Raw genomic sequence first — 141802 nt, 5'->3', positions numbered from 1 at the left:
GATGATGTTCACTGTGAGAGGCACAGGATGTTGAAGCTTTATCAGTGGAAAAAGTGTGCACAACCAGAGGTAAAGTATTCCTTGTGCAGTAATAATTATCTAATTTACTCAACATCGAAACTTGTTGCCGTCAGTATACATTTCAGTGTGATTTTTTTGGGAATTGTTTTTTTGGTTGTCTTTTACAAAGTCTGAATGCAGAACTTTTGTATGTGCACTTTAATTTTAGAATTGAGCGCCTTTGGAGAGATGTTTGGACAGGTGTTACACACATTTACTATGACGTACTACACAGCCTGGAGGAAGATGGATTCCTGAACATCTCAGACGATCTTCATCTCTTTATCGCCCACTATACCTTCCTGCCTCGACTCAAGGCTGATTTGGCCAAGTTTTCTGCAGGGTGGAATGATCATCCTATGAGGACAGAGTGTGGTCTTTCTCCAAACCAGCTGTGGGAGCTTGGGACACTTCAGCACCCCATCAGGGAGCCAGAAACCTCTGAGGTAAATGTGGCATACAAGTAATATAGACAACAATATTGTTCTCCTGCCTCTTAACAATGAATTTCAAAATGAACAGCATTTAACAAATGTATAAGATTAGCTGTCATAAAAGTGATAAACCATCCAGGATCATGAAGCTTTCATTTAGACTCTTTCTTTCTCAGTGAGTTCCCTAGGCTTCATCATTTTGAACAGGAGTTAGAATTTAACACTGAATTCCCCTTTTTATTATTTTTTTATGAATGAAGTAAGTAACTGTCATTTGGCAAAAATAATAATAATAATAATGTGCTTTACTATTTTCAGTTTTTTTGTAAAACAATAAATTTGAAAATGTATTGATAACAATTATATTTCAGCATCAAAGATATTTTGATTAAAGAACTTGCACATACTGGTTATTATACTGTTAATCTAGGACAGCAGTAGCAAACACCTTACACTCGTTGGTGGTCTAATAAATTTGTTAAGCACTGTATATGATGTATGATAACATACATTTTGGTTTAGGAGATCCAGATGGAAGAAATTGATTGGGAGAGCCTCTTCACCTTGCCATTGATCTGCTTTCTCCTTCACATTGCTTTGGAAGAGACATTTATTTGACCACACTCTCACATGCCTTGTACTTACTTCACTATAATTGAAAGTCATTGCTATGACAATCAGAGAGCTAAATGCTAAGAGCTGTAAATAACGTGTTCTCTTTACAGCAGGGGTCATCATATACATCTGCACAAGGGCCAGATTTAGTCTAAACAGAAACTCTGGGGACTAGACTTTAAACATACAAAAATTCAATAAATATTTTGGTCTGATTGAAATATTAGTAATAGTATTTCTATTTTCTTTTAAACTACAGGACATTTGTAGTCATTACCAGTGAGATCTATCCATATTATCAGCAGCAGGGCACAAGGAGACAGGCCTGACAACAGGATTGGTCGAAAAATCCAGTCCCTGAAAATCCAAGAGAAAGGGCCCTCCCTAATTGTCATTTAGCACCAATATTAACCCCTTTTGACACTTTAAACCCCTTTTTGATACTTTTGCCTCTTTAACCCAATTTTTTGGAAGATTTTAACCCATTTTGAACCACTTTACCTGCATGTTTTATCCCCTTTGTGCCACTCTTTTATCCATTTTTGCCACTTTTTAACCCCTTTGTATTACATTTTTGTTAACAGTTTTTTCCACTTCAAAACCATTTTTCCCACTTTTATCCCATTGTTGATACTTTTCACCCCCTTTTGCCTCTTTAACCCAATTTTTGAAAGATTTTAACCCAACATAAACAACTTTCCCTGCATGTTATATCCCCTTTGTACCACCCTATTATCAATTTTTGCCACTTTTTAACCCATTTTCTTTACTTTCTTGCACTATTGTTTGTCATTTGTAACCAATTTTTGATACCTTTTGCCCCCTTTTTCCTCTTTTTTAATTTTTTAACACATTTTAACCTCTTTTCACAACTTTTTCCTGCCAATTTTCGAGGCACTTTTGCCAACCTTAACTATTTTGTAAATAACTTATTTTGACAGTAAATTTCTGTAAAAACAGATCAAATGGTAAGTCATTCTATTTAATAAAATAAAACTATTTCAGTGTTAATTGTTTGTGGGATAGATTTAACAGCTGCAGACATTTAATGCCAAATAATACTCTTAAAAGCTTCTTTTCCTCCTTTTCTGAATTTACTGATCTTTCGGGGGCCTGACAGGAAGCTTTGTCCTGTAAGTGACTCAGCCTAAATATCACAAAATACTGTGATTTTTTTTTTTTTTTTTTTTTTAATTCAAAGGTTAGATTCAAATCGGTTACTTAAAACTTGTTCAGGTTCTGGTCCATTGTGAACTGTCAGGCCATGACTTCAGTTCCTCATTCCAGCCATCATTTTCCTCAAACATTCCTTATAACCAGACCCCATGTCCACTTAGCTGGGGTTCATGCCTCATTTTTTTTAGAACTGTTACTGCTGAGCATTATTATCATGCACTAGATCCTCATTTGGCCCCCATCCTGATGTGGCCCCCGGGCTGCCAGTTGATGATCAGTGCTTTACAGTCATATAAAAACAATGGAAACTGATATGCCAATACTTTAGTTAATACTAAGTACTTATAATTACCTCTCTTTATTATGGTTGTCTGTAGTTTTTCCAAGTCTTAAGTGTACACCCATATTCTGTTAAGCTGATACGGCAACTTCTCTGTAACTTTCTAATGCTTAAGTGATAAAAATATGTATTTATCACAAATTGTAAATAAAGTCAATCAGTAACTCATTTGTTTCTTTGAAGAAATTCAATTTTTAGCAAACTGCATGAGCACCGTACTTCATGTGACAGGTGTGATCCAACTTCACAAACAGTTTGAAGGTTGTCTTCTCCTCAGGCAGCAGAGGAATATGGCCTTGTCCTGTGAGCCAAGGCAGGAATGTCCTTGGGGAGAGGGAACCTGGATTGTCACCCACCTCTGTCTGTTCACCTTTTCCAAAACAAAAAGCAAACAATCGTGCAAATAAAAGATTGCATATTGATTATCTGTACAAGTAACAGTAGAATTGAAATTTTGAATGTCATCATTATCATCACTAAATGTGTAAAATGGAGGGAGGACTAAGGGCAATTACTTGTTTCAAGCTCTTGCAAGAAGTCCTGTAGATGGTTCATGATGCTAACTTCCACCTGTTCTTTATGGGGGCCCTTCTCACTGAACTCGGGATGGAATGACGCAAAAACAAAGTCAGCATCAGCCTGGTGAGAGAAACAATGAAACAGACTTATAAAAATCGAAGTAGATTTAGAAAACTCAACAAGAGAAATATCGGGAAGTTGTTCACCTCTCATCTGGGAGGAACTGATGAAGCTTCTTGAATGAGAGGTGAAACATCTTTCCAAACTCTAACAAGTCACATTATCTCTTTTGAAACATTTGAAATAAAAGGGCCCTATCGATGAATAACACCTTGCTGGTCAGGAAGAATCAGACTGTCATGATGGTCAGGTTATCCAACATATAAAAGTGACTGCTTCCCTATCCAGTGTATCATACCATTGTCTATCTTCACTTTTTCAGTTGGCTTGTATTTTTTCAATTAAAAAAAAAAAAAATAATAATTCTCATTAAATTACAAATCAATTTAGGGCCCAAGTCACTGGTAAGATTACCAACTATCAGGGGTGCACAGATATTAGCGGTACCAAAGTTTTGCAAGTATCAAATATTGTTTGACATAAAAAGAAATCATGACAACATAAATACATTTATTCAATATTTCTTTCCAGTGACCCCCTCAAATCCTCTGAGTCTCTAATGTAAAGTGAAATGTACATGAGATCAGTTGGTATAAAAAGTTAAGGATTTGCAATCACCATTAGTGGTCAGAAATGCTCTCTGACTAAAGCTCAGCTTCAGCTTCATTACTCACCTATACTTCTTTCCCGGGAACAAAGAGTGGTTGGCAGATCTTTGGGTACTGGCTCATTAAATCAGCCAGACCATACAGTGTCAGACCTTCACGCAGCTGAGAGAGATAAGGCTGCAGCCGTTGGATGGCATGAAGAAAAACAGAACAAAAATGAAGAAAAAAACCTGTATGAGTTGAAATTGAACTAAATCAAAAAATGAAGTCATCAGCACAGTGTAGAAAACGATTATACCGAACAATGTCTTCTTTCTTTTCAACACAAATAGGTCCATGATATCCACAGCTCAGAATTTCCTCAGTGAGTTCAGTGATGTCAGCTTCTGTGGCTGACTCAACCTTCTAGAGAAGGACACACAAACAAACAGATAAACAGAATATTATGACAGACTTCAGAAACGCACTATCAGCTAATAAAGCAACAGGTGGGAAGTTCTTATGAAGATGCAGTAACATACATTTTAAGGCAGTCAATCCTCTAGGCCGCTTACCTGTGAGATAATCAGTGAATATTGACCATCACAGACATCCTTTTCCTGTATATGCTGTATCTGCAGCTCTCCATCACACAAGTATTTGTAGACCCAAAGTTTGAGGCAGCAGGGTGGTGGCCCACCTTGAGCCAGACTTGCAGCCCAAATTTCACCAGCACTTTGGAAAAGTAAAAATAAACAGTCTCTGAGAACAAGACTCTTCCTCCTAATCACGGGAAGTCATACAAAGTGGGAAACCATACTAAAAAATTTTGGATAAAAAGACGCAGCAATATCATCATTGTCGTATCCTTAATAAACATAAGATGCTAAGTTTCGAAAATATGATCACATTCTCAAATGTACGTTTGGTTTTTAAAATCATTCATGGAACTGCACCTCCACCTCTTAAGGCCTTCATTCACCTGACCTCTGAACGGATGAACAGAGCAACAAGAACAGCCTCTCAGTGGCAGTGCAATATTCCATTACGTACCACAGCTTTCTCATACATAGCCATAAAAGAGTGGAACAAGCTCCCAACTAAACTAAAGATCAACACAAACTATAGAGTCTTCTCCAGAGAAACAAAAAACTCGATTATTAGAAATCAAGCCTGTCAGCATTGACCAGTCTTTTAACATAAATTCTTTTAATAATTATATATCTATGCCTTTGAATGTAAGTGAGTGTATGCCTTTGTTTTAAATCTTTGTCTTTGCACTAAAATTGAATGTATGCACTTTCTATGAACAAAATGTATTTTTCTATGCTTTAATACACTTCCTGTACTGTAAATGCACTTCATATCTATACCTTATTTTCTCTTTTGCCTGCCACAGGGACTGCAGATGGAAATTAGCTAGAAAGCTATAATCTGGTGCAGAGCATCTCTACTCTGATGAGTTTAATGTTTTTTTTCTGTACATGGTCCCTGACAAATAAAAAGTAATAATAATAATACCATGCCATCTGAGCATAAAAAGTACGAGTGGGTGCGTGTGTGGTACTCTCAAAATAAGTATTTTGTTAAGATTTTATTACTTTTTGTTTCATTTCCTCTAAGAGTCACCTTTTTTTTGTTGTTATTACAAATTGTATTATTTTTATGCTGTCTAATTGATTTATAATGAGAAATTACAGAGAAGCACACAATGACATGCAGTTTCATAAAATGGACACTTGGTGGCAGCACTGACCAGCAGTGTCCCTGGGACTCTTTGCAGTAGGCAGCGGGAGCTGGGCTCATAATCCAGTTGGATGGAGAATGAGCAACAGTTGTCCTGTTTCCCTAATTCCTGTGTGGTATTTCTAATATCTCCAGGTTAGTTACTCGTCTTTTGTGTTACCACAGAGGTTTATAAGCTAACACGAACCCCCAGTGATGTGTGGTTGGTAATCTAAAAGTATGTTAAGTGTATAAACATTTATGTGCTATGATATGTGACTATTGTAGTTGAGAAAATGGCGCTTGATGCTGTAGCTCATTGATTCCTTTTTTTTGTTTGTTTCTTTTGGCTCCTGGGCGTTTGTGGGTTATTTCTATGTGTATGAAAAGCAGTTGTGTGTATGGTACATTGTTCAAAATGTAGCAAGCTAATACTAATGTTTATATTAAGATCAGCTATGGCTGCAGCCCTGTTTAAGGGGCGCGCACGTTGATTGTAGGCAATTATTTGGTTGTAGTTCACAGGCTATAGCAGCAAGCTAGGAGGTAGCCATGTTTAGTATTTTAGTTTGTGTTTATATATATAGTGTAAATGTACTATGGCCTAACTGCAAGAGAGATTTATTCTGTTATAAAAAGTGAACACTTACAAAATGTACAGTGATTACAAAAATTCTCTTTAAAGAGAAGATAAAGAGGACGTGTGTTTAAGGGAGAAGTGCACATATGACTAATGATAGATAGAAGATGCAATATAAAGAGAAACTGTTTATTTTATCTTTACTACAGATGCTGCTAAGTTTATTTTGGAAAATGTGTAAAAAGAGACATTTATGGGAAAACAGACATTCAATGCTATCCAGATGTGGATATATCCAGCGCTAGAAAATTAAAGCAGACAAAGTAACAGAGAATAACTCATAATTGCAGTTAAATGGTTAAAATGAATATGTAAATAAAGACATAATCCAGTTGGATGGAGAATGAGCAACAGTTGTCCTGTTTCCCTAATTCCTGTGTGGTATTTCTAATAATCTATTTCTAAAACAGTATAACAAAGAAGAGAGGCAGAGACGTGGCTTTAGTTGTTTTGTTGCTGTGGATACAATGGAGGCAAGATGGCGGGTCCACTGTATACACGCTCTGCAGAGGCTGAGCCCATCCCATACTGCCCCTACTGGTCTGGAGGCGCATACAGGTTTGTATTCATAGTCCAGATACCCTATTAACTGTGTTTATTAAATAAAAATTTGATAGAAGAAAATAACATTAAAAATTTTTTTTTTAAAATTATACCCCACATGTGACAACACATAAGTGGGCGTCACACACTCCCCAACAAATAAAAGAATGACTCCTGGCATTGTAAATTAAGCTGAGTTACACACCTGTAACTCCTCAATATACTCCTGTAGCGGTACCATAAGGCACAAAAGAAGCATAAGGCAACCACTTGTAAGGCATTTTGTGATAGGCTGAGTGATATGGGATGTGCTGTAGCTGCATTCCCCATACAGGCATATGTGGTACTCCATAGGCACTAATAACGTTAACTCTACCTTGTGGCTGGTAAGAAGGTTCACCTAGAGACTCATAAGTTAACCTCAGAGCAGGTTGTATGCTGCGTGTGGATTTCCTGACTGTAGCACTGTGATCAACTGGCAGGTCTGACTGTGCAACTGACTGACTTGGGTGTGAAACATGTGTGTGATGGCCTGGTGAAATGCAGTCTGTCTGTGAGGCTACTGAACTTGGCATGTCACCTGGCTGATCACTGGGTGAGTGAGGAAATGTGGGCCTATCTCGTTCTTGTAACTCCAACCCATCTAACTCTTCCCCCTTATCTGCTATCACTGGGCTAAATGCTGGGTCTTCTGCCGCATCATGTAATGTCTCTTGCAGGAGGGAATGGCCTGGGTCTCTCTCTGACTCTTGCATGGGTCGTGGAGGTTCACTGGCAGGTTCCCCTCTTAAAGGTATTCGGACCCAGTATCTGCCATCCTCTTCCTCATCTGAGTCTGATAACTCACTGTGTGCAGCCAGTTCATTCTGGTGTCGACTGGTGAAGTCTCTATTCCTTCTTTGTCTCTCATTAGGTAGTGATGACGATGGAAACGGTTCAGGTAAGATTCTTTTCTTTGCAGGTTCAGGTGGTGCAGTTAAGTCAGCAGGTAAGTTGTTTACTAAGTGTAACAGGTTGCGGTGCAGGGTACGGGTTCTGCCTTCTCCTCTTTCTGGGCACACTTTGTACACAGGACCACTGTTTAGTTGCTCTTTGACTCAGTACACAGTGTCTTCCCAGTACGATCTCAATTTTCCCGGGCCTCCCCTCTCACCAAGATTGCGGACTAGTACACGATCACCTGGCAACAGAGTCACTCCTTTCACATGCCTATCAGCTTTCCTCTGGCACTTGACTGGCGGCTGTTTTCAGAGGCAACTTTTTAGGCTTCCTTCATTCGTGCTGCCCACCTCTCTGCATACCCCCTTGGAGATGTGACTTCCTCCTCCGTTCCCAGTCCAAATAAGAGGTCTACAGGCAGATAAGGGTGGCGACCATACATTAGGTAGAAAGGTAAGTACCCTGTGGCTTCGTGCCTTGTACAATTGTAGGCATGGACCATTTGTGGTAAGTACTCTTTCCACCTGTGTTTTTCTTTGTCTTTCAGTGTTCAAAGTAGCTGCAGAAGGGTCCTGTTGAACCTCTCTGAGGGGTTACACTGAGGATGGTAAGGTGTCGTTCTGGATTACCCCACTCCTGATAGTCGTTGCAGGGTCTTAAACAAACTGTTCTCAAATTCACGACCCTGGTCATGATGGAGCTGTTCTGGATATCCAAAGCGTGGAATGAAATCATCGAACAGTTTTTTCTGCAGCAGTCCTCCCTGACTTATTACGAGTGGTGTAGGCTTGGGCAAACCGAGTAAAGTGATCGACGACTACCAAGATGTACTCAAACCCACCAACACTCGGCTCCAGGTGCAGGTAGTCGATTGACACAAGCTCAAGTGGTGCTGTGTTGTTAATGGACCCCATCGGCGCTCTGACATGGGACACAGGCTGTCCCATGTCAGATAACTCCCCAACCCTTCGGTGGCCTACAGCTTTCAGCTTCGCGGTGCTCATCACATAGGTCAGGGGGTTGTTGTCTGTATAGACAGTGAAATGGGGAGCATAGAAGAGGTAGTCCCGAAATTTCTCGCACACTGCCCATTTTAATGCCAGAAACTCGAGCTTCCCCGAATGCATATGATAGTTCTTCTCGGCAGCAGACAGTGTTCTTGACCCATAGGCAACAACCCTCAACTTCCCATCCTGACACTGATATAGCACTGCACCGAGGCCTTTGGCTGATGCATCAGTGTGTAACACAAATGGCAGGTCGAAGTTGAGGTGAGCTAACACAGGTGGGCTAGGCAAGATGTTTATCAGATGGTCAAGGACTTCTTGATGTTCTGATGTCCACTGTATGGGAGCTCTGGAAGACAACTGGCCTCCCTTCCCCTTTCCAGACTTGAGTGGTGGTTGTGTGGCCTGGCCTCCCTTCACTTGCAAAAGGTCGTATAATGGCTTTGCGATTCTAGCGGAGTCCTGCACAAATGCCCTATAATAGGATAAGAATCTGACCAGTTTACGGACATCGCCTGCAGTGCTTGGAGTTCTCTCTTTCAATGCTTGGATGGCTGCAAGATCTCTGGGATCAATCCTCACCCCTTCAGCTGAAACAAGCCTCCCAACATGCCGCACCTCTCTCTTGAATAACTTACACTTGGTGGGCCGGAGTTTGATGCCATGCTGCTGGAGGGCCCTCAGGACCTGTCTCAAGTTTTCCATATGGTCCTCAAAGGATTTTGCATACACAGGATATCATCCAGGTAAGGGATGTAGCATTCATCTCGTAGGGAGTCCAACACCTTCTCCATACACCTCTGGAACGCAGCCGAGGCATTTGAGAGGCCGAAGGGGATGCGGACCCACTCATAGAGGCCCCAGGGGGTGATGAACGCCATCAGGTGTCTGGATCCATTTGTGATGTACCCCTGGTGATACGCTTTACCCTGGTTCAAGATAGGGAACCAGCTGTATCCTCCCAGTGTATTCATCAGGTCTTGGATTCGTGGGAGTGGGTGTCTGTCGGGGACTGTTTTGTGGTTGAGGAGACGATAATCCACGCAAAGCCTTAATGTTCCATCCTTTTTGCGCACACACACCACTGGAGCGGCATAAGGTGACTTTGATTTTACGATCCACTTTTTGGCCAGCAGGTCTCGGATGTATTCTTTGACCTCTTTGTAAAGTGGCTTAGGTATGGCTGCATATGACCGCTGCACAGGGATGTCATCCTTCATGGTGATGGTCATTTGAAGGTTGTGAATACAGCCAATATCGTCATTGCCACGGGCGAATGCATTAGACTCTTCATAGAGTAGCTGTCTCACTACTACCTGCTCCTCTGCTTGCAGATGGCCGATGTCAACTGGTGGATGCCACAATGGTGCTGTGGTGAAGGAGGGTGTGCCCATTTCATTCACTTGAACACTGTTCACTTGGTCAGTTTCAATAACTTCGTCGATTGGTTGGATGCTGCCCAGGGCTGTGTGGCTGGCTAGAACCACATCGTGCTGGGTGGGGTTTGCCACAGGAATTTTAACATACGGTCTCTCTGTGTGATGCACTTTAACCAGACAGTCGCCCATATCTAACTGCTCAAGCTGCGGAACATCAGGGCGGATTTCGAAGAGGGCGAGGGAATGGGTGAAACTGGTAGGTACTGGGAACTTTAGGTGGGCTGTCTTACCTGGGTGAACAACAATGTCATGACAGCCTACCTTTGCTGGCACTTGCTCATACTTGTCAGTCTTTTTCTCTGTCTGGATGAAGTTCGCCACAGCTTCAGCTTGGTGAGTATCGATCTGCATGGCCTTTTTAAGGTAGTTGCATATGACGGGGAGAGCTTCAGTTTCATCTCCTTGGCTTAAGATGATCTCTTGGATGACATTAAAGCCTAGCAGTGGGTGCAGCAGGTCGACTCGGCTCACAAGGAATGGGACTTTGATCGAGTAGTTTGGGTTCTCATTTCCAGGCAGACTGACAGTCACCTCCATTCATCCCTCATAGGGGATTGTGTCTCCATTGGCTGCCATGACATTAAGATCACAGTCACCCATCAGCTCATTCAAAGGATGGATCTCTTGTTGGGGTAAGTATCTCTGTCTCCAGGCTCGGTCTATCAGGCTGACTTGGGCACCTATATCAAACAGAGCAGTAACAGCATAGCCATTCATATTAGATTTTAGTAGACACTTCTTCCCAATCAACTGTGCCACTCTCTCAGATGTGGGTTTGCTACTGGCTGGCGGATCAAGGGGAATGGTAAGGTGACTGCGTGACGTTTGCTCTGTGCTTTTGACATTTGGCTGGGACTGGGTGTGGTCGCTGGTCACAGGTCGTCCCTCGTCTGTGACCACTGCTGGTTTCCCGCCGGCTTCCGTCTTTTTAGACACCCCACTGCACGGTGCCCTCTCCACCGCATGTTGAAACAATATTGGCAGTTTGGCAGTTTTTGTTCAATGCAGGCAGGACAGCCATATGGCTTCCCCTTTCTCTGTGGTGGCTGTTGTGTATGTGTATTGGCACAGTGACATGATGGTTGATGGGGATTCTGAGTTTGCGTATCAGACTGCAGCTTTGACTGCTGTAATGACTCCACCATTTGTGTCAGGGCTTGTACTTATGCAGTCAGCTTTTACATTTCTTCATCTTTACCTTTACATTGAGAGTCCTCTTTACAGGTTCCTGGCTTTTCTAAGCTCGCCTCACCACTTTGGGCATAAATGGCTTTGGTGCATGTGTTGCAACCCAGGCGCTGTCTTCTTTCACTCTCCTCACTGGTGGTTTTGTTTACCTGCCTCAGTAGAGCTTCATCAGTGACTGACGGGTTGGAGAGAAGCAGCTTTAACTCCCTCCTGATGTCCTCGTGTTTGTCACTAAGCCCCTGTCTAATTGAGCACAAGAACGCATTCTGTACAGTGTGTGTTTCATACTTAATGTCTGCGTCTGTCTGCCTTGAGGTGAAGATGACCCTCTGCTTCAGCCCCACCATCCTATATAGGAACTGTTGTGGTGTTTCAGTTTCTAGCTGTCTGGCTAAAACCAGTTCTTGGAATAGTTCCACCGTGCCCTTCTCCCCCATGTGAGACCGTAAGAAACTCTTTAACTCTGTTACTGTCATCTCATCTTTACTGATCAACATATTTTAAAGTGACCTGGCTTTATGGCCTGCATAACAGCTCAAATTACTTCACACTCTGTGTGTTGTTCTCTTAATCCCTCGTCTGTTTGCAGATGTTACTGTAGCTAATGTCTGCTGAGCTGTCACCAATCTGACCACCATGCACTTTAAACTCTTTTCTGTTGAACAGAGCAAGGTCTCTGAGAGTCACTAGACTCTCACCCTTATGAGAAGGTAACTTTCAGCCGTTGAGTGGACTGGCCACGTTACAGTTGTGTGGACCGACTGATTAGAATCAGCATGATCACCAGCAGGCGAAGGGGGTAAGATACTATGGCCACCGTTAAGATGCAACTCAGAAGCTGCCCCATTGTGATAAAGGTAAAGGGCTAGCCTCAACTTGGGTATCAATACTGCTTGTGGTTTTAGCTGTTAAATTTGGTTTGGATGAGCCACAGCACCTGCCCTTTCCGCTGCTTTTTCAACCTGCTCAGACTGGTATTTTATTGCCTCATCAATTAAATCTTTCAAATTGAGTAACTGGGCCATCCCCTCATCCTCTAACTCAAGTAAAGATGTGGAGGACATGTGAGAACAGACATAGTCAAAGCATTCATCTTCATCACAATTGTCCCACTTAGCTGGTTCTCCTTGGCATGATGCTGAGACGAGTCCTGCAACCTCAAAGATCTGATCTGCAGAAAGGCATAGCAGACCCTTCTTGATGAACCGGACCAAGTCCTTCCTTGCACTGGTTGTCATGGTTCACCCCTTTCAGATGTGCAAAAGATGATGCTCTGGAGACAGTGAGTCTTTCGCTGACTGTAGATGTGGTGGGCCGACGTGACGTCCTGGAAACCTTGAGCTTCCCTCTGTGGCTGTAGACAGATTTTGGACTGCTGGCCACGCTGACGTTGTCTTTGGGCAGACATACTGGACTGCTGGACACGCTGAGCCCCTCGCTCTGGCTGTAGACAGACGTTCTGGACTGCTAGACATGCTGAGCCCCTCGCTCTGACTGTAGACAGACTTTCTGGACCGCCGAGACCCCTCTGCTCTAAAGTCTGTGTTGGTGGTCCACAGGTTCAATGATCACTGGACTGACAATCCACCGCGTGCTGATGGCATCGATCCCGGACGAGCCCCCAAGAAACTGTTACAGGTCCCAAAGCTAAGACCATGTATACAGTTAACAATGTTTAATTCCATCTCTGATCCTGGGCGACACTGTAAAACAGTATAACAAAGAAGAGAGGCAGAGACGTGGCTTTAGTTGTTTCGTTGCTGTGGATACAATGCTTTATTTAACACATTTTCTCACATAAACTTATTTATTTGCATTACTATGCTGTATGACGAATGTCCATTTGACATAAATGTAGAAATAGTTTTCTCACAGTTCTGTAAATATACAACCTCCCCTTAACTATTATTTCACATCAACTTCACAGAAAAATGTCTTTTAATGTCACCTTTTACTATGCACTTAAGCACTTTATCAACTAACATTTCCCTTGTTTTTAGAAAACCTTTCTTATTTAAACCCTGCTGGTTAAGTTCAATAAGCACTGGAGAAAACATTTAACACAACTTATTCAGGAAAAATGGAATGGATATGCGTGTGCACGCGCGTGCACGCAGATATGAGTGCGTGCATGTGTGCCCGAGTGTGTGCGTGTATGTGCAGGTGCGTGTGGTGTGTGTGCAGGTGTGTGTGGTGTATGTTCAGGTGTGTCACTATAAGATTTGTGAACAATCCAAACTCTAATACAGTGCATCAGACACAAGAACAGCACTGCTCAGGAAAAGCATACATGTTACACTGAAACTAACTATAAACTCAAGCAAAACACATAAGCCAACACAGAGCTTGAAACTAATGTTGTAGCAACTACTAGCTTGTAAGCATTCCCACCGTAGCGCTAGCTGATAACACTGTACACTCTTTCACTTGGCATAACAGCTTTTTCTGTTAACATTAAGACCCAATCTACATGTTTATAACCCGACACGTTCTGTTAGTGAATGAAACGCTGTTACTTCAACTTGTTTTGTACTTCACAAACCTGTAAAACAGTATAACAAAGAAGAGAGGCAGAGACGTGGCTTTAGTTGTTTTGTTGCTGTGGATACAATGGAGGCAAGATGGCGGGTCCACTGTATACACGCTCTGCAGAGGCTGAGCCCATCCCATACTGCCCCTACTGGTCTGGAGGCGCATACAGGTTTGTATTCATAGTCCAGACAAACTATTAACTGTGTTGTTTTAAATAAAAATTTGATAGAAGAAAAATAAATAAATAAAAAAACTAAAAAAAAACATATACCCCACATGTGACCACAAATTAGTGGGCATCACACGTTAGTAGGCAAAGCCTTCTTTTGGCGTTTCCACTGAGCAAGGCCTTGCTCCACCATATTGGCCCTTGACACAGTTACTGGAAATTCTTCCTCTTTGTTAACAGCAGCAGAGACAGCTTGCAGAATGTCCTCAAGGCTGACAGAGAATTTAATTACTTTAATTGTGTTATAATTGTGTGTTTTAACTGATACATATATTTTGGTCAGAGCCAGATGTTTTTAAAGTATAATTATTTTAATTAATGTTAATTGTTATTGTTGTGTATGTCCGTTTTTATGAAACTCTGTGTATTGCGGCCACTCTTGGCCAGGACTCCCGTGTAATAGAGATCCTAAATCTCAAAGTTTTTTTTTTTTTATTTTTTCTGGTAAAATAAAAGATAATAATTAATTGTGATTTTGGAAAGCATGTTGTGTGTTAAGTTTGTAATGTAATACGTTTTCAAAACTGTGGTTATAAACATTTTGTTGCTTCTGTTCAGTATAGCCTACCACTGATGCCTGGTTTCTTGTACATGATAAGAGGTATTTGAGCTACAATTTTTAAGAACTACAGCCTTGGGTAACTGAGTGTTGAAGAAGACTACTGAAGCATACAAACCTAGAAATATCCATCTTGTAGTTTGAAGTTACATGGAAGTCTGCACTGCTGCAATGACAAAACACAAGCATAAAGTTGAGAGGGAAAGCCCTATCCTGTAACTTCAAACCTAAAAAGGTGTAAAATACATCCAGTAGAAAAAGCCACATACAAAACAATTTTCAAAGTTAGTGCTTAAAAGTGAACTATTTAAAATTTAGCAATTTTCTTACAGTTTAATATATCTGGTGAATAAAAATCTAACTGCAAGAGGGACATGAAAAAACAGTAAAAAAATAAATAAACAGTATTCAGAGCATTACATGCAACTGATCTAAACATGAATACATGGGTGGAAAAAAACAGATATTTGAAGGGGATCCCAAACCAAAATGATACATGAACATATTTTGGAAACCATTAAAAGATTCTCTCACCTCTGAGTGGGTGTCACTTGCATGTTCCTCCACATCATCCGGAGGAAATTCCTCACCACAGACTGGGCACACAGTCTGCAACTACGAAAAATAAAATGTTTAATTTGAGAAGCAGAAACAATAATGGCTCAAAAATATACACTCAAGTCATTACAACATACTTCTGTGTTTGAGGTTTAAAAAAGCTACATCTTCCTGTGTGTCCTGTTAAGAGAAACAAAACCAAAATAAGCTTTAAAAAAACAATATAGTTCTGTGATATGATGCTTAAATTCAAGCTTAATGGTGTGAGGCAGCCCTTTCTAAGTCTTTCAGAGCACAGCTAGTGTTAATGTGGCCTCACATCCACTGTCCTCTGGAGACACCATTGTAAGTTTTCATGAACCCCATCCTCCTAACAGGAAGAGTTCATGTTTGAATTATGTTAGAATAAAACAGTGCACATCTCAATCTACTCATAGTCATCGTATGATACAAATAATTATACAACTATTGATTAAAAAGATGGGATTTGCCATTGGTAGGGTCTATTTACCTGCTGCTTTGTACAAGAGCCAGCCTCCAGAAACAGACCAGTTTTGGATAAAGAACTGCGAGTGCTGAACATACCTTGAAGAGAGATATTTTTAAAAAAAATCACAAACATATTGATAAAAGCACCTTTGAAAAATGACAATATTATTAAATTGGACCATATAAAAATATTTTCATTAAAAGTGGAACACAGCCTCACCTGATCATGATTGTCAGTCTCAGAAATCAATGCAGACCTGTGTCCCAAACCCGCTTGCAAATGTACAAATTCTTCAGCACCTTTAGGGGTGCACTCAAGCACTTTGGGCAACAGATAAAATGTTATTTTTAGCTCTCTTCCTCTCATGACGTTTTTAGAAGGCCCTTGAAGGCACTGACACTTCCCCCTTGATCCAAATAGTCCAGGAAAAGACCTGTGAGGAGATGTAATCAGACATAACACGATACAACTGTACATGATTGATAAATGATATATACATTTAAAAGCCCCCTGAAAAAGAAAAAAAGGAAGAACCTTGTCATTTCCATCTGGACACCTGGTCGCTCATCTCTGCCCCTCTCCTGACTCCTTCCCTGTCTATAAGAATAACACCATGTTAAGACGATGCATCAAATAATGATGCTTACAAGAGTCCACATTTATATGAATAGGCTACAGAAACTTAAGAGGTCATGTGACTGAGTTGATGTACATTAATCAGTTTGTGTATGTTACTTGTTGTGTCTAGTTTCACAACACCTGGGAGTCTCTTGGGTGGTCTGGGCACTGGGACCAGCAGGGCTAGGGGAAGGTGTCATGTTGGTCAATAAATTTAGCAGATGCCTGGCTGACGTGACAACTTCTGAGCTGTCTCCCTATGAAATGTACAACAATGAAGCAGTAAACAGTGATTTTTTTATTTTCAAACAGAGAACATCAAGATCTTTAATACTTCATTATCATACTTGGTGATCTCTGACAGACAAACATAGTATTTAAATACTAAGTAGCCTACATATGTCAGCATAGTCCAGGAAGGTGGCTGTATGCACTGTAAACCCGGATTTTGTTTCTACTTAAACTTTTTAGTAATCATTACTTATCCTTCTGTGTTTTGTCAGAAAACATTGACATTACTAAATCCTTAATCAGATTAGTCGTTTGTACTATTCAGCTGAAAGATGCAACGCAATGATCATGTTAAGCTGAGATAACTTAACATGTTTAGTTCTTTAAGGGGAGGGGCTATTGCAAAATTTTCAAAAAACCATGGGTGAGACTGTCAGTGCATCAGTTGGCACCAGCAGGCAACGCTTCACTCATAATTACCATACATGGCAACGCCAGTGCTTTGCCTCACTGTACATCCACCCCACCAGGGAGGGAGTAATCAGCTGATCTGGAGCACTGCCTGGATCCAGGAATGTTTTTAAAGGACTCTTCACTATTGGGAGATAGGGCTAATGGTGGAAGTCTGCGTTTTCTGAGTGCTATTCTAGTTTCATATTGTGGCAAGCAGAGATGGGGAATGACTCCCAGACAAGTTGAATGAGTTTGACAAGCTCTCGCACAGGAAGCATCAGCAGCTATTATTTATTCTGAACCACAGTTACAGTCACATACAGAAAGCGTGGTCTGCAACATTGACCCCCTCACTCATGGTGTCACACTTCAAAAAATACTTCTCACTAAAAACACAAACTAATAAACTAAATGCAATGAACATGAACATTATAAAAACAGTAAAAGAAAAAATTCTTACACACAAAGCACTCCAAGAAGTCCCTGCTCCAGGTGACTGCTTCCTGGATCGCCACAATATATTTTTTATGTAAGTTGAACTTAGCATTGTTATGTCATACAACTTAGACTTCATTTATATGAACTCATGATTTTTAGCAAAGACTACTAATATACACTTGATATGCCTACTGCATAAAATTAAGGTTCTGTGTTAATACAACTTCTTTAGTTTTAGCTTGTGTAAAAACAAAAGTGGTGAAAGGCAATCAGTTTACTCATGCTTATTAGTAATGTCAACTAATTTGGGTTTAGAGTGTGCAGGTTAGATTTTAAGGTGTGTCAGTGTGCATAGCCCTTATTTCAGCACAAGATTATGGTAAACGCGCATAAAACGTTAAATTCCCACAAGCCTGCTGCTAATATTGTGCCATCACGCTCAAAAATCACTATTTGTAATTTTTGACGTAAGGAAACGGGACAGACGGGCTGTCTGACAGTCGCAGTGCACCTGTTTTGACCAGGTAAGCATGAACAGGGGGAATGAATGTCTGACAGCACAGGGTTTCACATCAGTGACCGATTATACCTGTGGGATGTTTGCCGTCCATCTGGGAACTTTACTTAATTTCATAAAAGTTTTCTCTCCATGATCAATAAACCACAATAAACAATAAACAGTCTCCTCTGTTGGGGCGCTCCTCCCTCGTTATGCTCCGTCATTATTTAAAAGCCTCATTCATACACGGACAGAGATGGGCACTCGAGTCCGCGACTTGGACTCGAGTCGCACTTAAGTCGCACACATCAGTGAATTGAGACTTGACTTGGACTCGTGTGCAAAAGATTCGACTTGGACTCGTGATTTGGGACTTGTGCACAATCTTCGGTTTTTAATTTTTTCCATCATGATCTCCTGTCCCCCTGTGACTCTTTTCCCCTTTCCGCCCCTTACGTTTGACAGTTCATGCGCCTTTGACTCAGCACCATCAGCCACTTTCCTCTCTTCCTCATCTTCTTTCATGCTACATATGACACATAACTGCGACGCTCACGCGACCTACTGTGAAATGCACGCTAACATGTAGACTTCAGACTTCAGTCTGTTGAGGGCAAAAGTTTCAGAATACCTAAACTCTTTTCTCCTGCATTAAAGCTCCTCTGACCACAGAGGATCAGCATCAGCACTGTTTGTGTGTGTGCGCTCCAGCTTTGTGTCACCCGTGTGAGCCATCGGTGTGCCCAATGTTAAAATATTATTTGGTTAATAAGCCCTTAATATCATGTGTTTATGGGGAACAAATTAATGTTGAAATCTCTGCATTGTTGCTTATTGATAATGAACGGGAATAAAAGACAACAGGAACATTAAAAGTTTAAATACAGTTAATGGAGGCAGTGAGAAACAGAGACAGATGGATACGAGGCTGTAACAGATAAATGAACAACTAAAGAGTCCAGGAGATTTCAGCTGAATAAAGTCAAATTTAGCTTGATTTTACCCATATAAAGAATTTACACCATAAATGATGACAGAAGTTTCTGAGAATGGAGAAGTACTCAGCATACTCTGTTGAAGATCTGAGGGAAAATTAGAAATGATTATTGAGTTTTGAATTTATTTCAGATTAAACAGTTCATTAACAGTTAGTGTTTTTGTGTTAGTGTAAAGTTACTACCATGAAAGAAATATATCTGACAAATAACAAGAACATTTAATCTCCATTGTCTCTGTGTCTGTCTCTATCAGTGAAGTCTGACTCATGTATCTGTAGTGTTTCATATGTACACAGAGAGGAGCTTTATTAAGAGGAGAGCTTAAACTGATCATGTTGATGAGGGATCTTACAGCAGAGGTACGTATGATATATACACTGCCTGGCCAAAAAAAAGTTGCCACCTGGATTTAACTAAGCAAATAGGTAGGAGCCTCCTATTGGATAATTACTGCATGGGCGATTATCTTTCAGCTGGCAACAAGTTATTTAACCCCAGCTGATGCAATGAGTAACTTCTTATTTCTTAAACAATCATGTAGAAAGACACATCCTGTGGTTGTGGAAAAGATGTTAGTCTGTTTAAGAAGGGTCAAATCATTGGCATGCATCAAGCAGAGAAAACATCTAAGGAGATTGCAGAAACTACTAAAATTGGGTTAAGAACTGTCCAACGCATTATTAAAAACTGGAAGGATAGTGGGGAACCATCATCTTCTAGGAAGAAATGTGGTCGGAAAACAATCCTGGATGAAAAATGATCGGCGATCACTTAAACGTTTGGCCAAAAGAAAAACAACAGTGGAACTCAGGGGTATGTTAGATAGTGAAAGTAAGAGCATTTCCACATGAAAAAATGCGAAGGGAACTCAAGGGATTGGGACTGAACAGCTGTGTAGCCTTAAGAAAACCCCTAATCAGTAAGGCTAACTGGAAAAAAAGGATTCAGTTTGCTAGGGAGCATAAAGATTGGACTCTGGAGGAATGGAAGAAGGTCATGTGGTCTGATGAGTCCAGATTTACCCTGTTCCAGAGTGATGGGCGCATCAGGGTAAGAAGAGAGGCAGGTGAAGTGATGCACCCATCATGCCTAGTGCCTACTGTACAAGCCTGTGGGAGCAGTGCTATGATCTGGGGTTGCTGCAGTTGGTCAGGTCTAGGTTCAGAAACATTGTGTGCCCAAAGAATGAGGTCAGCTGACTACCTGAATATACTGAATCACCAGGTTATTCCATCAATGGATATTTTCCTCCCTAATGGCATGGCATATTCAAAGATGACAATGCCAGGATTCATCGGGCTCAAATTGTGAAAGAGTGGTTCAGAGAGCATGAGACATCATTTTCACACATGGATTGGCCACCACAGAGTCCAGATCTTAACCCCATTAAGAATCTTTGGGATGTGCTAGAGAAGGCTTTGCGCAGTGGTCACACTCTCCCATCATCAATACAAGATCTTGGTGAAAAATTAATGCAACGCTGGATGGAAATAAATCTTGAGACATTGCAGAAGCTTATCGAAACAATGCCACTGCTGTTATCAAAGCTAAAGGCAGTCCAACAAAATATTAGAGTGTGTGACCTTTTTAGGTGGCGACTTTTTTTTTTTTTTGGCCAGGCAGTGTAGCACATACATTCCCAACAACAGAACTGTGGCTAGTGAAACACTGAGTGGCTAGTAGCCATTAGTCACATTGGCTGGTGTGAAAAAAAAGTTAATGTCAAGCCCTGTTCATACGTAGGTGTACACATGCGCACACCACGGTGAGCCGGCCAGACAATACCCCACCCTACTGATGATAATACAGTACAAGATTTAAATTCCTCAGATAGAACAATGCAGTGGTCTAAGCAGACTGGTCTTCAGAGGCAAATCATAGAATGCTCATTACAACCACTTGAGACTTGAGACTTGACTTGGACTTGCAAAAAAATGACTTGTGTGCATCTCTGTACACGGAGCACAGAATAGCAAAAAATAACTATTTTAAATGGCGTTAAGGTAACATGGCTGCTTTAGAGGAACAATTTCCACCACCCTCCCCAGGTAGATTTTAAGTTGTGCCTAGCACCCTGACGCATCAGGGTGCTAGGCATAAAGCTCTACTGGGGCACAGGCCAGATTTCCATGTTGTGATCAGCAGGGTCAGTCTGTTTGTCAAAATTCAAGATAGTTCTTTTTACATTCATCAGTAATCAGAGATAACATACTTTTACCAAAGTGAAAGATTCTGGGCTTTTGAGAAAACATTAGGGGCATAGGCCCCTGCAACCCACCCCATTGCTCCACCTCTGGCTGATAAACTTATCCACCACACAGGATTTACACATCATATCAGCACAGTGTCAGAAACATAGCATACATAACATATAAACACATTAGGAAATATTTAATTACAGACATATTTCAAGAGCACCTGCAGCAGTTTTTAAGGAGAATTATCCTGTTAGCTCCACTAAAAGAACCAAGTTAGAGTGCTGCATTGGGATCAGGTCTGAATTTAATTGTTGCTTGCACTAAAACTACTAAAGTTAGTAAACAAGGAACAGTCTAATTCCTTAAATGTGCACAGAAGCTTTAACGCTCTTTAATAGCGCTGCAGACCTATGAGCGTCTCCACTGCACTGATGCGCCTCATGATGCACAGGAACAGACTGGCACAGAGATACTGAGCCATCAGCCTGTTATTTGAGGGGAAAATCCCTTCTATTTATAAAAAAATGGCCTCTTTTCATAAAGCGTTTAATTTAAAGGACAAGGACAGGAACAGAAAGGGGCAAACAGAGTAAAAATTAACTCTCTGTGGGAGCCACACTTTTTGGCACTCGCTAACAATGATAAGGAAAATAATTCCACCTACACCTTAAAAAACAAAGGATGTGTACAAAAAGGCTGTAAATATGATCCTGACATTACTGTTATTCATATAACCAGGGCTAAATTAGTCCAGGCTGTCAGCTGTTATAGCTGATGTTTTTGGAGCGTTATGGTTGACGAGGATGTGAGAGGTTTTTTTCGTGCCTTATTCAGTGAGAAAACGTTGATTAGAACAGTGAAAAACCTTATTTGTCAAGGGCAGTGCTTAAGTAAATGTAATATTATAATTTCTTAAACTGAACTCAGCTTCTGTCATTCCACGTTTTACGTCGTTGGTCAGACTTTTGGAGGAATTGGACGCGCATGTTGGGGGTACCGGTGGGAGAGAGGGATGACACACATGCACCAGCAGGTGTTAATAATCAGGAAATCAGGGGGAATGGACAGGTAGGGTGTTAGCTGTCCAACACAGGACTCTATCTCTACATCCTGCCCGTTCAGCGCTGTGTTAACGAGGAAAAAGAAAACTTCTTTTTCTCCAAATGTCTTGCTGGGCTCCCAGTGTGCATATGCTGGGGGTGCACATGGGGAGAGAGGAAGAGAGAGCGGCGAGGTGAGGCTCGACAGTTTCACGAACGAGGGGCGCAGAGGTTAGAGGAGTGCAGGAGTTGATGATCTGTTACATTGGTGGATCTATTAAAAATGTTCAGGGCTCATGACGGCGCCCCCCTCCCCGTGGTGTCCTAGGCAACCGCCTATCGGCTATCGCCTATGCCCAGAAGCGGCCCTGCTCCCGATGGCCAGTCTGCCCCTGACACTGGGGCACAGCTCATTTATACTGGGGCATGTGCCCCAGTAAAGGGGGTCTGCCTGCCAGTACCTGATTCCTTTTCCTCAGAAGGTGAGGACCATACAGACACAGCAGTGGAGGGCAAACAACTGATGGCAGAGACAGTAGGAGCAGTGGCAGAGAGAGAGGATTGGATGTGTCGTCATGGAAAAATGATGTGGTTTCCCACTGCTGAAGAGACCCTGCACTACAATCCAGTATCCACTGGTATCACCCCAGGGCCCATCCTGTATGCAGTTGCCCGCATGAGAGACCTGAGGTCTGCCTTTGACATGTTTATAACAGAGGAGATTTTTCAGCTGCTGTGCGCCCACACAAACCTGCATGGGAGGCAAAGGTATCAGGATTGGAGGGATGTGGATGAGGTGGAGATGAGAGCCTACATTGGGATTCTGATTTTGGCTGGTGTCTGCCACTCAAGACATGAAGCCACATGTGGTATGTGGGATGACAAGACAGGATGGCCCATGTTTCCTGCTACAATGCCCCTCTACCGCTATGCACAGATAAGCGCTAACATCCGCTTTGCATATCCTGCCACCCATGAGCATGGACACACAGCCACTCATTGAAACACACTGTTCTCTCTCACACACACATATGCTGTTGTAGTTCTGTTTATCTTTATAAAAATATTTTTCTTTCTTGTTGAAAGTAAAAAAAGTTCTGCTTTTCTTCTTAACTGATAAGAAAATAAATTTGTGCATCAATTATATGGTGAAAAAATGGGCAACTTTCTCTTTTTTCCTGAAAAGTAAGTGATTATACAGTATGTAATCTAACTAGTATTTAAAGGGTTAAAATTCTGGAATTGATTAAAACTTTGGACTTCATGATCAGGACTGATGCTGAATTAAATAAATTAAGCACTGGCAGTGGCAGTATATAGTGTTTGTACAACATTTTGCAACAGCAAAAAGGAGGTGGCCAATTTTGTCCACGATCACGCTGAGTTTTTCTGTTTTTCTGTCACTGCACAAAAAAGTAATGATGCATTAAAAACAGTGACACTGCTAACAGTGACATAAATTATGCTGCAATGATTGTTCGCCCTTTATAAATTATTAGCATTATGTGATCTAAAAGGCATTAAAAGAGTTAAAATTCTGAATTTGAATAAAATTTTGATTTTCATGATGAGAACTGATGCAAATTTTTTAAAAATCAAGTTGTTGGAAGTGGAAAAATCCTTTATTACATATTAAGTTTATAGCACTTTGGGAATGCAAACAGGAGGTGCCCAATTTTGTCCACGAACACGCTGAGAGAGAGTTTTATCTATTTTGCTTTCCCTGCCCAAAAATAACAATGCATAGTTAGTTTTTCTGTTAATCAGTTACATATCTCAGACTGTGCTACTGATAATATATGAACAAGACTAGGTGAAAACCTAATATATGGCTAACCGCAACTATCTGGGATGCCTGTTGAAATGCCTGACTGGCAGAGTGATTTTTTCATTATTGTTATTTTTTTAGCCAAATTTTTTGTGGCTGCTTAAATGTACAACTACATGCTGTCCTCTATCTCTCTGTCACTCCTCTTAACAAAGCTCTTCCCTGTGTACATATGAAACTCTACAGAGACGTGTCAGACTTCACTCATAGAGATTGGGGAGGGGTCCATCGCTTTCCATGTTGCTCTCAGCGCTAACTGTGATGAAGAAATGTGTTGGTCTGGCTAAGGCCACATGCTAACGTAGCAGCCATAAATACAAGCACAAGTAACCCTGTCCCCCTTTAACTATCACACACTCAAGCTGAAGCGGTTTGGCGAAAGAGCAAAAACACCTGTTCTGTTACAGAAAGCTTTTAGTGTTGCTGTCTTCACTTGTTTCAATGAAAAAATGTCCAGTTTTGACTAAGTGCTGCTGTGACTTAGAGCTAATCGCTGCACGATCAGCCGTAGTATCCACAAGCATTTACAGAAGAAGTCACCTTTTCCCTCTCAACTATCACATAATCATTCCAAAGCAGGTCAGCAGAGGAGTAAAAAACATCTTTCCCAACATATCTGAGTATTTAGAGCAGTGGAGGCAGCCATTAGAGGGCTTTCAGCAAGTAAACCCGCCCATAGAGCAACTCTGTATGTATGAGGCATAGATAGATGATGTTAACAACAGCTTAGTTAACACAGTGGAGGCAGCCATTACCGACAGCATTCAGTCCAAGCAAACCCAACTCTGTTACTGTAGGCCCTTGGAAGTAGCATCACTCACTTGGTCAGTATACGGACAGTGCCATATGTAGGGCTGCCCTCAGCAGTCAGCCAAAAACCAGTAGAACTGGGAATATAGAGACTTTTCCTTTTTGAGGTTGTTAACCAACAAGTGCATTGTGTAAACAAAATAGCATTTGAAGGGTTAAAAAGTTTAAAAGGAATGGATATCATATATGCATGACAAGAACTGATGTTAGTTAAAAACTTTATGTGTGACGGGGTTGGTTTTTCAGTTTTTTATGTATGCTGTGTTCTTATCGTGTTTTCAGTCTTATGCAGTGCCATTTCCGACTGCCCCTGAAGTATCCCTCTAATCGGCTGATTGGAGACCCCTGAAAAAGACAGCAGCGCAGCATGATATGCTGTGATAGGAAAGCTGACACTACCCCACTCCTGACTGGTGAACATGTGTGGACTAGGAACAGGAACAGACAGGGCCAGGGTAAACTACACAGTAGCTGGGACCCTGCCCCTCACATTATATTAGAAACTGTAGGAGACATTGGGTGAGTGTACAGGGTGAGACCAGAGCAAGGAGGAAAAGAGAAGGTTCTGCATAGGAACTCCCTCAAACTGTGTACAGGCCCATAGTGTGTTTGTTAATTTAACAAATTGAACTTGTAAATGCAGTATTAAGGTGAAGATGCTGTGCTTAAAGTGTGTTATTATTTAACTACTAACTTTTATATGCTTGGCTGGACTGTGGATGGACTGATTTGTGTCAGAGGAACCATTTTGAGGTGGAAAGTGTCTGACTGCTTGTTTCACCTTCCTTACGGCACTGGAGAAGAAGACGACCTGTGAAAAGAGGATGTCTAAGGAGCTGGACCACCATAGAGACTGTGGGGCTGAGGGGTTTTAGTTTTGCATTTTTGTAATACATTTTTATTGTGAACATTTAAAGAGTCTGAGCCTTTGTAACTCTGCTCGAACCTGATTTTAAAAGAACCTGTGTATAAATTTTAATGGAATCCTAGCCCCCTTTTTACCCTAGGTGGCGTTGTCGGGTTTTTAAAGTATCTAAATTTTCAACCTTGCCACATTATGCAGTAAAAGTAGCAAAAAACTTTTGTGTGTAAAAAAATTACACACTCCTCTTAGTGGCCATTTCTGGCCAGGATCAGACTGAGAGGGTAGTGATGTTGAATAAACCCAGAGGGTTAGTGTTCAGCATGCCTGTACTTTTTTTTTTTTTTTTTTTTTTTTTACAATTTAATTATTACAACTGTAAGGAAATAAAGAAATATAGGCACAAACATACAGAGCGCCAGGGTATGGCATCATATTTATGTCAAAAAGGGCAAGCGAGTGCTCACATGCTCACGAGCAGTTCATAGTATTTCACACACGCATGTCTGAAGTTCTCGCACGTAAATTTAGCAACCGCGAGCGAGGGGGGGGGGGGGGGGGTGCCAGGGTATGGCGTCATATTTATGTCAAAAAGAGCAAGTGAGTTAAACATGCTCACGAGCAGTTTATAGTATTTTAAACACGCATGTTTGAAGTCCTCGCATGTAAATTTAACCACCGCGAGCGAGAGAGGGAGGGGGGGTTGCCCACACGGGAAGAGCCTCTGCTCGCGCAGGGAGAGCTCTTCCCTGTGCGCGGAGAAGTTAGTTTTGACAATTTGAAGGCGGAGTCCAAGTCAGTCACTGACCCTCCCATGATTGGTCAGCTTTCAACTAGACCACGCCCAAATGACATCTGAACCTTGATTGACATCAGTCAGCCCGGAGCACCAGTGAAAGCAGTACTTCCGGTAAGTGAACAAATCAGAAAAAATATACATTTAAAGTTGCTCAAATTTAGAATTAATGGCTGTTCCAATCAAAATTCTTAAGAGTGACTGACATATTTCACAGTAAGATTAAATATTTTTATATTATCATATAAACTGCAAGCATCTATGAGACTGGTGATACTACCGTTAGCTGACAACTCTGTTAAAGACGCCCGCTAAAGTTAGCTCCAAACTGAACTGATCCGCTGTAAGGTTGGTTACATGCTCTGGTGTCAATATTTTACACTGGTATAATATAGAGATGGAAACATGGTATCTTTGTACAGCATGCAGCATGTTAAAAAGGAAATGCACATTTGTTTGGCTCCACTGTAGCTTCCTTAATGGCTTGAAACAGGCTAACCTTGGCTGTTCTTTTTTTTGTCAGATTTGACCCTTTCTTGGCCTACAGAGTGTCACGTCTGGGACACTGCCTTTTCTCTGACTCTGTCTGAAACAGTCAACCAGCTGTGGACCAACTGCTGCCTGATGACCAACTTTCAGAAACCACTTGATTCTAAAGTCCACATACCTGTTTAATATAGTACTGTAGCGCAGTGGTTCTCAATCTTTTTTTCAGTCGTGTCCCCCCTGTGGAGTTTTTTTCAGCCAAGTACCCCCTAAACAGCGCAGAGCTTTTTGGCCAAAAAGAAAGACATTAAACAGTGCTGTGATAGCCGTCTGATTTATCAAACATTGTAACTGATAAACACTTTCAAATTACAAATACTTTTTTTTCAAACATTTTGAATGTTAAAAATGCATGACTAAATTCATGAAACATCTTCTCATCACTAAATGTGGGAATTCAAATTAATGTATTGAAAACAGTGAGTGGAAAGGCATAAAACCATTTAATCCCAGAAGTGTGCAAAACACTGAACAGCTGCAGTGGTCTCTCTGGAACAATTTGGAAATATAAACACAGAGCTAGAAAGAACTAAAAACCTGTAAAAAACTAATTATAAAAAGACAGCTTAGTGCCCCTTTTTGGGGTCATAATAAAGATCTCTTCTCAAACTGAAATCATGAACGTAGTTATAGATCAGCATTTCCTCACAAAAATAAATCATGAACCTTTTTATGAATGGAGTGATTGTGAACACAGTGATTGTAAGGCATGTGCCAGAGTGGGTCAAACCATTCTGCCAACGGGGGAGACTCAGGGGGTTTTAGGGTCATTAGATTTAATTTATTTACAAAATATGAACTCCACTTCATAAGCTTAAGTCCTTACACTCCAGACGCAAATTTTTTGTGCAAATTATTCACACAAAATATTTATTTTCGAACCTGTAGCGAATCAGTGCAAGCTTTCACACCTTCAATATCATTTTGCAGCGCAACATTGCTGCAGATATTTTTTCAAAGTTTCGCTCCGACGAGCACACATGGTGGTGGCACCGATATTTAAGGCAGACAGAGGAACAAAAACGTCCTCCTCTCCAACATCACCTGATATTTGTTTTCTCCTCATATCTGTCTGTAGTCAGTTCTTGTGTTTTTGCCTCATGTAGCCTGGTAGAAAGGGAGACAGGCAGCAGGCATGTCCACATGAGCGCAAATGCGCTACTCGCACAGCTGGAGCTGTTTCTAAACTAACGGGACTTTATTCCAGTGAATTATTTACCAACACAGTCTCCTCTGACCTCAGACATACGACTTATAAATGCTACGGATCAACAAGCTCACTGAAATGACTCCCCTGACCAGTGTGGAACACAAACAGTTGAGCCAATCTGTGCGCTGTGGGTGAGTTAACTCCTCTCACAGTGACCCTCAGCTGTGCCCTATTACTCTTATTGATCATATTTGACATAGAATTAATGAAAAGTCAGTCCCTCCTCTTACAAACTTGGCTGGCACAGTGAATGAAACAGTGAAAAAAAATCAGCTCTGACATCCTGGCTGTGTGTAAAAGTGCCGCGTTACGCATGGAGTGAAGGACGGGGAGGGAGAAACCTTTTATCTTCTCTCACTGTTTATCAGAGGACAGAGAAAACACACCGCAGACGTTTGCAGCACGAATGTGATCTTAGAATATATGTAATATACTTGCAAAATCGTGTCGCTCCTCACATGCGTAGAAAGGCGTGATTTTCTGAAATAGCCGGAATATATTTTAAAATCTTACCTACCCCCTGGAGTGCCTTCACGTACCCCCAGGGGTACGCGTATCCCCATTTGAGAACCACTGCTGTAGCGTACAAGAAACTGAATATCTTTAAGTATAGGACAAAACAGGACATTTCCTCAAATGCTGAACCATCAAATTTTCCAAGAATTAAAATTCCATGACTTAAAAACAAAAAAGATCAAATATTTGCAACTTTTCACTTCAAGACCTTCATCCGTTTGCCAAAAAGGTTTGAAAATGTAAAGTATAATAGTTCATTCATATTGTGTTTCATGTCTATGAACTATGCTACATAAACAGTAAAACTTAAATAATAAGAATATGTACTTGTAAGTGATAAACACTTCATTTAAATATGTAAAATCTTTTTAAAATGATAAGATTGTGCATAATAATTTTTTTTACTAATGATTCTTAATGTACATACATCAGATGTTTCTGTGCTGTTTTTATATTGTCAAGTTCTAGGGTACTTCTTATATCACTGCCTTGAGATAGACAAATTGTGTAAATATGAAGAGTTCACTGCTATAAAAATTTGATGGGTTGATACACCTACAGTAAGCTTGATGCTCATTGTGTCATTTATATGGTGATTTTTTTTCATATCTGTTGTAAACTTCTTCTTTGTAATTCTGAAGAAATACATAAACTCTACAATTATAGTGAAAGAATTTGTGGAAATGTGGTTTTTATATGTATAGAGCTTTCTCCAGTAAACTCTGATAGGTTTATTTGCCTTAACTTTGTTAAACAAGACTAGCTCCAATGAAAAAAATATTAATTCATTAACATTAATCCCTCCCAAATCATGACACTTGGAAAATAATACATACAAATTTACACATACAGGTGCTTAGATAAAGGTAAGTTTGGACAAGTGCAGGAGACAAAATTTTGTTCAGTTAACATTACAGCAGGACATTTTTATCCTAATAAAATTCTATGTACAAGTAAAAAGCACAAAACACAGGAGCTGCAAATACCTAAGCAGAGGTGTCAAGTAACTAAGTACAAATACTTAGTAACTTAGAAATATACTTAGAAAAAATAACGTCTAATTATGTAACATTATGACGCATGAAGCAAATACTCGCAACTATTTCTTGAGTAAACCACTGGGCGGAGTGACAGTGCAGCAGCCATGCCTGGGGTGTAGTTCTGGCTTTGCAATTAGCTTTAAAACATCTCTGTCTCGTAATGTTCCATGATTATTTCATAGCGTGGTGAATGTACAGGTCACAACTTGTCCACAAGAGCATTTTGGAGTTGTTGGATTGTGTATTTGATGAGTTTGATGAGGGAAAGCTGGAATACCGTGTGCTTACATTGAGTTGGCACAGCAGGTCTGAACTCAGCAGCGCCGATCTAAAGATAGCTTGCACCAACAACTGAAGGTAACGAACCTATTACCAAGACTATAGGAAATATGGCAATGGACGAATTTGCCAAAATGTTGAAGTATCCCTTTAATGGCATTTTTTCCCCCTTACATTACTTTTACTTTTATACTTTAAGTAGTTTTGAAACCAGTACTTTTATACTTTTACTTGAGTAAAAAGCTTGAATTAATACTTCAACTTCTACAAAAGTCTTTTTAAACCACAGTATCTATACTTCTACCTGAGTAATGAATATGAATACTTTTGACACCTCTGTACCTAAGACAGTAGAAGCTAATAATACAAATGAATCAATAAATCCTAGCCTTTAAATCATAGTATCCTAAGTAAGACACTGCTTGTTTTGTACAGACCCAAGAAAAGAGCCACATAGGGCAACATTTTTTGCATTTATATGATATGCTGCTATTTACAAATTTTATTTTAATACCAACATATACAATTTTATTAAAATCTAAAACCCCAGCCCTTAAAACACTAAAAAGTGCAACACTAAAAGTAAAAAAAAAAAAAAAAAAAAAAAAAAAGTTTAAGGCATGAGGATGAGTAACAAAACAGGTTTGCTGATGTAGGCCAATTGGTCCAGCCTAAAAATCCAGTGAATTGATCATACGTACATTCAATGTCAACAAACAATACATATATATTTACAGCTGATACACTGATTGTAAAAGCAGCTGAAATGTTTGTATCTGCCAATACTGATGACTACTTTTTAAAGCTAATATCTGCCAATAATGACATCATGCAACCAGAGGTGGAAAAAAGTACTAGGCTATTGTACTCAAGTAAAAGAAAAGTTACTTTTGATAAAATTTATTTGAGTAGAACTAAAAGTTGTAATCTATAAATCAACTCAAGTAAAATTAAAAAGTCCTATGAAATGTACTCAAATTACTGAGTCGCGTTTATGAATGCTCATCTCTACACTCGTTTTGGAGCGGCATTTTTGGTGCTGTCTCAAGCATCTTGGTGCTGCGTAAAAGGCGCACGAACCATCAAGGAGAAGGGGAGGAAAGGGAAAAGAGTGACAGGGACAAGAGATCATGATGGAAAAATTAAAAACGGAAGATTGTGCACAAGTCCCAAATCACGAGTCAAGTCAATTCGCGATTCTTTAATAAATAAAGTTGGAAAAAAAATTATTGAGTTGCTACTTTTGATACCTTAGGAGGTTATACAGTAAAATATGATCTTTTCTTAATATGAAATAACTACAAGAGAATATGAATCTATAACCAGGTTGTTTTTTTATTAGGTGACACTTAACCTAAAGTCAAATGTAACAACTGTCTTAGGGTGACAAATGGAATCATTCTCTCGCTACTTACCATAATTTGCTGTGAAAGTCAAACTTCTGGTCGTTTTCTTGCTGACAGAAAGCTAGAACCTCCTTGTTTTTTCTTTTCTTTTTATTTTCTTAACTCATTACTTGATGCTTTTTAAAAAGTAGTGAAGTACAACACCTCCCTCAAAACTTGCCTGTACTTAAGTAAAAGAAGTGATTCTGAAAAGTACTCAAAAAGTACAAGTACACACAAAGCTACTCAATTACAGTAATTTCAGTAAATGTAAAAAAATTTTTTCTAACCCAACTAATATCATTCATCCCTCTAGTCACATGATCATGTCTGCATTCTGCTCAGACCTCACCATTTAGCTTTTTGGAGATACACATCCATGAAGGTGCCAAAATAGTAGAGGTCTAGCCTCTCTTTCATCTCTCTGATGAATTCATCATCCCTCCACACTCTCTCAACTGTAATGTCCTCTTCAGTGTCAGTGATGAAATCGCACCAGCTCAGTCCAGTCACTGCTAGCTGACCTAAAAGCTGCCAGTAGTACTTATGGCTCTTTTAAAGTTTTGCCAGACTATTCATGCCCTGACTCAGAGATGTTACAGATGTCTGGGCATTTAACTTCAGCAAGCCCAAAAGTAGGACTTGCATTTGGGTCAAACACCTTTGCATCGGGGTTAGCTCCAAGATGAGGAGCATCAGAATGAATGAAAAAAGTCACAGGGTAAGACATTTACACTGAACAGTTTTTAGTACTGTTCAAGCACTTTGGGTTCACGCTCAAGGCCCCTTTTATTGCATCAGTCTGTCTGTCTCCTTTCAGTATTCATGCTGCCAGTGCCTGACCAGAGGACTCCCCCGTGCCTGGCAAACTTCATAGAACCTGCTGGCTGTTACTCTGAGCTGGCGCATTTCTCTCCATAACTGGCACTCAGACTGCTCTTGTGTCCTCAATCATAGCTGCAGTCTCCAGAGTGACAGTCAGGCTCTCCAAAAAAAGGGAGTGGTTGTAGCTGGGGACGAAGAGTACACCAGTGGGAAATTTGCCATCATCCACGGGAAGTCCGGGAAATGCTGGGGCATCTGAGTGTTTGACATGACTTGTGGCTACAACGGGAGGACACTGTTATGAAATAGGTGAACCTCGTGGCACAAGTCCAAACCTGGATTTAACCAGTGTCAGCTCAGACAAGTCATGCAGCACTGAGGATATGAGCGGCTGGGGTGTAAGGCTCTTAAGCTATTCCCCAAGGGACAGTACAGAAGACTCAGGGAGGGGTCCTGAAAAAAAACAGAAGTATAAAAATCACAAATATTTTTAATAGCTCTGTCAAACTGTTTTAAATGTAAGCAGATTTATCACACTCTGATGCAATCACACAACCACTTGGGATATGAGTAAAACTACAAAAGCAGCATTGTAAATTTGATTTAAACACATACAAATTCTCTGTGCTCCTAATTCTTAAAATAATTTTATGGATTAATCCATAGTCCACAGATTAACATGATCCTAGATTGGCCAGAAAGTGGACAAATCTGTCCTTGGTCTGCACTGCTCCTGTTTCAAACACAAGCAGATAAGTTCTGCCTTCATTCAGAAGCATGTCCTCTCTGATTGTTTTGTTACTATTACTATTAATTACAAAGCCTATTATTAAATTTATTTTTTAAATTGACTGAAAGAACCATTTTAAAACAAAGGTGTTAAATTGACCATTCACCACTTCCCTTAAAAATTTATTTACTTATTTATTTAATGTTTAATTGTATAGGACAAATATAAAGCAAGTAAACCATTGCCACATACTACAGCATTTGTAGATTGAGTTAATTTGCAATGCCCATCCCTAGCTGGGCTTTTAATTCAAATCAGTTACATTAAAAACAGTGGCAAACTTTGTGACGGTGCAATAATGACCCTAACCTGTGTATGCTTTGTAAGGCGTTGACTTGTACACAATCCTGACAGATGGCTTTGGTTTCTTCACCACCAAGTCCTGAACAGGCTCTGCAGAGATCCCCTGGAATTATATAAAGAAACAATGACTTTAAGAAATTCTCTCTTTAATTTATCACCAGTTGCTATGATAGGATTTTGCACAATGCTGTACAGTTACCTGTGTCCTTGGTCGATGCCATGTCTGTAGAGTGCTTGTGCTGGCAGTTGTTGGGGGTACTGCCTTCACCTTCATCATGCTGTAATGTGCACTCTGAAACAGCATGACCACAAGATGGTTGCACAGAACTTTTCCTGCTGCACAGGTACATGATGCTCCATTCAACTGAAGCAGGTCTGTGTTATCTTGGGAAACAATCTAAGTAAAGACAAAAAGAACACAATAACAGGAATTATTTAAAATTAATAACCTACTATCATGATGGTAGTTTTCTGTGGAAAACTGTAAAAATGATCTTTGACCTATGTCTTAAATATGAATTATGACTAAATAGCTTTGAGTTAGGCGTAAAATAAGAACCTAAATGATGTCCTCTGAGACTTTTGGAACCATTGCTTAACATTTTTCACCATTTTCCAGTGTTTTAAAACAAATTACTATTAATTAATTAGTAGAGAAAGCAATGACCAATTAATCAACCAATAAAATTGCAAATAGTTGCAGCCCTAAAATGCTGGCTGAAGTTATCAAATATGGAACAGGCTTATAAAAGACTCACATTGATTGTAAGTCTGAGAACATCTGCAACAGCATCATAATATTTAACCCCTTGCACTTTAAGCTAATAAATCAAGATATCAATAGGTCTGGATAGTATAGGAGTACACTCATACATCCAGACAAGGAATTAGCTATCAAATCTAGACATCACAAATATGTAAACCTAAATCACACTGTCAGGGGAATGGGTTACATTTATTGGAACACTCTGACCTAGTCTCACAAAAGAACCTGTAACGAGTGTGGTTCTTCTCGTTTCCGCATAGACCTATAACACTTACACCTGACGACAACCTCCCTGTTTACAACGCCGGAGACTTGGAAAGGCATCTGGCTGCAGACCTCAAGCAAACCTCTACGCTGGGGCATTCAGCCACAAAGCTGCACGCTAGGGCGGACCTCTGTGCTGGGGCGTGACGTACATTCCCCCAGCCGTGGACCTCTACGCTGGGCCGTGATATATATCGCCCGAGCCCGCAGACCCCTATGCTGGGGCGATGACGTATATTAGCCGAGCCGAATTTTCTGCTCTAGCCTCTTGTCCACTGGCTTACCCTAAATCTAACCACTCAGGTTTTAATGCCTAACCCTAAGCACTCGGGTTTTAATGCCTAAACTGAACCATTTGAGTTTTAATGCCTAAACTGAACCACTTGGGTTTTAATAGCGTAGGCCCCTGCTACTGCACGGCCCAGTGTACAGGGCTATGCTAAGGTCTAGTAAAAGTCAGCTGTGTAGTCATGCTAACAACAGCTAACACACTGCATGCCCTAGCATAGAGGTCTGCAGCTGAATGGCCCAGCGTAGAGGTTTTTTCGAGGTCTGCAGCCAGACCCTCTTGGAGGTACGATACTGTTCAGGTCGTGCAGATATTATTTAACGTGAGTAATGCTTATCGCTAAGCTAGCATAATATAGCCAGAAGACAACTATATCAACCACTTACCTCCAAAGTCATGGATAACATTCTCAAAAAAGAACTTGTACCCACGCTCCAGCTTGGATGGGGCTGACAACGAGTACGTTTCTACGAAATGAAAGACATTTGATGATGTTGTCTTTAGCAAATTGATCAAAGAACTCATAAATAGCCTTTCGTGCAGATGGTCCATTTTGCCGGAAGTGGTCCGGCACAATAAACGCTGAACCGGAAGTACTTCGTAGACGCGTGAAAACGGGTGTGGTCTAGTTGAAAGCTGACCAATCATAAGAGGGTCAGTGGCTGACTTGGACTCCGCCTTCAAATTGTCAAAACTAACTTTTCTCTTCATGCACAGAAAAGAGCTTCTCGAGCAGAACAGAACTTCACAAGTGAGCAGAGTAGTGAGAGACTCGCGTGCTCACGGGCAGAGGCTCTCCCTGCATGTGCAGAAGCTTTCTCCACGTGCGCAGAAGCTCTCCCCCAAGCGGCAACCTCCGGTTCTAAAAAATGAAGCCAATGCGGAAGTGCAAAAAAATTGCTATACCGCAACTGTTCACTTGGGGCTGGCTGCAGGAAAACCGGAAGTTCCGTCTGCACACATGTTAAACAGCCCGTTTTGACACACAAAATAAACTGGTTTACAGCCTGGTTCAAAACACCAAATGTTTCTCATTAGCTAGTCTTATTGTGCTCCCACTGTACAGGGGGTGAATTTTTTTGTACCACGATCATTTGGATTATATTGAGGATAAACCTCACTTCACGGCAATTGGTGCATCTCATTTGGTTAACAGATAGCTCGGCAGGCAGAGCCTCCATTCCTGTCAACCAGAATGCAAGCTAGCAGGCTGACAGGAAGTCGCGCTTAGTGGGTGGGCCGTTAGGTTGATCCAAAGTTCGGTTGAGACTGCGATTTCAATATGGCAGCATCCACGGATTGGCTTCAAAAGCCGTTTTACGCCGCCTATTGTAAGCAGACGACTGACATCACATGGGGTTTGTCCAATTCTTTCTACAGTCTATGCAGACCCCCCCCCCCCCGCTTGCGGTGGTTAAATTTAGGGGAAGGACATAAAACCTGCATGTGTGAAATAGTATTAACTGCTCGTGAGCATGTTTAACTCCCTTGCTCTTTTTGACATAAAAATGACCATAATACCAGGGGTTTGATGAAAGCACAGTAAGCAGAAAGACAATTAAAATAAATAGATAAATAATAATAATAAAATAATTACACCTTAAGGAAGACAAATAAATAAACAATAAAAAGTACTTTACATGAAGTCCAACAAATATTTTAAATTTGGAGCACAAGGTTACAGTTTTAGAACCTTTTTTGTTACAGTAGTGTGCTAATGTCTGAATATAGAGTTCTGACTCTTTTTTAAAGGCACAAAAAGAGGGTTTGGTTTTTAAAACCTTGCATTTATGATATAAAACTTACCTTACAAGATAATGAGGTTACAAATGTAAAATTGACTTTCCAGTTTTCTCTCAAATGCTTTAAAGCCAAATAAGACATTCTTTAAACAGAGCTCAAAGTCACTATAGATATAGTCCAACACAAAGCGACAGATGCTCTGCCATAGAGCTAGCATACCTGTACTGCTAAGGTGCAGAGACACTGTCTGACTGTTGTGTGGTGCATTCAAGAACATTACGTGACATTGGTTTTGATGAACAGACTTGAGAGACAGCTTAAAACAGCGTTATATGAATCTCCCAATGTAAAACATCAACTTAAACTATTAAGTCTGAGGTGGGGCTCTGTTTCTCCCTGATTTTCACTCATTCCCCTTCACAGCCTGGCTGATTTCACTATAGTTTGCTATAGTTTGGACAACTGTCAGAGAAGTGTTCTGATTCTGTGGGACACAGTGACAGTGAGGGACAAGAACACTGGAATATAGATGTGATATTTTAATGCTTTACTTGCGTCATTGTTATTCTTTGATTTCTGTAAAATGATGTGTCTGCATGTCATCTGTTTTTGTGTATCTGTATGCTTCTGAGAAAAAAAAACAAATCACTTTTGCACTCCACACTTTTCAGATTTGTATTTGTAAAAAATTTTGAAAGCCATGTATACTTTTCCTGTCACTTCACAATTATGCACCACTTTATGTTGATCTATTACATGAAATCACAATAAAATATATTTACGTTTGTGATGGTAACATGAAGAAATGTGGAAAAGTTCAAGGGGTATAAATACTTTTGCAAGCCACTGTGCATGAGGCTTGAGGTTAAGGAAAAAGGGATAGGAAAGGACTTGGGAAAAAAGTTATAACTTAAGTTGTAACCAAAATATTGTCACAGATATGACGTTTTCACTCGATTGAACCAATCAGTGTTAAGCAGTGTTTGCTGCCTCTTGTGCCTACTTGTCTCTAAATAGCACAGGACGAAAAAGTACGAGACTGTTGCACTCATTTTAAAGTACAGTTACTCTGGTTAAAATGTACTTGAGTAGAAGTAAAAGTGCTGGTCTATAAATCTACTTAAGTAAAAGTAAAAAGTAAGTCATTTAAAATTGATTCAAAGTACTGAGTAGCTAGTTATTAAACCAAGGGGCTTTCACAGTGAAATACGATCTTAATGTGCAATAACCACCAAAAAAGTTGAGGTGCTCCAACCAGGTTATTTATTATAAGGTTTGACCTAGGCTAAGGTACAATGCAACAGCTGTTTTTAGAAGAAATATGGAATCATTCTCTTGCCATGTACTGACTTTCATGTGTTGTGAAAGCCAAACCACTGGTCGTTTCGTGTTGTTGGCAGAAAGCCTGGATCTCCTTGTTGTGGCTTTTAGTGAATTTTTTACTCAGTACTTAATGCTTTTTAAAATGTTATTAAGTACAACACTTCACTCAAAATATTCTTAAGAAAAAGTAAGATTAGTGATCTTAAAAACTTATCAAAAAACTACATGTAAACAAAAAAGCTACTCAATTACACTAATCTGAGTAAATGCAATTAGTTATAGTACTTTCCACCCCTGATCTATAGACCCTTTAAAGTGTAAGTAAACCCCCAGCTCAGAGCTAACTCTGCCCACTTCAGACTTTTGCTAGAGAGAGAAAAGCAAAAACTTCTCTGTTTTTTATCGTTTATTTCTCACATTAAATATGACTAAAACAGCATTTAAATCTTTCCCAAATAAGAACTTGAAGCAGAGCATTCATCTATTATTTTATAAATAAATAACAGTCAGTTATCAATGTGATTAATGGGATTTCCATTATTCTTTTTGATTTCAAATATGGTGCTTGAAAGAAAGAAACTGACCAAAAATGATCTGGAAATCAGACCAGGAAAGAGTTAGATCCCCTTTAATGGACTGAAAACTGGAACATTTGAAGCCTGATGACTCCAACAGTAAAGTGTGACACATGTATTTGTGATGTTCTGTTTAATCTGTGCAGGTAGAAGTCCTCTAGATCAGGGGTTCTCAGCCTTTTTAGCCTGTGACCCCCAAAATAAAGGTGCCAGAGACCGGGCACCCCATTGTACCTCAAAGTCGCTGAACAGGCATGAACATTCAAGAATAGTCATTTGGAGACAAGGCCGTCCATACGGGGTATAAGGGGGAGAGCTCTCTCCGTGGAGGTCAACAAAATCGGGGTCTGTTGTGAAGTTAAGCTGTGATATCCATATTTTATATTTAACCTGAAAAAATTACCACTCTTATCAATGAAACAAGTCTCTTTTTTAAAATAATTTGTGTAGTATAAAGCCTTCTTAAAAATGTAAATCTATTTTGTTACAAAAAAGGGGGGGTTAAAAATGGAAAAAATGGTCAATCATGGCAAAAAAAAAAAAAGAGAAAAAAAACAATGGTGGAAAAGGTGGTGAAATTGGATCTTAAAAGTAGCAGAAATGGGTTACAAATAAGTGGCAAAAAATCATATGAGAATGGCATAAAATAACTGGAAAAAGGCAAAAATGGGTTACAGTGCAAAAAATTGGCATAATTAATGGTAAAAGGGAATAAAAAGTGACTGAAAAGGCATAAAATTGGCAAAAATGGGTGGTAATCTGGTGAAATCTAAGAAAAATCCATATAAACTGTGCTAACTGAGAAAGAAAGGATAGGCAGATATTGGCAGAAATTCGTCAAACTGACAAAAATGGGCAAATCAGACAGTGAAATTTGGTTTAAATGGGAAAAACTGGCCATGTAAAGTGGTCCAAAGGGGTTAAAAATGGCAATAATGGGTCAACAGAGGCAACATTAGGCTTATGTGGCAAGAATTGGTTTAGAAGTGGCAAAAACAGGCAGGAAAAAGTGCTGGAAAGGGGTTTAAAATGGCAAAAATAAGTGTTAAATGGCAAAACTGTGTTAAAATTTGTGGGGGGAAAATGATGAAAACTGGTTAAAATTTGGCAAAATTGGTGTAAAGTGGCAACAGTGGAAAAATATTCTTAGTTTTTGTTAGGGAATCTGGAGACCCCCTCTCAGTGCCAAAATTGGCCTGCTGCCAATTATTCCTGGCCCACCAGATGACATTGATCAAAAAACAAAAAATCTTTGATATATATATATATATATATATATATATATATATATATATATATATATATATACAACAATTCCACACAGATTTCAGAACATTTATTCAAAAGTCGTGACAAAATATAATAGAATAAAATAAAGCAGCATCGGCTTGACTGGCGTGAGGTAGGAACTTAATTGGCACATGTGCGCTCTGAGAAAAAGGAGAAAAAAAGAAAAATCCAGTCTCTGTGTGCCACTGTAACAGACAAAGTGCAAAATCTGTTTCATTGAATTAAAACAAATAACAAGCTTGGCTAAAGGTCAAACAAATAAATAATATTGATTTTAAGTAAAGAACTTTATTAAATTACGTTTTTGTACAAGATATAATAGTATAGATGAGGGAAAAAAGTTTTTTTTTTTTTTTTTTTTTTTTTTTTTTTAGTAGGAAGACTGGTTTTGCCTGATGAAGATGTAATTTGGCCCGCCACTGAGTTGGTCAGAGACTCTTGAGATAGGCCAATTTGTGCAAGCTTCAAGGCCTACTAGGCAATGATAGAAATAAAGAAATAGATTATTTAAACACATGAATATTCATGCTCTATTGTCAGACAAATACATAAATAATCTTTTTTATTTGTTTCTTTTTTACTAGAAATGTAAGGCAAAGTAACGGAGAGAAAAACAGACTCAAAATTCTAAGAAAACCTGATCATACAGTTGCACTACACTTCCCAGCATGCACCGAGAATTACATTTGTTTCCGCTATTGGCGGACGTCATCCCGCCCCTAACAGTCCGTGTAGCATTCAGCTAGCTGACTTGTTTTTGCTGGAGAGGAGCACTGACAGCTGTAAACAGTTACAGAGGACTTTGGAGCTGTCAGAAATTAAACCATGGCGACCTACGCCAGCGTCTGCTGCCGCCTGTTTTACAGACCCAACAATTTAACGCTGCTGAAACACGGACTACACCTTAATTGGAACATAAAGCGACTGTATTCAGGTGCTACGCAAAAGGAAAATAAACTTGAACTTGGAGACTCGACTTTATCAGCCACCAGCTTTTCTACATCTATGAAAAGCAGCTCAAGACAGGTAACTCTGACAAACAGATACTGCCTTTTAGCTCTTCTCTGAGCTGAGATTTCCATTGTCTTACAACAGCCTGCTAACCCATGTTGTTTGCAGTCTGGACTTGTGTGTATCTGGTGACAAGTTATGCCTCCTTATGGGAATTTAAGCTCTTTTTAATGGGTAGGTCATTTGGTTCAACTCAGCGGTAAGAGCCAGATCTTTCTTTCAGAAACAGCTCTTTTTTTAAGCAACACTTCTAGCAATATAATTCAGTCAAATTTAGTAGTGTTTCAGCTACTGAGGTGAATATGTGTATTCATCCTACTTGTTATGTAGCTTTTAGATGGGCATGTGTCACAATTAAAAATCAAATTGAATGTAGACGATATGGACCAGAAATCAAATGCGGTGATTTTTTTATGGCTGAACTGCAAGTATATGATGTATATTTGGATATTTCTTATCACAAAAAAAACAATCTAAAACATTGTTACTTTGAAGTCAAATCCACACGGATCAAATGCGAAACTTAACACTGATGCTATTGGTAACAGCGAGCTGATCAGTGTCAACATGGACATGAAAAATAACACAAGGAATAGAAACCACTAAACTATAAAGACCAAGCTGAGCTGGACTATATGCAAGATGTGCTACATGGAGGCTAAATAATACAGAAATTGTATTAGTTTTAGGCCGATTTTAATGCAAACCATAATATTTTTAATAAGTGCTGTTAATCGTAAAAAAAAAAAAAAATCAATCATTACGCTGTGATTACTCATGATTAATCACATCATTTTTTAATATTTTAAGTAGGCTAGCTATAGTTTTATGCTTTTAGATTAGGTAGTTATTATTATGTTTGGTAGTTTTGAGCAACTTTGAAGTTGTAAAAGAGATTTATGGCTTGGCTAAGCCAGGCCCCCCTCCACTCACTCGGACAAACAATGAACATTCACTCACAGACGCTATTGCAGTTGTCACAGTAGGAGACATTTCACAGAAGATTGATGATTTTTGGAGACAGAAAGATCACATATCACCTAGAAGTCACCAAAAGGGTCTAAACTACGCATTGGAGGGATATATTAATCATTTTATTGTCGAGAAGGTTGATAAAAAGTTAAAAGCCAAAATTTACAGGTCCCAGTGCAAATGTGATAAACCACATCTCGTTGCCATCATAATCTCAGACCACAAGATAGAGGATCAGTTTCAAAGTGCCACTGAAGTTTAGGTTTTTGGCTCATAATATGACAAAAATACAACAACCTTTTTACCATCTTTACCAAGAGTGTCTCTCCGGTAGTTTGGTGCTACGGTACTTACACTGAATCATTCAGCATAACGTCTGCCAACCTTTGTTATCTCAGCTTTTACAGATAAGTTCGTGAAGCTAAGCTCCAGAAGTTAATGTTAGTTTAACTAGAGACCTTTGGACAACAGCTAACAATGATATACGATCACCAAAGAACAAAAACCAGAACAAAAAAAAAAAAAAAAAAATGCCAACGAACTCCCAACAAACAACGTGACACAACGAACAATGCAGCTAGGAGCTAACGTTAGGCTAACTTTAGCTAACGTTAGAGATGTTAAAAATTACTTTATATTTCTTTCCAGCAAAGTCACAATATGTTGCCTCAAATACGATGTTGGCTTACCTTAGAACAGATGTTTTTAATTTTATCCATGTTGAGTTGATGTTGTGGTCTACTGCAAAACTTTTATCCAAAGAAGACACTTTTCTCAGTTTAGATGTGGCTTAGGAACGGGTGAAAAATACACTCCGTCACCCAAACTCTCAGGATACCTTGTGTTGGAGTCGGATGTACCCCATGAACACCGTTTGACCATTTTTAAACTTAAAATCTCGAAAAAACCTCATAAAACCGGACGAACCTGACCTGACTTTCTCCCATTCATTTCAATGGATGTCCAGGCAGCCAATGTCCGAGTGTATTGGAGTGGTATACGCACTGTGATTGGCTCATCGCGTTTGAGGGCGGGACTTAGCCATAGGTCAATTGTTGGTACCCCTCTGTTAATGAAAGAAAAACCCACAATGGTCACAGAAATAACTTGAATCTGACAAAAGTAATTATAAATAAAAATCCAATGAAAATTAACCAATGAAAATCAGACATTGCTTTTGAATTGTGGTTCAGCAGAATTATTTTAAGAAACAAACTCATGAAACAGGCCTGGACAGAAATGATGGTACCCTTAACTTTATATTTTGTTGCACAACCTTTTAAGGCAATCACTGCAATCAAACGATTTCTGTAACTTTCAGTGAGACTTCTGCACCTCTCAGCAGGTATTTTGGCCCACTCCTCATGAAAAAACTGCTCCAGTTGTCTAAGGTTTGAAGGGTGCTTTCTCCAGAGGGCATGTTTCAGCTCCTTCCACAGATGTTCAATAGGATTTAGATCAGGGCTCATAGAAGGCCACTTCAGAATAGTCCAATGTTTTGCTCTTAGCCATTCTTGGATGTTTGTAGCCGTGTGTTTTGGGTCATTATCCTGTTGCAAGACCCATGACCTGCGACTGAGACCAAGCTTTCTGACACTGGGCAGCACATTTCTCTCTAGAATACCTTGATAGTCTTGAGATTTCATTGTACCCTGCACAGATTCAAGACACCCTGTGCCAGATGCAGCAAAGCAGCCCTAGAACATAACAGAGCCTCCTCCATGTTTCACAGTAGGGACAGTGTTCTTTTCTTGGTATGCTTCATTTTTGTGTCTGTGAACATAGAGCGAATGTGACTTGCCAAAAGTTCCAGTTTTGTCTCGTCTGTCCATAGGACATTCTCCCAGAAGCTTTGTGGCTTGTCAACATGCAGTTTGGCAAATTCCAGTCTGGCTTTTTTATGATTTGTTTTTTGTCTCCCATGAAGTCCACTTTGGCTCAAACAACGACGGATGGTGCGATCTGACACTGATGTACCTTGACCTTGGAGTTCACCTTTAATGTCTTTGGAGGTTGTTCTGGGCTCTTTTGTTACCATTAGTATTATCCGTCTCTTCGATTTGTCATCAATTTTCCTCCTGCGGCCACATCCAGGGAGGTTGGCTACAGTCCCGTGGATCTTACATTTCTGAATAATATGTGCAACTGTAGTCACAGGAACATCAAGCTGCTTGGAGATGGTCTTATAGCCTTTACCTTTAATGTGCTTGTCTATAATTTTCTTTCTAATCTCCTGAGACAACTCTCTCCTTCGCTTCCTCTGGTCCATGTTTAGTGTGGTACACACCATGTCACCAAACAGCACAGTGACTACTTGTCACCCTTTAAATAGGCTGACTGACTTATTACAAGTTTGTAGAAACCTGTGATACTAATTAGAGGACACACCATGGTTGAACATGTCCCTATGGTCACATTATTTTCAATCTTTTTTTAGGGGTACCATCATTTTTGTTCTGGCCTGTTTCATGACTTTGTTTTTAAAAATAATTCTGTTGAACCACAGGTCAAAAGCAATGTCTGATTTTCATTGGTTAATTTTCATTGAATTTTTATTTATTATTACTTTTGTCAGATTCAAGTTATTTCTGTGACCATTGTGGGTTTTTCTTTCATTAACAGAGGGGTACCAACAATTGTGTCCACGTGTGTATCTTCACTAACATTCTCCAGCTTTATAAAAAGAAAATCGCCATTAAGCAGATCTGGTCAATATCCTCACTCATCACTGCTGGCTGTGTCTGACCCTCTCACCTCTTCACCCCCAGGCATGTAAACATCTGCACTAGAGGACTACAGGAGCAAGTTGTGGTCAAACTTAGTCATATGATTAAATTGTGTTTTTATTTTATTAACTTGTTAAGGTTTCAAGATTAATCACAAGCATTAACACGTTAATGTTAACAGCCCTACACAAAACCTAGGGGTAGGGCTACAGCTACATGGTAGGGGGTGTAATGGAATTGAGCTAAAGGCTGGCCAAACAATAACCAACCCTAGCAGCCAAAGACAGATGATCACATAAAATCATCTTTACTACTGACAATATAATCCTTAAGGTAGAGAAAACACGTGTAAATCCTGTTTTAGCAATATGCTTTGTTAAATTGTTCAAAAGTAAGCACCGGTCTTTATTGATGTGAAGCTCAACTTTCCCCTTTTACTGATGCTTTGTTAACTGTGTGTAGACACTTTGTGTTATAAACTTTAAAAAACGATGGGAGAAGAAACCAGCTACTGAATCCAGCACAAATTGTCTGAACCTTCAGATCAGAAAATTATCTTTGGCATAGATTGGTTTTTAATTGAAAAAGTGTCTAATCAAAAAAAAATGAAGATATCTTTTACTCTCTGCTATTGACTTAAAAACAAGCAGCCAGAGCAAACAAGGTGGGATCAGCCCTTCAGTTAAAACTACAGGGTGCAGAGCAAACTTTGAACCACAAAATGTCTCACCAGTGTAGGAAAAACACCATGGCATAAACAGAAATTACAGAGAGATGCTTGGAAAAACATGGTAAAATGGACCACAGAGGACCAAAATAATATTTAGAATGGTCTTAAGGTAGCTTTACAGTCAACACTGCAATAATGGACAAGAAAACAACCTTTATGCCACTTGTGCAGGATGTGGTCGGACATTTTGTTGATGTCTACAGTCCTTTCTTTAAACAGTGTATGATTGGCCGATTAAAAGGTGAAAGCACCAAAAAGCTTCTGAAGGTGCTTCCCTTTTCAGAAGAACAAAGCAAGGGTGTATTTTTAACCATCCTTGGAGGTAGTCCAAGAAGCGGCCCATGTTTACATTTAATTGACGACCGTTTGAAATGATGATACTGTAGATGCTGATTGTACTTTGGTTGCATTTTTAAATTACAAACCAGGTCAAAAAACGTTGGGGGTGCAGTGTAAAATGTAAATACAACTGTTATTATGTTTTGCAAATCTTATAAACCCATATTTCATTTACAACATAACACAAACAACATATCAGATGTTGAAACTAAGACATTTTCCCATTTCATAAAAAAATCAAGCTCATTTCAATGTGAATGCAGCAACACGATCTACAAAAAGGAAGGGATGGGAAGAAAAAGGCTGGAAAAGTAAGTGGCACCAATGAAAAACAGTTGGAGTAGAGTTTTGCAACTATTGACATTAATTGGCAACAGGTCAGTAACATGACTGAATATAAAAGGAGTATTTTAGAGAGGCAGAGTCTCTTAGAAGCTAAGATGGACAGAGGATCTCCAATCTGCATAAAATTTCATCAAAAAATTTAGGATAAATTTCAGAAAAAATATGTTCCCCAAAGTCAAATTGTGAAGACTGAATATTCCACCATTTACAGAAGATATTATTATCAAAAGGTACAGAGAATCTGAAGAAATCTCTACATGCAAGAGACAAGGCAAAAGGTTAGTATTTGATGCTTGTGATGTTTGGGTGCCTGGGGTGGCACTGCAATAAAATCAGGAATGTTTCTGTACTGGAATCACTGCATGGGCTCAGGAACACTTCCAGAAATCATCATCTGTCAACACAGTTAGCCGTACCATCCACTAATGCAAGTTCAAGCTGTATCATGCACAGAAGAAGCCATATGTGACAGGATCCAGAAATACTGCTGTCTTCTCAGGGTAAAAGCTTAATTAAAATTGACTAAAGCAAAATGGAAAACTGTTCTGTGATCAGATGACTGAAAATTTGAAATTCCATTTGGAAACCACACCATTTCCTGAAGAAGAGAGGGACCATCGAGCTTGTTATCAGCGCACAGTTGAAACGCTTGCATCTCTGATGGTATGGGGCTGCATTAGTCCCTTAGGTCAGTGGTTCTCAACCTTGGGGTCGAGACCCCCTTGGGTAGGGTAGGATTATTTTTAAAATACACTGTTGCCACTTCACACCAATTTGAGCAAATTTGAATCATTTTTTGTATCACTTTTTAATACCAATTTAAGCACATTCTTGCCACTTAAAAGTCATTTTTGTCAATTTCAAACCCTTTCCATCACTTTTTCTGTCTGTTTTTGCCACTTCTAAACTAATTCTTGCCACTTTCTGCCTATTGTTGCCTCTATCAACCACTTTTAACACTCCTTTTTGCCCATTCTAACCACAATTAACCCATTTTTGCCAGTATATATCAACTTTTCATCCCAGTCCACCTAATTTCCACCATTTTTTTTGCACTTAAAAGCCATTTCAGCCTCTTTTTCCATCGCCTTTCAACACTTTTTGTGCCCATTTTTTCCACTTTATCAAATTTTTGCCATTTTTAATGTATTTATGTTCTTTAAAAATCCAATTTCATCACCTTTTCCAACATTTTTTGCCGTTATTAACCAATTTTAGCAATGTTTAACCCATATTAATTATGTTTTTAACATAAGCTATTTTCATTAAAGAAGGCTATTTACTACACATATAAATAAATAAAGATATTTGTTTTCTCTGATAGGAGTGGCTATTATTCAGGTCAAATATGGTTTTCACAGCTTAACTTTACAATGGACCATGGTTCCCCAGTTTGGCTGGGTCCCAGAAACCTCCTTATGGACGGCCTTGTCTGCACATGACTATTCTTGATTTTGCATGGCTGACACAACCACCTTCAGATACAACGGGGGTCCCCAGTCTCTGGCACCTTTATATTGGGGATTGCAGGCTGAAAAGGTTGAGAACCACTGCCTTAGGTGAGGGCAGCTTAGGTTTTAGAGCAACATATGCTCCCTTCCAGACAACGTCTCTGTCTTTAAAGGCTAACAGAGTATATTTATATTCAGTATATTTCAGCAAGACAATACTCAACCACATACTGTACCCATCACAACAGCATGGCTTCACAATAGAAAAGTCTGGGTGTTGCCTTTCACCAATATCTAGTGCATCATGAAACGAAAAAAATACTGTTGAGGAGCTAGAATCCTTCATCAGACAAGAATGGGACAACATTCCTCTCCAAAAACTTCAGCAACTGGTCTCCTCTATCCCCAGGAATTGCGGACTGTTGAAGAAGGAGGATCCTACCACACTGAGCAGTTCAAGTTCATGCATTTCTGATTGGGTTAGAGGGTCAGATATGAGTACTGGTTCACTGCATGCTGACTTCCGACTCTAAGCAACCAATCAGGGTTGATACTGTAATACGGAGGCTATATACATTTTACAAACCACACCACTTAGTTAGACTCTAATGAAGACTCAGTGCCCGTCGAAACATTGACCCCTGCACCCGATTAAACTGCAATAAGTGACTTGTGTGTTCCAGTTTCTTCTTTGGATTTGAGATATAATCTATTGAAACACCTTTTGTAGTTTACGGACTGTTACAGATACAATGGTAAAAAAACAAACAAAAAAAAGACAGAGGTGTCGCTGCCATCAAATCCAAATTGAGCCAATATTTTGCATGAAATTGAAAAATGTCTCAGTCTCAACATCTGATATGTTTTTATGTTCTATTTTGAAGAAAGATGGGTTTTTTAGATTTGCAACTCATTACATTCTGTTTTTATTTTACGTCGCATGGGTTCCCTTGGCAGTGAGCCTTTGGGATTTTTCAATGGGTTTTTGGATCACTGCTGAAAATAAGATCTGTGTCCAATAAAAGTTTATGCACGTTTTGTTCATAAAGATAATCTTCATAAATTAATAATATTAGCAGCTTATCTGATTTGTTAATCTAACTGACAAAAGTAAAAAGCTAACATCATGCTATATTGAACTACAACTGAATTTAACATCATCACCCGCAGATACAAGTGAATGGCAGGCTCAGTTGCCACGCTTCGGATGATGACATATATCCTTCCCGATAAACGCTGTAGTCCTTGTTAGCTGTGCTTTAGCAAACACCTTTATTAGGATGTGAAAAGATACACAGTTCAAAGGTGGGGCATGTTTCCTTATTTCAGGCATTTGACCAAAACCTAAGTCAAAAATTCCATAGACTTACAGACAAGTGAACTGGAGGTGCTAAAATTCTAACTCATTGAAAAACTTTCTAATGGGCTTAATCCAAAATTCAGTCACATGTAGATCTCAGTGTTTTCACATGTTTACAGCAACCATATTCCAACATTTCTAGTGTGTTAAGAAAAAAACATTGGATTTCACTTTAGTGAATGCATTGTGTTTAAGCCAACACTGAGTCTTGTGCTTACTTTGTGCTGATAACCTCGGACTAAACAGCAGCTTAATGTTTATAGTCAAAGGTCAGGAGCCATGCACTTAGCTATGGACTCTGCAGCTCACACTCTGTGAACTCTGAAGTCACTGTGATAGCTGAATGAAGCTCTCTTTGTCAAGGTTTAGTGATTAGATACAGCAACAAGCTTTAGGATGGGGGAATGTGAACCATGTGCTACCTTTGTGCCAAAAAGTGTCCTAAATGATACTAATCTACAGATTGTGGCTCACTAGGTAGAGTTGGTTGTCTTGTAATTGGAAGGTCATGGATTTGATCCTCAGCTTCTGCAGTCACATGTTGTACTGTCCTTGGGATAGACACTTAACCCCACTTTGCTCCCACTGCTTCGTCGGTGGCTTGTAAATGGTAATGGCTGCATTTGAATTCTCCATAGCAACCTTTACCATCAGTGTGTGAATGTGGAGTGAATGGGTATGAATGAGTTGGTGTGAGTTGTGGTGTAAAAGTGCTTTGAGTTGACAAACTCAGGTCCATTGACCTTTTGTTTTTTAACAATTTTTATTCAGTTTAAAATTGAACACATATCATACATTGTTTTTGCAGCAAACATTGCAAGCAAACCTGTATTTAAACATAGAGCAGCTGCTGCCTTAAGGTAGTTACAGCATTTAAAGTTTCCCTACCCTTATCACATATTATACCATTGTCTTGGTGAATACTCGGTTCTGATTGGCTCTGGAAATTCCATTGGTGTCAATTAACTTCTGATATATGGACACCTTTCGAACTTCTCAAGTAGTCCTGGTCAAAAAATCTTTTCACTGTTCCAAATTAATGTGCAGCAGCCGTTAGCCGTTACTTCGTTAGGAGTAACTATAGCAACCTGAGACAGTCATATTTTCTGAGCAGGGAGTACAGTGCTGCCAGCCTAAGGAGCCTGTGGACCGGCATCGACCCTCACTTAACTTGACATAAATAAAATGACAGACTCCAGGTGGCAACTGTCCTCTGCTGCACATTGGACGGTTTACGCCTCTGTGTCGTCCATTAATCCCTGATAATTGGACACCTCATCAGGCATTAACCCTTCCATAACCCACCCAACCCTCCTTCAATCCCACCCATACTCCTTCCCACCCTGTTGTCCCCTCAGGCCAAGATCCTATACATGAGAACACATCAATATTGCTAAATTGCTATATGAGCTAAGGGTTGTACAAAAGTCAGGAATGTTTAACAATTAGTAACAATTACGTTCATAGTGGTAGTGTAAATAAATAAAAAAAACCCTGCAAAGAGCCTTTGAGAGCGTATTTAATTTTTTCAAGCTTTAAGAAATACATAGTGTCTCTGATCCATCTAGTGAAACTAGGAGGAGCTTGTGCTTTCCAGGAGAAAAGATTGTGGTGCATTGCTGTTAGAGAGGTAAATGCTATGATAGCATGTGCTTCGCCCTTGAGTAAAGGGATCTCACAACTATAACCAAATAAAGCACATAACAGATTTGGAGTAATGCATTTTTGAAACATCTTGGAATATGTAAAAAAAATGCTAGACCAAAATGTGTTCAGTTAAGGACAGAACCAGAACATGTGCATGTGGTCTGCAGGTTGGCCTTGAGATCGAGGACACGTTGGGGCTGTATTAGGGTACATGCTTGCCAGCCTTCCCCTAGTAAAATGTACTCTCAGATAGGGCTGCAGCAATAGATTCTTTTTGTAGTCGAGTACTCTGTCGATTCTTCTGATGATTAATCGAGTACTCTGATAAGAAATATTGCATTTTTTTAATCAATCACTTTTGCTTTTTCAAGAGAAGTAGTACTAGACAAATGAGAAAAGAAGCTGGGTCCCTTAAATGAACTATTTCTATATTAAAAATTGGTATTAACAGGTTCTCTAAAGAAAATATATTCTACAAAGAGCAATGAAGTTCTGATGACAGTTTACATTTCTTCAAGTTACACGGACAGGAAGTTAAATAATGACATTAGATTATGCCATATTTAGGGTTTTAGGGATCCTTCACCAGGAATTGTTTGGTGCCAACACTTTATTTCTTTCATTACAGTTTATTTCTATTTTCCAAGTTGTCATTAAAGTAAAGGGACACTTAATCATTTTAAAATCCTCTATTTTATGCATGAATGTAATGTTTCACATTATAGCAAAAATATAGTTCCATCATTCACACAGTGGTCTGATGATGTCTGAAAGGTGAACCTTTAGATTACAGGCATATGGTCTATTTTTCAAAAGGGTGTTCACTTTCAATTTTTGCCCATTTTTTTGTGACTTCATCCACCATAAGATAAAAATATGACCTTTTAAGACCATCCACTCACATGGAGAAAGCTGCTTCTGTGACCTGTTGAATCCTGACTCTATGATGATGAACTTTAACCTACTTCGTCTCTGTCACTGTCTGTGGCAATAAGGTGTTTCTGTTTAATTGGTGTCAATTCATTATCAATATAAGTCTTATCAAATAATTTGGGATGCTAAACATTTTGAAAAATACGCTGCAATCAAGACCTCAGTGCGCTGAATTTTAGATAATTTATAATTCCATGTATAACACGTGCACGTGGAAAAGAGAGAGAGAGTGAGGGAGAGAGAGAGGGGAAACGTGGGCAGCGCGTAAACCCAGAGATCTGTGCAGGTTTACAGGTGCAGGCGTAGTGCTGTATCTGCAATGAAACCACAGCCAGTAGATGCGTAAAAATGCAGGACGAGTGCCTGTACACATCACTGCGTCTCTTCCTTTGTAATTTTTACGCCTCATATCATGCATGTTACGTTGTAGTAACAGCGAAAACAAGGGCATTGTGCCACACAAATAGCCGTCCGTGTAAAACACAGCATGGCACGCAACACACGGTGCGATGTCCAGGCTACAGCATGGCCGTATATGGATACATGACTGATTTAAGCAAGCCTCGAGGCAGATAATTTGCCTTGAGGAATTTTTTGAATCGAATTACCCGGATAATTCGAGGAATCGTTTCAGCCCTACTCTCAGAACAACTTTGAGTTGTATTAAGCGGTGTCTAGCACAAGGAGAAGAGGAGTTTATCAAGCTAAGAACTGCTGCCCATTGGTTATTGGTCATTTCTCTTCCAAGATCAGTCTCCCAAAGTCTCTTATAACATCTTTAGGGGAATTGGGGATACAGTCATCTATACAGCTATACAATATTGAAATGATACCTTTAAGGTGTGGAGTTAATGAAAGAACATGATAGACTGTATTATGTGTTGGAAAGTCTGGAAAGGAACTATGACTCTTTTGGACAAAATGTCTGATCTGAAAGTATCTGAAGAAGTGAGCTTTGGGTAGCTCAAATAATCGAGACAACTGAGCAAATGGACCAAACTTGCCATCAACATACAGCTCAGATATAGATTTGATACCTTTTGAGTGCCATACCCCGAAGGTACCACCAGTAAGGGAGGGAGGAAAGTTAAAGTTGTTTATTATGGGAGAGCATACTGAGGTAGTCTGCAGTTTGAAAGGTCTTCTTAATTGGGACCAGATTCTGACTGAGTGATAAATCACCATGTAGGAGCAAAATTGGCACAGAGAGGGGGGTGCTGGAGCACATAAGACAGACCTTAGGTTGACTGGGCTGCAGGCGTACTCCATTTGAACCCATGTTTCAGAGCTAGAGGTAGGATTGTCATCAATCCAGTATAAAATAGATTTTATATTACATGACCAATAATAATACATAAAATTGGGAAGGGCTAGACCTGCAAATTTTCTAGGTCTCTGAAGAACACTCTTTTTAATTCTATGTGGTCCACCATTCCATATAAGTGACAAAATACTTCTGTCCAGAGATTTGAAGAATTCCTTTTTGATTAGAATTGGCATATTCTGGAAATGATAAAGAAATTTAGGCAGCATTATCATTTTTACAAGATTAATTCGTCCAGCAGTACATAGAGGGAGATTCCTCCACCTTTCCATATCCTTTTTACATTTTCAAATAAAATACTAAAATTTTTAGTGAACAACATTGAATATGCAGGTGTGATCTCAACCCCTAACCCTGGATTTCCATATACAGTGTGCGCACCGCGTAACACCAGCGAATCGAACTGCGGAGCACTTTACTCCCTTTCTAGTCTATCAGAGTATTTCCATAGACGGCGCTCTAGATCGGCAGCAGCGCATGCCTGCACTCGCTCCACCTCATTTCAGATACCCTGCAGGTCTACTTCAGTGCCGGCCACTGCCAAACCTCGTAAATTCACTGTTGTTCAGAAAACACCAACCGTGGAATTCACAAGCGTAGAACATCCGGTTCTTTCAAAATAAAACACAATTCACAGACTCCTGATCATAAATTATCACTTTATCAACATTACGTCTCATTCTGCAACAAGAGCAAAGGGTCACCGAGAGGTCAGTGGGTCACAGAGCTACAGTGGTGCCACTGATGAGGAAAGTTAAGTTTTGGGGATATTTAGCCAAAGAATTTTGCGTTAAACCATAGATCCTTTAAGCAAACATTAACCTTTTAACTTCCTAATGTGCTCACCCAATGGAGGAAGCAATAACATCATGGACCTACACTGGAAAAGATGATAAATTAACCCCAAAAGGTAAAATAGTCTGCTGTTTACATGCTATTCCGACGTGAACTCACAGTTCTCTCATGATCTCTTCCTGCTGATCAGGGCTTGCGCGCCGTGGCGCAGCGCTTTAGACTCGCTTCCAGTGGGCGAGATTGCTCGCCTTTCAGTCGGAGCAAACCTGCGGTGCTTCAGTGCACGGTGCACACGCTTTGTATGGAAATTCAGGGTAAGTATTTAAAGCCTTTGCTGACTGTTCTGAATAGAAAATGTGAAAGTGAAATTTGAGTTGCTGCTTGATAATATATTTCACTTTTATCAAGCATTCAGCCTTAAAAGTACCGAAAATGGGTGCCGTTTTGTACTGGTAACAGTTCACAGGTACCTGGAATCTGTAAAAGGTACCCATCCCTAACCGTGACACTATAGGATTTTTGAGGTCAAGGTAGTGGTGATTGGTAAAATTCCATTCCACAAAATTGATTTTCATGACATTGTCATCACCGGTTTTAATGCATGTGTTGTATTATAGTGTACTGCACACACACAGCATAATCGATGCCACGCTTAACGTAACAGAGTAATAATATGTGACAGACAACAGCTCAGTTTAAGTGCAGTCAGCAGCATGTTTTGCCCTGACACTAAATAGCAGCCAGGTAAAAGCCATCATCATCATCATCATCATCATCATCATCACTTATTTGTGTCACTGTAACTACATGAGGCTCAGCAAGAAGGTAAAACATGTGTTCTTTCCAAGTTTAATGTGGTTGATAGCAGCATACAGCAATTGGCTTACTCTGCAGAACGTTAGCCTGTCTGGGGCTGCAGAGCAGCAATTCAGTTTACTCTGCAGCAATTCATATAATTATGGCTCAACTGTTTTAACAAATAATGAATTTTTGCCAATATGCTGATATTAACAAATCAGTTTTTGCTGATACCAATATTGACACTGATTAGAAGTGCACAATCATTATTGGTACCGATGAATTACCTGCTGAAACTGCAAATGTTTTTTTATATTGCATCATTTTTGGAAAATATTAACCCATAAAATCAGCCGACAATAAAGGTGTTCTTATGCTCCTTGCAAGACTACATATTCTGAAACAGTAGGTGGCATGGTGGTATGTGACCCAACCTTTCGTCCCAGAGTAGTTTGTCCATGTATATGTGTTCTTGTAAAGCGTCCTTGGGTTTCTTGAAAGGCGCTATATAAATTCAAGATATTATTATTATTATTAGAGAAGAAGAAGAAGCCTCAGCACTAGGCTTTAACAAACATGCTGTCACTGGAGTGGGTGTTTTTCAGTGTTTCAGAGAGGATAACACACGTTTGTAAAAAATTCTCAGCAAAGTTCCTGAGGGTAGGCAAACTTCTCAAGTTTTAACACAATGGATTTGCTCTTGTGTTCACTCACACTTAAGGATGGATTAAATAGATTTTTGAGGTCAAAGATCAAAGGTGAAGTTCATTAGGGTCCATCCTACCTTATATCTGTTGTTTTCACAGAACACATCCTTGCTCTTCTTTTAGTCCCACTGCTGTAAAATGTTGTAATGTAACTGTCATTTATCAGGCACTTTTGTCCAAACCAATGCACATCTGGGACAGGTGTTCATGGCTTTAAGGACCTTCCTGAGGGTCCACACTGGATACTCATTGCGTCCTGGCCAAGCAATGTACACCGCTGAGCCATCCAGCTGCCACTGTCAGGCTATTATTTTATTTTTATTTAACCTTTATTTAACCAGGCTAGCCCCATTGAGATCAAAGATCTCTTTTTCAAGGGGGACCTGGCCAAGAATGGCCACAATGCAGTTTCAAAATCAAACACACTCAAGCTCACACAGTACAGAAACCTTGCAGAGGCTGAGATTCCCTTCACCCTTATAATGTTAAATAATATTTATGTTTGTCCCTGAGTATTATCTTTATGTTCTCTTTATTCACAGGAGAGGCTAAGAGACAACAGCATACTTCCCTTTTCTGCATTTCTGACAGACAACTTTGGCCGGAGGCACAGCTACCTGCGGATCTCTCTGACTGAGAAATGCAACCTGCGCTGTAAGTAGAGTTCTGCTTTGCCATCTTACAAGTTAGAGGTACTACGGTACTAACTTGGTATTCTTGCTACTATGTATGGGAGTTTACATTAATTTCCAAACTCAAGTATTTGCATTACCTAATGAACAAGGTCTTTAAAAATTGTTAATCATAATTACCATTTAAAAAAAACAAATACATCACACCCAAGTCTGTGGTAATAGCCATGCTGCTCTTTCCTGATACATCTGCTCCACTGTTTTGGCTGTTCCCTCAGGAACTTTGCTGTGATGGTGGCTTCAGCTTGACAAACACCATCAGGTTGCTGCAGCCTTTCTTCTCGCATTACCGTTTTTTTTTTGGCTAATCTTTCCCACTCTGGTATTATCAGAGATGAAGTTAGTTAACTTGAGCTAACAGGCAAATGATAATTTGTTTATTTGAGTCCCCTTGAGGTTTAGGGCGCACTCAACTTAGCCATCAGTACCATGCCTGGGCCAGTTTGAGCCTGAAGTCCAGTATGTTTGACCAGTGTGAGTGCAATCGTTCCATGCTTGGATGCGGCCCCAAGCTTCATGGCCCTGGCAGAGAAGGACAAGGTGGGCCTTGGAATGCAAATGGAGCACAAGCGAACGGATGTGACGTGCCCTGAAGTAACAACAAAAGGACCCGCTCCAGAGTGCAGCTGCATGCTCAACAGACACACTGTCCTAAGGAGAGAGGCTGATAGAGACTGCAGGATTTTTCTAGAGAGATGGTGAGAGAACTGTATATTTTGTCAGATTGTATTTTAAAAAGTTACAAAGATTTTATCAGAACTGAAGAATTTACCTTTGCACAGCCACTGCAACCTCGTTCTAATGGATCCCAGTCAAGTCCATGTGCCTGACCAATTTTTTGCAAAGTCAGGCTTTAACAACTGTGAGAGGTTTTTGTGGTTTGTGGAATGAAGCTTCCTCCCTTGATTGAGCCACAAACAAGCAGCTCACAGAGATAACAAACGCCTTTCATCGTCCGTGCATAAAGGAGAGTCTGCCAAATACGCGGGCAAGTGTGTGCCGGGGTTAATCTCACAACTGATTTAACCTCTCATTATTATGAGATTATAATGCCATACTGCTGTCCCCTGAATTAATTTAACCAATCATTCTATTTCATGTCATCAAGAAGTGAAATTGTGATCTTTGTTGTCTACTAATTCTTTGGCGTTTTCACTTCCAGGTCTCACCAGATGGTAAAAATTGCTCTCGTCACGATAAAAAATGTTTAAACTGAACATTTATTCCTGCTCTGGACACAGGCTGTCCTATGACATGAGAGCTTAATTGGTAAGGCACTGAAAAGCATAAAAATTATGCAGAGAGTTGGCACAGTTCATTGTGCATAAAGGAATGCCAGGGGGATCTCTCTCTCTCTCTCTGTAGCTCTGTTGCTGTTTTACAGCAAACAGTTAGTAGTGGGAATTTAAAGAATGAAGACAAAATCCACTCTCTTGGCTATGTCAGGACGAGCCCCTCACCTTTTTTCCTGACCACTTCCACCTTTTTTGACCGTGTACAATTGCCAAATAAGATTGTTTGGATAGAAACAATAGAAAAGTGGTTTCTGGTAGTGGTGGGCGGTAAACAGATATTAATACTGTCACCAGTAAAATTTCTGCCATGGAATGGATTTTTGCAACACTGTCATCACAGGTTTAAATGCCTACATGGTGCTGTGAAGCATGCGCAAGGCATATCCGCTCCTACAGGTGGCAGAGCAAGCGCTTTGACAGCTCAGGCTGAGTCCAGTCACTAGCACATTTAGCGCTAGCATTATGTGTGTAGTAACTAACCAAACATCACTCACTCTTGCCATTGTAACCAAGCACAGTTATCAGGAAACGTGTTCTTTCCTCTTCAAGTTTTATGGCAGTACCGCAACAGAGTCAGTGTGCCATCTCTGTCAGCCCTCCTGGGGCGTCAACACAAGCTAAGTGCTGCTTCAGCTGGTCTCAGTTTGTCTAGAGCCCAGTGCTGCAGCTATTGATCTTACAACGGCTTAAACAACCGTTTAAAGGTGTGTTTTTAACTTATGACTTTCTTTTCTAAGACTCACTAACAGTGAGTCAAAGATCCAGGCTGTGATGTTAAATGCACATGTGTGCAAATGAATTCAAAATATACTTTAAATCAGAAAAAAAGAGGCAACAAGACTTGTGATTATGACATATTGCAGAAAAGGTACATAGTGGTTCTTTAGAGTATTGGTTCCCAATCTGGGAGCCAGGACCCCCTAGGCAGGCACCAAAGATCTCAGGTTCGGTTCCAAGCTTTATTGACTAAAACCATGACAAAACTGTTATTGAGTAGTTTGTTCAAAGGTCCTTTGATTTGAAAAACATGCATTTTTCTTTCTTAGGGTTTTTTCAGTGAAACAAAATCTTGGTCAGTTTTTTACAGCAATGTGTCACTTTTTCTTCTAGTGATGGCCTTGGGGGGCTTTAGAGTGATCAGAGTACAAGTAAGGAAAGAAAATGTATACATGAAAGTTGGTGTTGCTGCAGTATTTTACCTTATTTTTCCACAGCTTTCTTATTGCCTGACTCATGTCCAACCCCTGACTTTTGGGTGTTTGGAAAAAAAAGTTATAATCTAATATCTTAGCTGTCAGCCAGAATGTCTGTGTGGGAACAGACTTTCTCATCCATACTGCTGGCAGTTTATTTAGATCCAAAGTGTGCCTTGCATCAAGGTGTGTCTGCGACCATCTGTTGGCTTTTCACAGCACTTGCAGCCATGCCATCACATCTTTATTAATGTTTTTAGCCTGATCTTCAACCATCGAGGTTTAAATCCCTGCTAGAGCCTATTTACAGAAATGCATGTGAACTTGTTTACCCATTGTCTATGTTGAAGTATCCTGTAATAATTTTCCTTTTTCTGTTCAGGTCAGTACTGCATGCCTGAGGAGGGGGTGAAATTGACACCACGTGGCCAGCTGCTCTCCACCTCAGAAATACTGACCTTGGCACGCCTCTTCGTTCATGAGGGAGTGGACAAAATCCGCCTGACTGGGGGAGAGCCCCTCATCAGACCTGATGTGCTTGAAGTCATTGGTAAGGAAAAGGGGTGCTGGCTGGAGTCACTGTATTAAAAACCACCACACACAGATGGGTCCAGGAAATGGACTACAAGTGCCATGTTCTTAGTGTCAACCCACTCCTGAACCACAGACAATACCATAACCTTCTCATCTGGTAAAAGCAAGAAAAGAAACTAGATTGTTTCTTAGTTGTCCAAGGTCCTGTTTTCAGATTAAACTAAAATTTGATTTAATTTTGAATCTATGCCATCTGCTGCTGTTGATCCATTTTGCTTTAGGGCTGTCACTGTTTATCTACAGTCTCGTTTGAATTTCATGTATTATTTTTTACAGATTTTAAATTATATTCTAATATGTATGCATATTTTTCATTTATATGGATGTAAAATGTGCAGTTGCTTTAATGAGGGATGGGACTGATCCGATCCAATGTTGGTATTGGGTCCGATATGGACGTAATTAATAGATCAGATATCTGACTGATGGTGCCGATCCAAGTGACCAATCCAAATCCATCCTACAGTTTGCGGTAGACCATGAACGCACCGCATTCACAAAGAAGAATGGGTGTGACGTTAGCCTGATAATATTTTCTATAGCGTGCCTAGCATTGAAGCTAGTGCCACCCACCTTCGTTCCTCTTGGCAGATTAATATCGTGCTTTGATATTTGGCCTCTTTTCACTTTGGGTGAATAGTCATACATGAGCTTAACTCTCGACAGCCCACATACCCCACAATAGGTCTTCCTACTATTTGCAAACAGCTTAGCCACCACCGAGCTTCTCATTATTTACATCCTGTGGAGGGTCAGAGAGGAAGGCTGCGGCCATTAACTGAAGCTACAGCGGTCTCTAGTGGCGGGAGGTTCATTAAAGAACATTATAGACAGGGATTTCAGGCCCTTGTTCATAAAGAATGATAGGTAATTAATTTATAAATAAATAAATATTATTTATTTTTTAGTAGTTTAAATAGATTTGTTTGGAATACATTCAAATTCAATTCATTTTTGTGTTTTTTTTTTGGTGGGGTTTTTTTTTTTTTGGCTTTTTAATAAGAGGATCTGGGTGGTTTACTACAGCCTCATGTAACCTCACACATTATACCAACAATAATAATTGTTAAAAAGAAATATATATACATATATCGGAATCAGTATCGGTATCGTCATATATTTATCGGAATCGGACCTGAAAAAAGTGTATCGGTGCATCCCTAGCTTTAATCACCATGTAGTTACACATTTGCCCACTAGAGGACCCTCAAATATTACATTACAGATTGCAATGAAGAAATAATGAGCTGAATGCAAAAGTAATGTTAATTTTTATGAACTTTTTTAGTGCAAACTCAGCCACCTGCACCATTTAGAGACCTTTTAACAGGGTATTGGTGCTGATGGTCAACTTTAAAATGAACAAACGGGTTAGAAATTAAGTGACAAACAAAAATAAATTAAATTGCGCCGCTTATGGCCGTGATGACATTATGTTTATAATGAACAAAACAAAAACAAATTTTGGTATTATCTTGTCCCTGCATGTTTTTACCTAAAAACATGAGGCGATTCACATTTTCTGAATCAAGAACCGAGTGTTTTTTGTTTACTATTATCCCAGCCATGGAGAAAACCCTCTCCGCCCTGATGGAGGTGCCCGGGATGCACAGGTAATGGTGTGTCATTTGGGACAGGAGAGGATACCTGGACCGCAACGTTTTCCACCATGACAGCGTGTTACTGTCAGTGGGCATTGCGGTTTTACTCTTGTGCATCAGCATCTCTAGATGTTACGAAGCCTCATTTGCCAAATCACCACCAGCGTGTGCACCACCTTGGCAATAAACGTCCCCAAACATCCCCAATGGCGGCCATTTCTGTGCCTCTGTGCTTTGGTGTGAAAACTTTGTTGTTCATCATGTCCCGTGTCAGGAGAGAGAGGAGAGACTCGAGAACGATTATAAACAGCAAAAATATATTTTTTAAAATGCTCGAATAGTAACTTCAGCTTTCAAATGTTAATGAGTTTTTAAATATCTGAAGTACATCTGAACCCCGAAATTTGTTCCAACAGCCTTACTGTGCTTTATCAAGTTGAGAGTCAACACTGTCAGCCATCTACCAGGAGATACACTGCCTGGCCAAAAAAAAAGTCGCCACCTGGATTTAACTAAGCAAATAGGTATGAGCCTCCTATTGGATAATTACTGCATGGGCGTTTATCTTTCAGCTAGCAACAAGTTATTTAACCCCAGCTGATGCAATGAGTAACTTCTCATTTCTTAAACAATGGATTTTTTCTTCCCTAATGGCATGGGCATATTCCAAGATGACAATGCCAAGATTCATCGGGCTCAAATTGTGAAAGAGTTGTTCAGGGAGCATGAGACATCATTTTCACGCATGGATTGGCCACCACAGAGTCCAGACCTTAACCCCATTGAGAATCTTTGAGATGTGCTGGAGAAGGCTTTGCGCAGTGGTCAGACTCTCCCATCATCAATATTAAAATTAATGCAACACTGGATGGAAACAAATCTTGTGACATTGCAGAAGCTTATCCAGGGTGTCCGTGCATCCTTAAAAAGTCTTAAAAAGTCTTCAATTCATGTATCTGAAATTAAGGCCTTAAAAGGTCTTAAATTCATTAAAAATGTTATAGCTGGTCTTAAATACATTACTCAAAGGTCTTAAATTTGTCGGGGCAGGACTATATAATGTCTTTTTTTTTGTTTGTTTGTTTTTCTTATTTTAAACCTTTCCTGCTTCGGCGCCCTGACCGTAGTCAGAACGCACAGGGTAGAGTGGCCTATGGGCCTACCGCTCTCTCACTCTCGCTCGCCCCACCCACCCAGATGAACACAGCTATTTACAGACAGACATACGCTACTTGTATAACATTATTCTCGCGGGACTTTTGGAGATGTAGAGAAGCTAGTTTCTTACTAGCTGCTGATGTAAATGGCATACTTGCTAGCTAGTCTGCGATTATGGGTAAGTGCAAATTTAGTGAGAGTTGGCTGGACGACGTCCGTTTTCGAAGTTGGCTCATGTCTGTTGCCAACCCAGACGAGGCCAGATGCATTCCGTGCAAAAAGACCTTCAAGCTCGGCACCATGGGGGTTAAGGCTCTCTAAAGCCACATGCAGTGCGAAAAGCACAAAACCACTGCCAGGAGCCACAAACAGACCCCAGCCATATCACAGTTTTGCATCTCTGCCCCTGGGCCAGCGCTGACAACGGTTCCGGCTGCTACTAGCACTGACCTGAGAGCAGCATTCGGTGCGACACCAACACTGAAGTCGGAGGTTTTGTGGATTTTAAACACAGTGGTCAAGCACCAGTCTTACAACTCCAATGAGGGGATAGGAGAGCTCTTCCGTTCGATGTTCCCTGACTCACAAATCGCAAGCACGTTTGCTTCCGGAAAGGACAAGACGGCCTATATAACTTGTTTTGGACTAGCGCCTTTCATCAAAAACGAGCTAATCTGCAGTGTCAACAAGTCTTTTTTTGTTTTAATGTTCGACGAGACTTTGAACCACGCCACTAAAAATAAGCAACCTGACGTGCACATACGATACTGTGTGGGAGATCAAGTGCATTCATGTTACTTGGGTTCGCAATTCATGGGAAATGCAACAGCTCAAGATTTACTGCACCACTTCAAAGTAAGTAATATAATAATTTTTTATAATTTTTTCAATGACTAATTTTTAACTTTATATGCATTTTGGCAGATTTTTGGCAATGTCATGATGCAGGCCTGTTCAGTATAATGGTAGGCCTAACATAGGGAATGATGCTGTGTAGGCTAGTTATTTCGCCCCCATTATTTAGAGCCACAGAGAGGGAGAGAGCGATAGAGGGGGAGCAGACAGGGGAGAGGGAGTGGATGGATGAGGATGAGGGAGAGAGTTAATGTCAACTGAGGATGTGTGCAGACAGAATGTTAAATTACACCTAAACACTGGCAATCATGTCATTATAATCATATTCATGTCTTTCTTAGGAGTGTGTGGATAAGCTGGATCTGAGGAACATGGTGTCTATCTCCATGGATGGACCAAATGTAAATTGGAAGTTCTTTGAGCTTCTACAGCAGGAGCACGCTGAGCAGTATGGTGTCCAGCTGGTTGTTGTGGGTAGCTGTGGCCTCCACTCCCTACATAATGCATTCAAATGTGGATTCTCCATGTGGCAACTGGAGAAGGTAAGATAATTATAGCTAAGAGAAATCTTTTATAAGTCCCACAAGGGAAATTGGAATATTTCAGTGGACACGGCAGGATTTTTTTAAAAAGCATGAATTTGAGTTAAAATGCTATTTACGCATAATGTACATCAATGTTCAGTCCGGGGACATGCTCAGGACATTGCTTTGGTTGCTCGGGCAACTGCCATTTGCCCTCCTTGACTCAAGTTGCCTCTCTGTGAAAAGAATATAAAATTAAGTAATGTTTATAACAATTGTGATAATAATCTAAATTAATATTTTAGAACAGTGCAATGGCTAAACAATTAGAGAAAACTAAGTAGAGAGCGGAGGAGGCATGATGTGATGGCAGTCTGCAGCCGAACGAAAGCCAGGCCCTTTCTGGAGGGGGGGTCACTGTGTGTGGCCTAATGGGGAGCAGTGCTGGTTGTACAGTCTGATATGGCAGGCAGGAAGGGCCTGCAATATTGCTCCTTCACACACTTTTAGTGAAGGACTCCCACCAGTGGTATCAGTGTTGTGCATGGATGGGTGAATGTCATTCTTCATCAGAGATGATGGTTAACTCATCATTCCCCTCTCTCCCACCAAGGTGTTGAGGGCGATGCACTTCCTTTTCCACGATACACCAGCGAGGAGGGATGACTTCATTGCCCTCACCAAATCCTCGGTCTTCCCATTACCATTCTGTGGCCATCAGTGGATTGAGAACCTGCCAGTTGTGGAAAGGGCCATAGAGGTAATTATAATGAAACTTAATTTATATAGCACTCTTCAAAACATAATTACAAGGTGCTGCACAATATATGATAAAATAGATATGCATGATAAAGTAATGCACACATACAGTGCTTAACAAATGTATGAGACCACCACCCAAAGTAAGGTTTATGCCCCAGCTGCCCTAAATTAACAGCATTGGTCATTACCAAAATCATATTTATGTTTCTGCAATGGTTAATACACCAATATGTAGAAGCTCTTTAACCAAAATGATATTTTTAATGCTGAAATATAATTATTATTGTTATCCATGAATTTTCAAATTAACTGATTTACAAAAAACTGAAAAAATAGTGAAGCACATTAATATTTCTTGATTAATATGTCAAATTATAGTTATTTACTTGCATTCCTGAACAGAAAAAAATTGTTTTAGTGGTTAAATGTTATGCTTGATTAATTTCTGACTTCTCAGAGAAGCCCAGTGAGCCAGCTCAAATTTGGGTATAAAAACGTAAATTCGGTTTGAAATTCCTCATTCCTGTTCAAAATGGTAAAAGGTGGAGAGCTCACTGAAAATGAAAGAGTCCACATTAAAGCACTTCATGATGCTGGATGGTCTCTGAGACAAATATGACAGGTGGTACATGTACATGATGAAATGTTACAGGTATGGCCATCACTGGTGAAGTATGTGGAAGCAGTGAGGACAAAGAAGGTTCCAAACCCTGGAACAGCCTCATTTGACACCTTAGAAGCAGCCCAGCAAGACCCACTCATCTTGCCTAAGCTACAATTCTTCATGGCTGTCTCAAGGACCTTCACTCCCTTTCTGACAAAATATCAGACTGACGCACCAGTCATGCCTTTCCTTTGCAAAGACTTGGCGGAGTTTTTCAAGGTATTCAAATTAATAATGAAGAATCAACAAGAAAAGCAAAACAAGTCCCTAATCAATACTTAAAATTACTGAAAGATTATGTTTTGGCTAACTAAAGGTCACTCATCATTATTGATACTTGCTTATGGTGATGATAAGATATTTTAAATAACTATATTGAAATGTATTTCATGGTTAATGTGGTTATCAAGGTACTTGCTTTACAACCATCATGCATTTTCTTTTTACCCTTTTAGAGTATGCTTTGGCGTTTTGTCAAGAGGGAGCATCTCCACAACATCACTCCACTGCAGCTGGTCAGGCTGGATGTCGCTGACCAGAAGATCTGGGTCAACCTGAAGGAAGCTGACATAGGCTTGGGTGCAGAGGTAGCCCTGAAGGTAATTTAGATGTATTACTTATTACTTACTTTCTATCAAATGATGCTCCATATCCAGGCAGGAGAGAATGCTGTGTTAGGCCACTGAGCTGTATTTACAACACATTACCCATCTGTCAGGACCTCCAGAGAAAGAACATCATAGGAGAGCTCACAGACCTAGAGTTTAGGAAGGACTGCGTGAAGGGTATGTCAAATATCCTAAAGAAGGTCCAGGACAAGAGCCCCCTGAAGTACCCCATTGTGAGACAGGTGGCATGCCTGGACCCCACAGTCATGTACTCCAACCCAGACTGGTGCCAGGGAAGAATGAGAAGTCTAGTGCAGAAGTTTCTACAAGACAAGCAGTTGTCTGGAGGTGTCTCTGCTGGTATGAATAGTTAACAGAATAGTTATAATGTTGTTCCTGATTATCAGCCATAGAAAAAATGGACATAAGCCTGTCTGCTAATATCATGATTAATCATCTAAATAATATTTCATATATTTCCTTTCATCTGTTTTGTTACAGGTGATGTGATTATCCAACAGTTTGGGAACTTTCTGTCTGTTGAGGCTAAAAGCGAGCACTTCCTGTCCTTTCGGTCCATAGAAACCAGGCTTGATGTGTTTCTGCATGGCTTCCTCAGTCAACCCTACCCTGAACTTTGGGGTTTCTGTCAGAAGCTTCTACTCTTATCCCATGGACGGGCAACGGTCGAGAGAGGCTTCTCCATTAACAAGGAGGTGGAGACTGTTAACCTTCAGGAGGACACTGTCATTGCCCAGAGACTGGTCTGTGACTATGTTGCAGTTTGTGGGGGGGTTGCCAATGTCCCTCTCACCAAGGAGCTGCTGACCTCGGTGGGATCAGCAAGGTCAAAATACAGAGAACACCTTGACCTGGAGAAGAGGGAGAGACAAAGTGCTGCACAAGGGCAGAAGAGGAAAGCTGCAGAAGACAACATTGCTGAGCTTAAAAAGAAAACGAAAACTCTCCTGGAGGTATGTGACTCTCTGCAGAAGGATGCAGACATGTTTGCTGAGCAAGCTGAGGGTAAGTCCGGCACGTTAATGGCTCAGCTCATCACAAAATCAAATGTCCTCAGGAAGAGGTACAAAGACAAATTGAGTGAGCTGAAAAAAATAGAGGCAGAACTGGAGATTAAGGCCACGGAACTGAGGCTCACCTGAGGCTCAACATGACATGCGTGTTTGTTCAGTAGGTCCAGTAGGTTTTTTTGTTAGATGTTTCAAGTTGCACACTACTGTTTGGCTAAATGTACTTTCTTTTTTTTGTATATTTGTATTTTTGTGTATTTTTTTGTATACTTGGTTGGAAACATGCAGTTAAACTGCACTTGTGCATACAGCTATTGAACCAGAGAGCACTGAGTATCACTTTATGTTCAATAAACAGACAAAAAGTAAACTTGAATGAGTCTCATTGAGTGACACACATGCTATGCTTGGGTTGTAATACAGCGGGATCCCCCAACCATCACCTATATTTATAGTGTTTTCGGTCTTAAATTTCATTCAAGGTGGCATTAAAAAGTTCTTAAAAAGTCTTAAATTTGACTTGCTGAAACCTGCAGATACCCTGTTATCGAAACAATGCCACAGCGAATGCATGCTGTAATCAAAGCTAAAGGCGGTCCAACGAAATATTAGAGTGTGTGACCTTTTTTTTGGTGGCAACTTTTTCTTTTGGCCAGGCAGTGTAATAGAGCACTTCATGCTTCTATCTGTTGAGAAATTTTATGGAGATACTGATTTCTTGTACCAGCAGGACTTGGCACATGCCCACAGGGAAGCTAAAGATACCAAAAACGAGTTTACTTACCATGGTATTACTGTGCTTGATTGGTCAGCCAACAATACAGATGAGCTGAAGGCTGCTATCAGCGAACCAGGGCTCCATCATACCCCAGCTCCATGCCGTGTCACAGAGAAGTAATTGTGCAAAAGGAGCTCCAACCAATTAATTAGTGCATGGAGGGGCATAATTTTCTATAGTATCAACATTTCTGTGTTATAATCCTTTTTTTGTACTGTATTTTATGATTTTGAATGTTTTGAGCTGGTAGATTTTTTACTTTAGTGAGCTATAAGCCATAATCATCAACATTTAAACAAAGAAAAATCTTGAAATATTTCACTTTGCAATGATGAATCTAGAATAAATGGAAGTTTCACTTCTTGAACTAAATCACAGGGAAAAAAAAACATGATATTCTAATTTGCTAGAATCACCTGTATGAGTAATTACTATGCAAGACCATCACATAATTTAGAGAGACAAAAGAACGAGAGCAGAGGATCTGGTTTAAGTGGATGATTTTAGAGATACATTTGGAAGTAAAAGTATATTACATTGTAGATTACGACTTTGGATCACATTCTGTGAAGAGTAAAATGAATGAACAAAGCAATGTGGTCTGACTGGTGGGTAAACAGAAGTTTTAAAGAGGACCAAAGTCTTCTGACAGACCCATAAAGATAAAAAATTATCACAGTGTCATGGGACAGGACCTCTCATGACCTGATCAAAGTTTACTGGAGTGAATGATTTGCATTAAGTGGAAACAGAAACCAGAGAAGTGATATACTGTGAGCTTTGCATTAGTGTCTGACTGTTTGTGTGAACGAGAAGCGAAACATTTCAGAGCATGTGAGAAGGATCAGGAGTATGTCTGCACAATCCAAGAAAAATATGTGATTTGTGAATACGCTGCTGTTGTTTTGATGAGAGAAAGAAGTGCAATAATCAAGCAAATAGTAAGGAGAGTAGATTAGCTTTAACTCAAAGCTTAAGTCTATCAGTAAATCATGTTTTACTTGCTATTTATTCTTGCAACACGTCCCTCCAAAAAAGCATTGTTGACCTTTGTGTTTTCTTCAGACTCTGTATGCCTCCCTTGTCTGAAAGGTTAAGAATAACATTTACTAAACTCCTGAAATAAAACATCTTAATTGAAGCTCAATCCCCTCATATTTGCTGCATGAAAAAGAACCTTTCATTCATCACAAACTTTGTTAATATCTTTGTTTCCTTCATAGTTCAGAAAAAACTGCACGTAATCACTGAACAACAATAGATTTTTATTACAACATTCTCTTCAAAGTGTTTTTGAAATCTGATTTTGCATTGGCTTAAGTTTATGTAACACTTCAATCATGATTTTAATTTGCAAGAGTATAGTTTGAAAGGTACTTAAAAGTAAAAACAAAATGAATTAGCTTGTAATACATTTTATTGATTAAAGAAGTAATCAATGCAAAACAAAATCATTAAGACATTGAGATTGGGGTAGGTCATTTTAACAAAGCTTTAGATTAATTTGCACCAATTAATCTGATAGTAGTAGATAGCTGGCATGAGTTTCATCTTATTGCGTCATGACTTACAGTCATCATGCTCAAGTCTCCACTCAGTAAGTGACTTTAACATATGCATAAAGAGACAGTGATTGTGACAGTGTTTTCACCATAAGGGACATATTTTACCTTTGAAAACAAGTTTATATTGTTCCCAGAGGTTCCCAAAACATGCCTGAGAACTTTGTTGTTAAAAAAAATACTCTAGTATTGGATTTTTGCATGTCTAAAAAGCCATCTGTTTCGGCCCTTCTCAAAACGAGCTGTTTCTGGGGCTTTAGATGTTGATGAGGTGTCTGACTCCGCCCCGGACCACACCCCTCTCAGGAAATGAATGTGGCACTCCTGACGTTAAAATGTTACAGACACTTTTATCCAAAGTTGACTGGGATTTGAACCATTAATCTCCCAGACCAAAGTTAGCAGGATAACCCACAGCAGAGAAGCAAATAAATAAACCTGTTTTAAAAGATTTAAGCAGTCTTTAACCATCAATCTTATTTCTGTGTATTTTTTTAGATAAATGTTGTGAAACTTATTTTCTCATCCAATCCAATCAAATTAAAATTTACGTAGAAAGCTAAATTAAAATTTACGTAGAAAGCTAATTTAAAAATGGCTAAATCTGCCGTTTGTTTTGTACTAAATACTAAAAACTAGGGCTGTCAAACAATATAAACTTTAATCACGATTAATCCCTGAATTTCTGCTGTTAGTCGCAATCTTTTGGGAATTCCTCTGAAAATAAGGGACTTCAGGTTAATCAAGGATTATGATATGATATGGAAATGGACTTGATGTAGATTGAAAAGAAAAGAGAACAGTAAAAAGGCAAATGTTTGATATCACAAGTTTTAGATGACTTGTTTTGTCCACTGAGCTGTCTGTGAGTCTTCAAAGTGAAATGAGACATTAAGGAGCAGTGGTGGACTCATTTTACATCACTGTGGCTACAGGGAGACAATGAAGTGGCTTGACCAAAGTGTACTGAAGAGGATAATAAAGCATGCAGTTAACTGTGATTTAAACAATTGATGCAGTGAATATTTTCCTTAATTAATTAGGATTAATGCATTTATTCTGGTCACCTTTTTAAACACAATAAAACACATTAAAATAAGGTTAATTTTAAAGCAACATGACGCTTTTTTCTCAGAAAAGCAAAGATTGATATACAGCTTTTTATAAATAAATAAAAGTTTGTTTTTAGTTTGATTTAGAAAGCTGGCCGGGTTTCTAACTAATATCTTTAACATCTGGCTGAGTCAGGCTGTGGTACCATCATGTCTAAAGACTGCCACAATTATACTGGTGCCCAAAATTCTCCATTTTGGGCACCAGATTCTCCTCCTCCACATTCTCCTCCTTCAGTGATTATTTCCCTGTAGCACTCACCCCTGGTGCTTCGAGAGGCTGGTAAAAGCCCACATTGTCTCCAAACCCCCCCCCCCCATTTGACCCATACCAGTTTGCTTACCGTCCCAACCGCTCAACAGAGGACGCCATCTCCTTTGCACTCCACCTGAGCTTAGGACATCTGGAAGGGAAGAACACACATGTGCGAATGCTGTTTTTAGACTTTAGCTTAGCATTCAGTACCATTATTCCACAGCATCTGGTGAGCAAATTGGCCTCCCTTTGTTTTAATGAATTAAAGACGGACTCCATCATGGGCAAAATGTTACAAACATCCCCTGCATTTTATTTTTTAAAAGTCTAGAATTTATTTGTATATAAGAGGAGGAAAGGCTCAAACTTTTGTTATTAGTAGGTGCAGAAAAGGTGTATTCCTGGATCTGCACCTGGTCCTTCCTGATCTTACTTGTCAGAGTGAGATGCCTTGCACATATCGGACTGTAGTATGCACAGCAATCTGGAAATATTGGTCTTGTGTCATAAATATTTAAGTCATACACTGAACGCTGACATTGCTGTAACAGAGTTATGGACAGCTGCAGCAGAGGCAGGGATAAAACGTTTCTCTCCTGTCTCCCTGTGGGGTATAAATTGATCATGGAAAGGTTATCAGTAGTAGAGGGGGAAATCCCCCCAGCAAATTGGTCTCCGCAAAGCGCTTTGACATCAGCGCAGCGTGCTTGGAGGGGGGGCTGACCTGCTTTGAGTGTGGCTTAGCATGGCCAAACTGTTGATGGAAATGCAAATCAGCATGGCTTGGTTTGGCTAGGTGCGGCCAAAAGCCCTATTGGAAAAGCCCAGCTGGTCCCAGCACACTGGAGCTCTTGTAGAGAGAGCACAGCAGCGCATGCCCTTCCTGCACCGGTTGAAAAGAGCACACCCCCCTCCAACTCTCACCACTTTCTATAGAAGGACTGTAGAGAGCATATTGACCAACTGCATTTCTGTCCGGTCAGGGGCTTGCAGCGCCTCAGACTGGAAGTCCCTGCAGAGGGTGTTGAGGACAGCAGAGAGGATCATTGGAACTACACTCCCTTCTATCCAGGACACTGCCAAAAAACGCTGCCTGACCAGGGCCCATAACATCAGCAGAGACCCCTCACACCCCCATCATAGACTGTTCTCACCGCTGCCCTCTGGAAACAGATTTCGCAGCCTTTGAAGCAGAACAGCCAGACTTAAACCAGCTTCTTCCCACAAGACTCTTAAAGTCAACGGTAACCTCACCCTTACATATCTTCTTAATCTGCCCCATTAAGTTGCTCCATGAGGAGCCCATTTAAGACTGCAATAAAAAAACTACATCGTGCAATATATGTAAATAAATATGTCAGTATATTTTATACATATTTTTATACAGTATTTAATGTCATATTTTGCCATGTTTTTACTTTTGATTTCTTATTTTTTATGTACATTGCTGCTGTTTTTATCTCTGCACCATCCGAAGCCAGGCAACAAAATTTTGTTCAGAAGTGCCCTGTTTGTAAATGTGAATGACAAATAAAGTCTGTCTAAGTCTAAGTCTAAACAAGCAGTGTTGGGGACAGCTGAACACGTAGTGGCAAAACATTCCACCGTGTCTGAAAAGGGAAAGTTCCCTGAATTTAATTTGATTACTGTTATGATTTTTGGCATCAGAAACTCATTGGGATGTTGGAAGGCAAACAGCCTACTCAGCCGTTATATTGCTTCCAGTGGAGCATCTGTCCAACTCACCTATGCTGTTTTTGTTTGTTTGTTTGTTTGTTTGTTTTTAATTTATTTATTTTTGGTAGAAAAAAAGACTAGAAAGCACCTTCGTAACATTATTGTAGCTTTTTCAAAAGGTGTTACAACTTTGGGTCACAAGAGTCACAGAAAACGCTAACAGGGAGAGGCGTTTTTAACTGTGCCGCAGGTAACATTTGAAGCGTAAGTTGTAGTCATTTGATTGTTTTTTTATCTGAAAGCTCTCTGTTGTGTGTTTCTAATCATGTTCTCCATACATTCGTAGCTCTTACAGAACATTTTCTAGTGAGCTCAGAACTTGGCTGACTTTCCGGGGTCTCTGAGGACGGTGTTGTTGTAAATAACAAGAAGTGACACAGTTTATAAAAATATTGATAAATTTTGAACCATAAGTCATGGACACTCTTTTTTCCCTCTGACAGCTGACTTCTGTGCCATTTGTTTGCTACCTTTCTACATGTCTCCGTAGCCCTAAGGGACACAGTTCTAGCGAACCCGGAACTTCAGTGACTTTTTGGGGTCTTTAAAGATTGAATCCACATTGTTAGATCTGATAATAAGCATCTTTTTATCAATATTTAATCCATTTTTGAACATTTACTTCCACTTTCTTACCAGGGCACCGCCATATTGTTTACAACAATGCATTGTTTACAGCAGTTGCATCTCTACTGCTTTGAGGAATGGCAGAATGAATCTAATGGGATAATCTCATGGATTTTTTCTTTGTATATATGTAGATATTTTGGCCTTAGTCACTAAGGTTTATGTGTGTTACAAATAAAAAATCTCTGAGTTTCAAATTCCAATTTATTTTAATCTTTTGTCTTTAGAGTCCTGTAACTTTTTTTTTTTTTTAAATCAAGTGACATTACTGGAGTAGATTTATTCTTAAAGCCTAGGTATCCTGAACAAAAGGATGTGGGCTATAGAGCTTGACTGTGCACCACAGGGTTGATGTTTTACAAGCTTTTTAAGACAAAAAGTCCAGACGAGACATGATGGGGAAAAATAGCCATGAGCTCTAAGGGTTAACTTATTTATACAGTACTACTTCTTGTACTTCAGTTACTACTAAAATATAACTGACTTAAATATGTAGTATTACAGTTTTATCTGTTTTCTAAGGGTTAACTTATTTATACAGTACTACTTCTTGTACTTCAGTTACTACTAAAATATAACTGACTTAAATATGTAGTATTACAGTTTTATCTGTTTTCTCCCTTTTCCTTATTTCGTTCCTCTACTTTTTTCCTATGGTTTCTTCCCATTACAGCAGAGCTGAGGAAGTTGGAGGGCCTAAGAACCATAGCAGTGACAACGAATGGCATGAACTTGGCCAAGCTTCTGCCAAAACTGAAAGATGCAGGACTGGACCTGATTAACATCAGCCTGGATTCACTGGTGCCTGCCAAGTTTGAGTTCATAGTGAGAAGGAAAGGTATGGAAAGCCATGTGGGTTCACATCATGGATATGTTTGGAAGAAGTGTTTTCATAGACAAATTAATTTACATATTAATCCCCTTTAGGACCATGCTTTTGCCCTTTATTTGGTTGTGCTGTTGCAGTTGAATTTTCTACAGCGTAAGAGCTCTAGGATGGCCCATGAGACTGACTTCCAGGTCAAAGAAATATCAAGGGCACATTATAGATGACAATTAAGGACAGTTGATGCAGCAATTATTTTATTTGTTATAGTGATAGCTCTGAAGCACAGTCATCTTATGCCGTGTTTCCTCTCTCCTTGCATTGCTTCTGTGGGCTTCTGCTTGCTTTTCAGGGTTCCACAAGGTCATGGAGGGCATTGACAAGGCCATTGAAATGGGCTACATCCCTGTCAAGGTACTCTGTTCATTTTTCAACCAGGGACATTTTCTTGCTTTTACAGTCATGGACGAAAGTATTGGCACCCCTGGAATTTTTGCAGAAAATACACCATTTCTCCCAGAAATGGCTGCTGTTACAAATGTTTTTGGTATACATGTTTATTTCCTTTATGTGCACTGGAACAACACAAAAAAGCAGAAGAAAAAAGACAAAATTGACATAATTTTACAAAAATAAAAAAATAGGCCAGACAAAATTATTGCCACCCTTAACTTAATATTTGGTTGCACAACCTGGAAAAAAAATAACTGAAACCAATCGCTTCCTATAACCATTAACAAGCTTCTTACACCTCTCAACTGGAATTTTGGACTACTCTTCTTTTGCAAACTGCTCCAGATCTCTCAGATTTGGAGGGTGCTTCTTGCAACAGTAGTTTTGAGATCTCCTCATAGGTGTTCAATGGGATTTAGATCTTGACTCATTGCTTGCCACTTCAGAATTCTCCAGCTTTGTCTCCAACCATTTTTTGGTGCTTTTTGAGGTATGTTTCGGGTGTTGCCCTGCTGGAACACCCATGACCTCTGACGCAGACCAAGCTTTCTGACAGTAGGCCCTACATTGTGACCCAAAATCTTTTGATAGTCTCAGATTTCATGATTCCTTGCACACTGAGTCTGCTGGACAGCCTGAATTTGTGTGGAAGTTGACTGAGGATGTTTATCCACCATTCCAACTACCCTGCGTTGCATTCATTTGTCAATTTTTCTCTTCCTTCCACGTCCAGGGAGATTAGCCACAGTTCCATGGGTTATAAACTTCTTGATTATATTACGCACAGTGGACAAAGGAATTTCAAGATCTCTGGAAATAGTCTTGAAAACTTGAGATTGTTCATATTTTTGCACGATTTTGCTTCTTAAGTCCTCAGACAATTCTTGGCTCTTCTTTCTCTTTTCCATGCTTGGTGTGACACACACAGGCACACAACACAAAGGTTGAGTCAACTTTTAGACATTCTAACTGGCTTCAGGTTTGATTTTTATATTGCCAGCACCTGTTACTGCCACAGGTGAATTTAAATGAGCCTCACATGCTTGAAATGAAATGATTTACCCACAGTTTTAAAAGGGTGCCAATGATTTTTTTCAGCCCATTTTTGAGTTTTGTGTAAAATTATGTCAGTTTTGGCTTTTTTCTTGTTTTTTTTGTTTTTTTTTTGTTTTTTGTTTTGTTCCAATGCACATAAAGTAAACTAGAAAAGCTCTCGGAGAGCGCAGACCTCCACCATTAGCACTATATCCCAGTAGTGAAGAATGGGGTGGAAACACGGTGAGGCAAAGCACTGGCTACAGGTGCCAACAGATGCACCCATGGTCTCACCGGATGACTGGAAGTCATGGCAGAGGTTGAACATTCCTTTATTCCTCCCAGCATTGTGAGTATTCTCGCTACAATTCGCTGTCATTCTCTCTGTTATGCTCCGACTCGTCTCCTCGACAGGGCGTGCGTCTTTCAAATTCTAAAAACTCCAGAACTTTGAATAGAAACACACCCAAAAACTGCTGCTGGGATTGAAGTTACTCAAGTCCGCCATCTCCTGGTTAAAGTGGTAACACTGCAAACCTCCGCCATTAGCCTTATCTCCCAATAGTACAGAATCCTTTAAAACATTCCTGGATCCAGACGGTGATCCGGATCAGTCCCAAAATCTAATCAGTTCTTCCTTATGCCATGTCTGACATTTCCTAAAAATTTCATGAAAATCTGTCCACAACTTTTTGAGTTATGTTGCTAACAAACTAACAAACAAACAAACTAGCCAATGAACAAACCCATCGGATCACATAACCTCCTTGGCGGAGGTAATAAACATGTATATACCTAAAACATTTGTAATTACAACAATTTCTGAGAGAAATGGTGTATTTATACAAAAATTCCAGGGGTGCCAATACTTTCATCCATGACTGTATGCATTTTAAGAATTTATAAAAAGCAACAATCTAGTGGAACACTAAAGTCAGCTATAATTGGTCAATGATGCAATTTTTATAAAATTTATTTTGGGAAGTGGTGTCTGAAAGTTACCTTTTCATCCTTCCAACATTTCCTATTAAAAAAAATCCCAAAATTTACACCAAAAGTCCCAGAGATTCTGTAGAATTTCCATGAAAAGATTTCAACAAACATTTCTTAAAGAAATTGCACAAAATTTACCAAAACTTTCTGGAATTTTCTGACTGAAGTAATGAGAAAACATTTTTTATGAACCAAAATGTTGGCATAAAGATTGCAGGGAGTTGCCATTTTTTTGTAACCTGGCATGGTAGTTGGATTTGTTTCATGCATCTGGAAAAACTCTCATACACACCATTTGGGAAAGGGCAGAGGCTTTGAAAAAAAACTTGGAAGGTGATTGGATGAACGTTTTGTCTGTCACATCTTTACGGGCCATTTAGAGCAACAAAACATGTGACGTAGCTGCTACCGAGGAGTAAGCTCCATAAGGAACTGCATAACGCGAACCATGGCAACTGTAGACATGTCAGTACATGACTTGTTGTTTTTTAAAAGAAAACAACTCAATGCTGTTCTTTCTTCTTATTTTGAGGAAGAAATGTCGTCATTTTCTGATCAAACCTACACTTTAGCAGCATCCATGCTGATGTCTTCCACCATATCTGCACCGGTCTCTTGTTGCTGCTTGCTCACGCCCTGGCTCCACCTGGACCCGAAAGTACTGCCCCTTGACACTGATTGGTGCTGTCACTTTCTAACTGTTCAGATGGGAGCTTTGCAAGATGGATTTGCCAGTGAGAAACATGGAAACGGGCGTATCCATCTGCTTTGCAAGGTTAATGTTTTTGTGGTACAGCTCAGTAATCAGTTGCCTATGTGGTGTGTGTTGCCCTCTGCAGGTGAACTGTGTGGTCATGCGAGGCCTGAATGAGGATGAGCTTCTGGATTTTGTGGCGCTGACGGAGAAGAAGCCCCTCGAGGTGCGCTTCATTGAGTACATGCCCTTTGATGGTAAGTAAATGCCCTTTGATGGTGAGTACATGCCCTTTGATGGTGAGTGCTTGCTTGGTTTAAGTACAAAACTAACCCTTGAAACCCACCCCTACTTCAGCCTGTCACACAAGGCCTCTTCTTCTCTCTGCAGGCAACAAATGGAACTTTAAAAAGATGGTGAGTTACCAGGAGATGCTTGACTGCATCAGGCAGCAGTGGCCTGATCTGATAAAGCTTCAAACTGAGCCGACAGACACTGCCAAGGTCAGAGTCTCTAATTGTTCTTTGTTCTCATATACTCATACTGTCTTTGTAAAGCTTGAGGTGTTTTTTTTCTTTTTTTTTTTCTAAGAAATGCTGTTTCAACAGTCTAAAATGTCCTTTTGGACATTTATAGGATTCTTTTGATGATCTTTGAATAACTCAGACCTGCAGAACACATTTTTTTAAGATTTATTTTTGGGCATTTTGTGCCTTTATTTGATAGAGGAGGACAGTGGATAGATTCTGAAACAGGAACGAGAGTTGGGAGAGACAAAGAGGCAAAGAGCCACAGGCCAGATTCAAACCCAGGCCGCCAGCGTACATGGGGTGCGCCTTGAACCACTTGACCATCTATGCGCCCCCAGAAATAATTTTTATTCTTTCTCCAGACATATTTGAAGAGCCAGTTAACCTCTTTGTGTCTGATTTTGAATAATTAAACCCATTTCAAATGTTTGACTTTCTCTTTGGACTTGGAACAGATGTTTAAAGTGCCAGACTTCAAAGGTCAGATTGGCTTCATCACCTCAATGTCCGACCATTTCTGTGGATCCTGCAACCGATTACGCATCACGGCCGATGGCAACCTCAAGGTAAAGCTATGGATGTTGTTTGATAAATTTAAGACCCTGTAAAGTGAAATCCAGAATCTGTGTCTAAACACACTAGATACAGTGCCGTGAAAAAGGATTTTCCCCCTCTCTTGTTCCTGACTTTTTCGACTAAAACTATGATTAAAACTATTCGTCAATGGCCTTTTTTCCATGACAAAAACTAGACCGAGACTAACAAAAATAGACCTGTAATGACTAAAACTGACAACAGCTAAGTTTATTTTTTGTCAAAATGACTAAAACTAGACAAAAATGTAATGTAGTTTTTGTCAGACATTCAAAATCCATGATATTTCTCCACTGTGGGTAAATCTGTCAAAAAACAATGCATCTGTATCTATTGTGCCTCACAACTGTAGAAAGCAGGTACCCCAGGTTTTGCAGAGTGCAGAGAACACACTACCATGATTTGGTACCAGATTGAGACAAAAAAATAAATGCTTGGACTGAAAGTAAAGACTAAAATGTAAGGATTTTTTATGGGCTAAAACTAGACTAAAAGGTTTTGAGTTTTCGTCAACTAAAACTCAAAACATTTAGACTAAAATTAGACTAAAACTATAAAGGATAGAAATGACTAAAATGTGACTAAAACTAAAATGCATTTCATTTAAAGTCTAAAATTAAAACTGCTCACGCTGTTCCTCACGCTAAACATCTCCTGTTTAGCGGACATTTAGAATGCTAAGTGAGGCAAATATCAGGGATTACATGAATGTCTGACAGAACTAAAGTTCTGCTGAAATTTTTACCACAACGACCTAATTTAAGATCTCTAGCGTCTCCTCCCCATCATGAGACATGGGTGATGATGAATATATCTACTAATTTTTTCCGCAAATCACCAGATTAATAATCAGAGAAGTGCTAAACTAAACGAAAGTAAAGTTTATCAGCCATGTGTGTGACATCAACAGCTCCGCGCCATGCCAAGTGACGCCATAATTGCGTAACACAATGAATCGATACATAAAGTCGTTGTCAACACTTTTTTTTTCCATTTGTGGATAATGGCTCTGACTGTGGTTGACTGGAGTCCCAAAGCCTTGGAAATGGCTTTGTAACCTTTTCCAGACTGAAAGATTTCAATCCCTTAGTTTCTCATTGTGGTGTTCTGTTTCCTATCAGTCATGGTTGTCATTTCTAATTCTTAACATGCAACCATCATTATTGACAAACACTTCCTACAGAATAGGAGCTAGGTTTATGCTCATGATAGCCATACATTTGTTTTCCATTTGTTGTTTCTCTTGTCCCTCTTTCTGCATCCCCGTTTTCTCTCTTCTTGCTTCTCCCACGGCCCCTACCCCTTTCCAACCCCAGTGTGGCTTTGGCAGATGGCAGTCAACATGAGCCTAGTTCTGCTCGAGATTCCTGCCCATCAAAGGGAAGGTTTTCCTCGCCACAGCAATGGTGCCAAATACTGCTAGTACTGAGCTAATGGTGATAAGCATTGGGTCTTTATGAGTATGGTCTAGGCTTGCCCTCTTTGTAAAGTGTCTTGAGATAACTTCAGTTATGAATTGACTCTACACAAACAAAGATTGATTGATTGATCAATTGATTGATACTTTGCTGCCCTTACTGCCTATGTCAAAGCTTCTGTTCTGTGAGTCATTTTGACTCAAACTTTATCTTCTTTGTCCTTCATTCTCTCCCTCCTGCCTGTCCTTTCTCAGGTGTGCTTGTTCGGGAACTCTGAGGTGTCCTTAAGAGATGTTTTGCGCTCAGGCTCCTCAGATGAAGAGCTTCTTCACATCATTGGAGCAGCAGTAGGCAGGAAGAAGAAACAACATGCAGGTAGATTTTACTACTAACACACTTTTAGTTAAGCTGAGGTTAAGTTGAAGATTATTTAGAAATGCAGCATTTAACTATAATGTTCTGTCCTTCTGTTTGTGTCTTCAGGAATGTTTAGTATCTCCCAGATGAAGAACAGACCTATGATCCTCATTGGTGGGTGACATGGCTGTACGTACAAAACTCTCAAACTCAGTGTTTCTGTCACTGTGCAGTTAGGATTTTCTGTAATGTTACGGTCATCATGAAATAAGATACAACAGTACTTTTTGATACTACATGCTTAAAAACAAAAACTGTCGTTTTTATGTTTAACAGTATCAAAATGTATAAAAGAACTGAGATCTACAATAATATTTCAACCGAATGCTGCTACAGCAAAAGACAGCAGAAATAAAGAAGGCAATCTCTGTTAATAGAACCAAGGTGGTGAAACAATTGACCCTGATTTCTGATTGTTCGTCAGTGATTACCCTCTAAAGCAGTGGTTCTCAACTGGGGACTATCCACAAGTGGTTTGAAGAGCTGTTCAGTGTGTCATAAATTTATGCCAGGAAAAAACATGTACTGAAAAGTTTATGATGTGTATGAAATGTATGGAGACATATTCATTCATTTATTTTACTTTCCTTGAGGTAAGTCATTTGGTATATTTTATCATTTTTTAACTTATCTCCTTCTCACAGGATGCAAGAAAACAAGGTAAATCTTCAAGATATTACCAAAAAGCTTCCCACCATCACTGGAGAATGTTGTAATGTTTTATGAGTTTCTGTCAACGAAAAAAAATACCAAAAGTTGAAGAGACTAAAACTAATGAATGATTTGCCTCCTCTGTCACCTGTTGTCCTTACTGAGCAATGTTCTCATTCAAACTAGAACTCCATGTGGTTTTAGTCTTTAAATGAAATGCATTTTACTTTAAGTGACATTTTAGTCATTTCTATCCTTTATAGTTTTAGTCTAATTTTAGTTGACGAAAACTCAAAACATTTTAGCAGGAATGTCCCCATCCCGATCACATGTATTGGATCGGAGCTGATATTAAGCGTTTTTAATTGATTGGCAATCGGCAATTTAATCTGATCAGCCCAGCTGATCATTTACATCAGTTGCCTTAAATGGAGCAGAATTTGCAACAGGCAGTAAATGCACCAGTAAAGCAGCAGTAGCAACATTAGCTTTCATGTGTTAAAATGTCAGCAGTGTGGAAAAACTTCAAACGTGAGAGTGAAAACATTTCAACGGCCACTTGCAGCATCTGTAACCATGTGTACACACCAATCGCGAGTAAATTTAGTCGCGCGTAAGTGATTCGTGCATATGAGGTGAATTTGCGCCGCCCCATCACTTCATCGCGTCTATGTGCAAGTTCAAAAATCTGAACTCCGGCGAAATTTCGCAGTGCGATGGCCAGCAGCATGGAGATCCCCTGGCGACGTCACCAGATGTCCCCTAGGGAGGACCGGCCTGGGAGGAAGCAGCTCATTCAACACGAAAATGGAGCAGAGACTGGGGTTGTCTGTTTCTGTGTGTACCCCGAGCTCTACTACACAACGTGCCTGTTCCACCAGCACAGAAATAAAAAGAGTTCGCTTGGAGGAAAGTGAGTGAGGAGGTCGGATTGCCTGGTAAGTTGTATTAACATCCGTCTATCACTCGTTTTCTGCCATCTATTACCATGTTAGCACAACAGTTAGCACTGCCCAAGCTAGCATAACACCGTCGGGCATGCTAATTTTCCCCTCACTACTGGACAAAATCAGATGAGTTATGCTGAAGGAAATGGAAGAAACAGAGGGACACGTATTTGCAGGAGAGGAGAAAGGAGACAGAGTGGAGGAGAGGGTCGGGGGCAGAGCCATTTAAAAGACCCCTTCATCACCAAAGGGGGACGAGTAGTAACATGTAGAGGGGGGTCAGACTGCAGAGGACTGTCACGTCAGGGCTCAGCAGCAGCAGCATCAGGGCAAGCAGATGAGGTATAAAGTTTGTTGACAGCACACACAGCATAAGAAATATTTTAGGGAGAAATGTCTTCATTGGCTACAAATGGAAAGTTATTTTTATGCCACTTTGTGGACAAACAATAATATAAATAGTCATAGCTTAACCTGTATACTGTGTTAATATGTACACTTTTGTATTTTATCAGAACTTCATGTACTCCTCTCTGAAAAACTACTACCTGCTGCTGCCTCTGCACCTCCAGCACCTGGCCCATCCACTCCAGCTGCTGTTCCATCAGGTATGTAAATGAATAGAGCCACATTAATCAACAAATTATGGATTTGTTATTAAATTGATCAGTCAACACTTTAAAGAAGGAGGGAAGTAATCTATAACAGCTTTCTTTAGACCAGATATTTTATAAAGTAATTCATGCATATATGTTTATCTTTGGTAGCGCTAATGCTGCCTCTCATGTCACAACCTGATCCTTTTCTGTGTATTTCCTTAGTAGTATTCTGTCGATAAAATACAATAGTATCACACTAAATATGTTGTTTCCATTACAGAGACCCCAAGAAGGAGACCCCCCCCCCAGGTCACTCCAGACAGCAGCTGACGGAGGTGGAGAGGATGAAATGTTCATCAAGTCTACTTCCTTCCCTGCAGAGTTTGTTTGCTCAGATGAACAAATTTGTCTTCAAAATCATAAACTGATTTATGAATATAGCACTGTTCTGCTTAATCTAGAACAACTGGAACCAACAGAATAGTTTTGGTTTCTACAAACTGAGGCAAAAATCTCTGCAGGGAACGAGCCAGACTTTAATCTCCTTTCTCCTCTCCTTCTGATCCATTCTGATCCTTCCATTTAACTCCTCCAAGCAAGCTCCTTTGTGTTTCTGTTGCAAATTGATTTAAGTTTGTTTAAATGTTAAGTTAAATGTTTGTCCCTGCTTGTTGGTCCTTTTTATGAATTAAATTGTCTTTTAATAACTATTATAGTGTGACTTTTTAAGGTAACAATCTTTTGTGTTTCTTATTATCATGGAGTAGATATTTGGTTAATATTAACGCTCATGGGCGTATCAGCACTATATGGTCATTTAAAGTCTAAATATTGCTCATGTTTCCTCAGCTGCTAAATCTGGGATAACTTTCAGTCAAAAACTTCTTGATTGGAAGCCTCTCACCAAGGTAATTAAAAGAACAAGTACTAAATTTCAGTCATAAAATCATTCACAGATTCAGCAGTCCTGATACATGTTGCTGTCTTGTTAAACCTAAATTAAAATAGTTTTATCTGAAGTAAAGTGCTACCTGTCATTAAGTTAATAGTTAGTCATTCTAAAGCCCAGGATCTACCTCCTTTTTCCCTGTAGATAAAGTGTGTTATTGGTATCAAGACCTTTATAGATGAGCTTTTTCTGGATCTGTGGACATTACTCTGTTAAGAATAGGCTACCTATTATCATTACTTCCTATGCGTGATGCCTAGAGAAATGTATCTTTCAAACAAGAAATGAAATTAGTTACTGAATATTTCCATTAGCATTCAGAATTTCATTATAGTAATAGGACAGGTGTCAAAGCACTGAAACAATTTTATTATGGTGTTTATATGAAATATAAAAGTGCAGGAAGTTTGCTCCTTGGTGCTGTTGCTGTCTCTTAAAAGAGCTGTGGTGGTGTGATGCTTTTTGCACTACATGATGAATTTGCTATGAGACTGCTCCTGCTGAGAAGTATGCCATGAGGTTTTCAGATTGCAGTGATTATATCCAGGATGATCTTGCAGACGGAGGGAACACTGAGCCACAAGCTCATCAGTGGCAGGAGCAGAGAAAAACTGTAGATGAGGGTCACCACGAAGTAGGATCATTGTAATATTACATGTGTACATGACTGCGCATGAGTGTCCTCATGTCTTCTGCTCTAAATTGGTAATGGTGGTGTGTGAAATCAACAAGTCACTTTTACTTTTCCCTTCATCTGGCTGAGATCATTTCCAGCATCTGATTACTTTTATCAAAATACAATTCATCTGTAGCTATTCTGCCTCTCATCTGTAGAAAGCAGGGACCCCAGGTTTTGCAGAGTGCATAGAACACACTACCATGGTTTGGTACTAGATTTAGGCAAGAAAAAAAAAGCTTGGACTGAGAGTAAAGACTGAAATGTAAGGAATTTTTATGGACTGAAACTAGACTAAAATGTTTTGAGTTTTAATTGACTTAAACTAGACAAAAACTAAGACATTTCATCTAAAGACTTAAACTAAGACTAAAAATAAAAATAGCTGCCAAAATAATCACTATTTTAATGTCAGACAAAAACTACATTACATTTTACTCTAGTTTTAGTCATCTTGATGACAACTAAACTTAGTTTTTGTCACTTTTAATCACCAAAGATCCATTTTTGTTAGTCTGTTTTGTCATGGAAAAAATGGCTGTTGATGAACATTTTAGTCATAGTTTTAGTCAACGAAATTAACACTGATAGTTCAGGCAGGCCATAGAGTCAAGTGGTGCCATATAATTGAGATCAGCAGCAAGCCGTCATCAGCTAACATCCAGCTGATTTGCTTCTAAGCATGCAATTGGCTTATCACTCTCATGTGGCCTTCTTAAAGCTGTTCTAGACAGCCTTCTGTTTGCTGCTCCCCCTGAAAACTCTTTGATTTTTTTTTTTAACTTAGCATCAGGCTGCAACATAACAGAATTAAAAAGAGTGAAGGGAGTCTGAGTATTTTCTGAATGCACTACTTCTGCTCCTGCAGTCACATGTAGATGTGTCCTTGGGCCCAGTTTGCTCCTACCACCTGGTCAGTGGTGTGTAAATGGGTGTGAATGCAATTGAATGGAATTAGCTAATACTGATGGCCAATTCTCCATAGCAGCCTCTGCCATCAGTGTGTGAATGAGGAGTGAACGTTGTGAAAGAGTATGAATGGGTAGGTGTGACCTGAGGTGTAAAAGCATTGGAGTAGTGAGATGACCAGAAAAGCGCTATACAAGCTCAAGTCCATTTACCATATATTGATATGCATCTAAAGATGCTGATTCTTCTTTTTCCAACAGGTACCAGAATCCAACGGTCCATATCACCCAACAGCCAGAGAGACGTCCCTAATATTTCCCTGCATACAGCTGCTACAGCCCAGTCTGCAAAAACAGACCCTCACACATGGTGTTCAGTCAGTGGGAGAGTCCTGAGGAGAGGAGAGGATTTATTGTGCCTTCCACTCTGCACTGCTTCAGTACGAGAAGCCATTGTTTGCTCCTCTCAGACTAAAAACAGTCAGGGTATCCATGCTAGATCAGACATTAACAAAGACAATATAATGGACAGCATCCCCAGTGTACCAACCATTCCCGCCTCTGAGGCTGTTGATGGTCTCAATTTGTGTAATTCTGCAAGTTCACCATCCTTCACAAATATGAGGAGTTGCATAGTTGAAGATTGTCTCAGGTACACACATGCCAAGAGTCCGAAGAGCCAATCATCTAGGACCCAAGGAACACATGTTTTTTGCACACTTATCAACACTAGAATAAATGTTCAGCACTTCAACATAAGACTGTACCATAATAGAAGCTCCAGTAAAGACTGTGGGGTCAAACTGGGAGCAGAGCAGAGTGATCAGAACAGGTCAGACTTAGATATCAAAGCCCAGCTGACACACACAGATGCCCAGGGTCAAGCCTCCATGGTGGATGTTGGGGGGAAAATCCCCACACGGCGAACGGCCACAGCCAGTGCCACTGTCATCCTGGGCCCAACAGCTTTCTGGCTGCTGCAGGACAACCAGCTAGCTAAGGGTGACGCCCTGGCTGTGGCACAGTTATCCGGCATCATGGCCTCCAAACAGACCTCAGCCCTCATCCCGCTGTGCCATCCGCTCCCCTTAGACCACACCTCCATCACCTTTGACCTGGATGAGCTGCAGAAGGCTGTGGTCATCACAGCAGCATGTTGCACTACGGGCAGGACAGGAGTGGAGATGGAGGCTCTGACTGCAGTTTCTGTTGCGGCGCTGACCATCTATGACATGTGCAAGGCTGTGAGCCATGATATCATCATAACGGATATAAACTTGGTCAGTAAAACAGGTGGAAAGAAGGACTTCCATCGCCATTCTATGCCTTCTCCTTCAACAGTAAATTCTAATGAAGGATCCTCAGAATGAATTACTTTTGGTCAATGTGCACCGTTTTTGCTTGATTTGACATGCTTTTTTTCCCAAACTGAAGCTAAGAATCAAAATGAAGATCTCTAAACAGCTCCAAACATCAAGAGACCTCATATCTGACATACAGAGTGCAGCCAGCTAATGCTGCTTGTCTGTCCTTTGTAGTCTGTAGGGGGCACACAAGTATGAACTTTAAGTGAAGAGCAGACTGAGAACAGCCTCTGTACTTTTATACTTTGAATGTGTTGTATGTTTTTGAAAAGATGCATCGGCCCTTTTGACAATGTCAGATAATGTGAGCATGATCAGATATCAGTTGCAGATGTTTTTCTGTTGTGTCCCAACAATTTAATGCTGGCATTTAGCAGACAAAACGGCTGATTTTGAGAAATAAGCTATAATTGGGTAGAAAATATGACCTGTTGGACAAATTTTTATCTGTTTTCATGGTCAAACATGAGAAAATGTTGGAATTGTGGGGTTGTGACAGCAAAAGAAGTAATTAAAAAAAGCATTGTTTTTGGCATTGGCCTTGAGTTTTACTTTTAGTGCATAATAAAGTTTGAATGAAGTCCACATACTAGACATGATACATTATAGAACACCACTGCAACTGAGTCATCACAGCTTTAATTAGGCCAGCTGATGGTGTTAACTGCAATTCAGGATGTCAAACTGCAACAACTGGTTTAAGAATGTAAAAGATGCTGTGTTTTAACAGCCAGTCAGCATCTTAGAGCTCAGAGAGGTCTGCATGTAAGATAGCAAACACAATGATAAACAAATCGTGACAAATCAGGAGGGCAGTAAGTAGTCCTGTATGTTTTCAAACATCCTGGTGCAGGGGTCAGTGATGCTGCCTCACAGCAAAAGTGTTCCTGGTTTGAAGCCCAGCTACAGGGCCTTTCTGTGTGGAGCTGGCATGTTCACCTTGTGTATGCTTGTCGGGTTAACTGGCTATTCTAAGTTGACCATAGGTGTTTGTGACTCTACCTGGCTGTTTGTCTCTATAATTTAGCTGTGTGATTGAGGCAACCAGCACAGAGTGAACCCCGCCTGGGGACTTTAATGGCATTTATTCAAATACATGTGCAGTAATCTGGAGTTGGTCCACCTTTTGCAGCTTTAACAGCCTCCACTCTTCTTGGAAGGCTTTCCACAAAGGTTTGGAGTGTTTCGATGGGAATTTGTGCTCATTCATTCTGTAAAGCATATATGAGGTCAGGCACTGATACTGGACGAGAAAGCCAAGCTCATAATCTCTGTCCCAGTTCATCCAAAGGTGCTTGATTGGATTGAGGTCAGGGCTCTGTGTGGGCCAGTCAAGTTCTTCCACACCAAACCCATCATATCATGTCTTTATAGTCTTTGCTTTGTAGGCACAGTCATGTTGGAATAGAGAAGGGGCTTCCCTAAACTGTTGCCACAAAGTTGGAAGCAAAGCATTGACCAAAATGTCTTGGTGTGCTGAAGCGTTAAGATTGGACTTCACTGAAGATAAGTGGCCCAGAACAAACCCTGAAAAACAGCCCCATACTGTGGTGTTTATGCTCCATGAATTAATATTCTTGTCAGTGATATGAATGACTGACATTTATCTGCTCGGCTCCAAACTTTATTGACAGGTTACAACAATAACAACTGTCTGCGTGCCTGCGCACATGTGTAGTCTTGCTTTTCAAAACAGGCTATCTTTATTTAACTCACTTCATGTGACATCTCCCCTCTAAATAAAAGAGTTCCTGACTTAAAAACTTCTAATTCCATGTCTCTGGGTGTGCTGACTCAGACAGAGCCACTCAGGGCTCTGCAGGAAGTTCTTCATTCACTAGTTAGTTGTTCCTGCGGTTCCTCCTCGGTGGGTCACCTCAGTCTGTTTGTAATGTGGATGATCATGGCGCGACGTCCTCATGCTGCACCACAGCTCTTGTTGCCCATGTTTTCTCGCCATCAATTTTAAGACGAACCTGGTCACCACAGCTGATAGGAGTGAATGGCTTTGTTAAGTACCGGCGGTTGTAGAACCTCTTAAATGACTGCTTGGCTTGCTTGTTGTTCTTTCTCGCTCTCTCAAGATCAGGCCAGGTGGGTCTTAGATTTTCCTTGAAGGTTGGCAGAGTCATGCGTAGACAATGTCCCATCATGAGATTTGCAGGGCTCTCCCCATGGGCTCTGTTAGCATTGAGTGATATGTTAGAAGCACCAGGTGAGGGTCATCCTGCTTGGCTTTGGCTGTTTGGACTGCACGTTCAGTCATACCATTAGATTGGGGAACATGAGGGATGGAAATTGAACTCTGCTGCGAATTTTTGCAGTGTTGGCATGACTGTGTGAGTTCTCTCACATTGTTGCCAATGCCTGGCCACCAGATGCCGTTTTTGTAGTGCTGTCTACATTTTGTCCGCCCCTGGTGACCCCGATGTATTCTCTGGAGGTGATCTAATTGCCACGCCTCAGGACTCCGTTCAGCTCGCTCAGTACTGCGCATTCAGGAAAGTAATGCTTGGCTGACATAGCTGTGCTTCTAATATGGTTGGGCCAACCATTTCTTATGTAGTTAAGGATGACTAGCAACTCACTATCCCTCTCTGTCTGATCTTAGATCTGCTCCAGGACTGGCTTCCTCATTCCCACACTATCCTCTACAGCATCCACATATGCCTGAACCTCCTGTTCCAGGTTGTTTAGTTCTGTGCTCTGTAACGGTGCCTTGACAATGCGTTGGCAGCGACAAGGTTTTTCGCCGGAACATACACCACCGCAGGGTTAAACTTCATCATTCTGGTGAGAAGGCGCTGGCAGTGGAGGGGCGTTGTGTCCAGGTCTTTTAAATTGATTAATGAGACCAAAGGCTTGTGGTCTGTGTAGAGCTTGTATGACTCTAAGCGCCACAGATACTGATAGAAATGTTCTGAAGCCCACACGCCAGCCAGATATTCTTGCACTATCTGGGCGTATCTTTGTTCGGCGTAAGTCAGGGTCTGGGAACGGAATGCTGATTACTGACATCAGTATCCCTTTGTGCTCCTGTAATAGTAGGCTTCCAAGGCCATAGCTACTTGCATCAGCACTCACAACTGTGGGCCTCTTAGGGTCAAAGTAGGCCAAAGCTAGGGCTGATGAGCTTTAACCTCTGAGAAGGCCTGGTGTTGTTGTGGACCCCAGGTCCATACTCTGTTGGGCTTCAGCAGGTCATTTAATGGCTGAAGACAGGTAGACTGGTTTGGCAGGTAGCACCCTATGTCATTCATCATACCCAGGAAGCCTCGTAGTTCCTCAGTGCTTGTGGGAGTGCTCATGTCTGTGATGGCAGCAGCTCTTACTGGGTTTGGCCTAATGCCGTCTTTGCTCACCACAGGACCCAAAAACTCCAACTTTGGCTGCGACAGCTTGCATTTCTTCTTATTTAGCTTAAGGCCGGACTTCCTGATGGACTCCATCACTCTGCTGAGTCTCATGTCATGCTGCGCCTGTGTTTCTCTGAAAACCAAAATGTCATCCATATCACACCGTCATGCCCTTGCCCTTGATATTTTTCTTTGAAATATTTCAGGCACGGATGTGATGCCAAATGGCAGTCTTTTAAAACAGTAGCTGCCCATAAATGTAGTCAGCAGTGCGCAGCCCTCTGCTAAGAGGATTTGCAAGAACCCACGGGTGGCATCCAGTGCTTCCTGCTAGCTTGAGGAGAAGATTGTCGATAGTGATCAAGATATACTTTTCACGTTCCACACATTCGTTCAGTGGGGAAACGACAGGGCTAGGAAGGTGTCGACTGCATGTGTAAATACAAAGCAACAAAAGGTGACTCTGCCAGTTTCCTGACAAAGTGTTTAACCTGGAGCCCATTACTGAATCGAAGGGTCCTTTTGTCTTTTAAATTGTGATGTCCAGACTGCCTGGAAACAAAGCCCTGTGTGGGTGTGGACTCTTCCTAGGCAGAGGGGTGTCAAGCATGCCTTGGGGAGGGGGCGTAGCTCAAGCATAAAATGTTCTAGTCTCTTCTCTCAGGGTTCTTCTGTCTCTGCTCTCTTGCATTCTCTCCCTCTCTCTCTCCCTCCCTCTCTCTCTCTCTTAGTCTCTCCCTCTCTCTCTCTCTCTCTCTGTCTTTTGCTGCATACTGACCGCTATATGTGTTGATTGAACTTGGAAGAATAAACCTTTTTGTTGGCCGGCAGATTGTCCAATATTTCTTTTGTTCACCAGCAACAGAGAAAAATTGCAACAACTGAGCCTAGCTAAAAGTTGGTCAGCTACTGACGAGAACAGAATTTCTTTTGCTTATTTTGGTGTTGGCTACGGGCCACAGTAACCTGGTTGTTCATGAAAAAAAGCATGGCGAAACCGGCTGATTGTATAGGTTTACATACCGAAGGACGCTACCAGGGCCAGCTCTAGCTATTTTGGTGCTCTAGGCGAAATTACAGTTTCTAAACTTTGTAAACTTAACTCACAACATTAAGGAAATCAAAAATGAAATAAAGCTTAATAAGATAATGAGATAAGATCAACTTTTTTATTGATCCCCCATCAGGGTAATCACACAAATGCTACTTTAATATCAGTATAGCAAACTGCTCATTGGTAACAGTTAACACTTCGTAGAGTTAAATCATCCCTCATTTGCAACTTTTGAGACAGCGCTGTATCACAAATCCCCATCACTATTCTGTCTCACAGCTGCTCCTCTTTTTGGGCTCCAAAGTCACAGTTTTTGGCTAACTCATACAGCTGTCTGATAAAAAGCCTCCACGCTCTCACCGGCGCATAGATGACGTGACGTCTTGGAATGAAATGTTCATCAAACTTAGCCAGCACCACGTCATATTTTCCTGCATCTTCTGTATTGGCGAAGGTGAATTATTTAAATATGTGCTCAGCCTCCACTCCAAATGGAATAAATCAATGCGCTAACCTGCACAGACTCCTCGTCCTTTGTTCGCTTGCTAGCTTCCCTGTTACACAAAAACCTTTGTTTCCAATCTGGCCAGGTACTGGGCTTCACAAAATCCAGCAGAAGTGGAGGGCAAAACTTTGCCGTGGCGATGCACAAACTTGGCCATAGTGACTTGAAGCAATCGTTCAGTTTCTCTTCTCACCCTCAGGTTGACTTCTGACACCATGTGGCGTTCTCATATGCTCCATGAATTACTAATCTTGTCGGTGATATGAATGACTGACATTTATCTGCTCGGCTCCAAACTTTATTGACAGGTTACAACAATAACAACTGTCTGCGTGCCTGCGCACATGTGTAGTCTTGCTTTTCAAAACAGGCTATCTTTATTTAACTCACTTCAAACGACACATGCCATTATCCCTCCTCAAGCAAACTTCAAAGTTGGCACCATGCAGTCATGCAGGTAACAGTCTCTCAGCATCTGCCAAACTCAGACTCACCTGTTGAAAACCTTTGCTAAAAGTTACCGCTAGATAGCACTATTTACAAGATAAAACATGATTTGAATATGGACCAGACATGTAACAACTTTGTTACTGTTTTTTAGTATATACAAGTCTGTGGGTATTGAAAGTATAGTTGCAAGATGTATATAGGGTGCAAGAATGCTGTCTAGACATGATCAGAAATATAAAATATGTAAAGGTGTGGCCAGCTTTACATGACATGAGATCATTTAACACAGTTGATTAGTGCAAAATGTGCATATGAGGTAGGGGAAGCTTCTCGCATCTGAGATACAATAAAAATCTTTAACATCATCATAACTTAAACATCTGACTACAGTACATAGATTAAATTACAAATTAGTACCGTAATAGGTGATTGGTGCATATACTCGTATGAAATGATGCATTTTACAACGGTAATCATGTGCATGTGAGATAATTGAAGTGTATTCCTGAGACCAGAGAGGTAAGCGGCCATAGTGAGTTGTATTCCTTGGACTAGAGAAGTCAGCTGCCATAGTGAGGTGTATTCATGAGACTAGAGAAGTCAGCGGCCACAGTGAGGTGTATTCCTGAGACTAGAGAAGTCAGTGGCCACAGTGAGGTGTATTCCTGAAACTAGAGAAGTCAGCTGCCATAGTGAGGTGTATTCCTGAGACTAGAGAAGTTGGCGGCCATAGTGAGGTGTATTCCTTGGACTAGAGAAGTCAGCTGCCATAGTGAGGTGTATTCATGAGACTAGAGAAGTCAGCGGCCACAGTGAGGTGTATTCCTGAGACTAGAGAAGTCAGCGGCCACAGTGAGGTGTATTCCTGAGACTAGAGAAGTCAGCTGCCATAGTGAGGTGTATTCCTGAGACTAGAGAAGTCAGTGGCCATAGTGAGGTGTATTCCTGGGCCTAGAGAAGTCAGCGGCCATAGTGAGGTGTATTCCTGGGAGTAGAGAAGTTACAAGCCATAGTGAGGTGTATTCCTGAGACTAGAGAAGTCAGCGGCCATAGTGCGGTATATTCCTGGGACCAGAGAAGTCAGCGGCCATAGTGAGGTGTATTCCTGAGACTAGAGAAGTCAGCGGCCATAGTGAGGTGTATTCCTGGGAGTAGAGAAGTTACAAGCCATAGTGAGGTGTATTCCTGAGACTAGAGAAGTCAGCGGACATATTGAGGTATATTCCTGGGACCAAAGAAGTCAGCGGCCATAGTGAGGTGTATTCCTGAGACTAGAGAAGTCAGTGGCCATAGTGAGGTGTATTCCTGAGACCAGAGAATTCGGCGGCCACAGTGAGGTGTATTCCCGAGACCAGAGAAGTTATCAGCCATAGTGAGGTGTATTCATAAGATAAGGGAAGTCAGCAGCCATAGTGAGGTGTATTCCAGACACCAGAAAAGTCAGTGGCCATATTGAGGTGAATGCATGAGACTAGAGAAGTCAGCGGTATAGAGAGTTGAATTACTGAGACTAGAGAAATCAGCGGCCATAGTGAGGTGTATTCCTGAGACCAGAGAAGTCAGCGGCCATAGTGAGGTGTATTCATGAGACTAGGGAAGTACGCGGTCATAGTGAGGTGTATTCCTGGGACTAGAGAAGTCAGCGGCCATAGTGAGGTGTATTCCTGGGAGTAGAGAGGTTATCAGCTATAGTGAGGTGTATTCCTGAGACTAGAGAAGTCAGCAGCCATAGTGAGGTATATTCCTGGGCCTAGAGAAGTTGGCGGCCATAGTGAGGTGTATTCCTGAGACTAGAGAAGTCAGCGGCCATAGTGAGGTGTATTCCTGAGACTAGAGAAGTCAGCGGCCATAGTGAGGTGTATTCCTGAGACTAGAGAAGTCGGTGGCCACAGTGAGGTGTATTCCTGGGAGTAGAGAAGTTATCAGCCATAGTGAGGTGTATTCATAAGACTAGAGAAGTCAGCAGCCATATTGAGGTGTATTCCAGACACCAGAGAAGTCAGTGGCCATAGTGAGGTGAATTCATGAGACTAGAGAAGTCAGCAGTATAGAGAGTTGAATTACTGAGACTAGAGAAATCAGCGGCCATAGTGAGGTTCAATCATAGACTAGGGAAGTCAGTGGTCATAGTGAGGCGTATTCCTGAGACGAGAGAAGTCAGCGGCCATGGTGAGGTGTATTCATGAGACTAGGGAAGTCAGCGGTCATAGTGAGGTGTGTTCCTGGGACTAGAGAAGTTATCAGCCATAGTGAAGTGAATTCCTGGGAGTCGAGAAGTTATCAGCCATGGTGAGGTGTATTCCTGAGACTAGAGAAGTCAGCTGCCATAGTGAGGTATATTCCTGGGCCCAGAGAAGTCGGCGGCCATAGTAAGGTGTATTCCTGAGACCAGAGAAGTCAGCGGCCATAGTAAGGTGTATTCCTGAGACCAGAGAAGTCAGCGGCCATAGTGAGGTGTATTCCTGAGACTAGAGAAGTCAGTGGCCATAGTGAGGTGTATTCCTGGGACCAGAGAAGTCGCTGGCCACAGTGAGGTGTATTCCTGGGAGTAGAGAAGTTATCAGCCATAGTGAGGTGTATTCATAAGACTAGGGAAGTCCGCAGCCATAGTGAGGTGTATTCCAGACACCAGCGAAGTCAGTGGCCATAGCGAGGTGAATTCATGAGACTAGAGAAGTCAGGGGTATAGAGAGTTGAATTACTGAGACTAGAGAAATCAGTGGCCATAGTGAGATTTATTCATAAGACTAGGGAAGTCAGTGGTCATAGTGAGGTGTATTCCTGAGACCAGAGAAGTCAGCTGCCATAGTGAAGTGTATCCCTGAGACTAGGGAAGTCAGCGGTCATAGTGAGGTGTATTCATGAGGCTAGAAGTCAGTAGCCATAGTGAGGTGTATGTCCAAGCTTTTTATGGTATATAATTAAAGGCTGAGTTTCCGTTAGCCAGCAATTACCGGTCATTGGCCAGTAAAAAGGGCGGAAGTCCGGCAGATAAAAATATAACTGGTCAAAATGTCTGGCAAAAAACATGCAAATGACCAGATACTGAATACTTGCATATTATATTTTGTGTAACCTAGAAGATATGTTGCGAGAATGCGTTAATAAAAGTTGCCTAGTCTTACTACATCTACTGTCCTGTGGTGCTGGGGTTGTTCATCTCCTCAGACGGCAAGCACGTGGCTAATTATGTGTGCACGATGAAGTCCAAGCAAGCCAATCTCTCTGCGCATGCTCAGTGTTCCTGGGGACTCTGCAGGGAAAGTGGGAAAGTTTGACCAGAGCTTTCTCGTAAAGCAGAATTTTAATCTCAGTGAGGTTTTCCTGGTTAACCAAAGGCTGAATATCATCAGTGGTATGGAGGGATTTTATGTCATTGCTGCGAGTAATGGACAGGCTGAAACACCGATGCAGCAGTAGAGAGAGAGAGGCCTACACCAGCTAATTAGCAGAAGGAGTATTGGATAAGCCGTTAATGAGAGGAGGACTGGACTATCTGCTGAAGAACTTTTGTCTTTTCAGGACTAGTCCAAATGAACCAGGATGGTTGGATTTCCAGCATTAGCAGAGGTTACAGTGATATCATCATGAGGACTGATATTAGCAGCTGACGGTAAGACTCATTTTTCATTTGAAATGTAGAGTTAACGCAGTGTCCAGTTAACAGAGCACTGGGGAGTTATGTTTGGATACTGGTGGAGGATGGTATTTGGCTGTTGTAAGCTGTAAGTTATGATAGCGGCCACTGTGCTAACAGGCTAACGGTGCTGATGTGAAGCTAACTGTTGTTGTTTATGAGTTTAACATGGGCATATATCGTGTAACTGACTGCGTGTGTAAGGAAACACGTGCAGCCATTATTTTGATACTCTAAACCACTTACATAAAGAAAAATAAGAGATACAGATGCACTAGAGGCCAGATTTTTTGTAGCATCATGATTAAGACCAAAAATAACTTTGTAGTGTTAAACAACATTGACTAGCATGGCAAGATGCTAGTTAATTTTGACAGAGAGCCCAGGAACTGGTATAGCTGCCACAAGGGTGATGACTGAGGCTCTGTAAAGGCCTTTTCTTTGCGTCGATGATCTCACTGATACTTGGGATGGCATACGGCAGGGCATCTCTCTTGTGTTCAGGAAGCTCACTTGCAAGAGTTTCCTGCAGTAAACTGAAATCATAAGGCTGAAGGTCAAAGCTGGACACTGGGAAGACTTTTGGGGACTTGATTCTTTGTTTTTAAAGACCTGCGTGGCAAAGCCAGTGAAAAAGTCAATTTCATCATAAATCATTTCATTAAAGGGAAAAAGACAGCCTTAACTGAACTGGCAAAAGTTTTGGTTTCATTGATGAATGTCATATAATGAGGGAGAAAAGCTGTTGTGTGTTTTCTGGTTTGCGCTGCTAGCTGTCCCAGAAATTTTTGTGTCTTTGTGAGTAGCTCGCAGTGTGATCCAAGAAAGGCCACTAATGAGAAACCCTCATGGTGAAATTCATCCATGAAACCAAAATCCTGTTTTACTGTTTAGGAAATACTTTCATGGCATGCCATTTTTAATTGAGTCCTCAATTCAAACAAGAAGTTCACAGCAGGTATGTCCAGGGCTGAGCAGCACTGGTCTCTTTTATCCATATTGTGTTATCATTTTGAGTAAGAGCCCCCTGCTTCATACTGTGTGCATTAATTAAACTTACAACACCATTTGCATTGCTTTAAGGTTGATTCTATGATGTTCCCCTCCAAATCAATACTTATGTTGAACGCAGTCACCCCGTTGTCAATTTCTATTAAAGCATTGACAAGGGTGGATTTACCAGAGCCCGATTTTCCAGTGATGGTGATATTTATACTTTTCAGTCGTTTCAAATATTCCTTGATCTTTTCAACAGCTAAAGCTCGTTCATTTTTTTGAAAGCATCTTCAATTTCAGATTCCAAATCTGATAGATCGTCCATAGTGCTTCTCGAAAACTAGATTGTAATAGTTTTTGAGTTTTCATTAGTTCTTATTTTTATTTCGTTTTCACTTTCCTGTGTTCGATTAGTTTAGTGTTTATTACTTTTGACTGCTGGTTTTTCAGTTTAGTTTAGTTTCTATTTTGCAAAAATGCTTGGTTTTAGTTTAGTTTTTATTAGTTTTGGTGTTAGTTTTATTTTTTATGGATAAATGTCGGGGCTGAATGAGCATCATTCATTTTAAAAACATATTCAAACAGGCTGATCTTCACTTTGTATTCATTTACTTAATGATGATGTCTGAATACAACTCCAGACATAAAACTACCACTATGTGAAGTCCTAACCAATCAGATCATGTCAGGTCTCAGGAAATAACTCAAAACGGAGGACCCAAAATGCAGATAAAACAAAGACTGATTTAATGAAACAAAAGAACTTACTAGAAACAAAAAAAACAGGAATCAAAAACTCAAAGTCCATCAAAACTAAATCCAAAGGAGGCACGAGGAGAGAACACTGGGAGTAACAACGGGGAACACATCTGACGATCCAAAACAGACACAGAGAGACACAGAGCTTAAATACACAGGGAGTGATTAACAATGGAAGACAGGTGTGGACAATCAGACACAGGTGAAACTGGTGAAGGTAATCAATGAGGAGGGAAACTGAAGCAGGAAGCAAAACTGAAATCACACACAAGGGAAGGCAATTACAAAATAAAACAGGAAACATGGAACATAACACAAGAAGCAGACAAAGACTCAAAACTGGACTTAAGAAGCTAAACTACAGAAACACTGAAAACACAGGGGAATACAAAGAGCCAAACACAAGGAGGGAAACTCAAACACAGGGAGGAAAACTGAATATGAAACACAGAGGGTAAATCTAAACAAGAAGCACAGGGAGTAACTAAACAAAAACACAGGGGATGTAAAACTAAACATGAAGAAGGGAATTACTAAACCAGAAACACAAGGAGTCAAACTAAATACTAGAAACAAGGAATTAACAAAACATGAAACACAGGATATTACTGAACATGAATATATACCAAATATCTAAACAAGAAATACGAGGAGAAAAACTAAACATGAACATGAACTAACATAAGGCACAAAATACACAAACACAAGGACTACAAGAAACACCTAAGAACTATAACCAGAAAAATACAACCTGGGAAACCTAAATACAAAAGTGAAAACTAGAAACATAGAAATCACACAACAAACAAAGGAAAACACAAGGGATCAAGAACTAAACACAGGAAATAAACTAGAAAAACTCATAATCTAACAAATCAGAACCTGGATCATGACAGATCAGGCCGTTTAAACTCTCCCGACTTGTGTTAGGTACCATTATGGTTGTGTCAAAGACTAACACTATTGATATTTTGTCTCCATTTTTATTTTAGTTTAGTTTTAGAAGCGCACTATACAGTTTTAGTTAGTTTTCTTTCTTTTTTTTTCCTTTTTTTTTTTTTTTTTTGAAAGCTTAGTTTTGATTTAGTTTCAGTTAATTAAGATGATTTTTGAATTTTAGTTTTGGTTATTTAGTTTGTTTTAGTTAACTATAACAACCTTGGCGATTAAAACAATGTGCACTAATCTTGTAAAGCAGAAGCACATTTAGTCTTACTGTTGAAGTCTATCAGGCGTTGTCATGTCAGTTATCCAAATATTGTATTTGCATCTAAATCAAATGAGAGATCAATAAAATGCTCGTTGAAATAAGCTAAACATTTGACCCAGATTCCACAGTAAGTTCTCCTCATACATATCAGATGGTTGTAGAAAAAAAGGTGGAGACTGAACCACAGGGAGTTATAGCTAGGGAAACGATACATCACCTCCTCCAGTGTGAACTGAACAGCTTTCAGAATGTTGCAGCAGCCCGGTGCAGTTGTAAATCTTTGGACTAAAATGGGCTTAAGAAGCTGTTACTTACAGAATTCAGCTCCAAAGTAGATTTGATTTGAGTTAAAATCCCTTCACTTATTTAAACTACAGACAATACTATCAAGAGCTTGGACATACACCTCACCATGGCAACTGACTTCTCTAGTCTCAGGAATACACCCCAATCATCTCACATGCACATTTGCACTAAGTTATGTACTAACTATAACTTAAATAACTGTAGTAAAATTCATCATATCATATGAGTATTTGCACCATTTAACCCATTAACATACTAATTAGTAATTTAATCACTGCTGCAGGTGCTCCTGAAATATATCTGGATTAATTATTTCTCATTGTGTTAATAACCCTATGTTTCTGACACTTTTGTAAGGCAGAGGTGGAGCCATTGGGGGCGGTTGAAATCGAGCTGTTCACGCCCTGCAGGTGCTGATTGTCCGTCAGACACATCAATATTTATCAGGTTCCTTTGGCTCTACAAAGAAATAATGGCCTCTTTTCTTTCATGTATATGATTTTAATCCTCTAATAATAGGAGGGAAGTGAGTTTTTTTGCAACACTCAACTCTCAGAGTTGAGGTGAGCCTGGAAACAAGACGTACATCAGATATAGAAGACCGTCTTAAACCTGGAGTCTGTCATTTTATTTATGTCAGTTAAGTGATGGTTAATGCCAGTCCGCAGGCTCCTTAGGCTGGTACTCCGGCTTCCTCCGACCACCCTGCTCAGCAAATATGACTGTCTCAGGTTGCTATAGTTACTCCTAATGGAGTAACTGCTAACAGCTGCTGCGCATTAATTTGGAACAGTGTAATGATTTTTTGACTCGAACTACTTGTGAAGTTCGAACAGTGTCCATATATCAGAAGTAGATGGACACCAATGGACTTTCCAGAGCCAGTCAGAATAGAGTATTCCCCAAGACCATGGTATGTTTCCTTAATGATGTCACTTCATCATGAACCTGTTTCATGCTTGCCCTGATCTGATCTATGATGATGACTTTTTCATGCGTTGCGTGACAGTGTTGATTGAGATTCCCTGCAGATGCCTGCCTGCTTCAGTACACCCAACAATAAAACAACACTGACTGGTTCTTCAATAAAAAAAGGAATTTATAACCAGGACTCTGTCCAAGATACAGCCCTAAGATGATTCAAGAACTCAAGTCCAAGCAAGTGTGAAACATTTGACTAAGGTAGAGCTTTTTGGAAAAGCACGTTTACAGAAAATGGAATGAGGCCTACAAAGAAAAGAACACAGTACCTACAGTCAAACATGGTGGCGGTTCAAAGATGTTTTGGGGTTGTTTTGCTGCCTCTGTGTGCAAGGAATCATGAAATCTAGTGTCAGAAAGCTGGGTCTGCGTCAGAGGTCATGGGTGTTCCAACAGGACAATGACCCCAAACATACCTCAAAAAGCACCAAGAAATGGTTGGAGACAAAGCGCTGAAGTTCTGAAGTGGCCAGCAATGAGTCCAGATCTAAATCTTATTGAACACCAATGGAGAGATCTCAAAATTGCTGTTGCAAGAAGGCATCCTTAAATCTGAGAGACCTGGAGCAGTTTGCAAAAGAAGAGTGGTCCAAAATTCCAGTTGAGAGGTGTAAGAAGCTTGTTGATGGTTATAGGAAGCGATTGGTTTCAGTTATTTCTTCTCAAGGGTGTGCAACCAAATATTAATTAAAATGGGCAAAAAGGGGTAAAAAAAGGTTAATAGCCATAATAATGGTTCAACAGGGACAACAATAGGCAGAATGCAGCAAGAATTGGTTTAGAAGTGGGAAAAACAGTCATAAGAAAACAGTTTAAAAATGACAAAAATGGGTTAAAATTAGAAAAAAATTGGTGGGGAAAAAACATTTTATTATTATTTATTCTATTATTAAAATATTATTAGTTTTTTAAGGCATCTGGCGTCCCATCTTAGTGTCTTGTTACCACAAAGGGGGTCCCAACCCCCACATTGAGAACCACTGCATTAAAGTGTTAAGAAACTTGATTCATGGCCACGGTCCACTGTGTCTTTGTTATACAGTATACTTTGGTTTCCTCCATTTTCATCTGTTCTCCACTTTAAGAAAGTATGAGACCAGCAGTGAGCTGCACAGCTGCGCAGGGGTTAGCGCTGTTGCCTCACGGCAAGAAGGCCCCTGGTTTGCTTCCTGGTCAGGGCCTTTCTGTGTGGAGTTTGCATGTTCTCTCCATGCACACGTGGGTTCTCTCCAAGTACTCCGGCTTCCTCCGCCCACCAAAAACATTCTCATTAGGTTAATCGGTGACTCTAAATTGGCTGTAGGTGTGAATGTGAGTGTGCCTGGTTGTCTGTCTCTCCACATCAGCCCTGCGTTTGCCTGGCGACCAGTCCAGCGTGTACCCGCCTCTTGACCAGTGACAGCTGGGATAGGCTCCAGCCGCCGGGATGAAGTAAACATGATGAGCAGCACCTTTTTTTGATTGGAGTTGAATTGAAAAGGACTATCTCACTCACAATGCACATCCAGCGAGCCTTTACCAGCCGAAGTCAGTCCTTTGAAGTAACAGAAGTATGTTTTAGTGGCCAAATGCATTTCAAGGTTGACAATTCAGAAGGTAAACTCACAGACACAATGACAATGTGCTGAAAATATCTCACAAAAGTCAACAGCAGTTAACAGCTCTATCAAACACTAATCCTGAAAGAAAATCAAATGGAGAAAAAAATGAAAATCAGGTTTTTCTATTGATAAAAGGAAGTAGATTACAGATTTTCTCAGTGGAGACTTTCCGATCATTCCATAGGTGTGGTCTTTCCTGAAGACTCATGTCACATGTTTTACCGGTTTTTTGTTCTTGTGTTGTTTGGAATGATTGTCTGCATACCTGAACTACCAGTATCACTGTACCCATGACTTCATTAAACTGACACCTTGAACAACAGGTAGGGTTACATGGAAACTTTGGCTTTAACGGAAGGCGCTCCCGTGTGTTATGCACCTGTGCTGATATGCAACTGATAGCTTGATTCTCTTTAATAAAATTACCGAGGATAATTGTAACCTAATTGACTTCTAATGAGCATCTCTCTTGGTATTATAGAATATATTGTCTTTATTTTTATGTATTTTATTTATGGACATTTATCGTGTGCTGCAAACATTTCTGCTGTTTCTGGTGCTCTCCCTCTTTAAGCAGCAAGCTCAGCAGTACAAACTGCTGCAGTCAGTTCAGAGGGGAAGGGTGCAGGAGGACCCTCATATCACAAAAATCACCTAAAATAGGGAAAGACAGTCAGATCAAGTGCTTTCATGGGTGCTGATCTGAACAACAATTGGCATAACCCATCAGTCTCGATCAGAATGGAATTTCTCCTGAATGAGCCAGATCTGAGAATTTTATGACATGTCTACAGTCGCCATGGTTTGCGTTATGCAGCTCTCTATGGAGTTTACTCCTCAGTAGCGGCTACAACTCTGATTTGCCCATGAAGATGTGACAGACAGAACGTTCATCCAATCCCCCTCTGAGTTTTTTTTTCAAAGTCTCAAAGGCCCTTTCCCAAACACCATCTATTGTGTAAAAACAGATCCATCTGGCATTGTCAGGTTAGGTTTGTTTCAGTGCAGTTTGACACAGTAAACCCTGATGATGCTTGCTGATGTCCATCTAATATTCTTAATATCTGTGATGGAAATATCAGCTCTTTTGACAACTCCTCATAATTTGGCTCAACTCAGCACAAAGAGCCGGCAACAAATGTCCTTGCATTTGTTACCACTTTGTTTTTCTACGGTGTTTATTGATAACAGTCGATATGGAAACGAGGAAATTATCACTACTGGAAATGGCTCCAGCCTCTCACAACCCAAACTGGATAAGTAGAATAGACTACCACTATTTTTTCTAAATGGATAAAGATACTGGAGCTTTAAGAAAGAAAGTGATCATTAATATTTGCTCACTCCATTGTAGACATTTCTTTCTTAACCCAAGCAAAGAATGTCTTATTTTTTCATTTCTTGAGTTAAGGTGTTTATTGTTACTTGTCTGGTGTGCTTAGATGTTTTGGCTCTCATCTCTCCACAAAATGTTCTCCCAGAAGGATTGAGGCTTACTCGGGTACATTTTTGCAAACTCCAGTCTGGCTTTTTTATGTCTTTTCGTCAGCAGTGGGGTTCTCCTTGGTCTCCTGCCATAGCGCTTCATCTCATTCAGATGACCACATATGGTTCGAGTTGACACTTTTGCACCCTGAGTCTGCAGGACAGCCTGAATTTGTGTGGAAGTTGACTGAGAATGTTTATCCACCATTCCAACTATCCTGCGTTGCATTCTTTTGTCAATTTTTCTCTTCCTTCCATGTCCAGGGAGATTAGCCACAGTTCCATGGGTTATTAACTTCTTGATTATATTACGCACAGTGGACAGAGGAATTTCAAGATCTCTGGAGGTAGTCTTGTAGCCTTGAGATTGTTCATATTTTACCACAATTTTGCTTCTTAAGTCCTCAGATAATTCTGGGCTCTTCTTTCTCATCTCCATGCTTGGTGTGACACACACACAGGCACACAACACAAAGGCTGAGTCAACTTTTAGACATTCTAACTGGCTTCAGGTGGGGTTTCTAGATTGCCAGCACCTGTTACTGCCACAGGTGAATTTAAATGAGCATCACATGCTTGAAATGAAATGATTTACCCACAGTTTTAAATGGGTGCCAATGATTTTGTCTGGCCCATTTTTTGAGTTTTGTGTAAAATTATGTCAGTTTTGTCTTTTTTCTTCTGCTTTTTGTGTTGTTCCAATGCACATAAAGGAAATAAATAATGTGTATACCAAAAACATTTGTAATTGCAACAATTTCTGGGAGAAATGGTGTATTTTCTGCAAAAATTCCAGGGGTGCCAATACTTTTGTCCATGACTGTATATAAATTCTATTATAGATTTAAAGAGAAGTTGTCTGTGATTATTGTGCATACACACTGTAATATTTCTGCTGGTTGAGAGGGTCTTATGCCTTCTATTTATTGAAATACCAATATCTATTAAATAACAATTCTATTATTATTAAATCTTAATTCTGAGAACCATTTTAGCTCCTTTTTGATTGTTGCCCTGTTTCCAAGGAGGTGTTCTATAATTTATTAACCTTGTTTGATAATGTTTTATTATTATCAATAATTATAATCAAAATGACTAATATTTAAACAATAACAAAAACACCTCTGACCCTTGACCTCCAAAATATAAGCAATTTATTCTTGAGCTGGAGTCGATATTAATGAAACAGACAGACATCCTGACAATTGAATTCCTCCAGCCTTGCCTCAGTACTGAGGCATTTAAGGAAGGATGAAATTTATAATTAAAAAATTTTTGGTCATGCCTTCAGTAACTGGAGGAGGTGTGATACTGTGCTACTCTCATGTTACATAAGGATGTTTCTTGAAAGTCAGCTGATTTGAAAAATTTCCAACTGGTGATCTTTACTTTGCAGAATCTGTTTTGATTGGTGACTGACTGCCTTAAGGGGTGGACTCTTGCAAGGCTTCTGTTGTGTTTAACAGGAGCCAAGAAACTATGTGAGTGCTATTCCTGCAGGTAAACAACTTGTACAGTGATCTGCTCATCTCATCTGCTTCTGCTTTGGACTCCATAGTGAGTAGTTTTTACTATACTTGCATCAGTCATGTTCTGTTTTTGCATGCTGAGAGAATTCATGAGAAAGAATGGTGACTTTTTACTTCTGTTTTCTCCACAGCTGTCAAGAAGCACCATGGGAGATCCATTTGACACTGAAGAAATACATAAATCCATCAAAGAAGCGCTAATAAAAAATGACCGAAACTTAGCGGTTGCAAAGATTAACGAGTACTTTGATCGGCAGAAAAACATCCCTCTGGATATCGCCATCACTGGTGAGTCTGGTGCCGGTAAATCCACCTTTGTGAATGCTTTTAGAGGCATTGACAACAGGGATGAGAGAGCTGCTCCAACTGGTGCCACAGAGACTACCATGGAGATTACACCCTACCCCCATCCCAAATATCCCAATGTCAAATTCTGGGATCTCCCTGGGATCGGCACCACAAAGTTTCCAGCTGACCAGTACATCAAATATGTTGGATTTGAAAGGTTTGACTTTTTCATCATTGTCTCATGTGATCGCTTCAGAGAAAACGACGTGAGGCTGGCTAAAGAGATTCAGAGGATGGAAAAGAAGTTCTACTTTGTTCGCTCAAAGATTGACAACAACGTTCGTGATGAGGAGAGAACTCAGAGAGACTTCAATCTGGAACGAACCCTCAAAAAAATCAGAGATAACTCCATTCAGAGTAAGAAGCACATTATGACAATGATTACAATCCCTTACTGCTTATAATGTTTTTTTTGTCTTTTTTGTTGTTGTGTACCGGGGTGTGAGTAGGCAGGTTTCACTCAGCCCACAACACACTGACCATTGGTCAGAGTGTCAAGCTAGACAAAAATGCAAGAAAAATTCAGATATTCTAATTTTGTTGAATTGTGGCAGTGGGGTGTCTTGGATGTTTGTTAAATATGTCACACAACAAGACAGTTTGTCATTCCTGAAGCCCATAATTGGGCCCGAGGTTTGAAGATGAGCTGTGATGTTGCTGACTGAATTTGTGTCGTCTGAGCCAGCTTTTAGTCTCCTCACCAAAGGCAGACTGCACCAGTGTCTGGTATAAAAACAGAGATCAACCTATTCATTCAATACTGGTCCTATTGTTTGGTCTGGATGAGGGTTTGGTTGAAAACTTTCACACCAAACAATCTGAATAAGATGACTCAAGTTCAGTTCTGACGAACAGGTTAGGTGTGAAAGTTCAGTAATGCATGTTGTAGGGATGGGAATTGATAAGATTTTATTGACATCGATGCTATTATTAATTCAATGCTTTATCGGATACCTGCAAATTGTCTTTTTGGAAAAGAAGACTTTATCAGTTTTGACTGTTAACAACTCAAATTCTATTGAGTCTCTCTGAGGAGTGTTTAAATTTTTAAGTGAAAAATATACAAAATTCTCTCTTTTTTTTTTGGAAATGTCTTAGTTAGAAAAACTGCTCTCTGATCTTTAATCGCTGAACTTAAATTAGAAAACAATACTAGTGCTCATTTTATTTAAAACCTTAAAATAATTATAAAACTAATCTCTGGATCTGAGATCACCGGAAGTATAAAAATAAATTGATATGTTGAACAAAATTAACTATTCTTGTTCAAAACGATACATGCCTTGCATAATATCAGTGATCAGCAGACATTGCACATCATACTGCTCATGACATTGATTGAGAAATGAAGCCACACTTTGGACTAGGGGTAGGAATCACTGGGTACTAAGGGTGGGAATCACTAGTGGCCCCCGATACAATATTATTGCAATTTTAGACATTTTGCAATACAGTGAGTATTGCGACACCATATATAGCAATACAGTATCACACCAGGAAATACTGCGGTATTTTAGTGAATCAATTTTTTTTCTCACCCCTACTTTGGACCTATTTAGCCTTTTTTATGACTGTCCACCATGTTTACTTTCTCTGCTTCTCTGTTCTTGTCTGTGCTGAATGCCTCTTGACTGACTGTGTTTCTCAAGGCATGCAGAAGTAAGGCATTGATAAGATGTTGTTAAGATTAACTGTAAATGATGTACTGATGGTTCTGAATTCCCATCCCTAGAATGTTAAGTGTCAAAATATGTAGATCCACTTGAAACCACAGACCAGTTTGAATCTATTTATTAATTTAGAACTGTGTTGCAATCTCATCATCTCATCATTACCTTGGGGATGCAAAGAGGCTTATTAGCTTTTTATTTCTTATTTTGACACAGGTCTTCAGTATCATGGTTTCAAGTCTCCTCAAGTCTTCCTAGTGTCCAGCTTTGACCTGACACTATACGATTTCCCTCTGCTAGAGCAGACCCTGGAGCGGGAACTTCCTGAACACAAGCGGGACGCCTTCCTGTCCGCCATGCCCAACATCAGCCAAGAGGTCATTGCCAAGAAGAAAAAGTCTTTTAAGAAAAGGATCAATTTTTTGGCTTCTCTCTCTGGAGTTGTAGCTAGTTTGCTAATTCCTGGGCTTTCTATGGGTGTTGAAGTAGGCATGCTGGTCGGTGAGGTCAAGCATTACGCTAATCAGTTTGGTCTTGATGTCGATTCGCTGCTGAGCCTTGCCAGTTGCACAAATATTCCTTTTCAGGAATTAAAGGACGTCACCAGTTCACCACTTTCAGCAACAGAGATAACTACTGAGCTTGTAATGAAAGAGTTTTCTCAATGTCCCAGACTACTTTCATTGAAAGTAGCAGAGGAAGGGATCAGATTCATTCCAGGTTTTGGAATCCCAACAGCAATGACCCTCTCTTTCATCACAACCCAAAAAGCTCTCAACATTTTTCTCGATGCACTCTCTGATGATGCTTACAAGGTGTTTAGAAGGGCTCTGGGTCATAAATTGAAGTAATCATGTTAAAAAGTCAGGCTGTCAGGATTAATATGTCATGATGATGTTAAGGTTAAGAGGTATAAGGGAGAAATGCTTTTTTTTCTTCTGTACCATTTAGCTTTTTTCATTTTAAGCAGGTTCAAAATGGGGGAGTTGCTTTTCTTAGGACAGGTGTGTAGGAGGGCAACATATCCAGCTACCATTTCAAAAAGTCCTGCACATTGATCAACCTGCAAAACAAAGGTTTGCTTGTTTGCCTGATAAAACTTTCCAAATAAACACTGCTTTTTTGCAAGTTGGACTGTCTGAGTTGTCTTTGAACTGTAAGCTGGTTCAAAATAAAAGCAGATTTACATCCAAACTGGTCCTGTTAAAAAGTTAAAAAACATACTTTTATATGTTAAAAAGTTCAAGTATGTTACAAAGTCCTGTTACAAAGTAAAAGTCATGTAATAAAGTCCTGTTACAAAGTAAAAGTATGTTACAAAGTCCTGTTATAAAGTACTTTTTCAAAGTTAAGTTATTTGCACTAGTACCAACAATAACATGTCCAGCTGAACTAAATGACTACAGACCGATTGCCCCTACTTCACAAATCATGAAAACTCTAGAGTGGCTGATTCTACGTCTACTGAGGCTTGAGGTCAAAGACAAACTCAATTCCCTGCAGTTTGCATACAAAGAACACATTGGAGTGGATGATACTATCCTCTAGCATGCTTCACCGTGCCCTGTCTTATCTGGAGGAACCTGGTGTTTATGTGAGAATCATGTTCTTTGATTTTTCAAACACATTCAACTCCATCCAACCTACCATACTCAAAGACAAGCTCACGAAGATGGAAGTGGATCCTTCCTGAGTTTCTTGGATCACAGATTACCTGACAGGATTACCTGTCATGCTGGGGAACTGTGTTTCTGGGGCTTTAATGAGCAGTACAGGGGTTCCACAAGGGACAGTCCTGTTACAAAGTTCAAGTATGTTACAAAGTCCTGTTACAAAGTAAAAGTATGTTACAAAGTCCTGTTACAAAGTGAAAGTATGTTACAGCATCCTGCAATAAAGTCCTCTTCCAAAGTAAAAGTATGCTACAAAGTCCTGTTACAAAGTAAAAGTATGTTACAAAGTCCTGTTACAAAGTTAAATTATGTTACAAAAATCCTGTTACAAAATAAAAGTATGTTACGTCCTAAGTCTTGTTAGTATGTTAGTATGTGGTTTCTATAGAACATCTCTTTGCTTAATTGTTAACAGTTTTACTTAAACAGAGAAAGCAACTGAAAGTGAATTCCTGTTAAGTGTAAATGTTGTCACATTAATTGAAGATTATTGTACACCAGTGTTACTTCACGGAGAAATACAAAACAACGTTTTATCCATTGACATAAACACTGAAAAAAGAGTTTCTAAAAGTCTTAACCTGGGAATTGATTCAAATTGTCATCCTAAATTAAAAGAGTTGTTTTTGAAATCCAAAATCACTCAAAACTGAAACTCAATGATTTTTTGGGAACCCAAAAAATTGTTGTCAGTCAAATGCATTGGGTATAATCTCTCTAGGGTATATTTACAATCCTTTAAAATGTAAAAGTAAACTGTGATTCTAACTTACAAGCATTTTTTCTTCAGGTGAAAACAGACATTAACAAAGATTGCAACTTTATATAAAAAGGCAGAAAGCTTAATGATGGATAAGACAAAACATCGATAGACTCGGCCACATGGCAGTTATTTCTGAAAAAAATATCCCTTTATGTGTAAATCAATCAATGACACAAGCATCTAATTCACACACACGCTGGCACTAAGAGCTGAGCACAGTGGAGTTTGTGACGCTGATAAATTCAACTCACCAATGTCCCACTGGGGGGCTGGAATCCATCCGCATTCAGGGGCTGTCAATATCAGGCCCTGCCACTAGTGTGTCGGCTGTTGCACTTTACATCTCCCAGCATGAGGCATCCATGGAGGTAGAAACCCTAGACTACCAGCTAGCCTGCGCATAAATGCACCTTTGATCACAGCGCACATTAGAAAATAACATTGAAAAATCGCCAGGTATAATTGACCTTAGATAAGATAACTTTTTTCCTTCTGTGCAGTGGAGAGCAGTTCCCAGAAAATCCCTGAACAGTGCCTGCAAGGGATGCTGGGAGCTGCAGTTCTGACAGGGAACTATAGTTACACTTTTTAAGCTCACTGTACAAAAACGGTTGATCTTTTTGACCTGAAATCTTTTTTGTGTAGCTATGTTTTGTTGTTTGATTTATAAATGTGGACCAAATATTTTATTCAGGAGAGCAGTGTGTTCGAGAGTTCTGCCTCTATTTCAAAAATTATAAAAGTTAGAAATGAGAAAAGTCATAGCAGCTGAATGACGAAGAAACTGAATTTTTAAAAGTTGAAATGGTGTCGATACGACAAAGTATGAAGGAGGAGATAGCGGACGAAGCAGAAAACCACAATGGCCAATGCAAATATCAATAGTTTGGATGCTCAGCATCCCCCCACTAATAACTGGAAATAAGATGAATTCTTTATTCTGTGTGAAATTCTTTCATGATTAACTGGTTAAAGAAACATTCATGAAAACAGCAGACACTCTGTGCTCATATGCATGGAAAGATAATGAGTTATGTTTAGCATATAACTTGATTTCTGAATTACAAACCAACACTAAGAGTGGTTGTTGTCTCTCATTGGTACTATTTAAAGTTATTATGATGAACACACTGCCCTCTTCTGGTCAAAGCACAGAATTACACTACATCATGTTTTTGAATAAGATTAATTCAACAACTGGACTTGGGAGACAATGACTCCAGACTCGACTCGACTTGAGACAACATGAGTCGGAAAAATTGTAAGTTCCCCTAGAGCACCAAAATGGCTAACCAGCCCTGGGTATGGCAAATGTCTGCATTTCTACAAAGGAAAATAACAAAAAATATTAACTTTTCAGTTTTAAACAACCTGCCTATCATTCAAGTATAAGTTAGATTTCTGGCTTGCACTTAAAGGCACCATGACATTTATGGGGGGGGGGGTGGTTAACAAGGTGCATCCCACTTGTTAAAAAAAAAAATACAAATCACCTACTGCCCACACCTGACACAGTACACACATACATTTCTACTACACATCCGCTTCCATTACAGTGATGATCAGTGGGCACTGTGCGCGCGGGTGTAACAATGGCAACTGCTGCGCCACCTTTTAGGGTGGGCTGGAGAACAATGGTGAGGGACTTGACTTGACATAACCTGTGACTCGACTCGACTTGACTCGACATAACCTTGTGACTCGACTTGACTTGACTTGCCCACAAGAGGAAAAACTTGGGACTTGCTTGAGACTTGGACCAAATGACTTGACACTCGCTTGGGACTCGGATCGGAGGGACTTGGGCAATTGTCTGGTAAATACAGGTGTGCTCAGGTCAGATCTGTACTCAACCATAATCTAACATACAGGCATTACATAGGGGTGTAAATCACCAGTTTCATCACAATACAATACAATATTGATTCTCAGAATGACGATTCGATAATTGCCAATATCACAAAGTCTGCCAGGATGCGATTTCGACTGGATTTAGAGGCCTTTGATCAATATCAGACAATATTGTGAACCCATTTACCACAATCTGTTACTTTTCACATAAAGGAAACCACGAAACCCCAACACCACCGCCCTCTTCCCAGTCACAAACCCCTCCTGGTGTGAATGGATAAAAACGCTGTCCACGGTGATGGCCATGTGCATTGTTTGTTTGGTACTGCTGCCTCTTTCTTTTGTTTCAGTGAATGGCTCCATCTGGTGGTGGTCAGTTTGGGGTTATCTATCCATGTGGTTTGGAGGCAGAGCCATTGATAATTGCTGAGTGGCTACACCTGTATGGAAAGGCATAAAAGCCAGAGTTTCTTAGCTGTTTCTCTCTCTCTTCCCTGGGGCTGATAACCTCCAACACCCATCATGTCTGATCTGAGTATCTTTCTAAAATAAATGTTACATGTGCTGCAAAACCTACTGTGTGGACTTCCCTTCCTTGTGTGGCTTATACCATCTAGCCATAACAAATGGGGGCTCGTCCAAAAAGAGTAAGAAAAGAACAAAATGAACTCAAACAAATGTGTTGACTTTATAGTAATGTTTGTGAGAGTTTTAATGAAATAAATGAGGAGGGTTGTCTCATAGTAGCTTGCAGTTTTGTTTGTTATTAGTGGATTTCTTTGGAATTTATTTAAATTTTTGAAGTTAAGGTTTGAGAGCACAATTAGGGCTCTGTTGGTCTTTAGAATAAACTGTTGATAATTTGTGGCCAGTGCATGTGATTAATCAGTATGTGGCTTGAGGGGGTGTTGGCTGGTTAATTTGATTATTTTTCCTGGAGCATATATGTCTATGTCCCCCGGTTAGGTTTAGCGGCATTACCCCTTTGGGTTTCGTTGGGCACAAATCTGTTAGTGTTGAGGTGAAAGCGGTGGGAGCATGTCCTTGGGCTTTGGGGGGTTGCCTGCCTAGCTGGTCGCTTTTCCATCCCAGCGGTCTCTAGTGCATAAGTACCTGATTGCAAGTAACCTCTTGAAGACTAGGGTTGAGTTAGTTAGTGTTTGTTAGGCAGTTTTAGGGGGAGCTCCTTTAAATTGTCAAGCCCTCTCTTTGGTTACATATGGTTAACCATTTTTTTTTGTCTCTCTTAGGTGATAGTATAGACACAGATTGTTGGTTATAAGGTGTCTGTTTTTTTGTGTACCAACAGAACACAGAAATCCTTTGGTTGCTGAGTTTTTGCAATGAGCTTGTCGTACCACATTGTCTCAATTTGCAAAGGCAGATTTGGTTGACTTAGCTGTACATTTGGGATGGGAAAAGCCTGAAAAGATTCCTAAGAAGGCAGGCTTAAGGGTTATTGTTGAGGGTTTGGCGGTTGCAGCAGGTATTTTTGAATTTGAAAAGGGAAAGTCTAGTGATGTGAAGCTTCCAGGAGTTGAAAAGCTGTTGTTTGAGCAGTTTGAAGCAATGAAGAACTACCAAAAGGCAGTTAAAGACGCAAGGGCAGCTTTTTATTCTAATCTAATTTTAGTCAACCATTCTAACCCTAGAGTTTTATTTAAGGTTTTAGATTCAATCACCACCCCCTCCCCTTCCCATTTTATTGATGCTTCTAATGAGACATGTGAGAAGTTTTTAGTTTATTTTAATAACAAAGTAAAGAACATCAGGGATAATATTAGACCCCCAGCCCAGCTTTTAAACACAAGTAGACATTTTTAATTATTTTAGTAGTTTTGAGCCTGTGTCCTTGTCCTTTTTAGCTGAAATTTTAGCCCAGATGAAAACAGCTACGTGGAGTCTTGATTTTATTCCCACCAAATTTCTCAAGGTTTTTAGCACGGTATTTTCTACAACTCAATAACTCAAAATCAGAAATTTTACTTTTTAACATTCAAAACTCCTCCAACCTCATGCTTTCCGGTCTCGGTACTCTTTCAGAAAACATCAGACCCTCTGCCAGAAATCTAGGAGTAATGTTTGATTCAGACCTCACCTTCACATCCCATATCAGTAAAGTTGTCCAATCATGCTTTTTCCATATCCGAACCATCGCAAATTTAAAATCAATACTCAGCCAGTCAGTCCTTGAAATGTTATCCATGCCTTCATCTTCTCCAGACTCGATTACTGTAACTCTCTTCTCCCTGGTATCACTCATAAATCTCTCTTCCGCCTTCAATTAGTCCAGAATGCAGCAGCTAGGCTTCTAATCGGTTTTAACAGACGACATCACATCACCCCTATTTTAGCATTCCTACACTGGCTCCCTGTAAGTTTTAGAATTGATTTTAAGATTTTACTTATCACTTTTAAAGCACTGAAGCGTCTGGCTCCAAGCTATTTAACTGAACTTTTAACCCCCTATGAGCCAGGCCGCAGCCTTAGATCCTCGGACGGGGGCCTCCTGGTCGTTCCAAGGTCGAGGCTTAAGACTAAAGGTGCCAGGGCCTTCTCTGTCAGGGCGCCTCGACTTTGGAACGACCTGCCCGAGGAGATAAGGCATGTAGAATCAGTGACATCTTTTAAATCACTTCTTAAAACTCATTTTTATAGACTTGCGTTTATGTGATGTCTTCTAATGTCTTTTAAAGTCTTTTACCACATCTTCCTTCCTTCTACCAGTTTTCTCTTTAAATTTCCCTCTGCTTCCTGCTTGTTTCTTATTGCTACTGTATCGCCTCTCTTCTCCCAGTTATTTTCAGAGCTCTTACCCCCTCCTCCTCTTTTATTCTCTTAACCTCTTTATGCTGCCTTGTCCTTATAACTGATTAATATTGTTGTTATGATTTTATCATGGACAGTATTTTACCACTACTAGTTTTCTAATTTTTGTATTATGACTCATTATCTTTACACATTTTAATTGCTTTTATTCTACTTCTTACCACTCTGATTCATATTCCTTTTTATCCCCCCATTACCCTATTATTCTATTGCTCTTACAGTTCTGGTCCTTAGGTCTCTTTTAAGGTCTCTTTTAGCTGGGTTCCTGTGTTGCCTGGAGTCGTCTAGGTTATTGTGGGTTTTTAGTTATATTTTTATTCTTTGTCTTTAATTCCATGGTGGAATTTTATATATCAAGGATTGATTGTGTATTTTCAGCTCGTCATGTTTTTGGACTCTGTAATGGGTCTACTAGGATGATAATGATGTTACATTGCTGGCTTTATCTTTCACGGGTTTTCCTGTTGATGTGGTTCTGTCTTTATGTTCTCGCTTGTGTTATGATGATGCTCTGTGTTATTGTGTTTCTGCTTATTGTCAAAGCACTTTGCAAACCTCTGTTTTTAAAGGTGCTATACAAATAAAGTTATTATTATTATTATTTATGCAGTTGGAAAGAGAGAAAGCTAACATTGAAAGGGAAAGATTGCAGTTTAAGTTGGAGCATGAAAAGCTACGAGCAGAGTAGGCACAGAAAACCAGGGAGGCAGAGGAGGCAGCTTTGGGAAGAGAAAGGTTAAAAATTGAGCAGTTTAAACTAGAGCTGGTAAGAGAGGGGAAGGCCAATGAGTTTCTCTTAGGCTCTGGTCCCTCAAGACAGGTGGCTGTGGCTGTGTAGGGTTTGATGTTGCTGGAAATCTGCGCTTGTTACCAAAGTTTAATGAGAGGGATCCGGATACCTTCTTTTCTTTGTTTAAATGGGTGGCAGATACTAAGGGGTTGGCCTGATGCTGATAGGACTTTGCTGCTGCAGTGTGTCTTCACAGGCTTAGGAAGTGTATTCTGCCCTTAGTCCTGTTGATAGCATGGATTATGCTAAGGTAAAGGCTGCAGTACTTAAGGCATATGAGTTGGTCCTCGAGGTGTATAGGCAAAGATTTAGGAGCTGGAGGAAAAGTGACAAACAGAACAAAACTCTGTCCCAAACCATATTGCTGTACACATTAATGAAAGTAAGGTCAAGACAGCTTCAGCAGCAGCAGTAATAGCAGACGAGTATGTTTTGACTCATGCTAGTAGTTCAGAGTGGCGCAGAGGTGGGAATGGTACAAATAGGGACAATGTAAAGTCTGGTCTGGGCAAGTTTGTTGGGGTTCATCAGAGTGCACAGGCCAATTTCAGAAGTGTCCCAGGGACAGATGGAAAATTTGACCCAGGTAAAGTGTGTCATTCCTGTAGAAATAAAGATCATTGGAAAGGGGAACGCCCAATTCGTGCCAATGTCAGTGCTGATCAGAAATCATCTGAGTCTAGTGTGTATGTGAAGCCTGCTGGTCTTGTGTCTTCAGTTTACAATCAAGTTGTGTCTGATACATTATCTGAACAGTCATTAAAGATGGTGGATGAAATTTATGCTCCTTTCATGTCAGATGGATTTGTGTCTCTTAAGGATGGTGAAAGGAAATCTGTTAGGATTTTGAGAGATTCAGGGGCATCTCAGAGCTTCATTTTCTAGCATTTACTTCCTTTTTCAGCAACTACAGACACAGGTAGTACAACTCCAGTTCTTGGCATTAGTTTGGTTCCACTGTCTGTGCCATTACACCGTCTCTCTCTGTGGTCAGACCCAGTTAATGGTGAAGTGGTCATGGGGGTGCGCAACTCATTGCCTATGGATGGGGTGGATGTTATCTTGGGTAATGACTTGGCTGGAGCAAGAGTGTGGAAAGATGGTCTGCCATCGCTTGTGGTGACTGCATTGCCTGAGTGTTCTAAAAGTCCAGGTGAGTGTGCTAAACAATATCCAAAGTTTTTTCCTGTGTGTGAGGTGACTCAGGCAATGAGCAGGGCCAGTTCAGAGAAGAGTGAAGATTTGGCTTCCGAGGAAGCCAGGGATATCCTTGGCCTTTTCCAGCCATCAGTAAAGAGGAACTCATTGCAGAGCAGACAGTAGATCTCTATCCTCTTTGTTTCAGCTGGTTTGTTCTGAGGGAAAAATACAAGAGCTGGAAAATGGCTAAATCCTGCATGAAGGGGTGTTGTGCAGAAAGTGGACTCGTGTTGGTAACAATGTAAAAGTGGACCACGTTATTCAAGCTGTGGTGCCTTCTAAGTTTAGAGAAGTGGCATTGGGTGTTGCACAAAATGGAGTTGCTGGTCTCTTAAGGATGTTGAAAGGAAATCTGTTAGGATTTCTGAGAGATTCAGGGGCATCTCAGAGCTTCATTTTGGAGCATTTAAGAAGACTTGGAGAGTTAAGAAGACTTATGACCGTGTCTTGCGTCACTTTTTCTGGCCTCAGTTGAAGCGTGATGTCTCAACATATTGTAAAACTTGTCATACATATCAGATGACTGGGAAGCCCAACCAGAAGATCAAACCACCTCCTTTGAGCCCAATTGCAGTTACTGAAAATCCATTTGAGTATTTGCTTGTGGATTGTGTTGGTCCGCTGCCTAAAAGTAAAAGTGGTAGCAGTTACTTGCTGACTGTAATATGTAAGTGTACTAGATACCCTGCTGCTTTTCCTCTATGCTCAATTAAAGTGAAGTCAGTTCTGAAAGCCCTCACTACCTTTACTTTTGGTGTTCCAAAAGTGATACAAACAGATCAGAGGAGCAACTTTATGTCTCGCACTTTTGCACAGGTGTTGAAGCAGCTTCAGGTAAAACACAATGCATGCACAGTGCATACCATCCGAAATCTCAGGGGGCTCTGGAAAGGTTTCACCAGACTTTGAAGTTGATGTTACGAGCTTTCACAGGACTGGAAAGAAGGTCTTCCTTGGCTCTTGCTTGCTGTCCGGGAGGTTTGTCAGGAGAGCACAGGCTTTTCTCCCAATGAGTTTGTTTTTGGGCACACTGTTCGTGGTCCCTTGGCAGTGTTGAGTGATCACTGGAAGACTGTTGACCCTCCTGAAAATATTTTGAACTATGTGAATGACTTTCGTTGTTGTTTATACAATGTTTGTGCCACTGTTCGAAGAAAACTTGGTATGGCTCAGGAAAAAACGAAGGACCTTTTTGACCATAAAGCTAAAGCTCAAAGTTTTGAATCAGGGGATCAAGTTCTTGTATTGTTGCCTATGGTGGGCTCTCCCTTTTAGGCTAAGTTTCATGGGCCATACATTAAGAGTCATATGTTTGAGTGTAACTATCTCATCCATACCCCAGAGGAAGAAAGTCCAGTATTAAGCCGTATTATGACGGGTGGTAAGCTGTTGAGGCTAAGAAGGGGATTGGTGTTGGGTCCATGAGTAGTTCTCAAACTAAGGCTGTGTGTGTTGTAGCAAAGACTGTCACTGTTCCATCTGAAGATTTTTTGGTTCCATCAGAGCAGAGTATCGCTGGAAACTTAACAGCTGCTTAATTGAGCAACCCACAGTTTCTTTTGAAGGATTTTTCAGATGTACAAAAGACTGATCTCATACAGCTGATTAATTCCCATCTTTCCTTATTTTCAGACACTCCATCACACACCAGTGTTGTGGAGCATGCTATAGATGTTGGTGGCTCCAAACCAATTAAGCAACGCTTTTACTGGGTTTCTACTGAGAAGCGACAGCGTGTGGAAAAGGAGGTTGAGTACATGATTGAAAATGGTATAGTAATTCAATACAAAAGACTGAAGAAAATGGTATAGCAGAACCAGCAGCATGGAACCACCTTGCCTACTTGTTCCAAAGTATGATGGTACATATCGATTTTGTACAGACTTCGGGAAGGTAAATGCTGTGTCTAAGCCAGATTGTTACCCATTGCCATGTATTGAAGACTGTGTTGATGAGGTTAGCAGTGCAAAGTTTGTCACAAAGCTTGATCTCCTGAAGGGCTACTGGCAGGTACCGTTAACCCCAGAGCAAAAGAAATCTGTACTTTGGGCACACCGAAAGGATTGTTTTCATATAATGTCATGCCATTTGGGTTACGGAATGCCCCGGCCACGTTCCAGAGGTGAATGAACAAGAGAGCTAAGGCTGAAGCTATTGATAACTACCCATGCCAAAGAGAAAGAAGGAGTTGGAGAGGTTTTTGGATTCAGTCGGGTGTTACAGGGGATTTTGTCAGACCTTTTCTACTGTGGTAGCCCCACTAACAAACCTTTTGAGTAAAAGAGCTGCCTTTGAGTGGTCTCCTCAATGTCAAGAATCATTTGTTACTGTGAAAAACCTGTTGTTCTCCTGTGCTTGCAGCTCCAAACTTTGAAAAACCATTTAAGATTCAGGTGGATGCAAGTGGAGTCAGTGGAGCTGTGTTGCTACAAGAGGGGGAGGGGGCCATAAGTTTAAGCGTCACCAGTTAAACTATTTAATTGTGGAGAACGAGACACCGGCGCTTATTTGGGCTCTTTAGTACTTTGAAGTATATGTAAGTTCAGGTTCAAACCCAGTAACAGTATTTACTGATCACAACCCTTGGACCTTTTTGTCAAGCATGCAGAACAGCAAACAGAGGTTAATGCGCTGGTTGTTATTCTTACAGCCATATAATCTTAACATCTGTCACATCAAGGGTCGGAAAAATGTTATGGCAGATGCTCTTTCCTCGTGGGTTTCTGTTTTTTATGGGGGGTGTGATGGCCATGTGTATTGTTTGTTTGGTACTGCTGCCTCTTTCTTTTGTTTCAGCTCCATCTGGTGGTGGTCAGTTTGGGGTTGTCTATCTATGTGGTTTGGAGGCAGAGCCATTGATAATTGCTGAGTGGCTACACCTTTATGGAAAGGCATAAAAGCCAGAGTGTCTTAGCAGTTTCTCTCTCTCTTCCCTGGGACTGAGAACCTCCAACACCCATCATGTCTGGTGATGAGCTTCTGATCAAGGTATTGGGTGATATTTCTGTATATGATGAATAACATGTACAATAAATCTCCATAGATACTTGTTTTTTCATGACATTCTGTCCTTTTTGTCACTTACACGCCCGACAGCATTGTGTCTGATTTACAAATGAAGCACTTAAGGTCACACTTAAGCTATCACTTTCTTATTAAGACACAGGTCTTGCCTAAAGGCACAATAACATCTTATTTTTGGGAAGTCGCTTTTGGATTTATTGAAAAACAAATAGCGGCATCATAATAATTCTTCAACATGACCAACAGACCGACAATGGTTGCTCCATCACATCACATTGCTGGTAGTTGAGCAAGTTAACATGTAATGCAAACTTAATTTTTCTTTTTTAATTAGCCTAAAGAAAACAACAATCAGCACATAGCCTACTAGTTAAAGCCTTAACAAAACAGTGGGAAGAAAAACAGCCCACGTTTCATTTTGAACATTTATGTTGCTGAGAGCTTGTGAACATGAAAAACACACTGCAGGTATTCTGTGTTGTTTTTGGTCGTGCATGAAAAGCTTTATTTCAAAAAGTTGGACTGATATTTACGGAGCCTCGAAGCTCTAATGTCAGCCGGTGTCGGCCCCAGTGCCTTACGTTTCTCAGGTGGTGGAGCTGCTGTTAGGCTTTCTGGTGACTGACCTTGAGACCCCTGCTGCTGATCCAGGTCTGAGCTGGAACACTTTTTCGGAGCCATCGCTCCATTTTTCACGATCGGTTGCTAGCAAACTTACTGCAGCTGCGGCTATAGCAACAACGCACAAGTTTTTTTTCTTTCGCTTTGTTTCCTTTTTCTGCTGTGTGTCACTGAACAGAATCTCACGCGGACAGTTCAGGTCATACAAACTCAATTGATACAATGAATTTTGGACAAATAATGAAGCAGAAAACAATTAAAACCACTCCCTGTCTTAAATGATGTAATTTAATATTAATTATGTGCATTTGTTTTTTTCTAAAATGATTTGGCGACCCCAGAAATCATCTCTGGGGTCAGGACCCCAAGGTTGAGAAAGGCTGGCCTAATGGATGTTTAATTTGGGATTTGTGTCCTGACCAGCTACATCAATTCTGAGGTAGCTCAACAATGTTTTACTTTTTTCTTCTTTACCATGAGAACGGTACTTGTCTGACTGCATTGTGCCAAGTATAAAGTTTGGTGGAGGGGGGATTATGGTGTGGGCTTGTTTTTCAGGAGCTGGGCTTGGCCCCTTAGTTCCAGTGAAAGGAACTCTGAATGCTTCAGCATACCAAGAGATTTTGGACAATTCCATGCTCCCAACCTTGTGGGAACAGTTTGGGGATGGCCCCTTCCTGTTCCAACATGACTGTGCACCAGTGCATAAAGCAAGGTCCATAAAGACATGGATGAGAGAGTTTGGTGTGGATGAACTTGACTGGCCTGCACAGAGTCCTGACCTCAACCCGATAGAACACCTTTGGGACAAATTAGAGTGGAGACTGAGAGCCAGGCCTTCTCGTCAATGTGTGACAAATGCGCTTCTGGAGGAATGGTCAAAAAATCCCATAAACACAAACCTAAACCTTGTTCTCAGAAGAGTTGAACATATAGCTGCAAAGGGTGGACCCACGTCATATTAAACCTGATGGATTAAGAACGGGATGTCGCTTAAGTTCATATGCGAGTCAAGGCAGCTAAGCTAATACTTTTAACAATATAGTGTCGCTGGGAATGCCTCAGCCTCCCCAGTCATCCTGAATTGGAAAAGTAGTGTAGATAATGAATGGATGAAGAAAAAAACACCAGTTTTAAGGGACAAAAGTTTATTTTAACCCTACCAAAGACACAGGGTGAGAAAAAATACAAAAAAATAAAATTATAGAAAAGAAAAAAAAAATCATTCTTATACAAGTCTCAAAACCATCCATCATACATGGACCACAGTTTAATTATTCATATTTTTAATATAACATTTTGTTGTAATGCTGTGTGTACATACAAAATATAGCAAACTAAATAAGGCAAATAAATAGAGGTACAATTTACAGGAAAATTGAACATTCCTCAATGTTTTAATCTTTTTAATGTTATCTCAAACATCAAGCATGGTGTACAAAATGCTTTTTTTTCCAACTGTACATTTTTTAAGTGGAGGATTTTTTTCCAACCATAAAAATACTGACTCCTCACAATTTTACAACCTTTTAAAACTGGGTGCAACTTATCTCAGGCAGTACAAACTGTCGTGTAACAGGTGTGTTCCACTTTGCAAGCAATTTCTATTCAAAGGTAAAAGTCAGCACGTCACACTTTGTGCACCTTGGTTAGGCATGCAGGTCGATGCCGAATGCATGATAGAAATGTAGTGGAGTGAGAACATTACCCTAGTTTCCCTCTGACACATCTGAGCGACACAAGTCTGTTTGTGTCACCTCTCTGTGTTCTCCCCTCTCTGCCATCCTACACTCAGAATATTAATGTTTACAGCGGCCCAGCCGGAGTGCCCAAGCCTACTTGCCCTTTATCTCTCTCTTCTTCTTCGCACCGTGCTTTTCTGCACCACCTTTTTGGTACACCCATCTCACTTTTTTTAGAAGGATCTAAACCCTCAAAATGGTGCTGCAAATGGAAATGTCCCATAATAAAAGTGCATTGAACAAGCTACTTATTTCATTCCTCTGATTTCCATCTGTACACTCCAAAATCAGCCAGTCAATGGCCGAAAAACATCTACACATGTAACAAGATAAACATGTTATAATACTGACAATGTTGCAATATCCCTCAGTAAATGTTCTGCACTACAATACAGGTTAAAGCTCTGGATTAAGAGTTTAAAGGGTCTGCCAAAGTCTGAAATACTAGCTCTGATTAACTTGAAAGACAAAGGAGCAGAGGTAAGGAAATAGAATAGCTCAAATATACATGACCCCCATTGTTTCTTTCCCTTGAGACATAAGGGATTTTCTGAAATTCCAAAGTGTCTGAATGTTTGAATCTATTTGGTTTACTGGTTAATCTCTTAACTCAAAGATCCTCTCTGCACACTTTCACGAATTCAGTTTGAGGAAAAACATCAAAGAAATAAACTACTGGTGTACATGTACGCAAAATTACTGAGACATTTTTTCTAAAGCTGGGGCCAATTGACCCTTAATTGGCTCTCTGATTGCTTATCTGAAAGCCCCTTCCTCATAGCAACTGTTGCTAGGCTAGTACACAAACTTTGCCCCTGGCCAAATCTTTTTCAGGATGTCATGTTGAATTAGCAACCTAAAGAACCAAAGATATCCACATCATCTGGGAGTGTTTTTCATCCCCTTCCCGAACCAAAGGCTTATTATAAAAATGAATACTAAGATATGCTTGAAGGTACGAAAACCTTTTTTAATGCTGACTACAGGATATACTCATCAGGTGCCTGTAATGTTACTTTAAAGGTAAATGCAGAATGTTATGTTGACACTGCAATTATGTAACATTAGCTTACCAGTGTAAACCTGGTCTAGTTCTGCAAATGAGACTGTGGCACATCTTGTTGATCTCTTTTTGCAAATGAAGCACTTGTTTATGTGCTTCAAAAGGACGGCTTACTTTAGCCGACAACACTAGCATCAGACACTGGGAATATTTAAAACAATTTTAAAAAGTTTGAAGCAATTTTGTTTCTTTGCCTTCATTCTCTCAGTAGCTGTGTTTCCATTACCCTTAAAAATCTAAAAAAATGGTTATGGAAACAAGGTCAACTGCCACTGTAAACTTTGAACAGTGCCTTGTCCCTGACACAGAGCTTAATCCAAAGCCAAGAGATGGTGCCAATAAGCCTAAATCCTTCTATCAGCTACACTGGAATGATACGTGTAAGAAAACAGGGTCCGAGGCACTTGAAGGTGAAAACAAAAATGTTATAGATGAAATTAATGAGCAAAACCCTGCTGGGATAACCTAGATAAATTCATTTTGCCATCAATGACATTTAAACTCATCTCACTGGAAATATCTTTTTCCTGTGTTTTGTAACATGACAGCATACACACCAAGTGCTCATGGGTGTGTGCATTTATCAGATTTAATCTACAGAATGCTGTTTACTGGTAACGTTTCTATGTGTGAATATTTCAACTTTTCACTTTTGAACCACAGGTGTGTCAAACTCAATACATCCATACATAACAATATCGATAGAAAATACACCAAAAAATGTGTCATATTTAGCTTTCCTGGGCCAACAAAGGAGATTTTTTTTATCGTTGTTTTGCTCTGAAACAACCCGATCTTTATACTTAACTCAGGCTTGCCCCTAGAATGAACAACAGAGTATAATGGCCACAATGAAGAAGAAAAATCTAACCTTTTAAGGAAAAATATGTTTTTTAAAATTTCTATAGTCACATTGTTACAAGAAAAAAGTCAAAATATTATGGGGAATGAAATTTTAAGAGAATACATTTCCAAAATAATAAGGAGTTTTTGAAGAAGAGCCAGCTGCCTACACTAAAATGAAGAAAAGGAGCATCTGGCACAGTTAAATTTTAGTGTATAAATGTATGCATTCACTTTATTAGGTATACAACTGCTCATTAATGCAAATGTCTGCTTAGCCAACTAGAAAAGTACTCAGAGAGCGCAGACCTCCGCCATTAGACCCACCTCCCAATAGTGAAGAATCCTTTAAAAACATTCCTGGATCCAGACGGTGATCCATATCACTCCCAAAATTTAATTAGCCTATTACTCCCTCCCCAGGTGGAGACACAGTGAGACAAAGCAGTGGCTTCAAGCAGAGGATGAATATTCCTCTATTCCTCCCAGCACTGTGAGTATTCTCTCTACAATTTGCGGTCTTTCTCTTTGTTGAGCTCCGACTTGTCTCCTCGACCAAAACGTTGAACAAGTTACTCATGTCCTCCATCTCCTGGTGTAAAGTGGTAACAGCGCAGACCTCCGCAATTAGCCCTATCTCCTAATAGCACAGAATCCTTTAAAAAATTCCGGATCAGTCCCAAATTCTAATCAGTTCTTCCTTATGCCACTTTTGACATTTCCTGAAAATGTCATCAAAATCTGTCCATGACTTTTTTCAGTTATGTTGCTAACAAATGAACAAATCAACAAACAACCAAACCCACCCAATCACATAACCTCCTTGGCAGAGGTAACGTGTCAGTAACCAATACAGACATTCAAATTTATTTAATTATGATGCTCACCATGTCTGGATGGCTTCATGTATTGGTTGCTGCCTAGTAATTGGCTAATTTGATATTTGCATTAATAAGCTGTTTAATAGGTTTACCCCATAAAATGATCAGTGTCAGTGTTTATTTTTTTAACAAATATCTGAATGTTATGTTATTATTGCTTTTCTCATGTTCTCATTTAAAATGAAACTTATGATAGCATAAAGGCTACTTTAATTCAAACATTATTCTCATTATGACACCAGTGTTAACTTTGGTAGCTATTTTTATTTTTAGTATTAGTCTTTAGATGAAATGTCTTGTAGTTTTAGTTGTTTTTACCCTTTTTAGTCTAAAAGTCCTCACATTTTAGTCTTTACTTTCAGTCCAAGCATTTATTCTCTTGCCTAAATCAGGTACCAAATCATGGTAGTGTGTTCTCTGCATTCTGCCAAGCCTGGGGTCCCTGCTTTCTGCAGCTGAGAGGCAAAATAGCTACAGATGCATTGTTTTTGGCAGATTTACCACCAGTAGAGAAATATCACAGATTTTGAATGTCTGACGAAAACTCCATAACATTTTAGTCTAGTTTTAGTCATCTTGACAAAAGCCTAACTAATTTTTTCTCAGTTTTAGTCATCACAGATCTATTTTTGTTAGTTTTAGTCTAGTTTTTGTCATGGAAAAAAAAGGCTGTCAACGAATAGTTTTAGTTGAAGAAATTAACACTGCATGACAGTCATCTTGACTCCTTTAGGTACAGCTCTTTTTCTCATTAATCTTCAGCTCTTACAAATTCATTCTTGTAATATCATTACTTTATTCTCTAAGTCAGGGGTGTCCAAACTATGGCCCGGGGCCAGATGTGGCTTGCAGCCTATTTTTGATCAGCCCCCCAAAAATGCTTTAAATAAAGTTAAATATGGCCTTAATAGAGCATGAAGCTTGTGCTTCACAAAACTAGGCAGTGCCACCATGCTAATACTGTAAACAACCATTTTGAAAAGGATTTATAGCTGACTAAATTGAGACGACACAATAAATAGTAAAAATGTTTGCAACTGAATAATAATATATCTTCATTTATAACACCCTAATGGATTTACAACAGCAAATAGCAGCACCAATGACATTCCAGGGTTGGAGCCAGTGGTGGTCAGAGCTGACTTGGGCCCCCTGAAATCTGATTGGCCTCCACAAAATCCTTAAAATGATTGACCATTTGCCTTGTCAGCCATCAACTTGCCATTTAAGCATACCAAATCTCTAAGCATATCTTAATCAACATTCAGTAGGTTTTTACTAACTTTAATATCAAGGTGAGATGTATAAAAGTGGCCCCACCATCCTTATAAATTTCTGTATGTGGCCCCCAATGGACACAGTCTGGATACCCCTGCTCTAGGTATTAAAATTTATTATCTTAAAACTTTATTCTTGATAAATTGTCCTAAATTTCCTTTATATTTAAAATTATTATTCTATTAACATTAATTATTTAAATATAACTGCACTTGGACACAACTTTTTTCTTGTAAAATGAGCACTTTATCCTTGAAACTTTATACCTCAATTCTTGAACTCTTATTTGTTTTCTTTCATGTGGTCCTTTAACTTTTATGACTGGATGAAAAAGGTTAAATACAAATTCAAATACCAGGATATTTCAAACATGTTGCCTTCATTCTGCCAGACATATTTTAAATGTAGCATATTAATTATATTCTAATTGGCCTCTTGCTTCATTTAAAGGTCACCCTAAGAAACAAAATTTTCACCACAGACCGGAGGTGTGTGGTCTCACTGTCTGGCCAAATCTGTTGAGTACACTCAGAGGATTAGAGGGTGAAATCTCATTTGAAACTGTCCTTAAGTCTGTGGAGTTTGGCCTGCCTAAAAGGCTGTTTGCATGTATACAAAAGGCCTAAACGCACAGAAAAAAAAAACATTTTCAAAAATACTCTGCCCTCAGGACAAGGCCTGAGGCTATTTTCTGTCAACCTTTTAGAGATCCCAAAAAAATTCCATCAAGCCATGATTAAAATGGGCTCGCCTTCAAGTGCTCTGCTGTGAGACTCACTACCTGGTTTGGGCTACGATAAACTGAAATACAAACACACAGTAATTTTCTGTAATATATCCCTGGTTTGATTCCTAAAGTAAACTGACAGCTGTACATTTGTACACGTTTAAGCACCAGTGGAAATATCCTAAAGATACTACTGATGGAAGTTATTAAAAGCTCCAGAAGAACTGTTACGCAGCATCGTTTTCTTTACTGTGCTTGCAGCAGATGGATCAGAAAACACATTCAGATACAAACTAACTGCAGAAAACTCCTTTAAGTTTTAATTCATAAGTGGCATTCCTTCATTTTCTTTTACACATAAAGATATTTTTAGCACAGAGAGGACTTTGTCCAGGAGACCGGCCTGTGGAAACCATAGAGATTTGTCAGAAAAGCTACAGTGCAAACAACACATATTGGTGTGAAAAGGTCAAGCAATTATCTATTTTACATAAAGCGCAAATTGTATAGAAATTCACTTCAACAGCAATGTGAACTTGCAACACCAACAAATAATGCATTGTGTGTACAAAACCCCCAAATGCCATGAAAACATAAAAAAACCCTCTAAATCTTTGCAATTAGCTTGTCTGCATCTGAATATAAATATATATCAACGCCTAACTGCAGTATGTTTTTTTTAATACATTAACATTTGAGTTTCTCTTTTTGCTTTGGCACTTGTTCATGCCAGAGCAACGCTGAAACCGTTGGAAGAGTGTGGGTGAGGCTATACCCTGGTGGCACAGTCTTCATGTCGACAAGTGAACAAGCCATGAGGTCGTATTATTTTGTTTTGTGGCCTCTGAAATAATCTCCCTTCTTGTGAATGCTGTGTACATGAGGAGGCAGTTGGGATGCACCGTCTGTTTTGAAGCACTCTTGTGTGTCCTTCCTTACTCCTTTAGGAGCTTACAAAGCATTTTGGGAAAGAACGTTCATGAGTATCCACCTATTCTGAGGCTTAGAGCATCTCTTTCTAGGAACAACCATGATGACAGAGCTCCCTTAGTTTATTACCTTCTTTTTGTTTTGTTTAACCAGTAATACTGTTTATTTTTCCAATCCTTTCTCTAGGCTTGGTGGCTATTTACAACCTGACTGGTGGATTTGAATGTCCTATGAGTTTCAGAGCCAGATACATAAAAATGGGCTGCTCCAGCACCAAGGAAGTTAATGAAACACAGAGGGTGTAAGCTGTAAGGAGCAGTGAGAAAGATGGAGAGCTGGAAGTTTGAACACAGTGTTAAAAGGATATGGTCAAAAGATAGGGGATAATGTGTCACAGTGGTCTGTCTGTCCATCCATCGATCAACCAATCCCAACCGTCCTTCATCCAGCTCATGAGATCAAACAACACCCAAGACAAACATCTTTACAAGACCAATCAGAGGAGAGTGTTGCATCCTTCAAAGTGGCGTGGCTGCCCCTACATGTTGCCACATGTCCAGTCCAGCCGTTATTTACATCCTCTTCTTGACACTGGCCTCCATTCCAGGACCTGGACCAGAGGTGTACACCTTGATAGAATTTAGGTGTCTAGTGTTTGTTTTTTCCTTCCTTTTCCTGACCTAGTAGTTCACCTTGGTGACGGCACGTTCGCGGCCCCCGCCCTCCACCAGCTGGTTGACGGAGCGCTTGCGGTTACGCTTGAATTTGTTCAGATCTTTGTCGAAGACCTCACCAGAACGTAACGCTGACACCAGGTCGTCAAACTCCCCACCGACCTCTTCTGAGGCCCCACTCTTCTTGGCCCGACGTTCCCGCTCCCTCTGCTCCTTGAGCTGGAATAAGAAGACAAGAATTAGGGGAGTCATGGTGAAAAGGATTCCCTGAAAACACAGAGATGGTGCCCTACTGTGCCAAACCAAATGATGTGCTCTGATAATGGGCTTTCAGATTAGCTTTATAAATAAAAGGTAGTATTTCTGGAAAAAATGTCCAAAAAGGTGTCTTTAAAAAAATCTTATTTGCCTCAAAATTGCCATAGTCAATTGGCAAAGGTGTACACAGCAATTAAAACAATAGCCTGCCACAGATTTTTTTCAAATACTGTTAGATTTATTATTTAGATGTTCATATGAACTTTCACATAGAGACAATAAAGTTTTCAATATCAAAACCTATCGACTCATATCCTAGGATATTGTAATGCAGTGGTTCTCAACCTTTTCAGCCTGTGACCCCCAAAATTAAGGTACCAGAGACCGGGGACCCCTAGGAAGGTGGTTGAACAGCCATGAACATTCAAGAAAACAGACAAGACTGCTCATAAGGGGAGGATAAAGGGGAGAGTTTTCTAGGGCCCAGCCAAAACTAGGGGCCCATGAAGTCAGCAAAATCATGGTCCATTGTAAAGGTAAGCTGTGATATCCATATATTTTTTACCTGAATTGCAACCACTGTTATTAAAGTAACATTTTTTTCAGTTGTGCCGTAGTATATAGCCTTCTAAAAAAGTAAATACATTTTCTAAGAACAGAATTAAAATGGGTTCCATAAAAATTGGCAGAAAATGTGGTGAAAAAGGATTTTAGAAGTTGCAGAAAAGGGTTGAAAGTACCAAAAGCTAGATGAGAGTGGTAAAAAATAGGGAAAAAGTATCTAAAATGGGTTTAAGTTGCAAAAACGATCTCAAAAGTGGCTTAAACAGTGGTGAAATGGGATTAAAAAGTGGTAAACATTGGTTTAAACAGGCAAAAACGGGTTAAACTGACAAAAACGGGCATAAAAAAAATGAATGAGCTACATTATACATAAAAAATGGTGGAATGGTTTAAAGGTGATTAAAAGTGACATACATGTCTTAAGGTAAAAGAAATGGGCAGAAAAAAAGTGGTTAAATGGGATTAAGAAGAAGCAAAATGGTTTTAAAGACCCTGCAATGTCAAATCCAAAATTTGTGTATTAACACTCTAGATATGTTGAAATATGATTGCTGTAAACATGTGACAACACTGAAATCTACATGTGACTGAATTTTTAAATTACGAATGTTAGAAAGTTTTTCATCTCTTTCCTAGCTGGGTTTAATTTGGCAAATATGTGGGCTGGACAAGTTTTGCTTGTAAAATGGATCAAGCTTTGTTGAGGCATCAGAAAATCTTGGCCATAATAAATTAAATCTTGGCTCTGGTGAAATAAGAAATAATATCATAGAAGATTTGGATCAGGAATGGGAAAACTGGTTTCCTGTGTGAAAGTGAGGCTTTAATGTACCTTAATGTTCCTTCTTGTACAAAACCAGATAATTTGCCTTAAACATGATCAAAATATGTCTCTCACCATGGCCTCCATCCGTGCCCTCCTCTCCTCCTCATCTTTACGTCGCTGCATGTTCTCCAGGTCCTGCCGTGCTTCACTGAACGACTGCAAGAATGTGTCAAAGATCCCGAAGAATTCATCCGGCTGCATCCTCCCTTCGTCCTCCCCAAAGTGCTTCAGAGATTTGGTAAACTGCACAGAGACGACAATGTATATCATTATTAGAGTTTCTCAGTAAACAATGAAAAAGCAGAAAAGTTAATACAAAGATCAAAGCTTGTCTTAATGGGATAGTTTAAATCCTCAGCAACAGTCTTTATATTACAAATTTTGCTTGTATTTAAAGCAACACACACCTGCCTATCCTCCCTCTTCTTAAATGTTTTTTGCTCAAATGCTGCTTAATGTTGTGTCATTACAAAGACTGCCATCACACACTAGCAAACACACACCCCACACACACACCCACCCACACACACACACACACATACACAAGCAGAAGACTGATTTGAACACCGTATGTCCGCCCTGTTCAGTCCAAGCTGTCATGTGCTCTGTGCCAGCATGATGCCTGCAGCCAAACCTACTCTACATTCCTGCACACATACAGCTTCATGCTGCAGTGCTTTGCAGAAAAACTGCAGAAAAATAACAGAACTTCATCATATCAGGATGCCATTATGTTTTACCTGTAGCAGATTCATGCTTTATCTAAATAATTCATCCTCTCTGCAATGAAGACAGAGAGACAGACCGATCCTTATACCATTATATTTCTCATCAGGGATCACACCCTTTATCAATATTGCTTATTAACTTGTTTATGTACTTACTCTTTTACTCAGTTATTCATCAGCCCTCACAATTACCAGTATTAATTCTAGTTCTTTTTCAATATTTTAGCAGTTGGTTTTACTTTGATACACTGAAGCTGAGTTTTATCAAAGTGGCCCTGTCATCCTGATATTTTTACCTCTGCTAAGGAGGTTATGTGATTGGCAGGGTTTGTTAGTTAGTTTGTTAGTTAGTTTGTTAGCAACATAACTCAAAAGACGGATCTTGATGAAATTTTCAGGAAATGTCTCAAATGGCATAAGGAAGAACTGATTAGATTTGGGGAGTGATCCGGATCACTGTCTGGATCCAGGAGTTTTTTTAAGGATTCTTTACCATTGGGAGATAAGGGTAATGGCAGAGGTCTGTGCTCTCCGAGTGCTTTTCTAGTTCTGTATGTGGCCCTCAGTGAGCAAAGTCCCCTGATCAAAATGTGTCTCTCATGTGATCATGTTTAAGTATATCCCTGACACAGGGATACCCCTGATATAAGAAAAAAGGACCAGATTCCATGTCTGCCATTAGGCAAATCCATTTTGGAAAGCTTCAAGCTGAAACACTTGATTAAACTGAAAGCCTGTCAACAATTGGATGTAGCTAGAGTGGCAGTTTTTATTTAGACCTGGAAAACATTTCTTTATTAAAGAAGAGCAAAGAACTGCACTGAGAGCTTTTTTAGTGTTGTTAAAGATCTTTTCATTCGACTGACTGGCTTTAGCCAGAGCTTAAATTACCAACTGGCTCCACTGGTTGTGAACAACAATAATTGCTGCCTGGCAGTGCACACCCGTGGTTATAATAATAGTTCTGTTGCCCAGATTGGCCAATGATGAATGAGACAGACAGAACCATCATCCAATCAATGTTAATTTTGACAGCTATATTTCATTTTAGTTTTAGTCTTTAGATGAAATGTGTTTTAGTTTTTGTCACATTTTAGTCATTTCTATCCTTTAGTTTTAGTCTAGTTTAAGTCAACGAAAATTCAAAAACATTTCAGTCTAGTTTTAATCCGTAAAAGTCCTCTCATTTTAGTCTTTACTTGTAGTTCAAGCATTTATTCTCTTGTCTAAATCTGGTACCAAATCATGGTAGTGTGTTCTCTGCACCCTGCTAAACCTGGGGTCCCTGCTTTCTACAGCTGAGAGGCAGAAGAGATACAGCCTCATAGTTTTACAGATTTACCCACAGTGGAGAAATATCATGGATTTTGAATGTCCGACAAAAACTACATTACATTTTAGTCTAGTTTGAAGTCGTCTAGTCAAAAACTAAACTTAGTTTTTTGTCAGTTTTAGTCATCACAGATCTATTTTTGTGAGTCTTAGTCTAGTTTTTGTCAAGGAAAAAAGGCTGTTGATCAACATATTTAGTCATAGTTTTAGTCAACGAAATTAACATTGCATCCAATCACAGTCTGAGTTTATTCTAAAGGTTCTGCCCCTAAAACACTGTCTATGGGATGTTGCCTCCATGGATTTGAAATACATCTCATGCCATGGATATGTGAGACAGTCTACTGGTGCGACAGGTTAGGGGAATGACACCACAACGAGTCTGAGGGGTACCTCAGTGGTTTAAAGTTTGAGCTTAGCTGCTACTTTTCTCTGTATGTAATTTATTTGATCTATTGGTGGCTGTGTTTTATTCTGACGTACAGCAATGCCAAACCAATGGTCCCTATAGGGATTAATAAACTTGATTAAAATGAGCATGGTGCATGTGAAATAGGACGTTTAGTTCAGTTTAAATCATTGACAATTATAACCCAGTATGATCTTAAGATCAAGTCAGCCTTCAAAGAAATTTCAGGACAGTCTTTGGTTGAACAATCTTGGCAAACAATAACAAGGACCACTTTTTCTTATCAAGTTTAATTGAAGATCAACTTTATCAGGTTATTTAACCAGTCTTGTTTTAACTGTTTATATCTTTTGTCAAAGTGAGAACACTCAGACACCTGAAAGACACTCAATCTAAGCTGAACTTGATTTGCAGTATCGTCATCATCCTAGCTTGTAGCACAGAGAAAACAGTTTCAGCATCTTGTGCAGTGATGGGATTGGTTTTGCTTTTCTGAGGACACACAATCATTCTGTCATTATGGGCTGGTCACCGCAGCAACCACCATCATCCCTCTCCCTCCTGTAATTATGTGTCTGGTCAAATCTGTTTCCTCCTTGTCCCCTCTGGGTCTGAATTAAATGAGTAAACACACTCACTACCACACACAGGAACTGATAACATGAAACTGCACCGCTTTACTGTATTCTTCTCAAACAAACCCTGCTCTGTGAGTGGCTCATTATTAGGACAAGACTCCCTCCTGTTATATCTGTGTGAAGATTGTCACTAGTTACTCCATTTGTATCTGGTTGTTCATACAAAAACTCTCTGTACTTTTGCTTTAAAGCTCATCTGATGAACTTTTAGTCAGTGTTGATTTTGGTGGAAAAAGCATCTCTTTGCTGTTCTGTCTTGTTCGGTACATCAGTGGTTCTCAGCTGGTCCAGCCATAGGAACAAACCCCTCCTCCTTCATGTGAAATTGTGACCCACATTTACAAAAATCTTTAATCTCCATAACGATTGGAAAGAACTTTGGGAGAACCTTCACATACAAACATGTTATTTCACTTTATTTTAGATTTAAAAAAGAATGAAGACAGTATTATGGAAAAAACATCTTTCTTCAAAATATTCCTGTTCAGGATAACATGGTAAATAAGTCAAATCTAAAGTAAACAAACACTTGTTGCCTATCAAAACAGAATAGAGTAAAATACATGGAAACACGTCTGTTTAAGTCCTGACCCAGCAGTGTAGAACCACTACTGCACATAACAGAGTACAGTTTTCCAACAATTTGAATCTTTGCTGTGGAAATAAAAATGAGCTATTCTCATAGCTTTGACCAAGCTGAGGCATGGAGAGCAAAAAACCTTGTGGACAAACATAAATTCTGCTCTCTGCTAGAAAATGCTGAAGGAAAATGTCAAATGCCATCAGTTCATGACTTCAAGTTCAAGCCCACTCATGTAATGCAGCAGGACAATGATCCAAAACACACCAGCAAGTCAACCTCTGAATGGCTTAAGAAAACTAAAGGTTTTTGATGGTAATGAACCTTGCTTTAGGATGAAGACTGGCGGAGGCGAAGCCTTTAAGAATGATAGCACCAGACAGCAGGTTTCAGAGCTCTGAAGTTTTCTTGTTTTTAATGAAGCAAATCAGAAATGTACAACTGATCCATTGTCTCTCCCACAGCAGCAGACTCCAGGATCTCACACACGCACACTCTCACTCACACAGGTGCTGCAGATTTAAGCTGAGCAGAGGCCCACTCTACCTGAACTCCTCCCCCTCTCTGATCTCACCTGGCCTCTCTCCCCTTCAGTGAGAAATCTAATATAAATAAATAAATATATATATATATATATATATATATATATATATATATATATATGTATATATATAAGCACTGTACAGTGCTTAACAAATTTATTAGACCACCACCCAAAGTAAGGTTTATGCCACAGCTGCCCTAAATTAACAGCACTGGTAAAAATTGGTAAAACCAAAATCATTTTTTATGTTTCTGCAATGGTTAATACACCAATATGTAGAAGCTCTTTAACCTAAATGATATTTTTAATGCTGAAATATAATTATTATTGTTATCCATGAATTTTCAAATTTACTGATTTAAAAAAAACCCTGAAAAAATAGAAAAGCACATTAATATTTCTTGATTAATATGTCAAATTATAGTTATTTACTTGCATTCCTGAACAGAAAAATTAGTTTGAGTGGTTGAATGTTATGCTTGATTAATTTCTGACTTCTCAGAGAAGCCCAGTGAGCCGGCTCAAATTTGGGTATAAAAAGGTGAATTCAGTCTGAAATTCCTCATTCCTATTCAAAATGGTAAAACGTCGAGAGCTCACTGAAAATAAAAAAGTCCGCATTAAAGCACTTCATGATGCTGGATGGTCTCTGAGACAGGTGGTCTAATAAATTTGTCAGCACTTTGTCAGCACTTTGTAAGCACTGTCTATATATATATATATATATATATATATATATATATATATATATATATATATATATACCTTGAATTTACAAAGCGCCTTTCAAGAAACCCAAGGATGCTTTTCAAGAACACATAAGACATGGACAAACTATGTAAGGGATAGGATGATTGTAAGGGCTGGTTTAATGAAGACTGTAGGCTGTGGTGAACAGGTGGTGCTTGAGAAATTTTTATTTGTGTATGTATTTATGTGTATATAGGTGTAAATATAAATATCTCCACCATAACCAATCTGTAATATATCCAACCTGTACATAACAGTTTGTAAATACTATTTATAACTTGTAAGTTGACATTTTTATATTCCATATTTTTGTATTTATTAATGCTCTTGTGCACACTCGTCTTCTATTTCTATTGTGTTATTGTCGCCAATGGCCTGCTTTGTCTAAGATACTTTTTGCTGCTGTAAATTGGAATTTCCCCTTGTGGGACTAATAAAGGAATATATTATCTTAAAAGTTGGATTTTTTTTAAACCATTATATAAAAAATGACACTTGAATGTTTGCATAATGTGCATAAATCTCTGCAAAAAATGATTTCTTTAACTGTTATTTTGACACATTTCAAGTTAAAGAAATTTGTAAGTTGCAGCAGGCCATAATGTGATTTAATCTAATTTGTGATTAATTACCCAGCCCTAATTAAATCAATTCTGTAAAGATGAATGGGCCAAAATTCTTTAACAGCGATGTGAAAGATTTGTTGCCAGTTAATGCAAATTCTAAGCTTGCTCACAGCTGTTGCTGCCAAGGGAAGATTTAGTGGGCAATCACTGTTCTACAAAGGGCCAGGAAGGTTTGGGTGCTTTTTTACCATTATAAATGAAATTATCATTTAAAATGGCATTTTGTATTTTCTCTGGTTATGTTTGTCTAATCTTAAAATCTGTTTGATGATCTGAAAAAATTAATTGTGACAAATATTTGAAAAAATATATAACATCAGGAAGGGGCAAATTACTTTTTCACAGCAATGTAGCTGATTTTACGTAAAAAAGATCTTTGAAAAGTGGGATATCAATATATATCCTATCTTGAAATATTTAAAGAGCTTTCTTTTTCACTTGTAGGCTCTTTTGTTTAAGCAGGACTTTGCCGCACCCTTCATATATTCTACTAACTGCAGCAGACTTCTGTTTGTGTTTTTTCAACTTTCCGATTGCAGCTGAGTTGTTTGGTGTTTGATTTAGACTGAATTGCATGTGGACATGTACATTAGGGTAGGATGATTTTTATTTTCAAAGATAAACCCAACCCATCTAAGAGAGAAAAATCCCTGATCTCCTCTGGAAACCTCTGTCCCAGTAACCCACATGACCTTGGACAACTGTAATCCTTTCTAATGTATGTAGTAGCGTCTGAGTGTGTACTTCACCCTTCAGCACACAGACACATTTGTTGTCATGGAGCTTTATGAGCCTCATTGGAGCACTTGCTCTGTTTAGTCATCCTTTTCAGCCTACATCCAGAGCACACCCACACTTCCATATTTTTATTCAACTAGGGCACAGGGCAACATCAGAGAGCCTTGACTAGCTCTGAGTTAATGTGTCAAACTCTATGCTTACAATCCACACACACATATACACACACATGTATATACACAGGGCAGAGCAAGGAAAAGAGTGTGTTTAAAGTCTGGGCTGGAGAACACAGGCTCTTTTGTTTCACAGCTGAAATCGGTGCCTTCCCCCCCTCAATCTTTTCCCCTGACGTCCAAACCGAACCATTTTTCCCTCCAGTTTTTTACTGAAATCCTCCTTGAACAAATAATACAGCAGAGTGAAGGCTCAGAATGAATCTTAAATCGTCTCTTCTTCCTTTCTTGCTCACAGAGCAACATGATCCATTAAACCATTCAGACCTAACCTTTTGTCTGTCACATCTGTTACGGGCCAATCACAGCGACGAGACAAATGAGGTTGTAGGCATGCACAGCTCAGGTAGTAACCTCAGTCTGACAGGAAGGCGCCGTCATAGTTTATGAACAGTGGAGCTTGTTGGTGTTTTACACTCATGCTGAGGCCAGTAAGGAGAAAAGCAAAAGCATCGTCTCCACCAACAGAAGCTTTCTGTGTGGTTCTCTACTCTTGAAATGTAGTCAAGCTCTGGTAAAAGTGCCTCTATACCAGGGGTGTTAAACTCAATCACAGCAGGGGCTGGATTCTGAATTTAGGTCTGGGACTAACAGGGTCAACACTTAACACTCAACCTCATTTACACAAGTAATTAACTATGGAAAAATAAAGAACTTAGTACTGATGATAGATTAGTTTGGGATATCAAAAAAGTTAAAATGATAAGTCTAAAGGCTTAAAATCTGAGCTAAAAAAGTCAAACTTCTAGTTCAAAAGGTCAAAACATTAAATTAAAAAATAAGGTTTTTAAAAGGCAAATATCTGAGATGGAAAGTCAAAATCATGGATTTTAAAGGTTAAAATATGAGCTAAAATTCAAATTCATGACTTTAGGGTTAGGGTTAGGGTTGAAAGTCAAAATATTGTGATAAAAATTTAAAACCATGAATTCTAAAGGTCAAAATAGAGATAGAAGTCAGAATCATGAGTGGAAAAGGTCAAAATATCAGATTAGATTAAAGAAAGATAAGTTTAAAGGTCAAAATATGAGATTAAATTAAAAGAAAAATAGTTTAAAAGTTATAACATCAGATTAAATTCGAAATTAGTTTAAAAGGTTAAAATATAGGATTCAATTTTGAATTTTGAGTCTTAAAGTCACAGTTAGGAGTTAAAAAAGGTCAAAACATGAGATAAAATTCAACAAAATTAGTTAAAAGTTCAAAATATGACTTAGAATTTGAAATTGTGAATCGTAAAGGTCAAAATATGTAACAAAAAGCCAAAATCAGAGCTTTAAGACGTAATTGTGAGATGAAAAATTAAAAATATGAAACGAAAACACACATTAATTTCTTTTCCCACATGCCTAACTTTTTATCTAATTATTTTTACCCTTTCCTTTATCCCTTTTTTATGAATAAACACAGATATTTTATCTCATCAATGTTAAGTTCACATTTTAATACTGGAATAAATCTGCAGACCTCATACTGGCAGGCCAGTTAGAGTAAATATATATGATCATGCAGGCCGGTAACTGTATGACTGGCTGGATTTGGCCCCCAGGCCTATGAGTTTGATGACCCTGCTCTATTCTATAGCTACATCTGAGCTAAATTGCTACACTGGTTGCAGCCATTGCTAACAGCTTGTAGTACAACTAAACCCTGCCTGCAGCTGCTGCCTCATTCTCAAATGACACATGTTGGTCTGGTCTGTTTCAGACTTGGCACAATCAGATTGGACATTTGCAATATGGATTTGCCTGATGACAGACAGGAAATCTGCTTGGCAAGGTTAGGGTTTCCTCTGTGTGTTTAATTTTGTAACTAGCTGATCATAAAGCTACACATGTATGTTAAGCTGCATTATATTGAACAGTGGTTCAAGATCCATCACCACCTCCTTCTGAGTAATCACAACCCAAATTTAGAAAAATGTTCAACCTCACTAAAGTTGTCATGATAACACAGCAGTTGCCTTGGATGGAGCAAAACGTGATTGAAGAAACAGACAGGTGAAAATAAAAGTTTATAAAAACACAAGGTTACAGAAAGGCATGCATACATTTTATTTTTAATCCATTTCCCTGTAAAAGCATGGAAATTTTGATTAATCAAAGAATTGTGTCATTATCTTGGAAAAAAACAGCTTTGATATTCCAAAAAGAACTTAAATAAAAATTTACTCATTATCTTAAGAAAAATATGTAGAGCATGGTCATCTGAATTCATTTTAATTTAGCTTTTCAATGTCATATTATAATTTACAGGTCCTTTTTTGCACAGCAGACTGAAGTAGATGCAGTAATAATTGCCTCTATAAAATGAAACAAATAAGGAATGTGTTGTGAAACAGGAATCGGTTTAAATAATAAATGGAAACGTGAGATGTCGAAAGATTAGCATCTCTAGACCTCACAAATGTCTTTAAGTTTAGCTTGTTGTTATTATGTCAAAATATCCTCATCAGATAATATTTGACATTGCCACTGACTGAACTAAACTGAACTGAGCTTATTTTCATTCATTTCAAAGGTTCAAACATCCAATTTTAAAATGACATTTAAGCTATACAGCTTGTCTGTTATTGTCTCCGCCGCTGTGTTGACTGTAACATCCCCTCCACCTCTCCTCTCCTCTACCACACGTGTCTTTACTGCATCTTGCGACAGAGTTGCTTTAATTTTTGAGGACATGTATGGGTTAGTCGGATTGCAGGTGTTGCATGGCAGTCATTATGTGAATGATTAATCATGATTAATCAGCATTTTTTTTATAGTTTAAGTATATATTTTTTAGGTTTTTAAAAGTTGTTATTGTCAAGAGTTTTATTTTTATTCTTTTAATTCCATGTACAGCACATTAAAGTACTGATCTGAGTTCTTATTGATACCACTATCAATACTTTCTATAGTTTTTCACATCTATTGTATATCCCTCAAATATAAACACATCTTCACACTGTATTTATTGAAGTTTCTCGTCAAAAACAACATTTTCCCATTTTTATGTGACATTTGAACACATCAAAAAATATAGAATACAGTCATCTAATTTACTGAGGTTACCTGAATGCATCATATTTTCTGTCTCCAGCTGGTAAAGTTCGCCAGTTGACTTGCCAATTCCAACATGGATTTCTATACTGGATTAATATTGTTAACAAACAGGACTGGCTCAAAGTTTTGGAGCACTTCTCAGCATTTATCTGTGCAGCTGAAGAAGAAAACTATCCTGAAGCAGCTGAACAGAGTGGTATGACCATGGCTTGATCCTGTGTTGTTGTTAGCGTCTTTGCTAACATTAGCAAAGATGTGCTTTGCCTGAAGGTGGAACTTAAGACACGTTGTGCTTCGGTGTTAAGACAGTTCATCACTGCAGCAAGTACCCACAATTTTGGTTTTATCTTAACTAACATAAACCAGCTTTTTAAAAGGAAAATTGCCATTATGTTGCTGATGTGCTAAGGTGATTTTTCCAAATTCCACACTGTGCCCCCTACCTACAGGAGCCTAGTCTGGGAGTTGCTTTTTTTCCCTCCTCCTTCCTCTTGTTCTCCTTTTTAGCGAAGAAGAGAGAAGTGGCGGCGCACTAAGTTTGCAGCGGCCCGATGCTCACTCATCAAACGCAATTTCGTTGAAATACTGTACCTGTACTTGTACTGTACTGTGTCAGTGACAATAAAGGCTATCTTTCTATCTATCTATCTATCTATTAAGCAGGTTTCAAGATTAATCACAAGCATTAATGTGTTAACACATTAATGTTAACAGCCTCTTTTGAAAAAATTAGAATTTAGAGGTAGCACTGCAACTAACACTATTAAGAAAATTGTGCTTTTCACCAGTTAGTCATGTGAAAATGTCATTTCTGCAGCAATATTTCATTTAGTTTGGATGTTGTATTCTACTAGCTATATCTGTGGGTCTTAAAATAATTAAGACTAGTTATGGTTTTGGAATCAAAATGTTAACTCTTTAGTATAAAAGTAACATCTGTGCTTAAGTTTTAATCAGTTAAAAGCTTTCAGTGTCTCAGAATCACTATGCTCAAAGTCCAACAGAGCACTGTGGGCCTGCAAAAACCTCACCTTCATCTTTTCAACACTGTACTCCTCTGGGATTCCTACAGTCCCTCTGATATCTTCAGCTTACATGCTTCCTACCATACATCAGAGCAGGAGCCAGCCGGGTTCAAGAAACCTTTAAGTCCTCATGTTCTGAGAAGGAGAGCTTGGATTTAAAAGACTAACTCAGAGAGACAAACACAAAGGCAGGGGAATCTCTGAGCACTGGGTTTCCCCTACACTGCTAAAGTCATTACATTGGGGTTACATGGTTTCTCCTTTAAACATTTAACTTTCCTCTTCAGACATGAGGGTTTGGCAGTGACGATGACTCACAAAGAATACATCTAAGCCACCCACATGGATATATGAACCTTTAATATGTCCCTGTCTCCTTTTAAATGCTCCATTTCCTGTATTACTGAGCGGTCGTATAGTTAGTTACCTTGTCCTTGGCTTCACTCAGCTGATCCTCAAGTTCAGAGAAGCTGAAGCCAGCCACAGTGATGAAGTCTCCGATCACAGCCACAAACTTGTCCCCTCGTTCCCTCGTCCTGCTCTGTTGGTAGTGCAGCTCCTACAGGGGGAAGCAGATGTAAAACATGAGATTTTAAAGTAAAAAAAAGTTCTGGTTGTCTTGTGCCCTTTATAAACTAAAAGATATCAGTTCACCTTTACCCCACGAGAACAGACCACCTGTGGGCAAAAAAAGACATGGTTGACATCAAACACAAGAGGGCAGCAATGATATTGCTGCTGGAGAAAGTGTCTGCATGATCTTGCAGCGTCATTGGCTCAAAGTGGATTCAGTAGTGCTCTAAAGGACACCAAAACAGGAAGATTTAGTTCTATTTTCAGCACCAGTAGCAAATGTTAAATATGCTACAGACATGTTAACTGGATGAAATCAGTAGTTCAGATTGTGTTTTCATCAGAAATGAGATGCATCATGCTGTACTACGAAAAGGATGCATTCATGATGAGTTAGAAAATAGTCAGGGAGGTTAACTAAATCATACTCACTTTGTATGATTTGATTAAAACACACACTTATTCTTAAACCTTACAGTTTAAAATCATGGAACATCATTTAAACACACATCTACCTCTGAGTTGAAAAAAATACAATTATGCTTTTATTTCTTTTTCCATTGAACTTTAACATCTGAAAAAAGTCACAAGAATGATCATTGCTTGAATGATCACATTCCTTGTTGCAATAACAGAAATAATGTTAGTTTCCATCTGCCCTTTTTTAAGATAATCACTGTGGGTTAATCATTTTCATCATAACATTAATCCCACTTTATTATATATCTGTTTTATTGGGCTCTTCTCCTCAAAATTAAACTAGCCTAAACCAAAGGATCTTGCCCCCTCACCCCCCCTCAAACACAACCCTGCACCCCTTCACCCACACACAGCCGCTCATCCATTTTGCTTCTTTCTCTTCCTCACTGTTTTTTTCCAGTGTTATCATCAGTAGCCTTTCTATTATTAAATGACCATAAAATATATGTCGTCTTTATTTATTTATACCCACAATCTGATTTAAAACAGCTGATCTGCACAAGGAGGTTCAATGACGTTAGTAAATTCCTGCCCAGAACCTGCATGGGAACTTTATGAAGTTTTACCATAAATTCACAAACTAAATGATGGTAGAAGTTAATGTTTGACAAGAGAGGTTGCAGAATAAAGGTTGACAGACACGATGAGAGTTTCAGTGCTGCAAAAAGGAGTGAGAAGGAGAGAGCAAGGGAGAGTGAGCAGATACTGCGCACACTTAATTGATCACAGATGGCACCGATCTCCAAAAAAAGATATCTTGAGGGTTAATTTACTAAAGTATGACAGCCAGGTAAAGTTAATGTTTGTTCAACTTTGTACAGGTACATCTCAAAAAATTAGAATATCATGAAAAAGTTCAATATTTTTTGTCACTCTGTTCTGAATGTGAAACCCATATATTGTATAGACTTGTTACACATAGAGTGAAATATTTCAAGCCTTTATTTCTAGAAATGTTGATGATTATGGCTTACAGATAAGAAAACCCAAAATTCAGTGTCTCAAAAATTCAGAATATTCCATAAGATCAATTAAAAAAGGATATTTTAAACAGAAATGTCAGGCTTCTTTGAAGTATGTTCATTTCTATGCCTTCAATACTCGGTTGGGCCTCCTTTTGCATGAATTACTGCATCAATGCGGCATGGCATGAAGGCAATCAGCCTGTGGCACTGCTCAGGTGTAATGGAAGCCCAGATTGCTTTGATAGCGGCCCATTGACCATCTGTATTGTTGGGTCTGGTGTCTCTTATCTTCCTCTTGACAATACCCCATAGATTCTCTATGGGGTTCAGGTCAGGCCAGTTTGCTGGCCAATCAAGCACAGTAACACCATGGTCACTGAACCAGATTTTGGTACCTTTGGCCATGTGGGCAGGTGCCAAGTCCTGCTGGAAAATGAAATCAGCATCTCCATAAAGCTTGTCAGCAGAAGGAATCATGAAGTGCTCCAAAATGTCCTGGTAGATGGCTGGGTTGACTGTGGACTTCAGAAAACACAGTGGACCAACACCAGCAGATGCCATGGCAGCCCAAATCATCACTGACTGTGGAAACTTCACACGGGACTTCAAGAAATGTGGATTCTGTGCCTCTCCACTCTTCCTCCAGACTCCGGACCTTAAAGAGTGGAGAGGCACAGAATCCACGTTGCTTGAAGTCCAGAGAGATAGAGAGGAATAAACGCTTACAGTGAGGCCCCCCCAGGTGATGAGGCCCTGCGCGGTAGGCATAGTTTGTGTGTAGGCAGGGGCGGGCCTGGGCATAGGAAACAAGGCCATATAAAAAAAACTCCAGCTCATAAAAATTTCTCAATCTTGGTTTCTTCATTTTTATAAAGACATGGAAAAAAAAAAACTTACAAACAAACTAGCCACTGGCAGAAGCATTTTTTCCCTACTTCCACTGAAGTTCCACCTATAATCAAGTAGAGCTCCAGGAAAAAAGTAGATGAAGAATTTTTAGTTTGTTTCTACCTTTAAAATGGTCGTCAATCTTGTTTTGCCAGTTCGTGGGGTTAATTTTGTCACAAAAATGAAACTTTTTTTAAACTCATAACAAACATAAATTATTTTCTCTGCAGTTATGACCATCTTAGTTTAGTCAGCTATATGACACAATAACATTCAGATAAATTACCACAAAGTACACCAAACTACCAATGTAAATAGAGCTTAAGGGGTTAAACAGAGAAGGAGATCGTTTACAAATGCTCACTGTGCTTTAGTTATTCAAAGAAATGAATCCAGTGTTTCTGTGTGTGGCATAAAATGCAACAACATTTTCTGTTCCATGTTACATGGAACAAGAATGGAACAGCAGCATTAAACACCTCACCCCACTGTCGCTCTCCGCTCTGCTTACAAACTTAATAACAGACAGCAGAAGAACCAACAGGAGGAAACATGACAACAAACACAAAACTCACCGCCTCCAGAGCCTTCAGGCCACTCTTGATACTGTGCACCTCTTTTTCCAGCTCTGCCAAACTGATGTGTGAAGAAGGGAAAAAGATATATAGTTACGATTAAATGACATTTTAAGTCAAATGGGAATGAGCTTTACTAAATCCAACTTTAACAGCCCTTCCTTCATAAATGAACTATCCATAGTCCTCATACAAGTATATGTAAGAGAAAAACATACATACAATAAAGCAGGTGGAAAGAAATGCAAAAAAGCAGAGATTTTCAATACTACAGCATCAACATAAAGACTCAAACTCTTAGACAAATGTCCATATTTGGCTAATGTGAAAGCCAATTACTTTGTCTTGTCAATACTCAAATACTTCAAGTTTATTCCCATCACTGTTTTAAAAG

General features: G+C 39.8%; 3 protein-coding genes and 1 long non-coding RNA gene across 14 annotated transcripts in view; 2 read left to right on the top strand and 2 right to left on the bottom strand.

Moving 5' to 3' along the window:
• Positions 1 to 2862: 2862 nt before the first annotated feature.
• On the bottom strand, positions 2863 to 4966 carry LOC121526738. Its single transcript, XR_005993336.1, has 5 exons — positions 4427 to 4966; positions 4171 to 4277; positions 3939 to 4049; positions 3141 to 3264; positions 2863 to 2995 (listed from the first exon to the last, which is right to left on the bottom strand). It is a non-coding gene; the product is annotated as an uncharacterized LOC121526738 (long non-coding RNA).
• Positions 4967 to 40352: 35386 nt separating this feature from the next.
• On the top strand, positions 40353 to 85389 carry LOC121526132 (molybdenum cofactor biosynthesis protein 1-like). Of its 9 annotated transcripts, none has more exons than XM_041812519.1 (11): positions 40353 to 40641; positions 55296 to 55407; positions 58316 to 58483; positions 72476 to 72640; positions 72981 to 73042; positions 75949 to 76060; positions 76194 to 76306; positions 76789 to 76899; positions 78600 to 78720; positions 78829 to 78876; positions 83754 to 85389. In XM_041812519.1, the coding sequence occupies exons 1-11, from the start codon at positions 40441 to 40443 to the stop codon at positions 84860 to 84862; spliced, it is 2322 nt and encodes a 773-aa protein (XP_041668453.1). In that variant the 5' UTR covers positions 40353 to 40440; the 3' UTR covers positions 84863 to 85389. The 9 variants fall into 9 exon arrangements, with proteins under 9 accessions (XP_041668453.1, XP_041668461.1, XP_041668462.1 ...); XM_041812527.1 differs by having other exon boundaries at positions 78829 to 78891; positions 83754 to 83892; XM_041812528.1 differs by lacking the exon at positions 83754 to 85389 and adding an exon at positions 79407 to 80522 and having other exon boundaries at positions 78829 to 78891.
• A 16620-nt stretch (positions 85390 to 102009) lies between these two features.
• LOC121526420 (interferon-inducible GTPase 5-like) lies at positions 102010 to 106008 on the top strand. Its single transcript, XM_041812998.1, has 3 exons — positions 102010 to 102753; positions 102857 to 103430; positions 104960 to 106008. The coding sequence occupies exons 2-3, from the start codon at positions 102872 to 102874 to the stop codon at positions 105592 to 105594; spliced, it is 1194 nt and encodes a 397-aa protein (XP_041668932.1). The 5' UTR covers positions 102010 to 102753; positions 102857 to 102871; the 3' UTR covers positions 105595 to 106008.
• A 16603-nt stretch (positions 106009 to 122611) lies between these two features.
• daam2 (dishevelled associated activator of morphogenesis 2) overlaps positions 122612 to 141802 on the bottom strand; it is a 236507-nt gene continuing 217316 nt past the window's right edge. For all 3 annotated transcript variants that reach the window (XM_041812437.1, XM_041812436.1, XM_041812438.1), the window contains 4 exons: positions 141409 to 141469; positions 138355 to 138486; positions 127353 to 127523; positions 122612 to 125851 (listed from right to left, as the gene is read on the bottom strand). In XM_041812437.1, the coding sequence (XP_041668371.1) occupies positions 125639 to 125851; positions 127353 to 127523; positions 138355 to 138486; positions 141409 to 141469 (577 nt within the window). In that variant the 3' untranslated portion in view covers positions 122612 to 125638. The remainder of the gene's footprint in view (positions 125852 to 127352; positions 127524 to 138354; positions 138487 to 141408; positions 141470 to 141802) is intronic.

The sequence above is a fragment of the Cheilinus undulatus genome, linkage group 18, assembly GCF_018320785.1.
Source record: "Cheilinus undulatus linkage group 18, ASM1832078v1, whole genome shotgun sequence".
Classification (NCBI taxonomy): Eukaryota; Metazoa; Chordata; class Actinopteri; order Labriformes; family Labridae; genus Cheilinus; species Cheilinus undulatus.
This window is presented reverse-complemented; position numbering and strand designations above follow the sequence as displayed.

Excerpts from the sequence above, each read along its gene's own strand:
- LOC121526132 (XM_041812519.1), top strand. The coding sequence starts at position 40,441 with ATGGCGACCTACGCCAGCGTCTGCTGCCGCCTGTTTTACAGACCCAAC. Across the intron at positions 40,642-55,295 it reads TGAAAAGCAGCTCAAGACAG|GAGAGGCTAAGAGACAACAG; the intron begins GTAACTCTGACA and ends CTTTATTCACAG. Across the intron at positions 55,408-58,315 it reads TGAGAAATGCAACCTGCGCT|GTCAGTACTGCATGCCTGAG; the intron begins GTAAGTAGAGTT and ends TTTTCTGTTCAG.
- LOC121526420 (XM_041812998.1), top strand. The coding sequence starts at position 102,872 with ATGGGAGATCCATTTGACACTGAAGAAATACATAAATCCATCAAAGAA. Across the intron at positions 103,431-104,959 it reads CAGAGATAACTCCATTCAGA|GTCTTCAGTATCATGGTTTC; the intron begins GTAAGAAGCACA and ends ATTTTGACACAG.